Source organism: Megalobrama amblycephala, linkage group LG2 (assembly GCF_018812025.1).
Source record: "Megalobrama amblycephala isolate DHTTF-2021 linkage group LG2, ASM1881202v1, whole genome shotgun sequence".
Taxonomy (NCBI): Eukaryota; Metazoa; Chordata; class Actinopteri; order Cypriniformes; family Xenocyprididae; genus Megalobrama; species Megalobrama amblycephala.
The window spans coordinates 26,427,544-26,571,722 of record NC_063045.1 but is presented as its reverse complement, the minus strand read 5'-3'; the positions used below and the strand labels follow the sequence as shown (position 1 = coordinate 26,571,722).

Below are 144,179 nucleotides of genomic sequence, written 5' to 3'. Positions count from 1 at the left end.
TATTGTGGCTGCGTTCAGCGCTCGTGACACGCAAGACGCGTCGCTATGGAAACATTAAAGGCAAACGTTCTAAAATAATGGTCACCTTAAAACTCACTCTGGGGGGACAGTTAGAATATTTTAAACTCACGCTTGAAAGGGTTAATATTAATCAAACAACAAAAGACAGAGAAAATCACTCACTGCTCTTTAGCTTTAATAAGGATTTATTATATATTATATTTAATCCGTAAGGAATGTTGTATGTAAGTTGTTATAAAGAATGCATATATCATTCATTGAAAAGAAGACATTGTGTTCTTCTTTAGGAGGAGTGGTTTTATTGAATTATAAGATAATATTTTTTTTATGTCACAGCAGTTAAATCTGTCTGTATTGCATGTTCAAATTTTAATATTATTCATATTAATAGGTTAATAAAGTAGATGTTTTCTCCAGGAGTATATAATGGGTTTGGACATTTTAGAGAAATTCTTAATGCATTACAATTTAACTAAACCTGTTAGATTTAGTCAACTAAAATCTTGTGATATTTAGTCACGTACTAAAACCATTCAAATGACTAAAACATGATTAAAACTGAATGGCATTTTAGTCAAAAGACTATGACTAAAACTAAATAAAAATTTGCTGTCAAAATTAACACTGATCTGTTGTCATGTATTTATTCTGTGCTTTGTCCCATATTGGTTATTGTTGACAAATATATTTGGGAGGGAGGGAGGGAGTGAGTGAGTGTAGTGTAGAGAAGAAGTTCTACCGTTCAAAAAAATTCTGTTAAGTTTTCTGATTTTTCTTTATTTAAAAAAAAAAGATATTGTTCTGACAGCTCAGGTCCCTTTAAACAAAAATATACATCTTTTTGTGCACTTTATTTAAAAAAAAAAAACGATATATTTGGCAGATGTAAAGCATACATGTGTATGTTTTTTTTTTGTGTGTTAGTTCATTTGTTTTTTGTTTTTTATTACTTTAACAGCTCAGGGATGTTTTTGCACTGTGAATTTGCACTGTCAGTTCTGTTTTTGAATAAAAGGTTGGAAACTAATGTTTTTTTTGGTTTGTTTTTTCCCCGATTCATCGATTAATCGTAAAAAATAATCAACAGATTAATCGATTATTGAAATAATCGTTAGTTGCAGCTCTAAATTCAACAGTCACTTGAATTGAATGGCATGAAACAAAATTGGAAACAATAAAAATAAAATAAAATGATTAACAAAATGTAAGTTCCTTGTGTTGACTGGTTTTATTCTCTTATTCGTTTATGATTTGATTTCTCTCTTTTTTTTTTCTTGAGTCAGTTTAATTCAAGTTATCTACACTACCTCTGTATGCAGATTTTATTTAGCTGTATATTTATCTTTAAATTTTGAGTTTAGGGTTCTATTATTCTATTTTGCTTGAAGTGTTATTTCTTTCTATTCGATTTTATACAAACCAAATAAACCCTTAAACACTATACAATATAACCACAATTTAACCAAATTGCAACACACAAATGAAGTGTTCAAATAAAAATAAAATGAAATCTACATCTGACTCACATTTTTTTTTTTTTTTTTTTATATAGTCCAGAAAAGTCCAGCAAGATGTCCAGTAGGTGTGTGCAAAATGAGTTCAATCCTACCAGTTGAAGTAGTGAAGAAGTGGCTGAACAGAAAACAAGAAAACATTGTCCTGAGTGAAGAAAATTGAAGATTTGAAGAAATCCTTGTGATGCAGAATAAAGTGTCCTTTTTTTCCAGGTTCAGGAATCAGCATTCAAGTTTTTGGTGGCCCGCCATCTCAAATCCATGAGAGAGGTTTTCAACTCAAACAATAAACCTGACCTGTTTTACCAACTCTCTAACATTTTTTCTTTTTAAACTGAGTGTTTAAACATCCATATTCCTTTTATATTAAACGTGTTAACTTACAGACACATTTCAGAATATGGAAATGAATATTCATTAATTGCTAAGCAGAAATATATCACTCAACATAAATAAATACCAAAATAAATCCTATTTACAATCAGAAAATATACAAACGATCTTTATAACATGCATAATGAAATGCATAGTAACAAAATGCATCCTTCAATGAAAATAAAATGCATTTACACTCACCAAATCCACAGTTTCACAGCTTTTCTAAACACCCGCATCAGATTCAGAGGAGCTTCAATCGGTTAACATCCACATTAAAATTGGCACTCATCAGTCTAAAACGATTTATATTCATTAATCATTAAGTATTATAATGCTATTTATAACTATATCAAATGAATTATTATCAAATAAACCTTTTCAATCCATTCTGTATCTCGTGTTTAGCGCGTCTCTTGCACTTCCGTGAGTCATCGTCAATACGTCATACACAACTAGTATATGCGCAATACATCACATAATCTACACTCAATTTTAATACTATCTATTTTTATTTATACATAATTAATTCACAATGCATATTAATAGATAAATGTAACTTTTTTAATTAAAAGTATAACTATTAGAATATATAATAATTTTATTATTTTTTCTTTTAGTACCACATTTAACATGGGTTACACCTGTCACACAGTGAGGATTTTCTCAAGATCTACGCATTATGTTATGTTGGGCTTGTTTGTATCGAATCAACCGGCTCTAAATAAAGATGTGAGATTTACTATGGTTTTACTAATGTTTCGCGAAGTCACAAAGCAGAATGCGGAGTAAACATCTCATCTTTAAGGATGGAACACACCAAGTTGGCAGTTTTTGTTCGTTGGCCGACTAAGTTTTCTCAGTGTGTTCTGTACCGTCGGCTGAAGTTGGTCCTCGTTGGCTTTTTTCCGGCCGATTCGACATGTTGACATTGATCATTCTTATTGGCTGTTCAGTTATTGTCACCTGCTGGTACGGAAAGGCATTTCTTCTTATGCAGGCTCAAAACGGACGTGGTACTTGGCTATTGGGTGTCGAGCGTTGGTTTGGTGTGTCAGGGCAACTCTGGACCCAGACGCTGCTGACATGAGCCAAACCCGCAGGGCTTTCATCACCACTAGTTCGTCGGCGTTGGCTTGGTGTGTTCTGGACTTTATACTGTTTATATGTGCATTGGTGGAAATTCATCAAATTGTGATTGGTTTGTGAGATCAGCCAAATTAAGTGACTTCCTATCGAGTGTGATTATCTTAATTTGTGTTCTGAAGATGAACAAAGGTCTTACGGGTGTGGAACAATATGAGGGTGAGTAATTAATGACAGAATTTTCATTTTTGGGTGAACTAACCCTTTATAATGCAAAGTCATGGAATATCAAAGAACCATGTTATTACCATCACTGTACTGTACTACAGCTACTTTTTTTTCTTTCTTTTTTTTTGAGAATGAAATGCACATAAGTCGATATAGAAATGGACAGACACACTTCCTCTTCTACCACCCACAGAGTAGGGTTGGCGTCAAATGCTGGAAGACTATCTGCCACAGACCCGCACCCCTGGCGTCTCAAATACAGCTCACCACTCAACATATCGAGCGTCTGACTGTCGTGAGAGTAGCTAACATATCACAAATGCATTCTATACATCTGCACACACACCCACACACATTTCAGTCTCTCATTGCTGCAAGCTATTACCTCGGCACATAGCCTCTCTACCCTTCATTACACTAGAGATCTCCACGGACCGCCGTGTGATGTATTGCATGTTTGTTCAAACGTCTTCTACCGTAACGCACCTCAAATCAGACGTATTTTTTGGGCGCGGGCTACAATTACTGGTAGGACCAGCAAGCAAAATCCACCTGCTCAAAAGAACCCATCAGTTCCAGACCAAGATGGATTCATCAAAAGTATTTAGAGCATCAGTGAGAGTAGAAAGGATGTAGAGGCTAGACAGAGAACGATGAAGATGAGGATGAATCTCAACTCACATTTCACAAAGCCATTACTGGGCAATCTGCCCCTGCAATTTCTTCAATCTCGCCCAATCAGACCCTGGTGTGGTAAGGGAGAGCTTGATGATGACTCACATTGCTAATGTGAAGATGAGTTTCTGCCTGTATGTGTGTGTGTGTGTGTGTGACGGTGGGTGGGTAGATGTTTCAGACGTCTAAACGTCTCTGATCTGGAGTGTTGTTTTGGCTGGGAATCAAGAGAAGCTCATTTATTTTAAATTTACTTCAAGCGGCTCTTGATTTCCAGCCAAAACAACAATTGTTGATGTTTAATAAGTTTTGGCAATACAGAGACTCAGCAGTATACAGATAATAAATATTTTCTACAGCTTGTAGTTGTTTGGTCTCAGTGGACCTTAGACTGGTGTTTTTAATTTGCGAAGTACCGTTCGTTTAAAGCGATTGTATGGTTTTAAAATCCTATATCCTGTCCAATTCACAGTCAAACTTTTCTGAAATTAAACGACAAACAGCAATAACACTAATATACGTTAAATGTTGCATGGGATCATTCTGTCATATGTTTGCATCTTTTTTTTTTTTTAAAAAGCATGATGCTGGTCGTTATTCACTGCCTTTATATGGAGCAGGATATTTAAAAAAAAAGAATAATAATAAAAAAATTCTCCTTTTGTGGTCCATAAAAGAAAGAAGGGCATACGGCATTAGAATGCCACCAGGGTGAGTAAATGATGACTTAATTTTTATTTTAGGGTAAAGTATCCCTTTAAGTACACAGTCTTGTACCTTTGTCTTTTTGTCTGATAAAAAAAAAAAAGATCAAAAAGATTCAGATCATAGTTTGTAATGTGATTCAGCTCGCAGCTGATTCATGGAATGGAATATAACTCTTTAACAAAGACATTTTTATAATTAAATGACAACTGTAAGACTTTTTTTGTGATGAACAGCACAAATACTGAAAAAGTGGGCAGACACTTTTGCACTATAAAATGTCGACAATTTAGCCATTGCTGTATGTAACGTATATAATCTGGAAAAGAATGTAACAGGATTTGCGATGTATTTGTATAGTTGTATTAGCTTCAAACCATTTCAGATTGCAAAACATGCAAAATCAAGCTTGCTTAGCTAGAAGAACAGCTAGAATCTGTTCCCATATTGCAGAGAGTATATGAGTGTTGGACTCCAGTATGAAAGCAGCCTGTATGTTTCGACTGACTGACCTCCACTAGACTGATGTAGTTCATGTTTTCGTTCATCATGTTGATGAAAAAAAATCATCCTTCCCCTTTAATTAGCCCTGCAAAGCAACATATTGCTCAAAACCGTGAAGAGAAAAATTGTTGAATCACATATGTTATGGTAAATATTGTTGTGCACAAGTTCAAGAGAGCGATTTATTTCCTAGAAGTGTTTTTCACATTCCAGATGGACGGATAAAAGTTGTGTATGTCTTGGCCTGACTGTGAGTTGTTTGTGAAGGTGTCAGACAGAATATCTCAGTCTCTATCACCCGGCACTATCCACTAGGACATTTTTTTTTTAGAGACATATACACGACACACACACTTACACACCTACCTCGCACTTCAGCATGACACCTATCACACCAATCTCTGCCCTTCATCTTCTTTCTCGTCTCTTTGACCCTCGTCTCATCCCATATTGTCCTTCAGCAACTGTGAGATAGTGTGTGCGGTGTAATCTCTAAGAATGATACTGCAGGAAAAAATAAAACAGTTGTTTTGAAATCTCTCCTGGCTGGAGGGGTTTACCAATCTCAGGCGCCTCACAGAACTTTCCTGTCAGATTGCTGCCATCCCTGTGACCTTAAAGTGCCCTTTGGGTGCTGAAGCATGTAGCTGTGAAATATTCCTTGACAATTAGATGTGCACGCACACACAAACGGGAGCTTTCTTTCATTTTCAGGTTTAATTTCACGTGGCCAGTCATTACGAGATGTCTTAAAGGCCAGGACTGCACGTGTCACTAGTAAATGTGACACTTTGTCAGATATGCCACGGTCATTACAAGACCAAAACAGTGACGGTTGTTTCTTTTCAAGCATGTGGGATTGAAAAAGTCTGCTTCGTCAAACTGCTACTATAAAGCGGAATTACTTGAATTACTTGACTTGAAGTGATTGACCAAGCTCAGAACTTTATCTAATGTTTTATTGCAACATTATTTTAAATTATAATTTAAATAATATTACTATTAATTTAATATAATTGTTTAATAAAAAAAATTCTTATCTTTTATAGTTTTTTTTTTTTTTAATATTTATATTATAATTATGTAATATTATATTTAAATGGCAGTAGGTAAGATAAAATGTCTCCAAGTACTGTATGGTTTTATTTCATCTGCTGTCAGTCAAGTCCTGCCTATTTTAGAGCTTGTCCAATAATCGTACTGTCACGTTTCTGTTGTGTTTTGGACTTTTCGTTTGCATTCATCAGTTTCCTTTGTCTTAGTTTCCCGCCTAATGTTAGTTCCTATGGACACTGATTATCATCGCAGCTGTTTGTCATCATCTTATTACCACTGTGTATTTAAGTTCGTCCTTGTTCACTCTACATGTTTCACCTTGTTCGTGTTTTAGCACTCTGTTTCATGTTGTTTGTATTTTACCTGAGTTTACTTTAATAAAGACACTTCAGTTTGTATCTTCTTCGTCATCTTTGAAATTGATTGTTACACATATAAAGAAACAAAGCAGCCAGACAGGACCCACAATTGTTTTGAGCTTCTTATCCAATGGATATCAACATTTGCTCAATGTAAAAATGTATTTTATTTATTTATAACTTTGACTTTTATTTCTTTTATGACTTGTTTATGACTTATTAGCCCGGTTTCACAGACAGGGCTTATAGCTTAAGCCAGAATTAGGCCTTTGTTCATTTACGACATTTAAGTAGCTTTTATAAATGTACCCTAGAGAAAAAAAGAAAAGAAAAAAAAAACACTCCTGGTGTGAATCTTGAGACAAAATTAAAACAAAAAGGCACTGAAATATTTTAAAGGTCCCGTTCTTCGTGATCCCATGTTTCAAACTTTAGTTAGTGTGTAATGTTGTTGTAAGAGTATAAATAAAATCTGTAAAATTTTAAAGCTCAAAGTTCAATGCCAAGTGAGATATTTTATTTAACAGAAGTCGCCTACATCGAACGGCCAGTTTGGACTACATCCCTCTACTTCCTTCTTTAATGACGTCACTAAAACAGTTTTTTGACTAACCTCCGCCCACAGGAATACACAAGAGTTGCGTTTGTAGAGTGTGTTTGTCGCCATGTCGTCGAAACGCTGTTATTTTCATCCCGCAGTCCAATCACCGGGTCTGATTCCGGCTCAAATTGATAGGGTAAAATTAAAGACATGTTTACAATAACAATGAGCACACGCATCTCCACGTTATGGTAAGAGGCGTGACTTTTCCAGGCAAGGAGCGCTAAGCTGCTGTCGAATCACAACACAGGAACCGCTGGCACAATCAGAACTCGTTACGTATTTCTGAAGGAGGGACTTCATAGAACAAGGAAGTCATCAGCCCGTTTTTATGACAGTGGAAACAGCGGTATACAGATAAGTAAATTATGTGAAAAATACTGTGTTTTTTTACACGCAAAACGTGAACACATGTTATATTGCACACTATAAACACAATCAAAGCTTCAAAAAAACCACGAAAAACGGGACCTTTAAGATATGTCAGTACAAAACCGTGGGTTAAGTCTAACTTATTCGTTTGTTATTATGACTATTTTTTTTTACTTTGACTTGTTTAATACTTTATTGATTTATTATAGCTTATTTATGATTATTTATTTTTATTTTGTAATTGACTTTGAGTGACTATGAGTTTTTATTTATAATTTATGACTTTTATTAATAATTTAATTGATATATTACAAATTTTCTTATTTATTTATTTGTTTATAACATTTAATTATGCTATTTATCTGTGTGCAACCAATCCATTAAATTATTTTGCTATGAGTTTTAAAGTAATCTCCTCTAGTTAGTAGAACTTTATTTAATATAAATTTTTTTATTATAACTTATTTATAACATAAAGACATAGTTCACCCAAAAGTTGAAACTCTGTCATCATTTACTCACCCACAAGTTGTTCTAAACCTGTATGAATTTATTTCTTTTGCTGAACACAAAAGAAGATATTTTGGAGAATGTCTGTAACCAAACAGTTGATGGGCACCATTCACTTCCATAATATTTTTTTTTTCTTTTTTCCCCATATTATGGAAGTCAATGGGGTCCATCAACTTTGGTGGTTACCCATATTCTTCAAAACTTGATGAAGATGATAATTGTCTCATCATATTTGGCGCTCCTATTTTATTCTATGTTGTAAGTAATCTCCACTAGTTGCCTTTTCAAACATCATGATGCGAAGGTTGTAGGTTCAGTTCCACATAGCAGGGGACCCTGAAACCCAAGAGTCAGTGAGATCATTGCTGTGCTCCATCACCATTGGGCTCTTGAGCAAGGCACTTAACCCAAGGTTGCTCCTGCGAGACTGATTCTCCCAGCAATTAGTGAACTGCGAGTCACTTTGGATGAAAAGCATCTGCTAAATGGCGAGTAAATGAACATTGGCACTCCCGTTTCCAAGACCCGTGTTGAGACCTTAATAATGCTGCAACAAGACTGTTAAATTGTTGCATTAAATTGTGAAGTTTCTTGGAAAAGTGTTGTTGTTGTTGTTGTTTTAAACTTGAAAGCTCTGTTTTTTATGCATTATAACTTAATGAAAAAAAAGCTACCAGCACATTCCTCAAAATGCTCCTTTTGTGTCCCACAGGATTTGGAGTCATGCAGGTTTGGAATGACATGAGGGTGATTAAAGGATGACAGCATTTTCTTTTTTTGTGTGAACTATCTCAAGATCCCTTGGGTTCAGTGAACACAGAGTGGTTTTAATACAAAGCCGGACACTGAAAGGTCAAGTGAGATAAAAGTAAATCAACTTGAAGATGTTGGCTTCTTACAGTAAGTCACCTTCTCTCCGATGACAGCCTTGAATTTTAGAAGAAGTGTGTGATAGCTAGAGTTTGAGAGTGAACAAGAAGAAAAAAACACTCTTCCATAATAGTTTTAGTTTCTTTATATCTCATGAAGTGTGTGAGCTAAATTCTAAATTTCTCTGGCCTGTTAATCCTTTAGAGGTCACAAGGATTTCCATTTCTTCTGTAAAGGATTAGTTCACTTTAAAGTGAAAATTACCCTAAGCTTTATTCACCTTCAAGCCATTCTAGGTGTATATGACTTTCTTCTTTCTGATGAACACAATCAGAGTTATATTAATAAATATCCTGACGCATCCAAGCTTTATAATGGCAGTGAACGGGACCAATGAGTATGAGCTGAAGAAAGTGCATCCATCCATTATAAACGTACTCCATACAGCTCCGGGGGGTTAATAAAGGCCTTCTGAAGTGAAGTGATGCATTTGTGTGAGAAAAATATCCATATTTAACAAGTCATAAAGTAAAATATCTAGCTTTCACCAGACCACCTTCCATATTCAACTTACAAAGAAAGTGTAATGCCTCTCACAGTTCAAAATACTTACGCTACGTCCTACGCCTTCCATTTTCAACTTATGAAACAAGCGTAACTAACACGTAACTGAACTAACCTTTAAAATTTCCCACCAATTCCCCAATTTGATTTAGTTTTTCCTTTTGTTTTATTTTTTAGTGAAAAACAAACAAACAAAAAAAAAAATCCAAAAATGTTCCTTTAAATTTAGTTGTTGTTATCTGGGCTGATGTGCCCAGGATATACACTAGAGGGCACTCATCCCCAGACCATTCCACCACTACATCTCCCATAACCCATTGCCATAACCCACTGCCTGTCACATTATTGCTGGATCACTTCCACCTGTGTCTCATTATCTGGTTAAACTTAGCCTATATAAACCCTGTATTTTCACTCATTCATTGTGAAGTTTTGTATGTTTCAAAGCTGCATCTCTGAGCACTCACTGTTGTTTTTCTTGTGTCATGTTTTTTTTTTTTTTTTTTTTTTTTTTTGGGATCTTTTGCCTGGTTTCTTGGATCATCTTATTTGCCTGTGTTTTCTGCTTTGTTGTTATTGTTTGGATTGTCTGACCTTTTGCCCGTTTTGGATTTACGATTCTGGATTACCCTGTTTTGGAGCAGTACTTGACACATTCAAATTTATGTATTTTATTTTTTAACCACTCTATTTTGTTTTAGTTTTTCCTGTTTTGTTTTTTGTTTTGTTTTGTTTTGTTGGTCTTTTGCTAAAAATATCCTTAAAGGTGCCCTAGAACCAGTTTTAATAAGATGTAATATAAGTCTAAGGTGTCCCCTGAACGTGTCTGTGAAGTTTCAGCTCAAAATACCCCATAGATGTTTTAGATTTTTTTAACTGCCTATTTTGAGCCATAATTAAATATGCACCGATTCAGTGCGCGACCCCTTTAAATCTACAGACTGCAAGTTTTTAATAATGAAAATAGCTACGGCTCTCTTGTCTCTGTGAATACAGTAAGAAACGATGGTAACTTTATCCACATTTAACAGTACATTAGCAACATGCTAACGAAACTTTTAGAAAGACAATTTAAAAATATCACTAAAAATATCATGTAATCATGGATCATGTCAGTTATATTATTGCTCCATCTGCCATTTTTCGCTATTGTCCTTGTTTGCTTACCTAGTCTGATGATTCAGCTGTGCAGATCCAGATGTTAATACTGGCTGCCCTTGTGTAATGCCTTGAACATGGGCTAGCATATGCAAATATTGGGGGCGTACATATTAATGATCCCGACTGTTACGTAACAGTCGGTGTTATGATGAGATTCGCCTGTTTTTCGGAGGTCTTTTAAACAAATGAGATTTACATAAGAAGGAGAAAACAATGGAGTTTGAGGCTCACTGTATGTCATTTCCATGTACTGAACTCTTGTTGTTCATCTATGCCGAGGTAAATTCAATTTTTCATGTCTTCTTTAAAAGCTATTCTATTATAAATGACAATATAATATACTTAATACATTCATAATGTTAATGATAATTATAGTTAGTACTATTATTATTATTATTATTAGCTGATATTAATATAATATTATTGTCACATTATTGTTTTGTTTTCCTGTTTTACCTACTTTTATCTATCTAGGTTTCACCTAATTCTGGTGTCATTGTTTACTGAATATCTCCTGGTTTTTATATGATTAAGCACAGCTTACACCTGTCAACCATTGTCCTACAGTTCCTGTTTCTTAATTTACTTATATTATATATATATATATATATATATATATATATATATATATATATATATATATATATATATATATATATATATACAATATACATACATACAGGAGTATACTCCCTGTTCTGTTCATTTCCTTTGTCAGTTATTGTCTCAGATTATGTGTCGGGCTACTCCTGTGGATTTACTGTAAAAACAATATGTAATAAATATAATATAATAAAGTGTTTATTGTTGTTTGTATTCCTTATTCCTCAACAACATGTGACAATTATATGAAGACAACTACATCTACTGGATATTTCAACCTGCTATCAAAGCATTTTAGCGAATCAATTTAGTCATTGATATCAACAAATCAAAGGGGATATAAAGAGAGCCACAGATTCCACGAGGAAAAAAAAAAAAAAACAATTCCGTTATCACAATATGGAAAACACAATTTTATCATCTGTTTGACTTCCAGGCCTTTCTCTCTCTCAGATAAACGGGTGATTATAACTGCATCGGCAGAAGCCAAAAAGGGATCCATAGACAAGACAAATGTATACACAGCTGATCCCTCAACGCTGGGGAAAAGCACAGAACCTCTGCATTGTGGTAAATAATTGAGCGCTGCGTGATTAATTATGCATTATGAAATATAGTCAAAGCAGAAAGTTTCACTTTGTACCCAAATACATAGAGCAATGCTCTCTTTTTTACTTTCTTTTTTTTTTTGGATCTGGGTCAAAATGTTTAAAAAACACAGCCATATAGTGAGCGCCACATCGCTGTTGGTCTGACTGGTGGTCGGAATGTCAATCGGTGACTAATTGTTGTGAACGAATCCAATTTCCCAGGAGCTTTTAACGCTTTGAGCTCCATTTCTCTGGATTTCTTTTTTTTTAATTTTTTTTATGCCAGGTGCCTCAAGTTCGTTAATTTATTGAAAAGATTCTAATTAACTGGTTCTAGAGGGAAAAGAAACGTTGCAGGAAGATTTATAGGTTGTGCAATACAGCTGGAAGGCAACCCGTCAGAGCCACTCTACATAAAACCGCTCTGAATTGAAGACTGCGCTCTTTGTTCGTCACACATTCACGTCTGCTAAATACGTGGGCAATTACATTATTCTGAGGTAATTACCGTAAATTCAGCCGCCTAAGGAAATAGCAGCTCTTTCTACATAAAGGCACATTTTTAGCGTAGGCCTGTAGGAGTATATGAGCTGCTGGTTTTCAACTGAGCAAAATAGGTTGCAGATCAATTACTAATTAAATAGCAGTTGAGACTAATTGGTTTCAAAGTACCAAGCCACGAAATTGGAGATTCATAGAGCTGCGGATCACAAAACTGTCAACACGTGTGACTCTAAACCAGCTTAACGTGTTTCCCATGCTGTAGCCTATCTATTTTAAGCTCTGTTTTAGATCAATACGCAGACTCCCCCAAAGTGTCCTGTTTGGGGTAGGCATCATTCACGGTGGACCCCAGACTGCTCCAGTTGTACACCCTGCTCTTGGCTACCAGCTTGAAGGATGATGTCATTACAAAACTATGTCATCTTCCTTCCATTTTGTAAACAAGTGGTGCTATGAACTGGGCGTGCAAGTGTTGCAGTCCTCTGATGTTATGTGGGTCGCGTTTGGGTATCGTTCCTTATGTACACCATATCAAACATGACCTAGGCAGACCTAAAAGATAATGGTGTCAATGTTGACATGTCAGTGTCTGTAAGAAGAGCCAATGTTAATATAGTTTTGCATTTTTAGCACCAAAGACCAAGAACAATTGTTTTACCTGGCCTAGAAGTGTCTTGGAACCAGAAACTGTAAAACACAGAGATGCCAAAATTGATGGATTTGGATGCTCCCAAATCCCATCCATTATTCAGGTAAGCATTAGGTAGTGCTCCAATTTGCTAATTTACACTTACACAAATACAGTGGTGTGAAAAACTGCTTGCCCCCTTCCTGATTTATTTATTATTATTTTTTTTTTTATTTTTTTTTTGCATGTTTGTCACACTTTAATGTTTCAGATCATCAAACAAATTTAAATATGAATCAAAGATAACACAAGTAAACACAACATGCAGTTTTTAAATTAAGGTTTTTTATTATGAAGGGAAAACAAAATCCAAAACAACATAGCCCTGTGTGAAAAAGTGCTTCCCCCCACTGTTAAAACATAACTTAACTGTGGTTTATCACACCTGAGTTCAGTTTCTCTAGCCAAACCTAGGCCTGATTACTGCCACACCTGTTCACAATCAAGAAATCACTTAAATGGGACCTGCCTAACAAAGTGAAGTAGACCAAAAGTTCCTCAAAAGCTACACATCATGTTGAGATCCAAAGAAATTCAGGAACAAATGAGAAAGAAAGTAACTGAGATCTATCAGTCTGGAAAAGGTTATAAAGCCATTTCTAAAGCTTTAGGACTCCAGCAAACCACAGTGAGAGCCATTATCCACAAATGGCGAAAACATGGAACAGTGGTGAACCTTCCCAGGAGTGGCCGGCCGACCAAAATTACCCCAAGAGCACAGCAACGACTCATCCAAGAGGTCACTAAAGACCCCACAACAACATTCAAAGAACTGCAGGCCTCACTTGCCTCAGTTAAGGTCAATGTTCATGACTCCACCATAAGAAAGAGACTGGGCAAAAATGGCCTGCATGACGAAAACCGCTGCTGAGCAAAAAGAACATAAAGGCTCGTTTCAGTTTTGTCAGAAAACATCTTGATGATCCCCAAGACTTTTGGGAAAATACTCTGTGGACTGATGAGACAAAAGTTTAACTTTTTGGAAGGTGTGTGTCCCATTACATCTGGCATAAACGTAACACAGCAAATATGGTGGTGGTAGTGTGATGGTCTGGGGCTGTTTTGCTGCTTCAGGACCTGGAAGATTTGCTGTAATAAATGGAACCATGAACCATCTGTTTGTTACCTCAAGCTGAAGTGAACTTGAGTTCTGCAGCAGGAGAATGATCCAAAACACACCAGTAAGTCCACCTCTGAATGGCTGAAGAAAAACAAAATGAAGACTTTGGAGTGGCCTAGTCAAAGTCCTGACCGCAACCCTATTGAGATGCTGTGGCATGACCTTAAACAGGTGGTTCATGCTCGAAAACCCTCCAGTGTGGCTGAATTACAACAATTCTGCAAAGACGAGCGGGCCAAAATTCCTCCACAGCACTGTAACAGTTATCGCAAACGCTTGATTGCAGTTGTTTCTGCTAAGGGTGGCCCAACCAGTTATTAGGTTTAGGGGGCAAGCACTTTTTCACACAGGGCCATGTGGGTTTGGATTTTGTTTTCCCTTCATAATAAAAACCTTCATTTAAAAACTGCATTTTGTGTTTACTTGTGTTATCTTTGATTCATATTTAAATTTGTTTGATGATCTGAAACATTAAAGTGTAACAAATATGCAAAAAAATAAAAAACAATCAGGAAGGGGGCAAGCACTTTTTCACACCACTGTATATTCAGAACCATTTGGTTTGAATTAACTTTTTCACTGAAACCCTAATTTGCATTGAATGGTCACATGGCTATTTTTCTTCTGCCATTTTGATTTTTCTAAATCTATACATCACTTTTTATATATATATAAATATACCTCATCCGATTGTTGTCAGATGATGTCAGAAATGGGAGCTTTAACAGAAGTTCTACCCGGAAGACTCTAATGCATGTCATTGCTCATTATCTAACCAATCATTACACGTCACCTGAGTATATAAGTTCTGTTCCCACCCACTATTGTGTTCGCAGATACCGACGCCGGCGTTCACCCCCACCCTCCCCACCATTAACTCGGCCCCTGTCCATACATTGGGGGTAGGTTCCGCCCCTGCCTTCATTTTCAGGCAGGATCTGCAATCGTCTGCTACCCTCCGGACTGTACTATGGACGGGGCCTACCCCAAAGAACTTTATCATTCCATCTATTCGATATTTGCATACAAACTTAAATAAATCTAATTCAAATGTTTCCTTGCCCCCTTTCTGGTAGAAATGGTTGCATGTGGCGACCAATATTGATTAAAGGTGCAGTAAGTTATTTCTGAGAAACACTGCTGAAAGTGGATCAGAACGAGCGCCACAACACACTTGTAGCCAATCAGCAGTAGGGGGCGTTTCCTACTCATGATGGGGGAGGAGACAATGAGCAAGAGCAGTGTTGCCAATTTAGCGATTTTGTCACTAGATTTAGTGACTTCCCCGCCCCTTTTGAGACTTTTTTCAAAAGTTTAGAGACAAATCTAGCAACTTCTTGGACAAACCTATATTCATATTTACATAGATCAATGAATTTGCCATTATGATGTAACATTTACAGTGACATTTAGCTACAAGTTTAAGCTACTTTCAATTGAAAGCAGTTGGCAACACTGATTTCCAGATTTCCAGCGCTGGAGAGAATAGGAGGGAAGGCCTGAAAACGGTCGGAGGTTGCATTGTTTCTGCTCCAGGCGCAAGTAACATTGTTTTTTGCGAAAACCAAAATATGCTGTTGTTGTACTTCTAGCTATAGTAACAGGACAGGTTTGTTTGGGTTGATTTCAAATATCATGTTTTTCAGATGTGATTTTCAGAAATCACTTACTGCACTTTTAATTGACCTGCATCTTTTGGAACTCTTTAACCTTGACACTTTTATAAGAATTTGTCACGAATGCCACTAAATTAATAAAAAAAAAAAAAAAAAAAATAGGATATTCTTCCAACTTCTCAATTTTGATTATATCAAAATATGTTTTATACATTCATTATATATGTGACCCTGAACCACAAAACCAGTCATAAGAGTCAATTTTGTTAATTGTATGGTTTGTTAGGAGAGGACAATATTTGGCCGAGATACAACTATTTGAAAATCTGGAATCTGAGGGTGCAAAACAATCAAAATATTGAGAAAATCGCCTTGTCCAAATGAAGTCCTTAATAATGCATATCACTCACAAAAATGTACAATGTATTGCTACAAATATACCCGTGCGACTTATGACTGGTTTTGTGGTCCAGGGTCACATATCAAAAAAAAAAAAAAGAAAGATGTGTAATCTAAAGACACTCTTGATAAAGGGTCTTTTTTTATTGTTTTAGTGGTTTATATTACACACATATTTTATATAAATACATAAATAAGACGTATGTCTAAAAAATAAAAAATTTGTTGTTGTTTGATGCTTAACTTTTTTTCTTTTTTTTTTTTTTTTAAGAATGATTCTTCAAAAATATTATTATTATTAATTTAGGGATGTTTAGGGAAGACAAAAGTGATCTATTTGTTTATTATTATTTTTTCCATTGTTTTATTTTTTCCACCCATTTGGTTTGTTTCATTTCATTTTGTTATTTTGTTTCAGTGAACAAAAAATTATTTGTTGTAGATTTAGTATAGGCCTACAATGTAACAATGAGGCATGTAAAAGCACATTAAACATGTTTTTATTTATTTATTTTGACAGAAAGGCCCACACTGAGATGATCGGGATGGCTTTTGCGGCGCTAATTTGAGAGGAAAAGTGGAACGGCTGGCAGCCTTGAGAAGGCCTGTCTGGTTTTGTTTGGATAGTTTGGATTGATATGTATTTTCTCAGCGTGAGGATACTAAGGCTCTCATTGTCAGAAGCAGAGTAATCAGAAAAGACGATGGTCCCACTGAGAACCACGGGTTAGCAAGACGCAATAACCCTCAAAATAAAGCTCAACACCTGCACGTCTCCTTTGAATAGTCCTATAGAACAGAGACTGGAGTCTGATTCCTCAGAGTGTCCCACAAATTGCTGTACGTCACATATCCACCAATCACCATTTGCTCAGGAAAGGTGTGGAAAACGTACAGTAGATGTATTTTTTCTTCATAGAACCCGCTGCTGCAATTACCGCTGCAGTTTAGAAAATGAATGCCGACTTCATATGCTGAGAGGGCCTTTAAAAGGAGAAAATTATATACTGAGAGCTCATAAGCTATAAATGCATTAAAAATTACTTTCCCATAAATTACTTGTGTCATCATTACAAATGGTTTCATTCCCAGGCGTAACAATGGAAGCAGTTTAAACTGGAATGCTTTAGCTTCAGTTGAGTTTCTTCAGCATCTACTGCATGTTGTGAAGATTAATAAGAGATTCGTTATTGGAAGGCACAAATCATTGTCTAATTGCTTAAAGGAAAATGCCATGTCATCCTGAATACTGAGACTGATGATTGATGATTTTTGTTCCCAAAAAGAGCAAAAAAAACCCCAAACAAACAAACAAACAAACAATGCTTTCATACATTTCTAAAAAGCTAAACAGAGGGCAATGGTATCACAAAATGCTAAATATTTTTTTAATAGATTGACAACTGTTTTAACTTGACACAATGTTTTAAATACATCACTTTGATAGCGGAGACACTGAAAGACCAGCAAGATGACCATCTAGCACATATTTACATATAAAAACAATTGTAGATGGACATGAGAGCATCCTGTTTGAAAGGTTGAAAGGCTAATAAAACGTTATAATCTAATGTAACGTAATCAATGTTTATATCTCAATATGGTAGTTATGGCCATGCCTAAAAATACTATAAAAAGTATTCCACAATGATTTTGTATTACAAACAAATGAAATTGAAGTCGTTATTAACAGAAAATCTCTTTTGCATTTCCTTGACAATGATTCCAGACACTGGAGTTTTGTAATCAAAGACCTAGAGCCCTATCATACAACTAGTGCAACACGGCGCTAAGTGCAACGCAAGTGTTTTTTGCTAGTTTCAGCACAACACAGTTATCATTTTCTCATACTGCGCCACATTGTTTAAATAGCAAATGCATTTTCACTCATTTGTGCGCCCATTGGTGTGTTGGTCTGACAACGAGGTGTGTGCAGGCGCATTATTGCCATGTTGCTATTATGAGGCAACTGAAATAGACAATATTTGTTTTGTTATTTAAAGAGTGCGTTAGTAATATGCGCCTATATGCGGGTGCACAACTCATGTGCACTCTGCTTATTACACACACAGAGATGCGCAGCAACACAAATATTAAAAATAAAAGGATTAAAATGTAAAAGATTATTATTGTGTGCATAAAGATAAAAATGCTTTGGTGGAATTTGGCTTTTCCCATTGATGGTATGCTCACGCGCTTTAACCGTGCGCACAATCGGATCCGTTTCCTCACTAGAGAAGCGTTCAGTTTTTCCGCTTGCAAATTCAGCCAGGTAAATAGCGAATCCGCCATGGCACGAGCGCAACTGGCTTTCAAAGCGAATGGGAGATGAGACTCTGATTGGTTTATTTCCCAAAACACACCAATTACTCATTAAGAGAATAGGGACAACCCTTTTAGACCATGCGCCAGGCGCGACGACCATTTTTCCCATCGTTAAATTAGGCCCAATCCCAATTCTATTTTATACCCCTTCCCCTTCCCCTTGCCCCTTGAAACAGAGTGTCAAGGGGTAGGGCTGAAAATATTCCCCTAAGAAATGGGACACCACTACTAGACCGTTACACGTCATCATAAGTCGTCGCTAGCTCCTACGTCATAGACGCGCCGATGTTTATCACACACTTCTAAGATGCCATCGATAGCTTTATATCATGTAACGTACACGTATTTATGGACGTAACCACAACAAAACAATACATTAATCAGGCATGACAAAAAGACAAGTTAGCTGCCACCGGATTTGAATTTATGTTGTCAAATCAACGCGGGTTTCAATAAAATATAAATAAAATATGTTGTGGAACTATCATAAAGTAAAAAACATTAGCAAACTTTTTTCATAGCGATTTTAACAAATCTTTTTTCGGAGAACATAACCGTAAACATGAACACAAGATTAAAGGCAACATAAAACATGTGATTATTTATTACTAATATACTGTTTACCATAAAAAAATACTTACATTTATGGGTCTCTCTGCTCGCTCGGTCGGCCATGTTGGAAATTTATCATACCCCTTCGTCTGAAGTGTGGTCCCGAAAAATCTTCGTTTGAAGGACTACCTGGCCTTTCCCCCTACCCCTTCCCCTCCAACCAAATGAGAATTGGGACACCCCTACCCCTTCACGTGAACGCGCGAAACAAAGGGGAAGGGGAAAGGGGTAAGGGGTAGAATTGGGATTGGGCCTTAGTCTAGCAAAAGTGGATTCGGACAAGCCCTAAGTGCACTTGTGGCATGCGCTTTGGACCATGCGCTTAGATCGTTAAAATAGGGCCCAATGTCACTATTTTGACTTGAACTATGGCTAATTAGGTAAAGATTTTTAGCTTACATTTTGGAATTTTTTTGGATTGTTTTTACAATTGTTTTTACATATATGGTGCTATTTTGTCATTTTTGGTGCTTGACTGGCCCTGGCGACCAGTAGAAGAGTAGCATGAAAATGTAGCATTTTCATTTTTACATTAAATATTTTTTTTAACGCCACATCTGTGTCTACAATAATGCAAAACATCATGCTTAAATCAAGCATCAAATCTGTTCTGCATCTCAGTCCAAAGAAGAGTAGACATCTAATCGAAGGATCTCAATTAATCAGTAAACAGGACAGTTTCGTCAATTTGAGGCAGACTGAAGAGTCTCCATGGATCTTGGGAGTTCAAGCCGCATCGATCAGATGGTGTAAATAAAACTAATTATGCAATTTTTTTTCATCCATTGTTTATTTTAGCATCACAGTGGTGCAAAAACACAAAATAAGCTACATTATGCACCTAGCAGGAGGTATAGCGGAGGCCATCTGTACCCCTCGGCAAAACAGTACAGGAAAAAAATGAAAAGATGACTAAAATTCAAATTCATCCTTTAAACATGCAGAACCTAGCCAGGAGGCCATCGCAGTGCAGTTCATGTAGTGTAAATGAATAACATGGGGATAATTTGGGCAGTTATTCTACACTTACATGGCATAAGATGATAAACTCTTGTGTGCTCAGCATTTTGAAACTCCTGTTAGACGTGTCAGTTGTCAGATCTGTATTCGCTGTAGATAAACTCCTAGACGTGATCTTAAATCCGACCCATGATTTTTCTCTTTAGCTTTAGATTTGGCAGTTCATGTTTTTGAGAACCTCCTACCAACTGAAGCTTGCTGTAAAACAATCTTGAAGTAATTTAAGACCCCCCTTTAAACTTTTAAACTTTAAACAAAGCTTTGTCTAGCCAATATTCAAAGCTTGTACTTTTTTTTTTTTTTTCTTTCTTTTTTTTGTGTGCATACAATATGTAAGCAATTCTATTTCAGACACAGCACATCATGGTGTTGAGTTTTCCACAGGGTAGTGCACTCACATGTTCTTCAGGAAATGTGATTTATCACACAATATTATCAGTATGTGTATAATTCTGCTGATTAAGTGTGTGGCCCTCATAAATTTTAGAATTTCTAGTGCTTGGGAACTTCACAGTAAAAATTTGTGAGAATAATGTTTGTGTGTGTGAGAGAAAGTGTGAGGATATTGCATTATAGCATTATCTACTTGAAAAAGACCTTCGAAAGAGATTTATGCCCTCTTCAAAAAGCATAGTCTCCAAACAAACCGTACAGTTTGTTCTTCTGTTGGAATCTGGCTAGTTTGTGGAAAAAAAAAAAAATTCTCTATTGCAATATAAGATCAGTTCTGTCTTCACATACACACACACACTTTTATTCTGTTTTAGGGTCGCTATAGACTTAATGTTGCAAGCAGAATCAATGTTTAAATGTGAATAAAAGCCTAAATTAAATCTGTTCATCATATAAAGTGATGGAGTCTCTTCAGAAAATTGGGACTAAACCACTCAATTCATATGGATTCGTTTTATGGATTACTTTTACGGTCTCTTTACGGTGGGGAAGCATTGTGTCATAAATGACGGAAAATTCCGTCAAAGGCTGGGAAGCGTTGTGTCATAAATTAAGGAAAATTCTGTCAATGGCGGGGAAGCGTTGTGGCTTAAATGACGGAAAATGCCTTCAATGGCAGGGAAGTGTTGTCATAAGTGATGGAAAATTCCATCAATGGTGGGGAAACCCAGGTAAAAAAAAAAAAAAAGTACATTTCTATAATGTACTGAATGTGCTCCATTTTGGTGTACTAATTTTGTACTTAATATACTAAAAATTCTTCTTTAGTACTTCTTAAGATAATCTTAAAGGTGCCATCGAATGAAAAATTGAATTTACCTTGGCATAGTTGAATAATAAGAGTTCAGTACATGGAAATGACATACAGTGAGCCTCAAACACCATTGTTTCCTCCTTCTTATATAAATCTCATTTGTTTAAAAGACCTCCGAAGAAGAGGCGAATCTCAACATAACACCGACTGTTACGTAACAGTCAGGATCATTAATATGTATGACCCCAATATTTGCATATGCCAGCCCATGTTCAAGGCATTACACAAGGGCAGCCAGTATTAACGTCTGGATCTGTGCACAGCTGAATCATCAGACTAGGTAAGCAAGCAAGGACAATAGCAAAAAATGGCAGATGGAGCAATAATAACTGACATGATCCATGATATCATGATATTTTTAGTGATATTTGTAAATTGTCTTTATAAATGTTTCGTTAGCATGTTGCTAATGTACTGTTAATTGTGGTTAAAGTTACCATCGTTTCTTACTGTATTCACGGAGACACAGAGAGTCGTCGCTATTTTCATTTTTAAACACTTGCAGTCTATATAATGCACAAACACAACTTCATTCTTTATTAATCTCTCCAACAGTGTAGCATTAGCCGTTAGCCACGGAGCACTATCAAACTCATTCAGAATCAAATGTAAACATCCAAATAAATACTATACTCACATGATCCGACGCATGCATGCAGTATGCATGACGAACATCTTGTAAAGATCCATTTGAGGGTTATATTAGCTGTGTGAACTTTGTAAATGCACTGTATAATAGTCGAGAGCTCGAGGGGCAGGGAGCGCAAGATTTAAAGGGGCCGCACACGCTTAATCGGTGCATAGTTAATGATGCTTCAAAATAGACAGTTAAAAAAATTAATTAAAAAAAATCTATGGGGTATTTTGAGCTGAAACTTAACTGACACATTCAGGGGACACCTTAGACTTATATTGCATCTTGTAAAAACTGGTTCTAGGGCACCTTTAAGAACAAGAATCTTAAGGAAAATTCCATCAATGGCGGGGAAACGTTGTTAGAAATTATGGAAAATTACATCAATGGCATGGAAATGTTGTGTCACAAATGATAGAATATTCAATCAATGGTGGGGAAGTGTGGTTATAAATTATGGAAAATTCCATCAATGGTGTGGCAAGCGTTGTGTCATAAACAGGGTTGAAATTGGGCCAGGGCCGTCCAGGGCTGAGCCCCGGCACTTAGGTTTACCAGGACTCGGCATTAATGCTTGTCGGGACAAGTGGATTTATTTGAAGGGGCAAGTGAAAGAGAATGAGAGAAGCACACACAAAGAAACTGAATTAAAATAATGCTGTAAAAATTCAAAATATGGAGTTTTTTTTATTTATAACATATGATACATACAGTATGATAAACATATGATTTATACATATGATTTCAATCACGATTGAAAATGTGACACTGAATGATATCATACAACACATCAATAAACAGTAGTTAAAATAAGGTCACTTACATTTTAGGATCAATATTGACTGTTTTTGTTCTATTTCAGCAGCAAAAATATAGTTTCAAACAAAGATCACATCAGAACCATATCATGTCTTACAGCAATTACTGAATGATTCAGCATTTTGAAAGATTCGGTTGAGTCAAACATTCAATGGCCCATTCATAAACAACATTCTTGAATGAATCAGCTGTTTGAATGAATCATTTTATAGAATGAATCAATGACACACTCATTAGACGGTCATTTGCCACCACCTACTGGCAGTTTAATTCCAAAAATATTTAAAGAATAACATTATTTAATGCTTTTGTAGTTTTTCAGTCTAAATGATTTAATTTGATGTACATTTATTGATTCTTATTTATTGAACAAATTTAAACCATTTAATTCCATCAGTGGCAGGGAAGCGCTGTGTCATAAATAGCGAACTGTGCTGCCCTATTGGATGTTCATCATCAGGTTCTTTGCAGCAAGGTTTTGTAATAAAATTCAGGTCAGTCCTAAGAGAGGGAAACATTCCTCAGCCATTATTCCTGGATATCTTCATGCACAGCCCAGAGACATGCAGGAACGTCTCAGAACAAATATTGGCTCTACCACAGAGGAAGATGCTGCGGCTGTCAAGGTTTCGTTTATGAAGCACACTTCTGAACTGCACTGAGATTTCCAGTGAGATGTTGCAGAATAATGTAGACAAAGAACAGATATAGAGAAGAAAAACAAATATTTCACAAGTGCTGCTGACTCTATATTCATTTTAGCGATAATGGGACTCTCTTTCTTCATTTTTGTAATGTGTTTCTTTCGAATGGATCCTGCATGAGTCTGAAAACAGCCATATAACCGCATTACTCTGTTCTCTCATACAGAAAACAAAGCATGTAGAGTCAGACATGGATTGAGGTGATACTGTCCCATCTGTCCCAAAACCATTACTTATTTCTTCCAGCATTGGTGGCTTGTTTGTTTATCTATGTATCATGGGAACTGTACATTTTGTCTTGCTCTTTTGAAATAAGAGTGAGACTAATGTGAACCATGCTGCTGACGTTAGTCAATCTTAAGAGGTCATTTACATATAGAAGTCTTAAAGGGTTAGTTCACCATAAAATGACAATTATGTCATTAATTACTCACCCTCATGTTGTTCCACACCCATAAGACCTTTGTTCATCTTTGGAACACAAATTAAGTTATTGTGGATAAAATCCGATGACTCAGTGAGGCCTGTATTGCCAGCGAGATCATTTCCTTTTTCAATGCCCAGAAAGGTACTAAAAACATATTTAAAACAGTTCATGTGAGTACAGTGGTTTAACCTTAATATTATAAAGTGACGAGAATACTTTTAGTGTGCCAAAAAAAAAGCGACTTCTTGTTCAACAATATCTAGTGATGGGTGATTTAAAAACACTGCCACATGAAGCTTCAAAGCGTTACAAATCTTTTATTTTGAATCAGTGGTTCGACTTTTTGACAAGTCTTATGTCTACAAACTGCATAAGCTTAGTCTCACGCATCAGTTAATCAATTGAGGCTTATGCGTTTTTACTAAAATTCATTTGACAGTTTTTTAGCATTATTTTAAGTTTTACTTGAACTGTGAAGTGTGAATATTGCCTGGCAAGGCCAGACTGATATATCTTCTACAAGATATATCAGTCTGAGGTGCGTTTCCCAAAGCGAACTATGGTCGCAAGTTCCGTCCTTACCAATAGAGTTCAATGGGACTTACGACCATGGTTCACCAACGATGCTTTCGGGAAACGCACCCCTGGTCAATCCGCCCTCCGTCGCGATTCGAGTCAACTCCAAACCGTACAGTGCAATCAGATCCGTTTATTTCAGTGACGCAAACAGCGTCACTCTAGTGCGGCGAAAGTCCCTTCAATATCAACAAAGATTGTGCACGGGAGACCCGAGAGTTTATTCTATTCAGCCGTGAATTCTGTTTTAAATGACCAAAAACACATTAATTATTTACTTTTCGCTGTTGACTCTCTTGTCGCTTTGCTAACGTCATATCCGCCCTTCTCTGATTGGTTTACTCCACTTCCTGTTTGCTCGGATTTGCTCCGCCCTAGAAATCGAATAGAGGGTATGCATCGACGTCACTCCCTGGACTGAGTGGCAAAAAGAACCTGCTGCGTGACTGAATTTAACAGGGGAAACTGCGAAAACGCGAGTAAAACTAACGAATTACACTAAAGGTTGGAATTGAATGTGTTCCTTACAACTTGTCAAATAAACCTAATCCATGGATATTGACATGCAGCATAAGTCGTGTTTCCTGACATTTATATGTGCCTGATTTCGACGGCGGGGAGACACATAAAGCAAATCTGCCTGTGAATATTTTATATAACTACAATATCGGTAGGTTTAAATCCGCGTAGCCTAATCACTTATATCAATGTTATGTCGTCATATTGTCCAGCCCTAAAACATATATAGTTTTATAGTATAGTTTTTGTCAGTGTTGATTATTGAAAAACACCCAATTATGCAGAATATAAGATGGAAAATAATTAATAGATGACTTGTCAAACTAATATATAACAATACAATATATACGGTATGATTTTACCTCAAAATCCAACAATTTGACACAAAATGATAATTAAAACATGTTTCTCTGCCTGGAGTCGAGCTGTTTCTGAGAATGCAGTGATCCATTTGCTTGTTTCCCTGTTGCTTTCTGCAGTTTTTAAATATATACCTCAGGGTTTGTGTCAAAGCTATTTGTACAGTCAGTCACAAAGCTCTTTCCCCTTTTGGATGTTTTGTGTGTTTTTCGTTTTCGTTCATTCACGCTGAAAACCAATGCTGCTGCTCACTGGGCTCGCACACCGGACGCGAAGCTCAGCGCCGCGACACCTCTTTCAAATTCGAACACATTGTTTTAAATTTTTTTCTGAGTCGTAGCTGGGCGCCGCGGACAGGCGCCGAATGTCGCCGCCGGTGTGCGTACACTCATAGAAAACAATGCGTTCGAATTTTAAAGACGTGGCGAGGCGCTGAGCTTCGCGTTCGGTGTGCGAGACCCTTCAGTCTTTTGCCACTCAGTGGCCGTGACCGCAGTCGTAACGGTCGACAGTGACGTCACGTGCATACCCTCTATTGATTCAATGGCCGACCAGACTCATCCGCTGGTACAGTTATGAGGCTGGATTTTCCAGGCAAGAAAAAATATGTTAGTGTTTACATAAAGTCATTGCATGAAATTTGATTCAGGCATAAAAATTCATATTATTTACAATAAGACAACAAAAAAAGCAAATCTGGCATATTTTGTTATTTAAAAACTGCTATTTTTAACAAGAAAAACAAACAAACAAACAAACAAAAAACCTAATGTTTAATTTTTACACCTGTAACAAACTTTACGCAAAAGTGAAAACAAAAGCTTTTAGTTACTTTAGTTATGTTGACATGTTTACAACTAAAAATGTACGTTAACTGCACTATTCCAGTGCACGAGCCATATTTGCACATGCATTTGCATACTTACAGTATTAAGTATGAAATGTAGCATGTCTGACTCCATGAACTCACGTGCCACCCATAGCCATGTGGTTCTTTGCTGTTCGGTCGTTTTGCAGTTTCTCAATTTCTGGGGGCGGCACTCTTGCGGGTTGATTATCAGCCACAATCGCTGGCCGGGTATGTGATGATCTTTCCTTGGCTGTTTCAGATCGATGCAGTTGCAACCTAAGCATTATGGGCTGGTTTCGTGCAGGCATGTCAGCCCTGGCTCTGGCCTGACCGGGACCTTCGATAATGAATCAGTGCTGGTGAAATTCAATCCAAGACGAAGATTAATGTAAGTGTCTGATGCTGGAATGCTTCATTCAGAGCGATGCAAGTATGATTGTACGTCAGGAAACGGAATTCAAGAAGAGAGCAGATGAAAATTTCATACGACAACTGAAAAACGGTGGTCTGCCTCACTCTCTGTGCCATTTTCTGAGAATAATAGATCAGAGCTTGGCACCTGCAGAGTCCTCTGCGGGGTACAGAGGGTCTTCATTTTCATTAAATACAATAGCCCAGGGACAGCATATCCAGCCAGCCTTATCTATTAAGAGAAACATTTTGGCTGGCAAGGTCAGTTCCATTTCTTCTCATTTCCTCTAACAGACAAACAAATAAATAATCTAATGAAACTTCCTTCACAGGTGGGGCATTTATGGATGGTCTGTTCTGAGTTGCAAATAAAAATGGAGCAGGGAAAGAAGGTGCCTTTTCCCGTGGACTGAATGGTAAATTATATTTAATTGTAATACATAATATTCTGTGACACTGGCCTAAAGTATATCAAAACTTTGTAATCATGTATTCTCACTACAGCAAATCTAAAAATAAATGTCTGAATTTTGAAGAGTGTCTGTAAACAAGCAGATGATGGGCCCTATTGACTTCCATAGTATTTTTCCATAGTGTCATTGGGGCCCATCAACCCATATTCTTCAAAATATCTTCTTTTGTGTTCAGCAGAAGAAAGAAATTCATACAGGTTTGGAACAATTTGAGGGTGAGTAAATGATGACAGAATTGTAATTTTTGAGTGAACTATCCCTTTAATTTATTTATAGATTTTACTTTCTTAAAGGGATAGTTCACCCAAAAATTAAAATTCTGTCATCATTTACTTCCCCTCAAGTTGTTCCGAACCTGTATACATTTCTTTGTTCTGCTGTACACAAAGAAAGATATTTGGAAGCATGTTTGTAACCAAGCAGATTTCGCCCAGCATTGACTACCATAGTAGGGAAAAAAATAAATAAATACTATGGCAGTCAATGGTGGGCAAGATCTGTTTGGTTACAAATATCCTTCCAAATATCTTTCTTTGTGTACAGCAGACCAAAGAAATGTATACAGGTTTGGAACAACTTGAAGGGGAATAAATTATGACAGAATTTTCATTTTTGGGTGAACTATCCCTTTAATGGGGATACCTATAGCACAACCAGTACAATAATTTGCAGAAACAAAAATGTTACATGAATAACCTATAACCAACAAAAGAAGATGCATTTTGGTCTTATCTTAGGTGCTCCAAATAGCTTTTATTGGTACACAACTTAATGAGATGAGATTTTCAAACTTTTACTCTCTGATTAAGTCTTTCTTGTGCTTTTTAAGGTCGTTGGCTGCAGCAACAGGAACGGCAGCACTGAGAAGAATTTAAAATACCACACTTGTCACATGCAACAGTTCCCACCTGTGGATTCAGTGAAAATACATCAAAAATACCAGGGTGGAAGTAGAACAGTTATTTTTGTTTCATTCCAGGTGTCTTTACAACTCCACTAATACATTCAGGCGTTCGCCTCTCTCTCACACGTTCGCCAGATTGGCCCAGCTGGAAGACTAATTCAGGTACAGCTGGATGGATGGTTTTGAGATCTCTTATATCCATTCTTTATTTGTTCAGTATTGTGTAGAGAGCCGGTCTAATGCAACTCTAACCCTCAGTATTTTGGCATACGCTATCCACGAAATGTAGATTTCAGTCGGATGGAGGTCATTAGATGAGATGAAGCCCTCCAAATACCCCAGAAGAGTTGACCGGAATGGAGAAACAAAAGCTCATGGGTTTTTATGTTCATGAAGGTTACATTTGGGAGATTTTTAAGTAAACTTTCAGAGAAAATTCATGAAGCAAGTGGATTCAAGTAGATCCAAATATTTATTTATTTTTATAGGAAAAGGCATTTAATTTTACATTTTTTCCCCTGCAAATTGTGACCTTCACCTGAACAGTGGTTTGAAACCGTTGTCTTGGACCACCACCAACTAGTGCTGTTCTGCTGTTGTATGCGTATAAAATGTATGCGTAGTAGCAAAGTGTTTATCCTAAAATTATAGTCATGCCTGGGAAGGAACCGCCACCATCAGCACAAACAATCTAAAGCGCCAAACACAGCAATTACCCATAAACACCTGCTGTGTGGGCCGCTGCTGGGGAACCGGCAGTGTAGCTGATTTGGTGGATGTGGGAGGGAAAGAAACAGCATTGACCCTGTTTAGCTAATGAACAACACTGTCCTCCCTGCACAACTGTACCAACTCCGGGAAGCCCAGGAGGCCAGAAGAAGAGAGAGATTTGTCTTTAGCACTGGACCGCCCTTACGAAAATAAGTATACTTTAAGTTCATGTGGTTAAGTATACTTTAGGAAAATTCACATAGTAGGAGTTCCAGTCTGACATGTCTTTCTGCCCCCTTTTGATTGACAGGATGTAATCGGCCCTTATCATCAGCTGTTTTTAAACAATCTTCTGATAGTGAATATAATTGCTTTTATCGGCCGATACCAATTGGCTGATACATCTGTACTTCTTTTTCACAAGGGTATGCATGTACATTAGTTTGTTGTTTAATTGTCACATTTGAGTTTTTACATGCTAATATATTGTGATGTTCCCAAAGCCGAATACTGTTTGGAAATAACCAAGGCTTTAAGAAATTATCTGAAACAATCTTAAAAAGGGCTACATTTTTAGAGACATTATGGTAAAGCACAGGAAAACCTTGTTGAAATAGCACTCCAAGGCACCTCCAGTGAGGTTATTCTGAAGAGATACCGTATCTCTCTTTTTGCTATCATAATAAGAAAAATAGCTCACCGCTACAAGGTTTAATTCTTGTAGGAACGTGTGGCATTTTCTTGTGAGGTTCTCAATACCCAGACAGTAACTGAGAGAGCCATGGGCTCTTGTCATATTCCTTGACAGGTCGCATAATGGGCCTATTGACAAACTGCCTGAGCTTCCCTTGGGCGGACGACACATGAGTGGTGGTGAGTCTGAAACTCTTTTAGGAAAAGAAGCGTCTGATAAACAGTGCTTCGACCTATTGAAGTCCAACATAGACATAAATGCCATGGTGACAGCTGCAGAGACAGGAAAAAAAAAGCCTCTTTCAATTTAACAAGAGGGGAAATTAAAAAGAAGGAGACAACGTATTAGAGGAAGCTGGTATAAAGAACCGTAGAATTCCTGCCTTTCCATTTTGATGGACCTAGATCTCCAGAGGAAAGTAACTCTGACACCTGTAGTCTTATGTGGAATGGTAATATAGAACAGAAGGTATTGCAAAGAGTAGCATGGCATACTGAAAATATGACATTCATATTTAAATTTCTGACATTTGTTTTTAGACTTTGCTAACTAGGCACTGTTTGAGACATATCTGAGACATATTGAGACTTCATCAAAAGCTATAAGATTACTAGGGGGTTTTATTGTTTGGAAAAAGGGTGAATTATGTCCCAATTTGCCGTATATATTTTATCTCATGGACGTGAAGGAGAAACTATCATTATAATCATTTGGTTTTGATAATTTAAGAGTTTATATTGAGATCTGAATTTTTAGATTGAGATGTCTTCAAAAACTATGTGATATTACTTGGATAAATGAAAACACATTAGACAATTGTTAGCCTCAGCCTCAGACGTCACGCCCACGGACCGTTGGCTGAACGTCTGATGCATATGGCTCACTTAAAGGGATAGTTCACCCAAAAATGAAAATTTTATGTTTATCTGCTTACCCCTAGCGCATCCAAGATGTAGGTGACTTTGTTTCTTTAGGAGAACACAAATGATGATTTTTAACTCCAACTGTTGCCGTCTGTCAGTCAAATAATGCTAGTGGATGGGAACTTCTACTATAAGAGTAAATAAAACTTGCATAGACAAGTCCAAATTAAACCCTGCGGATCGTGACGACACATTGATGTCCTAAGACACGAAACGATCGGTTTGTGCGATAAACCAAACAGTATTTATATCATTTTTTTAACTCTTATACACCACTATGTCCAACCGCGTTCAGCACTCGTTAGTAAGGTCTGATCACGCTCTGACAACGGCAGTGATGTCTCGCTCTCATTGAAGTATATGCGCGAGACATCACTGCCGCTGTCAGAGCGCGATCAGACATCACTAAGCGAATGCTGAACGCGGTTGGACATAGTGGTGTATTAGAGTTAAAAAATTATATAAATACTGTTCGATTTATCGCACAAACCGATCGTTTCGTGTCTTAGGACATCAATGTGTCGTCACAGTCCGCAGGGTTTCATTTGCACTTGGCAACGGTTGGAGTTAAAAATCATCATTTGTGTTCTACTGAAGAAACAAAGTCACCTACATCTTGGATGCACTGGGGGTAAGCAGATAAACATCAAATTTTCATTTTTGGGTGAACTATCCCTTTAACTGGAAACACTTCAGGATTTTCGAAGTCGTCATCTGGTTGGTTGAATTCTACAGGATGTCTGGGAGACGTGTGTGTTGCGTTCTTTAACGGTCACCCTGGAAACAAATGCCATGACGCAAAACCCCCTCATGGGAGAATGGTGTCATGTTTACAGCTGTAACAATGAGAGCTTTCCAGGATCAACTAAACATACTTTTTCAAAAGTATGTGAAGTTCGTGGCTCCATTGTTGCATTAAACTTGCACAACGTTCTTGAATGAATAATCTATTAGATGCACGCCGGTCTGTTATTGTAGGTATGCCAACGTTACGTTTTCACGCCCCTAAACATGACGTGGAACAAAATGAACTGTGATTGGTTGCGTTACATGTCAGTCAAACGTTCTCTTGGGCGGTTCTTGGCCAATGAAAGCTGCGATAGAGTCCAAATCTTCTGCCATCAGTCTGAAGGTCTGGCTATGCCAGACTAGACAATTGTTGACAAAATAAGAATATACAAATGAATGTGGATAGTGTAGCACAGATCACTTTCTCATGAAAGATTTTGAAGAGAAATTTTCATACTGAGATCTGATTTTTGATTTTGCAGATTTTGGGAAATCTAGAGAATTCATGGGAGAAAATCTCAGATGCTTAAGACTTTTGCCGTTTAATCTCATTGCTTTCGAAGAGAAATTACTAAGTTAGTAAAGAGATTTCCATTTATGATTTCCTTAGTTGTGGATAACTGTAGAAGTTGAGTACTGAAATATATATGATTTTTGATTGCAGAAATATCCTGAGCAAAGACATTATTTAGATCTATTCTGAAACTTCTGAGGAGGTACATTTGAGATTAATGGAATCTGTTCAGGTGAGCAATCTAAGTAGATGGAAACATAACCAGAAATTTCCATTTGCTCTCTAATGATTTTGCATTGCAGTCTATGAGAATAAAATGAAATATTAAAGACCTGTCATGTGATTTTTTTTTTCTTTTCTAGGGGATGAAGGACAATCCAAATGGTATGAGCTGAACATAATGCTCTGTTTATTTAGTTTTATCTGCACATTCATGTTTTAATAGCTGATGTACATGAACATGCTGTAGTTAAATGGAGAAATGGATCATTCAGCTTTACCCAATGCAAAAAAATCAGCTCATTGCTGACCTGCTCACCTTCTTCAGATACTCTCTGTACTTCGTTTCAAAATGATGTTAACCATACAAAGGCCCGCAGCTATTCAATATGACTGAACTGTTGGGTAATTCCTCCATTATGTGACAAATCTCAGGCATTTACTGAAGCGCCTCATAATGGCTTTATAATGGAAATTATCGTCGTAATCATTGGTCGTAAAAGTTAATAAATTCCAGCATATGCTCAGGGTTAGCTAATGTAGGAGGTTAATGGCGTTTCTTCGGGAACGGGTGGAGCGTTCCGTAAATTTACCCACAAAACCGCAATACTGGAATGTCAGGCTGTCGCACCATAACCAGATCCAGATAATGAGTGTCGATTTCTCGGAATCACAAGCCAACGGTCGTCAGGCTGAGGAGAATCTCCATTAAGGCTGAAGTGCTTTGTCAGCCGAACTGTATTGCATCTTGCTTAACGAGATTAAGTGAATTTAGATCTATGGGAAGCACGTCCGGCTCTTCTTTCAGGGGAAATAAAACCTGTGAAATATTTGTAATACCTTGAGCAATCAAAGGAGCCAAACACCGGTTCTCTAGAGTCACAGCCTGTTAGATGTGTAATTCACTTTCACAGTCTGAATTCAGACATCAGTAGCGTAATTAGTCACTTTTCTGAATGCCTTTTCTCTCTATAGATGCCTTTTTCAACACATCCTCTCCTTCCCTTTTTATCTCCCTTTCTTTCCATCTGGCTTCCCAGCGAGGTGGGACAGAATCCATTGAAAACAGATGTTCCCTCACCTAGCCAGCTATTTTCCAGCACAGGCGTGCAGGAGGGATTCTTCCATGTGACCTGAAGTGCCCCTTCAAAACATTTGATGGCCCGCCACAGTATGGACATCACTGTTCGGTGCATACAGTCAGACGAACGCAGTCAGTCACAGGCGAATACAGCTTGTAAACAATGTCGCATAGAATTACCTCAGTAAAGTCATTCAATGTCCACAGCTTGTTAGTTCGCTAGAGAAATTACTCTTTCGCTAAATATATGCACTATATTAGCCTATATATTAATTATTTTACTTAACCTGTTAGTGATGTCTCAATTATTTAATGTATGTTTAAATTAATCCATCATGAAAACAAGTTATGACAGCCACTGTGTTGATGATTATATTTCAACAACAAATTGGAGAAACATAATTTTATATACACTGCTCAAAAAAATTAGGAACACTTTTTAATCAGAGAATAGCATCAAGTCAGTTAAACTCCTGGGATAATGATCTGCAGAGGGGGTTGTTTATCAGTTTCAACTGCTTTGGTGTTATTGAAATAAACAACAGGTGCACTAGATGTGCAAAAATGAGATGACTTCCAAAACAGGAATGGTTTTACAGATGGAGGCCACTGACATTTTTTCCCTATTCATCTTTTCTGACTGTTTTTCACTAGTTTTGCATTTGGCTAGGGTCAGTAGCATGAGGCAATACCTGGACCCTACAGAGGTTGCACAGGCAGTCCAACTCCACCAAGATGGCACATCAATACGTGCCATTGCCAGAAGGTTTGCTGTGTCTCCCAGCACAGTCTTAAGAGCATGGAGGAGATTCCAGGTGACAGGCAGTTACTCTAGAAGAGCTGGACAGGGCCGTAGAAGGTCCTTAACCCATCAGCAGGACCGGTATCTGCTCATTTGTGCAAGGAGGAACAGAGCACTGCCAGTGCCCTACAAAATGACCTGTGTGAATGTCTCTGACCAAACAATGAGAAACAGACTTCCCCGACGTCCTCTAGCAGGCCCTGTGCTCACTGCCTGGCACCGTGGAGCTCGATTGGCATTTGCCATTGAACACCAGAATTGGCAGGTCCGCCACTGGTGCCGTGTGCTTTTCACAGATGAGAGCAGGTTCATCCTGAGCACATGTGACTGAGGTGAAAGGGTCTGGAGAAGCCGTGGAGAATGTTATGCTGCCTGTAACATCGTTCAGCATAACCGGATTGATGGTGGGTCAGTGATGGTCTGGGGAGGCATATCCATGGAGGGACACACAGACCTCTACAGGTTAGACAATCGCACCCTGACTGCCATTAGTTATCGTGATGAAATCCTTGGACCCATTGTCAGACCCTATGCTGGTGCAGTGGATCCTGGGTTCCTCCTGGTGCACGACAATGCCCAACCTCATGTGGCGAGAGTATGCAGGAAGTTCCTGGAGGATGAAGGAATTGATACCATTGAATGGCCCCCACGCTCGCCTGACCTAAATCCAATAGAACACCTCTGGGACATTATGTTTCGGTCCATCCGACACCACCAGGTTGCACCTCAGACTGTATAGGACCTCAGTGATGCCCTTGTCCCAATCTTGGGGGAAATACGCAAGGAAACCATCTGTTGTCTCATTAGGAGAATGCCACGATGTTGTCAGGCATGAATACAAGCATTTGGGGGCCATACAAGCTACTGAATACCATTTTTAGTTGCTGCAATGAAATTTCAGCAAAATGGACTAGCCTGCTGCATAATTTTTTCACTTTGATTTTCAGGGTGTCTTTGAATTCAGTCCTCTATTTCCATCAAACGATGTGGCATCCTTTTATTCCTAACACATTACCCAGTCCATATCAATATAGATATCAGCATGGTATTTTTCCCCATTGAGATCTGATGTTTTTTCAAAGTGTTCCTTTAATTTTTTTGAGCACTGTAGTTCTTTCCCTAACCAAAGTCATTAAGTAAACAGTCTTTGTACCTTTGTATTTTTGTCTGACTTCTGAATACTTTTTTACTTCAAATCAAAGTTTGTAATGTTATGATCAGGGCTCCAAACCAGTTCAAGGAACGAAAACAATTTTTTTTAACAGTCATTCTTAATAGAAACACTTATTTGAAATGACCATTAACTGGTTAATAACGTTATTTTATTGTTCTGTTTAATATTTTAATTTGGCAGTTTTTCTTGTCATTTAATACATTTGGCCAAAATCTTCTGTACAAGAGCTGCATTGGCTATGATTAGAGGGCAAACACCAGACTGAAACACTTCTCGGCTCCTCAAATACATAAAACATTAGCCTTTACTCTTTCTAAACAAACCGAACTGTACTGTTAAAAAAGGAATGCAGAACGGAAACATTAAAATACTGATTCTGTTTGGAGTGAACAGATTTATTTTTTTATTTTTTTCTGTTTTTAAGTCCTTGTTATGATCCACCTTATATCTGGTTGACTTGGTTCATGGCATATACTACTTTAACAAAGACTTTTTTGAAATCCTTATGGGACAAATGAATGGAAAAAAAAAATTCTGAAACCAGCGCCACTGAAAAAGTGGGCGGGCACTAATGCAATCTATAAGCATTGGTCTGATGGGCTGCCATAAACCCCATTGGGTAAGTTCACTCTATTAGTGTACTGATGATTTCAAACCCCCACACGGAGCTCTCTGTAGAAGCCAATGATCCATGACGGATAGGATGGTTCCTTGCCATTTTCAGCACAGCCCTGATTTCCCTACAGTAAACTCTGGACTTTGGGTTTCCTGGGACTAGAACTCTAGGGCTTGAAATGTCAAAAGATTGTATGTTGCTTTAAGTGTAAATTTAAATTAAGTTTAGATATAGAAAATAAATACAACACTGAGCTATAATATTTCTAATATAGCATTAAAATGTAGTATGGATAGTTCTGGCTCTAACATCTAATTAGGCTTATTCAAAGCTGTTATTAAATATAGCACAATATGCACACATTTGTGGCCCCATATTTGTTTCAAACATCACAGCACAGCCTTCAGTAGTGAGTTTTGCTCCAGCAATCACCACCATCTTCCAAAAATGTAAACAACTAGTTTGAAGAGTTGCTTTTGTCGTTTTGCAGTAGCTCTCACAGCTGGGATTGTACCGCTTATCCAGAGCAAACAGAAGCCCAAATTAAAGTCCAATACACTTCCGCACGGATGTAAAGAACCCATGCAGACAGACAGAAATCACCAGGAGAGTGAACACACACTGCTCTCCCTGACTGGATGTCAGCCAGCTGTCAATACCCATCTGCTGCTGGACTATACAGATGAATGAGGAGAGTCTATCAGGTTTCAGAGTTGAAGAACAGTTCCAGCTCCTATACTTTGAAGTGGGTTAATTTGGTTGACAATGTTTACTTTGCTTCTTTGATGTTGTCAAAAAGAGGCTAAAAAAAATGACTACATAAAGTTTAGCAGATGCTCTTATCCAACCAACCTACAAATGATGAACAGCACAATACATTTATCATAGGTGTCAATGGTGTTCCAAGTACAAAAGTTTCAGGTGTAAGCTAGAGTGGTACTCAATCTAAAGCTGTAAAAGAAAATATGTTCTTGCTGTTTCTCGAAGGTTGTTCCACCAAAGAGAAACAGAGAAGTTTTTGGAAAAAGTGAATTTGTACCTTGTTGTGAAAAATAAAGGTTCTAAAAGGGGGTTCTTCGTGGAACTGTAGATGCCAATAAAGAACCTTTGGGGGTGGGCCATAGAACAGGGGTGTCCAAACTCGGTCCTGGAGGGCCACTGTCCTGCAGAGTTTATCTCTAACCCCAATTAAACACACCTGAACCAGCTAATCAAGGTCTAATTAGGCATACTAGAAACTTTCCGGCAGGTGTGTTGAGGTAAGTTGGAGATACGGGCCCTGTCCCAAATGGCGCACTTCATGTGGACTTTCGGTCTTGTGGACTTAAATTGCACATGCTCGCCGGGTCTACGAGTCCGTAGGCCATTCCATTCAGCATTTTAACGCTCTGAAGTGTGCTCAGCAGCGCCCCCTTTGTACCCTTGAAGCGGTCTTCCGCAAAGCCCGCAAAGATGCAGGCTCACAGAAATGCCAATCAGACAACGGATGGGAGGAGATTTCGCTCAAGAGCAATTGATGACATGGCTGAGAAGAAAATATTTAAGTGTAGGTATCATTACGGTTTTTATGACCTAGGTGTACATTTTACCAGTTGTTACCTACAGTTTATACAAACATTATGATCATCATCCAGTGGTTGATATCTCAAACATAATAATAGCGCGTTGAATAATACAATCGCATTATGATTCATTAAATAAATAGAACCGAATGTCAGGGCTTTACTGAGTCATATGTAAACCTAGTATTTATATTTAAACCTGTAAATTCATCTGAAACTCACGCACATGTTTATTATGTGTTAAAATTGCAGTCTTAGTTCAAATGGAACATTATGTATTATTACAACTGTATACATTATTTAAATAAGCATGTATATATTGTCTAATGCCCAGGTGGCATAAGCAAAAGCAGGCTGTGTAGTTGGCATGGAGATAATATTTTGCAAAAGAAAAGAAACCTGTTCTCGATGCTAAATATTATCCCCGAACCTGCAGCTCCTGTCAAAAAACAACCAGACCGTTATTTCCGGCGTGACGATCAAGTCTGTCCCAAAAATACCTCTCAATGCGCCCTCGTGGACTCGCGCCAAGGGCCCTATAGGTCTGCACTACATGACGTCACCAAAGTGTGGACTCTGAGGAAGTCCACAAGTCCGGAGTGTGCCATTTGGGATAGGGCCAAACTCTGCAGGATGGTGGCCCTCCAGGGCCGAGTTTGGACACCCCTGCCATACAACAATAATTTCCATCTTCATGGAACCATAGATGGCAATAAAGAATCTTTGTTTGTAAGAGTGTACTGTTTGTACTGGTGCCTGAAACCAATATGCTGATCTGAAGAACATTTACAGGTGCCGTAGAACATCTTTTTAAAAGATGTAATATTAGTCTAAGGTGTCCCCTGAATGTGTCTGTGAAGTTTCAGCTCAAAATACCCCATAGATTTTGTTTCATTAATTTTTTTAACTGCCTATTTTGGGGCATCCATAAATATGAGCCGATTTAGGCTCCGCCCACGGAGCTCGCGCTTGCCTTAAACAGCATAAAAAGTTCACATAGCTAATATAACCCTCAAAATGGATCTTTACAAAGTGTTCGTCATGCAGCATGTCTAAAGTATGGTATTTATTTGGATGTTTACATTTGATTCTGAATGAGTTTGATGGTGCTCCGTGGCTAAAGCTAACATTACACACTGTTGTAGAGAAGTTGTGTTTATGAATTATACAGACTGCAAGAGTTTAAAAAATGAAAATAACGACAGTCTTGTCTCTGTGAATACAGTAAGAAACGATTGTAACTTTAACCACATTTAACAGTACATTAGCAACATGCTAACGAAACATTTAGAAAGACAATTTACAAATATCACTAAAAATATCATGATATCATGGATCATGTCAGTTATTATCGCTCCATCTGCCATTTTTCGCTGTTGTCCTTGCTAGCTTACCTAGTCTGATGATTCAGCTGTGCACATACAGACGTCCTGCCCTTGTCTAATGCTTGAACATGGGCTGGCATATGCAAATATTGGGGGCGTACACCCCGACTGTTACGTAACAGAACTTGACAAAAGGGTTCTCAGTGTGCAAGAACTGGCTTTTATTCCTCATGCATTCATTGGTGAAAAGAAGGAGTTTCATACCAGAATGGGACTATACCTAAATGTGAGTTTGCAGTGGATTGTGGAGGCTTTTCGACCAGGATGTTAAGCCTGAAAATCAAGCTCACCCTTGAGAGCATCTTGACATATTCCAAAGGTAATGCTGCTTTTTCTAACCTACTATTATTTATTATTAGCCCTACCCAGCATTGAACTTTTCACAAGATCATAGAAAGGTTGCATTAGCTAAAACACTTTGACGTCAACCAAACAGGAAAGTCAGAAGTGGGGCAAGTAATTTAAATGAAAGACAAACACTTTAAAAGGGTAGTAACTCTTGAAGATTCTGCAGAGCAGCCGAGGTGCTTTTTGGGTATTTGAGATAAGAATGAATCAGGAAGACAAGACCTTTATCAGCTGTAAAATAAGTGTTTCTGAGTCTCTGATGACTTCCAGTGACTATTTGTTTTCATTGTTGTAACTAGTCACTTTTTAGATATAAGATATACAGGAGACAAACAGGCCAGTGTATTAAAATCGATGCATGAACCTTCATCAAGTTCAACGATAATGAAATCCTGGACATGTATATTGAACCTCTTAATTTTTAATGACAGAGGAAAACCAAGAACAGAGAGGGTTCATAACCCCACACACACACACACACACACACACACAAAAGGACAAAGGACTGAAATATAGGGAAAAAATGAAGAACATAAAAAGTGGAAACATCATCCACAATATGTAATTAATAAATAATGTCATTATTTATTAATGGTTGATCTTGCTCTACTCTTTTGTCTGTGTGTGGCTTCACCTTTGCTGGAACTGAAGGTGCTTTTTTTTACCCCGTCTGTTTCTCCCGTTTCTTTCTCTTCCCATCTTTTATCTTTTTTTCCTCACTCACTCTTTCTTCCCAAAGCTTTGCTCCTGGAGATGAACACGGTGTCCTTTTTGGAGAAAGACTCACTTTCTCTCCTTCTTAGCATGTTTCTCATCTAGCATTGAGGAGTTACTAACTAAAGTAGTGACGCATTTTTCAGTAGTACGACAATAGATCAGCTGTGTTCAAAATAGTTATATATAGCTTTTATATAAGAGATAAGCTGAATTTTACAACAAGTAGCAGTGTAACACAGCCAAATGCTTTTTCAGTGTCTGATTCTAGCGAATTGGTTCATTTTAAACTATCCTCTTGTTTAAATGTCTGAATCATTTTAGTAAATCACTTCATCCTAAATCCTTCATTCTCTGCTTAATTCGATTGAACTGGTTCATCCTAAACCGTTCCCTTGTTCACATGTCTGTTCAAATGTTTGATTCATTTTAGCGAATTACTTCATCCTAAACACTTCATTCTCTGCTATAATTACTTTACTCTGTGAATTGATATAATCTTCAATCATACAGGTAGTGTTTAAGTCAGATTCATTCAGGAAAAAATGTATTTATTGATAACCAGCCCAACATTGTCTTTTTTTATGATGTAAAATATTAAAGACTGGTGCTCATAACTATGTTTTCAGTTACTGTATATGAATTACACATTTCTTTCAAGTTACTGTAGCAGCTTTTTGACTGTTGACTGTTAACTTTTTTAAACCATGAGTAGCTTGTATCTTAGCAAGATGCAGTTCTGAAATCACTTACCCAACACCATTCTTATCTCACCCTCATGCAACTGCTGACACCCATCCAGTCTATCATTACCCAGCTTATTAAAGTGAGGTTAACCAAATGAAATCCAAACGTTCTCAACCGCAGGTGGAAGGCGAGAACCTTGACCGCGGATGGAAGACATGAGACATGAGGAGCCGACAGGAAGAGAGAGCTGGGAGAGTAAATTAAAAGCTGCTAATCTGTAAGTCTAATAGTATGATCATAGCACAGCATGCTGGGACGTTAAAAAACGATGAGACAGGAAATGGATCTCCAGCGAGAGCAGATCAAGAATTCCCAATGAGGAGACTGAGAAAGAGAACTCCTGAAGGTATGTCGTAAAATCCTAGATGTACTTTGGAATTATGTGGCATAGAAAACCATCTTAAACCTAAATTACTTAAAGGTGCCCAAGAATGCTTTTTCACAAGATGTAATATAAGTCTAAGGTGTCTCCTGAATGTGTCTGTGAAGTTTCAGCTCAAAAATTTTTAATTAATTTTTTTAACTGTCTATTTTGGGGCATCATTAACAATGCACTGATTTACACTCGGTGCCGCCCCCTTAAATCGCGTGCTCCCTGCCACATGAGCTGTTGACTATATTACAGCGCATTTACAAAGTTCACACAGCTAATATAACCCTCAAATGGATCTTTACAAGATGTTCGTCATGCATGCTGTATGCATGCTTCGAATTATGTGAGTATTTATTTGGATGTTAAAGTTTTATTCTGAGTGAATTTGAGGCTGTCCTCAGTGGCTAACAGCTAATGCTACACTGTTGGAGAGATTTATAAAGAATGAAGTTGTGTTTATGCATTATACAGACTGCAAGTGTTTAAAAAATGAAAATAGCGACGGCTCTTGTCTCCGTGAATACAGTAAGAAACGATGGTAACTTTAACCACATTTAACAGTACATTAGCAACATGCTAACGAAACATTTAGAAAGACAATTTACAAATATCAGTAAAAATATCATGCTATCATGGATTATGTCAGTTATTATTGCTACATCTGCCATTTTTCACTGTTGTTCTTGCTTACCTAGTCTGATGATTCGGCTGTGTGCAGCTCCAGACGTTAACTGGCTGCCCTTGTGTAATCCCTTTCATAATGTTGGAAACGTGGGCTTGCATTATGCAATATTGGGGCGTACACCCCGACTGTTACGTAACAGTCTGTGTTATGTTGAGATTCGCCTGTTCTTCGGAGGTCGTTTAAACAAATGAGATTTATATAAGAAGGAGGAAACAATGGGGTTTGAGACTCACTGTATGTCTTTTCCATGTATTGAACTCTTGTTATTTAACTATGCCAAGGTAAATTCAATTTTTGAATCTAGGGCACCTTTAACTAAAAAAACAATTTTATCACTTTATGTTATATATATATATATATATATATATATATATATATATATATATAATACACACATCATATATATAATGTTTTCTATTTGACTTTATTGAAATAAAATGTCTGAAATAACAATTTTTTATTTATTTATATATTTTTGGAAAAAATAAATAGGGGAATGTACCTTGAAGGCAAATGATAAAATATACATTTATTTGGGACTTCACAGCCAGACGACGATGTGACCACACTCCAGTCCAGAAGGGGTCGCGCACAGTAATGCAACGTTGTTTGCTAACTGCCACAACAGGAAAAAGAGCAGAAGAGGAAGAGATGGAAAGGAAACCTGGACAGCAGAAAGCAGCATCATGTTTATAAAAATAGTTTTGATTGATGTCTTACTCTTATCTGTATAACCAAAAATGACCATAAATGAATTGTTTCCATGTTATAGTGAGACAAAATCATTTGGCATTGTGTCGATTTGTGTCGTGGACATTGTGCACCCAACACAACATACTTACACAATTCAGAAAGGCCTTCTGAAGCGAAATGATGTGTTTTTATGAGAAAAATGTCCATAATTATAACTTTATAAACTGTTATCACTAGCTTCCGGTAACGTCCATCCGTGTGTTCATGAGATAGTCGAGTTCTGGCGTATGATGTAAGGATGTAGGACGTAGGCGTAGCGTAAGCTTAGGCGAGAATAGATGCCTCTCGTGGTTCAAACAAATAGGTCTGGGCAACAAACTTAAGCTCCTCCGACATTTCTCTTTAAAAATTCTCATTGTAGACTTCTAATTCGTGACCGGTGTTTTGTTTTGCTCTATCCTCCGCACTTTGCCGTTCATCAAAACATTACATGTCGGGTGCTCGACTCGCGTACAGAAGCCAGTGATTCGAATTTATAAAGTTATAAACATGGATATTTTTTCTTACAAAACCACATCAGTTCACTTAAGAAGGCTTTTATTAACCCCCTGGAGCCATATGGATTACTTTTTATGATGGATGGATGCGCTTTTTTGGGCTTCAAAATCTCAGTTACTATTCATCCTTTTTTTTAAAGCTTGGAAATGCCAGGATATTTTTTTTAATATAACTCTGATTGTGTTTGGCTGAAAAAAGAAAGTAATATAAACTTAGGATGGCTTGAGGCTGAGGAAATTATGGGATAATTTTCATTTTTGGGTGAACTAACCCTTTAATGACACTAAACAAGGCTGTACTCTACCAACTACCTCAGGGGGGACTAAATGCCAAACTGTAATTTGCACTACTGTCTACTCAAAATAAATGAAACCTAGCACTGGGGATTACTTGTATAGAACTGTGACCCCAGAAACGAGGTACATACCGAACCCTGACTTCTGTGTACTGTTACACCCCTAACATATAGTTTATTGTTTAATGTAAACTGATCCTGCAACATGCTATCATATTTCTCTAAAACCCTCCACCTCCCCCAGCTCCACCTGCCTAGGTCTGCTTCTGTATATATGTATGTCATGTCATATTAAAAAATAATTTATCTATTTCTCATTTGATATATTTATACAATTAAATCACAGTCTGAGTTTATTATTAACATTTGTCCTTTCAATGTTGTCCATAAAAGCTTAGTATTCTTCTAGGCTGCTTTGTAGAGAATACTGTTAATGTTTCTGAACACATGAAATATTAATTAATCATCAGTTGTATGTATGCATGAATACAATTATCTTTCTATAAACACATTCAAATAGCTGCACTGCACTATAAAATTCTCAATGACAAAATCACTGCAATTCCATTGTGGCAACATTTGAAATATCTGGAAAGAGATGTTCAAAGCTAATCTGTGAACAAAAACATAGAAAAAGATGTAGATACACAGTGTGCCATGGTTGACCACCATCTCTGTGTGCAGACTGTACCAAAGAGGATCTTTGCTTTTTGAATAGAGGACAATATCATTCTCTGTCCAAATGACCTCTGGGATTAATTCTCTAATCCCTGGAGTCTGGATTCCTATAATCCACTCTCAAACACATGCCATTGTGCCCTTTAACCTGCTGAGAGATTAACATCGCATCTGTAAAATGCATTAACACTAATGCGTATATAACTTGAGCTTTCTTTGTGCTCAGCTGGACTGGGTTCATAAAACTGTCACATTATGATGTCTTCAACTTGATTTTCTCCTTAGTGTATCATGATGGATCACCAAGCACCTTTGTGTTTTAGATAACAGAGAGAATAATTACCTCAGTTATCCAGTCTCAAAGGGAATGCATCACATTAGCATTCTGGAGAAAATGGACTTTATAATGATATTAATCTTGTTTTCAGACAACTTTTTTTTTTTTTTTTTTTTTTTTTTTTTTTTTCTCAGATATAAAGGTAGAAAGCCTTGGGTTTGTTCAAGCTTTAATATTACAATCTTAAAAATAAAAATAGTGATGCCATTTTTGGTTCCCCAGAGAACCTTTCTGTGAACAGTTCTTAAAAGAACTATTCTTAGAACTATTATTAACATTTTAATAACTGGAAGAACCTTTTTCTACTTTAAATAACTTTTTGTCCAATAGAAAGTTTCCATGGATGTTAAAGGTTATTCATGACACCATAAATGCCAATAAAGAACCTTCATTTTTAAGAGTGTAGTAAACAAATTCTATAAACTTTCACTTGATTTTTAGAATTTTAAGGCCCGTTCACACCAAGGATGAAAACTATAATGAAAACTATAAAGATACAGTTCTAAAAATCGTTCTAAATATAAAAGAAAGCATGTGTCCACACCACAACTGTAAGGATAACAACACAGAGAAACGATATTGGAATCACTTTCAGAACGTTTTTTTTTTTTTTTTTTTTTTTTTTCAGCTGATGATGAACTTGACTGCCAATCAGAATCCATCCTCTAGCGTTTAAAGCGGCAGACAACAGAACCAGCACAATATCGTCCGCTGGTGTGGACTCTAGTCATTATTATAGTTATCATTCTTGATGTAAAAGGGACTTTAGACTTGATTTTTAGGTTTACAGTGAGCAATCTATTTGGTCACTGGAAAGCTTGTCCTTGTAATATCACGATTGTTTCGCCTAGACAGATTTCTCAGACTCAGATTGATCTTAAAGGGGAAAAAAAAACAATCTCACAAAGAGTCTCAGAAGGCAAACAGTGTTTTAAACCAAGTTTCCAAAAGTCATTAAAGACCAAAGAAATCTGTCCGCATTCTTTATAATGCTATATTTAGCTATTGACATTTGTGCGTATTTTTATGTCTCCAAAGAGGAAAATCAATCATCGGGAGTAGGTTATTCAGCATTCTTTCTACTTGAGGATCAGATGTAAATTTTCAATTTTTTATTTTTTTTTTTTAATTTGTAGCAGACAAATATGAGAGTATTATATAGCCCAAATATTTGAGACGCATTCGGCGAAAAAAAAACAGACGTTATAAGCGTTTAAACGTGAAATGCGATAGAACGCGTCGTGTGTAGAACTGGAGCGCGTCAGCGAGCGCTGTCCACATATGTGGTGCTGAAATCTGCTCTACAGCTTACCTCTCCCTCTCTCTCTCTCTCTCTCTCTCTCTCTCTCTCTCTCTCAAAACTCAACTGCTTTCCACAGATCGTATCATTCGGCTTACAGCGCACAACCTCTCCACGCTGTGTCTTGCGCTTCAAAACGCACCAAGTCTCACTCTGACCTCACTGTCTTCTTGACTTCAGCTGGACATGTACAATTCGGAATATGACTCAGATCTGAAGACATCAAGGCAAACCCGCAAAAAAACTTAGTGTACGTAGAGTCTCGTGGGAAGAGCCTAACGAATGTCTTTAAGAGGAACTATGGGGGGAGTGTCTCATTCGATTCATCACTGGACAGATTAGCCGAACAGCTGCTGGACCCGATCCCGAACCGGACCCGAACTGGCTTTTTGGAGCTATTTTTTCACTGGCTGGGAATATAGTGCAACTTGGATAAGCGTTATTTAGTTTTTGGAGAGACGACGATGACGGTGGTGGTGATGCACGCGCTGAGTCTCCACGCGTTCGCGCTCCTCTGCTCGCTACGAACCACGCTGGGAGCGAATAACTGTGAGTATATTTACATACATTATCTTTGTAAAAAAAAATAAAAAATAAAATAAATAAATAAATAAATAAATATATATATATATATATATATATATATATATATATATATATATATATATATATATATATATATATATATATATATATTAAAGTTTAGAAATAAAATATATTTAAAATATTAGAACATATCCCCCAAAAATAATGTATTAGGCTATATGTATGTATGTATTATTTTTTACATTTCATATATTTTAGAATATCTAAAACGTGAAAATTTGAATAAAATGTCAACTATGTAAATGTTTAATAATAAATGAATAGTATTACATGCTCGATTTTATATTTTATGTGTGCATATCTGTTGTTTTCGGGCTCTGATGTGTGTTACAAAACTACTATATTTATCATTTGGAACAATTACTTTACAGCTTATTAGTAATAGTACTGTTAGTAGTGATAATAATTAATAGCTTTCTTCTTTTCTTTTCCACGTTGGAGGCACAAAACTCTATAGGTTCTAATTTTGGAAGCTTTTTATACAGTAGCTGTCATAAGGATATATATATATATATATATATATATATATATATATATATATATATATATATATATATATATATATACCAGTATGAATTTGTTATTTATGCATTTCTGTTGGCAACGAGTTTAATTAAATGCATGTTTAAGGTGCTGCCACTGTACTAATGAGAGCAGTCAGGGAGAAACAGCAACAGTCAAGACTTGTTCCACTTTTTGGATTTGACTTCAGAAATCCAGGAAGCAAATGCGTGCATAAAGGTGATTTAGATGAAAAAAAGAGCTATAAATAAGTTATTCAATAAATCAATTATATATTGATGAGTAAAACCTAAAGACAGACTTCTGTGGTCCACTTTAGAGTGAGATGCGACCTCTAGGTGGCGCTGTTTTCCCGTATAGATCAAACCTGTAAGGCCATTGACATCTAAATGAATCATAGCGCCGTATTCAAGGGCCTTACACATACCATCAGTGGCACTTATGAAGATTTATGTAATTCGTAGGAGGACAATACTTGAAAGAAAAGTTTAGCTCTAAGTATAGTAACTCTATGTAGTCGTAATTTGAATAGCCTACAATTTTCACAAATTTAAAACCAAGTGCACATTGCAGATTATTTTAGAAGTATGTTCTCTTGGTTGATTCATATTTGATGGATTGATTTAAATGGTTTGATTTAAGAAAAGCTGGCAAACCAACCAACGAAGTAAAAATATAGCAGGCAGAGCGACACTTGGCAAAACTTCTTTCTATGCTTGTAAAAATGAGTCATATATCCGTTGAAATTAGAATTAAATTACTCTCTGAGGAAGATTTGTTACCTCAGACTCTGGTGTAGCACTGGTTGTCCAACATGAATATGCAAATCCCTTATGGTTCATTTGCATATGTGTCTAAACATAACATCCATAAAGAACTTGGCAGGTTGGAATCCAGGCCATGTGGATAGCGACTGGTGCCTTGACAGCCAATTTAATGTTAGAGTATGTGCATTATGATCCCATTTTAATGTTTCTTATATAAATAAAAAATTATAATAAATTATATATTATGGACACACATTGACTATATTTAATGTTTATTTTAAAAAATCCCCCTTTTTGTACAGCAGTCGACTCTACAAGTTTGTGCAAAACCATTTTATCTGTGTTATTCAGGATGATTCAGGAGAATTGCGAACCTTGAAATGGTGAATCAAACTGCTCTTTATTTCTTAACATCAACATTGATTGGCTTGATTGACTGTCTGATTCGTAGTAACTATAAACTCAAAAGCTCATCACCCTTGACTGGAAATGGCTTAATGTTTGCAGCATAATTAGTAGTGCCTTTCTGGCCAAATAAATATTAGTGTTAGATAATAATTATAGATTAGAGATATAACAGAAGGCCGCAGGACGTTGCAGGCACGAAACCATCTGTGGATAAGCGCGAGCAGTTTGCTGATATTAATAACTGCACTAACCGTCCCGTTCTCATAACCCATTAGGTTGCACAAAATATAATTAACAAACTCTTCATACAACAGATTGCAAATGGATAAAAGTGAGTCTCGTAATGAAATGCAGAACTGGAACAGGGCCTAGAAACCGGCACCAAAATAACAACGCCTCCGTATATTTTATTTACAGTGTTGTTTGTGAGTAAGATTTGGAGATATGTATTCTTGTGAGGTGGAAACATTACAGTCTATTAAATGTAATGAGGGGAAAGTGTCTTTGAGAGAGTCTGTAGTTGGTGGCCTAGATTTCCTCTCCACTTTGATCGAACATGCCTGACAGCATTCAGCCGAAAAAGTCAATTACTCCTTTTAATTACCTGATCTAGAAGGTCCAGACTCTGAAAAATCAGCAGGGACCTTATTCTGCTCTTAAATCGTTAAAATAAAGAGGTCGTAGTGTTGTGGTTGGTGCTTCAGGACCCACAGGACCCAATATGTTGTGTTCGACATGCTGACTGAAATCAAATATTAACGTTTTGGATGAAAACCATTGTGCTTAAACTATTTTTATTCTTGTTTAATCCTGTCTTTCCTTGATGAATTTGTGCCAAAATTATGTTAAAATTTTGATTCCCTATATTTGATGTCAATGGTGTTGGGTATTACTGTAATTTATATACTTTTCCCTTGAAAAAGTAAAGTAAGGGATTACTCAGTTTTTATGCAATGTAATTACTTCTTATGTAATTGCATTACTGTATAGACTATACAATACTATATAAAACAATAGACTATATAAAACAATAAATTTATCAAAATTGAGAATCTAGTGTTAAAATGTATGTTTGTAATGTAACCTTCTCCTTGTATTGTTCAACTGGCAGAGTTTTATATGGAATTTAGAAAGTGATTAGTAATAAGTAATGCAATACTTTTTAGAAAATGTAATTAAAGGATTAGTTCACTTCTGAATGAAAATTTCCTGATAATTTACTCACCCCCATGTCATCCAGGATGTTCATGTCTTTCTTTCCTCAGTTGAAAAGAAATTAAGGTTTTTAGGAAAACATTCCAGGATTCTTCTAAATAGTGGACTTCAGTGGGGTTCACCAGGTGGAAGGTCCAAATTGCAGTTTCAGTGCAGCTTCAAAAGGCTCTACACGATCCCAGATGAGGAATAAGGGTCTTGTCTTGCGAAATGATCAGTCATTTTCCAAAAAAAACAAAAAAATGTATATACTTTTTATCCACAAATGCTTGTCTTGCACTGCTCTGTGCTGCACATTATGTAGGCGGAAGTACCGCAGTACGGTGAAAAGCTTTAACTAATTTTCTTCTCCAACTTCAAAATTGTCTGACATCGTTGTTTTACCTTTTCTTTTTTTTGCAAAGGGCATTTAGCTTAATCTTTGTTCGCTTTGTAGACACTGGTTCAGTACTTCCGCCTACGTCACGCATGACCTTTGTAACGATTATGATTATGTCATATGTCCGGATTGCAGAGCTAGTGCAAGACAAGCATTTGTTGTTAAAATGTATATACATTTTTATTTTTTTAGAAAATGACTGATCGTTTCGCTAGATAAGACCCTCATTCCTCGTCTGGGATCATGTAGAGCCCTTTGAAGCTGCTTTGAAACTGTATTTTGGACCTTCAACCCCTTGTTCCCCACTGAAGTCCACTATATGGAGAAAAATCCTGGAATGTTTTCCTCAAAAACCTTAATTTCTTTTCAACTGAAGAAAGAAAGACATGAGCATCTTGGATGACATGGGGGTGAGTAAATTATCATGAAAATTTCACTCAGAAGTGAACTAATACTTTAATAGCAGTAATCTAATTACAGTTGAAGATTTAATTAGTAGCTAGTAATTAATTACTTTTTTAGATTAATTTGTCAAGCACTGGTTGTAAATAACAATAAAAAGTTTTCGCTAACACTTTTTTGGTGCTCCATTTTAGACATTCTATTAAAAGTAACTTTGCAACTACAATTAACTCTCATTTGAGTATTAGTGGACTGTCTGCTTAATATCTGCTAACACTTTGATGGTCCGCCATCAGACTTTTTACTGACTATAAGAAACTTTGCAAGTATCTGTCAACTTCTTCTACTAACCCTAACCTAACAGTCTACAAATACTCTAATGAGAGTTAGTTGACATGTAGTTGCAAAGTTACTTACTTAGTAGAATGTCTAAAGTGGAATAAAAGAATAAAGTCGGAATAAAAGTGTAGCCAAGTTTTCTCTTTACTATTGGGAATACGTAAAACACAAAAAAGCCCATTCAAAATCTAAACAAAATATGAGTTGAGATGTTTTACAGTATATGCATGATTGTTCTGTTTTATTCTTTAGAATACTATATTTTCTTTGGTTTGTGACCCACCAGTTGAGAACCACTTTGATGGACAAATTCACTTGGATGGTTTAAAGAATGAAAACTAGCAGGTTCACGGACGGATAGGGCATCTCTTCTGGCCTTCTAACTCTCAAACGTCTCTCTCTCCTTGTCTAGGAAAGAAAACCGCAGCGCTTGCACTGTACAGTAGATCATTGTCTAACTCAATAATTGCCTCGATCTTGTCAGCACATGTGTCAGCTGTAATTTCGGCCCCAAACAAGAGGCGGATCCATAGCCGTTGTGAAAGCCTGACCTTAGAAGTTAAAGACAAACAACCCCCCCCCCCCACCCCAGCCTACCTACAAACTCGTAAATGGCCTTTACCCTGTGTACCTCTGTCTGATTTTCACTGCCGACGAGTGTTTATCACGACAGCCCCACTGGGTATTTTAAGAAGTTTTATAAATGCCAGAAAATCTATTCTGAAAGATGCGTGGGCTGGGAAAAAAAGCCAGAAAATGAGAAGAAGATGAAGGAAAAAGGGAAAAGATTCTTAGCCGGTCTGTGAGATCCGGGGAACATCTTGGTTTTTAATAAGCAGAAAATTCCATAGGAAATTCCAAACCAGTAATCAAAAGATAAGTAATCAAGTTTGAATTCATCTTCAGGGGCCCCCAAAGGTTTGGTGCAGTACATGAAGATTGTGGGTACTAGTGAAATAACAAGATATACAGTATATAAACAAGTTCTGTTTCAAATTCCAATGGTACAAACCTCATATTGACAAACAGTTGTTTTAAATGTTTGTGAAAATTCTGTTTCAGTACAACCAGAGTATCGGCGTCAAGGGTCCAAGGTGTCTTTCCACTAACTGCCCAAAATCCATTCACTAATGCATATTGCATAGGAATTTCTGGCTGGAATTGCCATTTTTGCAATCTCAATTTTGCAGTTTTAAATTGAAATCTGATTGGTTGGCAGAGTGTGACTTCCTGGAGTACGCAAAATTCTGATCACATTAAGCTTCATTAATCGCTAATCATCTGTTTGCACAAATTTGCGTGTAAAATTGTGAGAATGTCTTTTTTTATTTTATTTAAAAATTCTCAATTTACAGATCTTAAAACTAAAAATTAAAAAAAAAAAAGTACACAAAAATTCCTGATGCATATTTTGCAGGAGAATGTTTTGTGCGCAAATAAATTGAAAAATCTGGGGTGCGTTTCCTGTGCAACAATGTAACTCGCTGCATCACTACCATAGTACAATGCATGTTTGAGCAAATCAACTATCTAGTCACAACTGTTTCCCATGCTATCGTTCAGCCACATTGGTTAATGAAGTCACACAGATGGTAGAGTGATAACTTATATAAATTAATCAGTTTCAGATTGAATTAATGCTAGATTTTTTTGCTATAAAATTACAGACATGCCATCTGATGACTACTCCTCGTTTTTCTCAGTTATTCTGCTTTATTTCCAGATTCAATTATAGGCTCATTCTTACTTACTAGAGCACGTACGCATATGCACACTCTTCAAAAACGTTACTTAAAACCTCTTGACAAACTAAAGTATGTAAATGACATTTGTATATATTTGAAATAAAAGATATGCAATGCACTTAAAAGTCAGTTTGCTTATTTTGCTTAAGATAATGATTTAATAAGTCCACGTCATAAAAACATGAAACTATGCTTCTAACCACAACTCGAGAGCTGCCATTCCAACCACACAAGTTTGCGATGTAGTTTGTGATGTAGTTAAAACAATGGTTTCAGGAAACACCATATTGTTGAACTATGTTAGTAACGACAGAACTTGCGATGTAAGTTCGCACCCGATTGGTTGGCAGAGTGTGACGTCCTAGAGTATGCAAAATTCTGATCACATTAATTCACAAATCGTCCATTTGCACAAATTTGCATGCAAAATTGTGTGTGAATCTTGCTTGAAAGTTGTATTTAAAATTTCACAATTTACAGAACTGACTAACTGAAAACTAAAAAAAGAAAAAAGAAAAAATTAAGCACAAATTTTGGATGGATATTTTTCTGGAGAACATTTTGTGCGCAAATACGTAATTTGTATGCAACTGAAGTTAAAATCTGATTGGTTAGTGCAGTGTGACTTCCTGGAGTACGCAACATTCTGATCAAATTAAGCTTCATTTGCTAATTGTCTGTTTGCACGAATTTGCATGTAAAATTGTGTGTGAATGTTGTTTTATAATTTTGTATTTAAAATTTCGCAATTAACAGAACTTAAAAGTAAAAATTAGAAAAAAGTACACAAAAAATTCGGATGGATATTTTGCAGGAGAATGTTTTGTGTGCAAGTTAGCACACAATACACAATACCTAACTTGCACACAGTCCCAAAGTTTCTACACATTTTTTCTGTTCGTCTGTTTTTCTAATCGTTCATGAAGAGTATTGTGCAAATATTTGAATTAATTTCTTCCATTATTATGGTAAAATCGACACTGTAAAAAATATTTATTTTTTATTTTTTTTTTATTTACAACAAAAGTTGTAAATGAAGAAAAGATTATGGGAGTACGTTTTACTAAAAAAAATAAAATATTATTTTCGTCTTTCACATAATTTCACATTAAATTAAATATTTCCCGTTCTTTGTAATTATTTGTGGAACTTACCAGCAATTTCTGAATTAAAATTGCTTCAAAGTAAATCCTACACCTTTTTTTTTTTTTTTTTTTTTTTTTGTGTACTTTGGGAAATCTCTTTCACATAAAGGTTGATTGCACATAAAAACAAAATGAACTGTGATTGGTCACTTTATATGTCAGTCAGATGGTATTTCCTGTCTAAGTGGGCGGTTCATGGCCAGAATAAGACTAAAGTTTTTGCCAGTAGAATATATTATATATATATATATATATATATATATATATATATATATATATATATATATATATATATATATATATATACACAAACTAAAAAAAATCCTTCCAGGTGTATCGAATTTATTTAACTTTAGAGAACCATGAGAAGATGACTGACAGATCTAATCCATCAACATAAAATAAAAAAATTTGAACTCCACGGATGTTCACTGCTGACAGTACCTTGAAAAACATGCTCCTTTAATGTATCTTCCCTTAATGAGATGCTTTTCGGTCTGTGTTAGTGGGCGTTTAGTCTACCAAACATATGCTCCCCAACTTCATAAATATCATCCAAAGCAAAACAAACTCTTAACAAGCCGCTAATGGTGTTTCACAAATATCCCAGAAAGTTCTGCCGGCATAACACACTCTTTGTGGAACAGCGCCGGAGACATTCCCTGCTCTGATCAGTGTAGAGAAAAGGTTTTGTAAACACATCTCCATAGCTTTAATGGCATCCTGGTCAAGGTTGTGTATTGTTGTTTATTTAAGTCAATGGCCAATCGGAGGCCATGATAAGTTTGTTTTTCCAAGTCTGCAACTGAAGAGGTAAAATAGTAACAATGAAAAACACTGAACTATATCTGGCTGCATACATACTAAGCAGTTTCAGCTGTTAAAATATTAATGCTTAAACCTTGTCATACTTCCAGATCCTTGTGTAAACCAGTTTATGACATTCTAATGTCCAGGGCGTTGAAGTTGCTTTAACATATTCCAGTTTTAATATGAAAATAAGAATCCACTTTATTTTCCAGTTACAGTGTAATTATACATTTAAGTGCTGAGTTATATTAATTAACAACATGATCTTAATATAGGGTTAGGGTTGGTTGGTTTGGTTTAGGGTTAGTTGCATGTAGTTATGCATACTTTAACACTAAACACTAAAATAAAGTGTTACCAAAAACAAATAAGTAAAAATAAAAAATCATTTATAAATCATACTTTTAAAATAATTTTAAAATGAGTATTTTGTAACATTAATTGTTTAATTTCTGTAAATAGATTGTAATTTAATAGTATTTTATAATTTTATTTTTTTGTTAATGTGTATAAAAACATCATCATCATTATTAGTATTAAAAATAGATGCGATATAAAAAGTACAGGTAATATAAAAAAGAAAATACAATATACATATTTTTTCATTTTGAAATTAAAATGAGTAATGTATCATTTGTTTCCATACAGATAGAAATGTATTTTATTTATTATTTAATAAATTTCCTGTTCATGTATATGACTATTTATGATTTATAACTAATTATTATTATTATTATTATTATTATTATTATTATTATAAATAAATCTAATGTAAAAAATTATATATATATATATATATATATATATATATATATATATATATATATATATATATATATTTTTTTTTTTTTTTTTTTTTAAATGAAAACGAGTGTTGTATATTAATGTATATAACCATATTTATCATTAACATCATTATTATTTGATATAGATAAAATATAAAAATATCACACACACACATATAAATATATATTAGTTTTTTAATTCTATAATTGTATAAATTATGTACATATAGATTGTAATTTATTTTATTATTTTATTTATATTTCATTTATTTTTTGTGTATTTATGACAACAACAATAATTATTATTATTATCATTATTATTGTCATCACTCATTTATCACTCATATTTATTATTATTATTATTATTATTATTATTATTATTATTATTATCACTCATTTATCACACTCAAGCTCCAAAAAACATCATAAAAGTGGCCCATCCTTATGATTTAGGTGCACATCCGAGGTCATCAAATAGGTTTGGGTGATGTACAGACCAAGCCTAAGCTGTTATTCAAGGAAAGTGTTACTTTTTCTTGCATTGAAGAGTCAGTTGATACATGTACTGTACATACTCTCAGCATGAACTGCATTCAAACATCTCTGAGTTGACTCCAAATCAATCAAGATCCGATTCAATTCTCAGCATAAACTCTTAAAAACAGTGTATGACAGTAGGCGGACTTCAGGCTTGTTTTCTATTTAAAAAAATGTTGTACACTGTGTAATTCTGTCATTATTTACTCAGAAATTACATAGATTGGCATACAGGTTTAGAACAACATGAGGGAATATAAATAATGACTTTATTGACATTTCTTGTTTAAAACTCCCAAATACCACGATGTAATGGCCTCATCTTGCTATCGAATGTGCAGTTAAATAGGTGACGGTAAATTACCCAGGCTTTGTCATGCTCTTTTCGTTGTGTTCCACCTGCCGAAGTGAGCGTGGAGTGTTACAATGGAAGTGAAGAGTCTCTCTGTGTCTCTGTCAGGTTTAAATAATAGCCTCTCTTTCATTTTCCTCTATTACATCAGCCCTCGCTGCCATGGGCAACCGCTTGTAAAATCAGGTCAGCGCTAAATGCCAAGCTTGAAGAGGGGGGCAGAAACGTGGCCCGAGTCTTTTTAATTACCCAAAATGCTGTGCGATAGGGCACAGAGGTCTGAGGTGGTGCTGTAAATGGGGCATGTCTGAATGTATAATGCTGTTGTAAAAGGATGATAAATGGTTTTGTAAATATTTTTTATCATTTTATTTATTTATTTAATTATTTTTGTAAATATTATTACTATTAGTGTTTTCTCTTTGGATGAATGGATGGAAGGAGGGAAGGAAGGAAGGAAGTCTCCCTTTGGATGCCCCATATATAATTTGGATGGATGGATGGATGGATGAATGGATAGATGGATGGAAAGAAAGGAATGAAGGAAGGAAGTCTCCCTTTGGATGCCCCATATATACTCTGTGTTCAGGCCAAATACCGAGCTCGGGGCCCTCTTTCCGGACAGCACGCCAAATACATTTACCAATTAATTTAATTTGTAAGTGTGAACTCGTGAAACATAGATTAATCCTTATTAAAGTTTTTAAAAAGTTATTTGGATGAGCAGTGAGTGATTTTCTCTTTGTCTTTTGTTGTTTGATTAGCATTAATGACACAGACATCAGCAGGACTATTAGGTTGCTGTCACTTTAAGACCTGCATGGATCCAATATAGGCTACTGCAGGGATAGGCAACATCAGTCCTGGAGGGCCGCTGTCCTGCAGAGTTTAGCTCCAACCCTGAAAAAAAAAAAAAAACTGTCTGTAGTCTTAATTATCCTGAAGACTTTGATTAGCTTGTTCAGGTGTGTTTGATTAGGCTTCGAGCTAAACTCTGCAGGACAGCAGCACTCCAAGAACGACATCAAAGTCATTTAACTCGGTGGCCATCTTTGAAATGCCTCTCGGGCATCCAAGTGCAGCTCTTATCTTTCTGAATGGGGAAACATCAAATTCTCCAAAACTCTTCACTAAGCTTATGATTAGCTTATGATTTTAAAAACACCAATGAAATCTGACAACAACAGTCTCATAAAGCTTGTTTCTTATGTTCAGATAGCATTTAAAAAGCTTGTTTTTCTTGCTAGACCAGCCAATGCGCATGCGCAGTCATGAGCGTGAGTCTGAGAACGCTGCCTGTTTCTATAGCAACCAGAGCTTCTAACGGCAGCTGCAGAGACGCAATGACTTTACTAATCATCGATTGGCTCTTTCACTTTCTCCCATTCATTAGTAATAGGAGTGCACCGTCTTCCTATTTAGAAAGTTGCCTATACCTGGGCTACTGACACTGTACACATGCGTTTTCTTTCTCAAATATTTACATGCACTTACAGTAAGACATATCCGACTATGTTTACTAGGACACTTTGTGTGAATTTGTCCTTTCAAGCGGAGGAAGAGCTGGAAGAGAGCTCAATGCAGTATTCGTGTGCTGTCAGACGCTGCTTTCTGGGCATGTGCTTTGGATGTTTGCACACAAAAAACTTCCCACAGCGCATGAAAAACTAATAGAGTTCCCTTTTACGTCTTCTTGCGCTTGAATATTGAAATTGGCAAGGCTTAAACTTTCGTGACCATGCAGCACTGTTCCGTCAATTGTTCCAAGCACTATTGATGTTTGTCCACGTTCATGTTCTCACAACATTGGCCAAATGGTGATTTGGCACTTGGCGAGTATCTATAATCTATTATTTAGCAGATTTTATATATATATATATATATATATATATATATATATATATATATATATATATATATATATATATATATATATATATATATATATATATATATATATATATATATATAAATACAAACCCGATTTCAACAAAGTTGGGACACTGTACAAATTGTGAATAAAAAAGGAATGCAATAATTTACAAATCTCATAAACTTATATTTTATTCACAATAGAATATAGATAACATATCAAATGTTGAAAGTGAGACATTTTGAAATGTCATGCCAAATATTGGCTCATTTTGGATTTCATGAGAGCTACACATTCCAAAAAAGTTGGGACAGGTAGCAATAAGAGGCCGGAAAAGTTAAATATACATATAAGGAACAGCTGGAGGACCAATTTGCAACTTATTAGGTCAATTGGCAACATGATTGGGTATAAAAAGAGCCTCTCAGAGTGGCAGTGTCTCTCAGAAGTCAAGATGGGCAGAGGATCACCAATTCCCCCAATGCTGCGGCGAAACATAGTGTAGCAATATCATAAAGGAGTTTCTCAGAGAAAAATTGCAAAGAGTTTGAAGTTATCGTCATCTACAGTGCATAATATCATCCAAAGATTCAGAGAATCTGGAACAATCTCTATGCGTAAGGGTCAAGGCCGGAAAACCATACTGGATGCCCGTGATCTTTGGGCCCTTAGACGGCACTGCATCACATACAGGAATGATACTGTAATGGAAATCACAACATGGGCTCAGGAATACTTCCAGAAAATATTGTCGGTGAACACAATCCACCATGCCATTCGCTGTTGCCGGCTAAAACTCTATAGGTCAAAAAAGAAGCCATATCTAAACATGATCCAGAAGCGCAGGCGTTTTCTCTGGGCCAAGGCTCATTTAAAATGGACTGTGGCAAAGCGGAAAACTGTTCTGTGGTCAGACAAATCAAGTTCCTATTCCTATTCCTATTCCTATTCCTATCCATTCCTATTCCTTAACTTGAGCAACTTGTCTATGTTGTATTTATATATATATATATATATATATATATATATATATATATATATATATATATATATATATATATATATATATATATATATATATATATATCTGCTAAATAATAATAGATTATAGATATAACCGTGTTACTTTCTGTCAAATGTCAGTAAAGACATTTATAATGTTACAAAAGATTTCTATATTTCTATATTTATAGTGTGTGTGTGTGTGTGTGTGTGTGTGTGTGTGTGCGTGTGGTTTGAATGGCCATGGCACCTTTAGGACAATCAAAAATGGCACAAACAAGACCGAATCCTTTTGTTGCTTAATCTACACAGATGTTGGTCTCGGTTTTATCTTCACATGCAAGATTAAACTCCTCTCACAAGGCTCAGGAATGATCCGGCAATTTTTAAACTACTTAAATGTGTTGAGAATGGTAATTCAGCATCAGATAGCAAGAAGAGGGGCATAGAATGATAATTTTAGAGAGTTTTTTTTTTTTACTGGATAGGAGTTTTGGGTTGGCTATATGGTGCTTTGGAAATTTAAAACGTTTTTATAGGTTCTTGAGATCAGTATATTAGGTTTAGGATTGTTTAAAGCTAAAGTGTGTAATTTATGCAACATTTATTATTATTATTTTTTATTCTAACATCCCTTGGGTAATATTCTACACAAATATGGAGCTGGATTAAATGTTTATTTTGTTTTACTTATTATACTGTTTAGTAACCTCCTTTTGTTTTAATTTTAATATGGTTTTTATTTTAATTAAATTTGAAAGAGTTTAGGGTCCCACTTTATATTAAGTGGCCTTAACGACTATGTACTTACATCAAAAATAAGTACAATGTACTTATTGGGTTCATATTGAATTGCAAAACACTTTTGCTGCTATTGGGATGGGATATGGGTAAGGTTAGGGGAAGCTTTGGTGATATGGGTAGGGGTAAGGGTTAAGGGATGGGTCAACAGTGTAATTATAAATGTAATATGAAATTAATTACAACTTTAATTACATGCAGGTATTTTTAAACTATAAGTACAATGTAAAAACATGTATGTACACAATAAGTGCATTGTATCAAATGATTAATTTAAATGTAAGTACATAGTAGTTAAGGCCACTTAATATAAAGTGGGTCCGAGTTTAGCTAATTAAAACGTGTAACGAATATCGATATAGATTAAATGTTCATTTTTTTATGGTTTAGCAATCTTTTATTTCTTTATTTTATTGTGTCATTTAACAAATTTACTGCCTAACATCGCTGGCCTTTTTCGTTCTATCTAGAGCCTTTATTTTTGTGTGTACTTCTAAAAAGTTCAATGACACTATTTGTAAACACAAAAATTCTCATAACGTTGTGCAGTTGTCTTCTTTTGAATGTCAAAGACTTTGGCTTACTAACTAGTGTTTGGTTAAAAAAAAAAACATGTTTTGGTAAAAAAAGAAGAAAGCTTTAATCCACAGAGGATGGATTGTGTTCTGTGTACAAAGAAATCTGGGACACTTCGAGAGCGTGCAAACTCTCCAACAGGATTTAAATGAGTGTTTCACACTTTCTACAGGATGTAGGTGTCCATTCACAGATGTCCAGGCATTCAGCATTTTCTCCACCCCTCCTCTCCCTCTTAATGCCTCCAATGGAAAAGTTTGTTAGAGGAACCAGACTCAATTCAATGTGGGAAAAGCTTCTTTAAAACTGCATTAGAAATCACATGTTCTGTCACAGCGCAGATGCACTGGGACATCCAGGGATTCCATTAAAGGTGCGGACTCTTAAAAGCGCAGCTGGGGTCAGGAAAAATGGACTGTCGTGCTGGGTTTGCACCAGGCTGCTTTTACGTCTAATAAAGCGTATGAATACTGCACGGGGGGATGGGGGGAGGGAAGGTACAGCTCAAAACGGCTCTCTGCTATTTCTTGGATGGATTCTTGGCTCTGTTAATAGCCTCATACGTGTCTTTCCAAACTGCATTTGCTTAAAAGCTTTGACTCTTAAACAGAAAACAGGAGAGAACTGAGTTAGTAATATCTAAAGGATGTTTTTATGATTCTGAGAGCTTGTCTCTGTAAACATTTCTAAACAACAACCACGTCTTTCTTACAATAATAATATTTTACACCGTTCGACTGTCTAGCAAGCAAAACGGCAAATTAGGCGACCTATCCTCAAGCTAATACCAGTGCTGCTGAGTTGTTTTCCTCCCATAAACATTAATTTCGCAGCATGCATATGTCAGTAGAACTGGCAGTGCTGACTAGGAGAATTTCCAAGGTAAACATAAAAATTTAATCTCCCCCACCCTTCCAACCCTGTCTTCGCATTCATACCGAGCATCCGTCTGATCCCAGTAGAAACAATTATGTGTATTGTGTTTGTCAAATATAGGAAAAACAATGTTTTCTACAGTTCAACAAGCAGCCCTGGGTGTGCGCTAACATCCCTTGGCTTTCGTTCTTGTTATGAATTGCTATATAAAAAAAGTGAGCACTGTTCTTGATTCGTTAAACAATTTTATTAATTACATGCATACATGAGTACACTTCATTTACACTAATTACTAAGCTAAACTGAGATTAATATTAGCATGATTAACCAATTATGTATGCAGCAATCAGGTCATTGTATTTGATTAGAATAAATTCTTTTTTGGCATTCTGATGAATGCATAAATTCAAACATTAAAGAGTCAAAATAGGCATGATTTTATAAAAATGAGCTGTAGATTTTGGTTACTTGATTAGCTTTTTGTAGACATAGGAAAGAAAAATCTCTCAATTTCTCAAACGTTTCTGTAAATGGAGAGCAAAAGAGACTTTTGTTTAAATCTCTTGCCCCTACTTCCAAGATAAAGATCCTCTAGGAAAAACGTTGACCCATGACTGAGAACAGTTTTGTTATATAACTCTTCTCCATATGTATGTATGCAGTTCCAACTGCTCCAGTACCAACTGCTCCATCATGGCTCCAAATGAGTCCAAAAAGTCCAAAAAGTGAGCAGCTTTTTAGCACAGATTTCTTTATCCTTCGAATGTCTCCCAGAGGTAGAAAAAAAAAATAAAAATAATATATATATATATATATATATATATATATATATATATATATATATATATATATATATATATATATATATATATATATACATATATACATTTTTTTTTTCCCCCCTCTGGGAGACATTCGAAGGATAAAGAAATCTGTACTAAAAAGCCATGGAGCCATGATGGAGCAGTTTGTATATATGCTCAAGACAGATTAAATTATGCTCATATGAGAGATACAGTATTGGTTTCAATCAAGCCCGTGTGGTTTCTTGATTGTTTTCATGAATAAATTGTAAAAAAAGAGTGCATATCCAACCCAAGTTAATTACAGGACACTCAGTGCTAAGTATGTTGCAGCAACTTTTGTTCACTTTCTCAGAACCTTCCTCTTATTTGCAGTGCACAATTCCATTTGGAACTAACTGATCCACAGCAATCTCCGACAGACTCCTGGTATCCACATATTTCATTAAACCCTTTTTCATTCATTAACCTCGACCTCTTCAACCTAATGAGAAACCTAAAAGGTTGAAACAATGCAGTTTTGAATAAAAATTGTGGATATCCATAGAGTCAGTACACTTACCAGAGTTTGAATAAGTGAATGCTGTGGACTCATTGGCTTTAAATGGCAATGTGCATTGCAAGAATATAGTAAAAGTAGTAGTTCAAGGGTCAACGGGTGCTCAGTCATGCAACCAAAAGTTGCTGCAGCTCTAACATAGACACCATTAAGAAATAGATTTGTAGTTTCTTAAGAGCAGCGAATCGGTTTGTTTTAAAGGGGATAGCGTATCACAAGGTTGTAGAAGGAGAAACCTTTTGAAAATTGCATCCTGGCATCTAACCGAAAGTTAAGAACATTTTTAAGTTTGCCGCAACATCGACCATTGTAGGATCCAGTTGTGTCTTCTGAAATCCCGCTTGATTTCAAATGCATGGCTTTTTTCCACCCCCTCAAAAGGGTTATACACATTCCTATCCATAAAATGCCACAACAGAGCTTTGCGTCATTTGCAAGCACAAACATCTCAAGGCTTATGGTTGTGCTGAATCAATTCCTGTCTCTTGTACCAGAAGAGGATCAGGTGCTAGGCAGCCACTAGGTCCATCTCACTTTCCTTTTGCTCAAGGAAAAATCTAATCTGATCTCTTTCCGGCGGTGGAGGCAATGCTACTGATATCCTCCACACAACCGTCACCACAAGGAGAAGAGAAAGCCCCTGTCAGTCATTCCTATCATTCATATTTATGAGTTTCAGAAAGATCACATGCTCAATTTGCTCACTTTACACACGTACAGTGGAAAAGATAGAGAGATAGCCAGCAAGAGAGACCCCCTGTTGAAAAATGCATCATGGGGCGGGTTTTTAAATGGCTTCATCTGCTTCAGAGGTTCCCTGTTTATTAGGGATTTTTTTTTTCCCCAAGCTATATATACCGTTGAGCCAGAAGAGGATGTTTCTTTTTGAATCATTTGCTCAGGTATCTCTGACTCTCAAAGCCGTTGTAAGAGAGGAGATGGGGCCACATCTAGCTAACGGCCTCTCTCCTTCCTACGACCTTACCCGGATACTGTCTATTTCATGTCTTTCCATCTCTTTATCTCTCTCTTTCTCCCTCTCATCTCCCCATCTCACCTTTTGCCCGGTCTGAAATACATTTGCAATTCTGTGAGTGATGCTATTTGATGTCAGGCTCATTCAGGAAGCGTTTGAAAGGTTAATTAGCTGAGAAATCGGTGCGGCTTTCTCAAACATTGAAATGAGAGCCGTTGTCAGATTTCTCACTCTCTCTCCTTTCTGCTCGTTCTTTCTCGTCATTATCTTGCTCGGCACGTTAAGCTGGGGAATGGATGCTGAAAGTCCCTTTTTTGACTGGATGAATGAAGTTTACCCCTGTGAGTACCGCAGACTGCTTTCTTCTGGTTCATTAACTGGTATCTTCAGCCAAGGTTGAGGGTGTTAACAATCACGCTCACTAGTTTTGCAACATTCACAAGCCGTTTTATTACTGTAGGGTGATGTATTTTTGAGAGAAACTGAATACACAATGGGGAAAATAATGAAGGACGGAACTTGATCCATTATCTATTGGGAGCTCATTGGTTTATGAAAAGTGGGCATTCCATGCCAAATTGGAATCATTCACAAACCATGAATGTCAAATTTGATTTGCTAATCGGTGTTTCCTGCTGTTCTAGATCACTGCAATGGGCCACTGGTCTCTGCTCTTCCTCCCACATCGTTCCAAAGCTCCTCATCTTCCTCCGACAGTCAGTCACCATATTTTGCCAAACTCAACAGAAGAGATGGTGAGTAATCCCACTATAAAATGTGTTGTTGTTACCTTACAGAGGTATTTCTATAAAATTACTTTCATTAACGTAACCCAATGTTTTTTTTTTTTTTTTTTTTTTTGGTAATGTTAAATTATTATATAAAATGGGAAGTTTTGATTGTCATATACTGTTTTATATGAGATTATATTTATTTAATAATTTGGTGGAAACATTCACAACAACATTATTTAAATACAAACCATTAATTTAGACAGTACTACATCAAGAACAATGATATACCATGATATTTACATGGTACTTTAAGACTTTAAGGTATTTCAAAGAAAGCTATTTGCATGTCAAAAACCATGGTCAGACCATACATTTTACGAACTTAAAGGGTTAGTTCACCCAAAAATGAAAATTCTGTAATTTATTACTTACCCTCATGCCGTTCCACACCCGTAAGACCTCCGTTCATCTTCGGAACACAAATTAAGATATTTTAGTTGAAATCCGATGGCTCCGTGAGGCCTTCATAGGGAGCAATGACACTTCCTCTCTCAAGATCCATAGAGGTACTAAAAACATATTTAAATCAGTTCATGTGAGTACAGTGGTTCAATATTAATATTATAAAGCAACGAGAATATGTTTGGTGCGCCAAAAACAAAACAAAATAATGACTTATTTAGTGATGGCTGATTTCAAAACACTACTTCATGAAGCATCGGAGCACAAATGAATCAGTGTATTGAATCATGATTCAGATCGCGTGTCAAACTGCCAACGGCTGAAATCATGTGACTTTGGCGCTCCGAACAGCAGATTCGATACACTGATTCATTTATGATCCGATGCTTCCTGAAGCAGTGTTTTGAAATCGGCCATCACTAAATAAGTCGTTATTTTGTTCGTTTTTTTGCGCTCCAAAAATATTCTCGTCGCTTTATAATATTAATATTGAACCACTGTACTCACATGAACTGATTTAAATATGTTTTTAGAGAGGAAGTGTCATTGCTCCCTATGAAGGCCTCACAGAGCCATTGGATTTCAACTAAAATATCTTAATTTGTGTTCCGAAGATTAACGAAGGTCTTACAGGTGTGGAACGGCATGAGGGTGAGTAATAAATGACAGAATTTTCATTTTTGGGTGAACTAACCCTTTAAGTCTAGCTAATGCTGGAGTCCGTTCAGTAATCCATTGTATTCAGAAAATGAAATTCTGTCATTTGATATGCCACTGCAGGGACACATATCCAGTACGACTTGTGACAGAGTATTAGCAAGCATGACCTGGCCTTTTAGAGTCAATTGGATTGTAATTCAGTTTACTTACGGGTCAAAAGCAGACCAAACAGTGAATTACTGCCTGACAGCGACAGGGACCCCCATGTGACACCTACCTCTGTCGCTTGGTGTGGTCGTGTTATTAGAGTGGTTCCCTGTGCTAAGACTAGCGCTGAGTTTGTTGCCTATTTGCTTAGCCTTTTAATAGATGCAGTGCCAATGTAAGTTAGATTTACTGAGCTAATTAGTGTGAACAGACAGGCTTAAAAGAAGCTCGCTTGGCAGGCTTGTCTGAAGTTGAGGCTTGGCTGGATGCTAAGTGCTTCAAATACCATTTCTGCCTTTAATTAAAAGTTTATCTTTTGTTAATGAAGGAATGTTTCTTAATTAACTACAGTGTTGAGAAATTAGCCAAAAGAAGCAATGCTGCGAATTTAGCATTTTTCACTAGCATGGCAGTAGCTGTAGAGTCATTCTATCAGTAGCATGCTAGCTTATATACTGTAAACAGCACTGTAGCGTGACAGAATGTTGCATTACTTAGTAATATTGTGTTGTGCGAGTAAGCTGATATAAAAATAAAATATGCTATTCTCTCTCAAGACGTGTTGGGAATTCTGAATAATTTTAGGGAATCATTTCAATTAGAACGATAGGTTTCTTTAATGAGTCAGTTCATTAAAGGTCTGTTCATAATAGACTTTGTGTTTCAGTCACTTCTATGACAATTTCCTTTTGGCCATATTCGTGGGGTGGTTTGAAATAACTCAACATGCATAAATTCTACTGTAAATATACCTTTTGGCAGTTGATATGAGCCATCAATAGGTTTCAAACTGTTTTTTTTTTTTTTTTTAATAGTCCTTTAAGAGTTCACTTCAAGCAAACCAATTCAAATATATTCACCAGTAGTCACTTAGTAGTCACAATTTAGCTTTTTTGTGTAGCGAAATAAATGTTTAGTTAAAGTCTGTGGCCACACAGTTGTTCAGCGAAGCTTTGTGGGCAAAATCCATTAATTTCAAGTTTAGTATTAGTAATCTACATAATCAGGAATTTCATTCGAGTTGGTCATGAGGATTCACCATGTTGAGCAACAGAAAGCTGCTTAGTTTGAAAGTACTTGTTTTTTGTTTTTAGGATGTTACTGATGTGACATCGCCATAGCACAGAAATTACACTTTTTTTGAACTTTCAACACAGTTTGACAGCTAAAATTTTTTAAATAAATTTTTTTGTGGGTTGTACCTCAACTTAGTTACATTACAACCCTTCTGTTCTTGTGTTAGGAGGTGGCGGCTGGGCTCCAGAACGAACAGACAGGCTACGATGGCTACAGGTGGACCTGCGAGAAAGGGTCGAGGTCACAGCTGTGGCAACCCAGGGTCGTTTCGGGAGCCCAGATTGGGTTACGAGTTACATGTTGCTGTACAGTGACACAGGAAGAGCTTGGAAGCAGTTCAGACAAGAGGACAACATAGGGGTGAGTTATCCAAGTACTCTTATAAATAATCCAGACTTTTATTATATTTATAATGCATTAGTACTTCAGTCAGGGCAATAAGCATTGTAAAAGCTTTCCGGATAATGTGGATCAGGGGGGCTTTTATGACCGGAATAAAATGCATTCACACCCATAATCATTAAGCATCTATGTCTTTAACTAAGTCATAATAATTTACTAGGATAAATGAACACATCCTTCCCTGCACTGTCAGACACTGTCGGCACACACTTCCCATCCAAAACCAGCCACCCACGAAATGTTCAAATTTTAATTACCGACTTGAATTTCACTTAAACGCCCAAACTAAGATTAAATACACCACCTATCTTGAGTGACGTGACTTTATATCCCTGCCAAAACTTATTTCATGGTCTCCTGACCTCACCGGTCACTGGCAGTGCAGCTAAAATCCTTGTCTTCCCAACTTGAATTATGCTTTTTTTTTGTTTTTTTTTTGATAGTTTTATTTTGACAACTTTGGAATCGATTGGTGCAGCCTTTGCACCACAAGAGACAGCAGTTGCATTGCCTCCACACTTACAGGCAAACAAATGGGCTTCACCCTCCTCTTCTGAATCAATAGTAGTCATTTCAAAGCTCCATCATTCCCCGGCGTTCTTATTTAGCGGCGGCTCAAAGAGAGCTGGGGCGAAACATTACTGAGATCTTACTTGCCTTCTCTGTCATCTCTCATTACGAAAGCTTGGATTCCTGCTAATGTAATGATTGGAACTAAACAAACAGAGAGCAGGAGGAGGAGGTGGAAGCGGAGGTGGTGTATATATTTTCTATGGCTAACTCGTCTCATTACAACTTTTTTTATTTGACTTTTTTTGTTCAATGATGGTTTAATGTTCGGTTCTTTTATCTTCCACCCAGCAGGAGGAAAAAAAAAAGGTGCTGATTAGTTTGAGAACGGAATTTAATGGAAGTCTTTGAAGGTGTGAAACATTTTAATGAGTGGAAGATTAAAAGACGTGGAACATTTTTAAAGTGCGGTAGGTGCCTCCCGGTCGTGCCATTTTTCTGGAAGGCGCTACAGCTGGAGGTAGGACCCCCAGCTATTCTAAAACTGGAGGTTTAGATTAGCATTGACGCTTTGAGTGCAGCTTAAAGAAACTAACGCTGCCAGAGGCTCCCCGCTAACTTTTTGTGTTAGTTTTTTAAATCTTAGGTAAATGCAGCTTGGCAAAAGTTCAGCTCTATGTATAGATAATCAACTCTCTGACTTTGGAAGAGTTTCTTTTAAGGTAAACCTATTTGCTAATTTCCATTAAGATGGTTAAAAACTGTTAGCATTCCCAGTCATCTCAATGTAAGTCTTTAGACTTTCACATGCCACTTGGGAGGCTATACCTTCACAAGCTACTATCAGGCCAGTCAATGAAGAAATAGAATGATGAAGTTATGGCATGTACCAGCACATGTTAACTAGCCAAACTTTGTACACACTGCTAACAATTGCACATTAATCACTGAAAAAAATGTCTTAAGTTGGCAACATCTAAATGTTGACTAAGACTTCACTACAGCAAAGATTGTAAATAGATGTAGGAGAGCTAGTAACACATTAGTATTAAGGTGTGGTCACATTAGGAAAAATTTCTATGAAAATTTTGCATACATCTTGAAATTCTCTATGTAGATTCCTATTGAAATTACTCGTGATAATTAGCTGAACAATGGTAAAATTGACTACACCTCTACAAAGGCCTTCCATCTGGCAGGGGAAAAAAAGGTTTAACTCTAGAAGAGTTTCTGTGAGTCAAACATACATGCTAATTGAGATTAATTCATGCTAGCAAAATACAAATTTGCAATTTTTGCACCACAGAAATAATTTCTTTGCAAACAAAAATGTGTCTGAAAATTATACTTCATATACCTCGCCTCGTTCGACATATTAGTATATTAACTCATGAACACATGAAGTACACATACCAAGACCAAAAGTTTCTGTTGTGCAAACGTATATTTTTTCCTGCAGACTTTCCCTGGAAACTCAAATTCCGATGTAATTGTTCACCACAAACTCTCACACTCCATAAGAACACGTTTTCTGCGGTTCTTGCCGGTGGATTGGAGTCCCGGGGGATGGATGGGCCTCAGAGTGGAAGTCTATGGCTGTGCATACAGTGAGTACTGAATGTACATTTGGTGTATAATTGGTGCTTTATGTTTTTTTTATGGATCTTATTGTGAATGATTCATTGATGCATTTTCCATCCTTTTTTATTATTTATTATTTTTATTTTTTGTAACTATGTAATTTTCAATAATGTCATAACTTGATCTTTCAGTAAAAATACCCCCTCTTTTTTTTTTTTTTTTTTTTTTTTTTTTTTTTTACAATCGATTGCAAGCATTCATTCAGCCATCCCCCCACCCATCATGATGAACATTTGGTGTGAATATTCAGTGCCATAAATAATTTAATTTGAATATAAGGCTGCTAATGTGTCTGTTCAGACTGACATGGACATTTGCATGCCATCAACTCAACAGATTTTTTTACAGAGTGGTCTCAACAGAAAAAAAATCACATGCAAAAATCAGACCAAATTTTCGTGCTGAACATTCATGTTGTTGTGAAAAGCCCTTTATGCTGCCATGCAGAATTATGGGACATTTAGTTTTGTCATACAAGTCAACATATTACAACCCAGCTAAATTAGTTTTATTGCTCTTTCATCGAAGCACATACAATGCAAATTCACAATTAAAACTTTATTTAGCTTAAGCCGCGCACACTTAACGACTGTAAGGCCGATTATGAATGTAAATTGATACTTATGACTGATCGCGCTCAAACGCGTCCAGTCAGAGCCAGTTGCGTTCAGTCTGCGATTGCGGTCGGTGTTCAAATTCCATGTGTGAGTATATAAATGGGCTCCAGTCGAAGGAAACAATCGGTATGTGTGTTCAGTTCAGTCTTAGAATGTTTCAGATAATCGTTAGGTGTGTCCTCGGCTTTAGTAGCAATTAGCTTTTCCATGTCTGCAATGAAATTGTTTAATTGTCGCGCTCTGAACTCTGAAAGATCTGAAGAAAATCCTGAGTTTCCTGACTGAAAATTTCGATATTGTGGTGATGTTTGTGCCATCTTGCACACAAGGATGAAAAAGCAAGCAAGCTGTGGTTTCAAACGTTCAGCTAGTCTGTTTTTAGCTGTAGCTAGTTCACTGTAACACTGTTTTACTGCAGTCGTGTTGAGTTGGTTTAGACTTGCCTTCCCTGGGTATCAAAGTGCAGAGTAACAATCAATCGGTTACCTCAAGGGTAGCCAGCACCACACGTCTTGCGCTTGAAATATTTATAACGCAGTCTTGCTAGTGCTCGTTTTCTCTCTCTTTTCTCTATCCCTCATTCCTTCATTGTTCCTTTCTCTCAGTCTCTCCTCAGGTGCTTTGTATTTGCAGTCTGTGCACTAGCTGCACCGATTGTCAATTCAAAGCTTGACTCGGCGGCCTATCACCGCCATGTTTATTTTCTAAGCGTTAATTTTGTGAGATAGGGCAGAATGTGACACCGCTGGGGGCGACTCGGTTTACCACGTTGATCAAACATGATAAGTGTATGCTGACCACACAGTATTTCAGTAATAGGGTTTGATAACGGAGACTGTAGTGCTTTCTCAAAGTCAGACCGCTGGCAGGTTAGCCCTAGCATTAGCAGCGGCTGCACTCTTGCAATCCAAAGGAGCCATGGATGAATCAAGCAGTGAATTAGTGCTCGGTAATTACGTTTATAATTAGCCCTGCGCTAGTAGACGTTGAACATACAATGGCTTCACAAGTCATCGCTCAATATTAGTACAAAGGGCATATAAACAGGGATGGAAAGAGTACTGAAAAATGTACTCAAGTAGAGTAAAAAATACTAGTCCAAAAAAACACTCGAGTAAGAGTAAACGTTTAGCTTATTTAAAAGTACTCATGAGTACTGAGCTGTGGATTCTACCTCCCTTATAATAAACACTGTGTTTAAACTCTGTACATACTGTAATTCACATTGTCTTTTGCTGTTTATCAGAAAGAATGACAAATATCTATGCCCTCCAGCATGTTTTAATTTTGACTTTTTAAAACATATCAGTGATAAAATGTATCTACTTCCAAAAAAATAAGGAAAGACTATTACATATTTGAAAAATGAAAAAGTTATTTCACTACACTCATCAGCATTTTAAATCATAATGTATAAAAAAAAGATTAGGTTTAAAAACAGTTGTCAGGCTTTAATGAACACTGAGCAAGCTATTGTTGGACATAAAATATCAATATTTTTTGAACAGTGCAAAAGGTACAAAATCAATAGAAAAAGAGACAGGTTAAAAAAGAGAGATATAGTCAATTTCTCTCCAGAATGGAGTCGGTGTTAACGTTTTGTGATAAAGAAATGAGAATCACTAATATTATCAAACAGTTCACCTCAAATAATGCACTGAAATAGGCAAAGATGAGGCAACATTAATTACATTGTAATTCCATATAGTATACATTGCTCACATTGCAATAATCCCAGTAGCCCAATAATCAGGGGTTAACTGGGGTTTTTAAGGCGGGGGAGCCCTAAAATGAATAGTATTGTCATTAGAATATCTGTTAAAATAAAACATTGGAATCTAAATATTTATTAATTGGCCTGTATAATTAATATATATATTTTTTTGTACCTCTTAGATGAATCTCTTTAACTGATATCACAACTCTTTAATATGATTTGTCTGTTATTATGCATGTCATTTTTCAACTTAAATGCGCAATTAGCCTAAATAATTACATAGACTATGTTTATTTTATATTAAATGGCAAATATACTTATTTATATTGTCCACAAGTTTACAACTGAGTGGAACTAATAATGTTGACCTTAAAAAAAAAAAGGTTTTTTTTGTTTGTTTTTTTGTTTTTTTGCGTGAGTTCACTCGCTAAATGAAGGTGGATTGTATGAAATGAATCAAACAAATTAACAAAAAAAAAAGTTGGTTATAAACGAACTGTAGATTTATTACATCTCCCGCTGACAGAGATGCAGTATAACGCTATGGGTCATCAATAAGGTGCATACTTTGGCCCTCCAATTTCAGTATACTAACCCTTTGACGCGTACACCAAAAACAGAAATCAGAAATTTACCTTAAAGGATTAGTTCACTTTTAAATAAACTTTCATCAAAAACTTTAATTTCTTTTCGACTGAAGAAAGAAAGACATGGACATCTTGGATGACATGGGGGTGAGTAAATTATCAGGAAAAGTTTATTTAAAAGTGAACTAATCTTTCAACATGTTTCAAATTAGAGAATGAATTAAATGCTGATACCTCAATTGAATTGATGATTGAAGGATGTTCTTCCAAGTCAGCCATGATTAACAGCAGTTGGCACCATCTACTGTTGTGGTTCAAGTTTTCTATTTGCGATTTGATTCGATTGGACTGTACGGGAATCACAAGATCGATTATTCTCCCCCTATCCAATCACATTGATGGTTAAAAATGAAATTAAAACAAGTGACCATAAACGGAGGGAAAATAGTGGAGTAAAATGTACTCATCACTTAAAATGTACTCAAGAAAAAGTACACCATTTTTAAACTACTTAAAAAAGTACAATTTCTGATTAAAAACTGCTTAATTACAGTAACGTGAGTATTTGTAATTTGTTACTTCACACCCCTGCATATGAACATGTCTGTTAACCTGAACTCCAGGGAAGAAATAAAGAGGAAAAACATGAAAGGGATGGAAGCAAAAAACTTGGCGTCAAACGCGGGGCAAAATAAATTCAAACATGTCTGAGACTTGGAAAGAGAAAGAGACAGAGACAGAGAGAAGGCATGCATTCAGGATAGCGCATGGTCTCCCTCCATTCATATTTCTCTTCTGGAGAATAAACCGGACGTCCTCAGCGGTGCGTTGGCCTTATTCATGCACTCCCGAATGCTCCTGAAGTCAATTAGTTTTAAATCTGTCAAGCGCCTCTGCTGCTAACTGCAATTTAAGGCCGTGGCTTCGTGGTATAAACTGTTTGTGTGTGTATGTCTGAAAAGGGGAGTGTGTAGATACGTTCTCTAAGTGTGTGTGTCCCTGTACAGTCATTAATTCACACTGGAGCACTGCTGTGTTGATGCCACCAAGAGACCCACGGATAAAGTGAGGTCTAATTCTGAGTTTGTGGACGACATTGCATGTGTGTCTTTAAGCAATAAATAGGCCCACACAGGATATGCACAATTTTTCCACATACTTTCTGTTCTAAGTGATGGGGGAAAAATTCATTAAAATTTTGTGAACTAGATCTTAAAAGAGTAAATATGGTATGAAGTTATTTTCAATCTGATACCAAGGACTGTCAAGACCAGTATTACTGATTTCAATATTATTATTATTGTTGTTGTTGTTGTGATTGCAATCTATATTATTTTAACAATTTAACGTTATACTGAAGTCATCATCGTTAACAATAAATAAACAGCAAATAAGACCTACATCATCAGCTAAATGTAAAACAATAGTATTTATATTAAATATAAAATATATTTTAAGTCAATGTTAAATGTCAATTGCCTGCAATATATTTTAGAATTTTTGTCTTTTATTAATCTTAAATTAATCCAAAATAAGATGTTCAAAGTGAAAAATAAGTAGATGGGCTTTATGTATGTATGTTTGTTTGTTTGTTGTTTGTTTTTATCCATCAGAAATTCATTGGATCTAGTGTTATATTAATCTTAATTATATATACTCGTTTTTATTAATATTTTAAATAAATTATTTTTTAGTTCATTTTTATTAATTAATTATGTTTTTATTAGACAGGTTAAATTATACAGGTTTAATTTATTTTTATTTTTATTTCAGTTTTTGTTCAGTTTTAGTTTATCTAAACTTATAAACTCATTTTAGTTACTTGCTTTGGCAACAATTCTAATTTTCATTTAGTTTGTATTTCATCTAATATTTATTTCAGAATTTTATTTTACCATACACAATCCTAAATAATAAATCATTCAACCATGATGTGATTCCACTGTGTGTTGTGTTTAGCGAGCCGTCTGGCTGAGTTCAGATGCAGTGGAGAGTTTGAACTTCATTGTTTTTGTTCTTTCCCCTCAGGAAGGATTATACAATATGCATTTTTTTTACTGCTAAACCTGGCAGTATTTTCAACTTCTTTCTATCCTTTCAGTTCTCAGGGTCATTGTTTATGTAACTTCTATGGTGATTTGATTATTGTAATGCATCTAAGAATTAAAGACTTTGAGATAAAGATACACTTCCTTATCATTCCATCTTGACATGTATTGCACCTCCATCGATACGCCAACTCATGCAAAAAGTGAAAACCAAACACATTCTCGTCTGATCTCCTTACTTTATCTAACTCAGCCTCATTGCACTTGCTGATGTTCCTGGACCCTCTGTGTTAGTTCTATATTCAGCAGACGGCTCCAAGCTCTTTGCACGGCTTTGCTTGTCATGGCTAGTTAGCTTCAGTCTCTCGCACTCCTGTGTCCGATGAGGAGAGATGGGGAAAGAGAGCAAAATGTAATGTCTGACCTCCAAGCCCGGGTCAAAATCCACATTTCTGCCTTTTACTGCCAAGGGTAGAATTTGTTCTGAAGGGTTGCTGTAAGACAGGCTTCATTTCTCTTTATATTCTGGCCAACATTTTTAAAAAGAAAATAAGATACATAAACTGACCTTAACTCTCAAGACGGGTCTTATTCAAAGACTTCATCATTGTGGTTCTTTTTTTTTTTTTTTACTTGCACCTAATAAATGAGTGACATATTGCAAACTTTTCAGTGCTTTTAATGTGTTAAATTAAATACTAAATATTATGAAATAATGAAACATTATTATTATTATTTTGTATGTATATACAAAAAAACAAAACACTTTTCCAAAGCTCAAGAGTGTCTTTGCTTTGCTTTGCTTTGCTTTGCTTTGCTTTGCTTTGCTTTGCTTTGCTTTGCTTTGCTTTGCTTTGCTTTGCTTTGCTTTGCTTTGCTTTGCTTTGCTTTGCTTTGCTTTGCTTTGCTTTGCTTTGCTTTGCTTTGCTTTGCTTTGCTTTGCTTTGCTTGGCTTGGCTTGGCTTGGCTTGGCTTGGCTTGGCTTGGCTTGGCTTTTGCTTTTGCTTTTGTTTTGTTTTGTTTTGCTTTTTGTTTTTTTCTTTGTTTTTGTCTTATGTTTTGTTTGTTTTTCTTTCCTTTGCTTTTGCATAGCTTTGGTTTACTTTGTTTTTGCGCCATTTTGTTTTGGCTTTTTCTCTTTGCTTTGTTTATAAAACATTATGAAAACATTTATTGATGAATAATGCACAATATAAAAGTTTTTATAATAAATAAGCTCAATTTTGCATATTTATCTTTCTTGGTATTTATGACCATGATGCAGATTAATTTTTCCCCTTCCATTTCTCAGAGTCGGATGTCGCAGACTTCAATGGAAGAAGCTCTTTGCTGTACCGGTTCAATCAGAAGTCCACCAGCACGGTGAAAGACGTCATCTCGCTGCGGTTTAAGAGCCAGCGTGCGGACGGGGTCCTTGTGCATGGAGAGGGACAAAGGGGCGATTACATAACACTAGAGCTGCATAAGGGCCGACTGGCCCTGCATATCAATCTGGGTGAGCAAGAGGTCTCTAGCCTTATAAACTCAAAAATCAAGTGGGAGGCCTGAAACATATTCTACACAAGCATGTGGATGCTAATGCTTCGGAAAAGCTAATTTCGTGCATTTTTGTGTTCTGAATTGTGGCAGACATTCGTAACACAATGTGATGCATCAAGGGACGCTAAACCAGGCATTTACATAAAATTTCTCGGGTCAACAATTGGGCATATTTCTACTTTGAATTATTTTATTTGAATACTTTTTGCTCTTTCTGGTTATATAAACTTCAGTATTGCATGATTAATTTTACGAATAAACCTACTTGGAGTTTTAAAACCCTCAGTTGCTTTCCTGCACCCTATATTAATGGGAATCATTCTTTAGCTGTTTTCATTTCTGTAAAAAAAGTTAAGCAAAACAACATTTAAGTGTGATCTTTGCAAGAGATTCACACTGACGTTTAGGTTATTCCACATCTATCGGTTCTGTAGAGCTCTCCTATCATTGCAGCAAGAGGAAGTGTTCACAGACACAATCGTGGCATCTTATGGTAATCACATGAGAGGCAGTTGTGAAACAAAGATTTGATTAAGAGGCCAAATCTGTGGCGTAATCACATATAAGTGTATGGAGCTGTCACAAAGAGTGGTCTAGTGTAGAGTCCCTGAGCTTTCTGAGCCTCATGTTCAATTAGCACCAGCAGTCAGACGGAATAAGCTGTATATTACACTAAGAGTGGCGGCAAGCTCTGATTGCCAAGTATACTGAGCCGAAGATTATGTTGATGCTGTTTATCAGGACAATGTTTTTGTTTTTTTGTTGTTGTTTTTTTTTTACATTTGCATTCACTCTCCGGCTGAAAGCTCTCAAAGATAATTTCAAACGCTGCATTTTGTCACCTTCACATGTGAATCTCACTAAAATGTGTCTGATTCATGTTTTGCTCCAAAATTGGAAAAGATCATATATTTAGGACCATTAAGAACTTTTGCTTTGCGAGGCAATTTTCATATATATACACTGAACAAAATTATAAACGCAACAGTTGTGTTTTTGCCCCCATTTTTCATGAGCTGAACTCAAAGATTTTTGGCCTTTTGTTGTGGTCAGCCTAAGGCACACCTGTGCAATAATCATGCTGTCTAATCAGCATCTTGCTGTCTAATCAGCCACACCTATGAGGTGGATGGATTATCTCGGCAAAGAAGAAGTGCTCACTTACACAGATTTAGACAGATTTGTGAACAATACTTGAGAGAAATAGGCCTTTTGTTTATATAGAAAAAGTCTTAGGTCTTTGAGTTCAGCTCATGAAAAATGTGGGCAAAAACATGTTTTTTTTTTTTTTTATGTTGTGTACATTTTGGGACTTTTTATTTAGAAAACAAAAAGGTTCTATCTACACAGTTGAATGGAATGCAAAAACTTTGAAGAGATTACAACAAATAATTATTATCATATTAAATACTTACCTTTTTTTCCATCACTGTCACTTCGGGAGGAAGATTTGCTTAATTGTCATGCAATTAATATCACGATGAAAAAAAAAAATGTTAATGATGCTATAAAAATAGGCTCCATTTTCTTTATGCAAAATATAATACTTTTGATTTTGTGGTGAAATATGAGCTGAACATGTTCCTGACAGTCTTCTCTCACTTTGTCAAGATACTCTGTTCTTTCTGCTCTTTTATCATCAGTACAGCAGGTTTCTTTCCAGGAAGTTCAGAAGGATCAAACAGAGGAAACGGCACATGGCACACCTTTCTCAAGCTATTTATGGCTCGTTTTGTGAAAATGTGCTAAAAAAAAAAACTGTTTGATAATTTTCTTTATAAGGTTGCCCATTATAAAGTTGCTATAAAATTAGCAACTGATAAAATGTTTGCTTCCATCAATATATTTTTTTCAATTCATTTGGCAGCATGAAATTTATTTGTTAAGTGTGCACCTGTATCAGAGTTGTTATTGTTAACTAAGATTAAGGGGCGTTTAACTTTTCTTTCTTTTTTTTTTTTTCATTTACACGACAACAGCATTTTGGGGGCCTGAAAATGCAAACTTTTTCTTACATTTTTTTTACATCGTCTCTATGTAAACTACAAAAACGTGAATTTGTGAAAACTGGCGTCATGCGCACGTATTGCAAGTTTATTCAATCTATAGGTGTGTAGTGTTTCTTTACAGAGTGACATCGCCAACTACTGGCCTGGCATGAATGATACAGAGTTTTTACTCGTTTTCACAGATCCATGTAAACAGGGAAGGGATTGAACAGGGATTGAACAAACATTTTTTGGTACATTGTTGTCCTGTAAACATACCTTAAAACTAATAAATATTTTTTTGTTAATCGAAATAAAGTTAAATTCAAATAAAATTTAAATATTAGATGAAAAACTTAAAAAAAAATGCCTGACTGAAATAAAATAAGTTTGAAAAAAAAAAAAAAAAAAAACTAATAAATAATATAATATAGTATATAAATAATACTAAAATAACACTGACCAGGGGTGCGTTTCCTGTGCAATGTGATGGATGTCACACAAAGGTGGAGGAGTAATAACTTCTAATGAATCTATTCAGGATCTCCAGATGCTGCTGTAACAAACATGGCACCCAATGACTACTTCACTGTTTTTGTTCCATGTCATTTTGCTTTATTTGATGTTTGATTCATCACAGGTTCCCTCATATGTCATTCTCCATACTACATTATGCATATGCGCAAAAAAACGCGCTGATTGTTGACATGCTAATACTGTATATAGATTAACATTTATATACAGTTTTTATATACAGTTAATTTATATATATATTAATGGAATGAAATATATAGAAGGTACTAAATGTTAGTTTGCTAATTGTGTCCAAGAGCATTTAAATCCACATGTCATTTAACAAGAAATGCTTCTAGCCACAGCTTGGGAGCTGTAGTTCCAACCACGTAAGCTTGTGAATGTTCACTGGTTTCGGGAAATGCCAAATCATTGAACTACATTTGTAACGGCGGAAACTGCAATCATAGTTGGCTAACAATGCTTTCGGGAAACGCACCACTCTACAGTTTCTAATAGACAACTTTTGTCATTGCAGAGCGACAGTTTAAAGGGTTTACATTTGCATGCCCCTGTGTAGTGTTGCTAGTAAACTCTCTCTGTCTTCTCTTTCAAGACGACGCTAAGACGCACCCCAGCAGTGGCCATGTTTCTGTGTTTCTGGGTAGTCTTCTGGACGACCAGCATTGGCACTCCGTCCTGATCGAGCGATTTAACAAACAGATCAATTTCACTGTGGACAGACTAACCAAACACGTGAGGACAGGTGGGCTCGATGATTCGCTGGAAGTCGATTATGAGGTGAGAATGTTTTTGACTACTTGCATTGTTTTATTACATTTTTGTAAAGTATGCTTAGCAGATCCATATGGAAAAAGTAACTTTTTTTATCCTGAAATACAGATTTTTGTCAAATGAAATGCTACCTAGAATCAATTTAATAAACTGAATGTTTAACTTATTAGTTTTAATAAATTTATTAATGCATTATTTTAAGAGATATAGAATAAATGTACTCATTTATTATTAATAATTAATCATTTTAAAAATGATCCATTGTAGTCAGTTTTGTCCCCCTTTTGATCTCCTTTGATCTCCAGACAATTTGTATTGTCTGTTTTTTGTTTGTTGTTTATGTGTTGCACTTTGAAGTGCATTTTATGAAATACGCTATGCAAGCAAAATATAATAAAAACAACAATAATAGTGTTTATTTGTTTGATGTTTACATCGTTTGTTGCACTTTGAAGAGCATTAAATGTGCTATACATGTAAAGAAAATAATAATAACAACGATATTTTATTTTTTTTATTTTATTTTATTTAGATTTGCCTCAAAGCAGTGCATAAAATTCTGCAGATTTCATCTGGACCTGGATAAATGCTTGACTACATGTAATCTGTAGCATGTTGGTTTAAAGATTGGTATCATGGTGACCATAATCAAGTAATTTTGATTGGTTAAGAGTATAACAACTCAGGTGCCAAATCACTTGACTAATGATTGGATGCATTTCTCACTGTGTTGTCAAACCTCTCCATCACTGTTGTTTTTTATTCATTTCACAAAGCTCAGTTTTGGAGGCATCCCTCTTCCTGGAAAACCAGGCACGTTCCTGCGGAAAAACTTCCATGGATGTATGGAGAACCTCTACTACAACGGTGTCAACATCATCGACCTAGCCAAACGACGCAAACCTCAGATCTACAGTGTGGTGAGGATGCTTATCTTTCACATTTATCATTGATAATCTCATACAATAGTTATTGTTGTTGTCAGGCCATGAAAAGCTATAAATTAGGAAAAATCACCACAGGTCTTGATGAATTAGCAATCCCATCCACTCCATAATGAATGGTTCTTGACCTGAGTATTTAGTGATTTCTCCCTAATAGCACCAGCATGGAGAGGCGCCAGAACATTCTGCAGCCAAGTTTGTGGATTGTGATGAATTTTCATAGTTGGGGCACAAACAGTGTTTGTAGAGAGATTGATTTATATTTTCGTTCTCATTAGTTTTAACCAGAATTTTTGCAGAAATGCATCTTAACGCTGGTGTAGTTCTCTGTGGAACTGGGCAGCAGGGAGCGAAATGGAGTGGTTCAGATTTTTTTGAGCCGTCGCCAGTATACTATGGCACCACAAGGGAGCTTTTTAAGAGAATGAATTGTGGTTTTGTCCACATTATTCCCACAGCGCTGAGAGCCGTGTCATTAAAATATCTTTTACAAGGTGGGCAATCAGTCTCCAAGAGCTGCTCAGGCCTTGGATTACGCCTCATAAATGATCCACTGACGAAATACCTCATAAAATCATACCTCGCGAAAGGTCTGGGGACTAAATTACAGTCATTTTGAAATGAAGGAGGGGTTTTAATGAGAGGGATGACTTTGTGTTACAACACATTTCTACTTCTTCATCTCGCTACATTACAACTGTGATGTTCAAATGTCTGTCTTATTTAACATTTGGTTGTATTGAGATATTTGCTGTAAATGTACAATATATAATTGTTAGATAGATAGATAGATAGATAGATAGATAGATAGATAGATAGATAGATAGATAGATAGATAGATAGATAGATAGATAGATAGATAGATAGATAGATAGATAGATAGATAGATAGATAGATAGATAGATAGATAGATAGATAGATAGATAGATAGATAGATAGATAGATAGATAGATAGATAGATAGATAGATAGATAGATAGATAGATAGATAGATAGATTGATTGATTGATTGATTGATTGATTGATTGATGCAGCACCGGAATATAAATCCACAGTCCTGCTTTATTGTTCCACATTTTCCCAGTTCACAGTTTCCACAAGGAATCACAGTCCTCTAAATCAAGTAACTTTCAGAAGATCCTATTCTTCTGGTCTGGTATTGTTAGTGCCCATTTCCCCACTGTGATTATGTGTAATGGCTTGTCGTCCACTGTCATATCATGTCACATCAGTGCAGTGGACTACACCAGAGCACAGCTAATCACTCCAGCCATTAATCTGGCCCACATGCTGGATATTGCATCCTTTAATGGACCGGGAGGGAGTTCAGCGGGACTCTGGTACTAATGACGGAGAGGACCGAGTCCCACTTAGTCTGTGCCACCCTCTGAGAATTTCACAGCGGACACCTCCGCTCTCTCTCTGGCTCTCTCTCTCAATTATGCAGTAAGTTTTCAGTGAGGCAAATATACAGGCTCCTAAGGGGCCTTTGGAGCCCAATTAGGGCCAGGCAATGAGGCATGGTGTCTCTTGAGCGACTAGCACAATCATAGTGGGACTTTATTGGAATGCACTGTCTGGGATTACTAGGGTCAAAAAGTCTTTTTAAAAAAATGTTTTTATGTCTGTTATATTACGTTTGGATGTATCCTAATCAGTTTGATTTGACTAGGTTTTTGAGTTTTGACACTGCAAAAAAAATCATTTTCTTATTTATTTTCTTTTTTTTTTACTAGTAAAATATTTCAAGTAACACTTTACAATAAGGTTCATTAGTTAACATTAGTTAACATTAGTTAAAATTTCCGCATTTACTAATACATTATTAAAATCTTGTTAACATTAGTTAATGCACTGTGAACTAACATGAACAAACAATGAACAACTTTTATTTTCATTAACTAACGTTAACAAAGATTAGTAAATAAAGTAACAAATGTATTGCTCATGGTTAGTTCATGTTAGTTAATGAACCTTATTGTAGTTTTAGTAGTATTGAAGTGTTTCATATTTCAGCTTCTTGGCATTTACTCTAGAAGCAAAATTTCATAAAAAAATCACTTTGTTTTCGGAAATTATACTGTTTAGTTATTAAAAAAAAAAAAAAAATGTTTATTTTTCTTACCCCATTTTCCAAATATTTCAATATATTTAAATATATAAGAATATATTCTGGTTTGTGCAAATAAATATAATTTAAAATATCTGAAAACTTAATATTAAATATTGCTTGATATTCATATTAAAGTGGTAATTAATAAATAATAACAGTATTTAATTACTTTCTTATTATTTCATTTCCTAAATATTTATTTATTTTCTTTTTTTAATCACATCTAACATAAAAGTTTGTATACACACACACACACACACACACACACACACACACACACACACACAACACACACACACACACACACACACACACACACACTTCATTACAGAAGAAAAATGCAAATACGAAAGATGTTTCCTGTTGGCTTTAAAGGGTTCGTTCACCCAAAAATGAAAATTCTGTCTTTAATTACTCACCCTCATGCCATTCCAAATCTGTAAGGCCTTCGTTCATCTTCGGAACACAAATTAAAGGGAATGATGACGTCAAATGGTTGCACTCAGTGAGCTACTGACATTACCCTGTTGTTATTTTTACCGTAACACAACTCGAAATATAATATACGATGACATTGTGCAGCTTTTGGTTGTAGTTGCCAGTCGAAGGTCAACAAGAGAAGCAATGCAAGTCTTCAAAGCTTTACTAGCAATAAGAGGAGAAATGAATGTTAAGTTGTGAAGAATATGGATGAATAAAACTTCCTAAAGACCCGCGCCTTTGTTCTCTTCACTTTAGACCTGATGCCTTTGAGGCTTTTAGTAGACCACAGCAACTGAAAGAGCTTACAGTTGCCGATGGATATAAGTGTATGCTTTAACCAAATGCCGCACCTGTCGTGGAGACTGACAAGGGCAGCTTATATAACATATATATATATATAATATAATCTCGATTGAGACAGACTGCCTCAAAGCTTGTGTGTGCTGTGATGCACGAGATATCTGTGATCGCATAAAACAGTAGCATCTTCTCAGCATGTTTAACTGTGTGTATGCATTCAGGTGATCAGACGATTCATACGTCAATCATACAATAGTAGTTTGAATAGCCACAGAGACATTGCACGTCTTTCATGCTTTCATCCTCACTAATTTTGCACTCTGGCTCATATTGAAAAGGCTGTCTGGGTTTTAAAAGGAACCCTGCAGATATTAAGACTTGTATGTGTTACTAGATTACCGTTGCACTAAAACATACAGATGAAAAGGCATATCAAAGGCATCAAGTGGAGAGAACAAAGATGCAGTTAGGAAGTTTTATTCATCCACATTCTTCACAACTTCCCATTTTTTTCTTCTCTTCGCTTGTAAAGCAGTAAAGGCTTACATCGTTTCTCTTGTTGTCCATCGACTGAAAATTACAACCAAAAGCTGCACAATGTGTCATCGTATTTCGAGTTGTGTTGTGGTAAAAATAACAACAGGGCAGTGTCCGTAGCTCAGTGAGTGCAACCATTTGACGTCATCGACATAGAACACACTGTGCACCTAAACAAAATGGTGCCGCCCATTGTCCAAATATGCCATGGATTTTTTAAATAACGTAAATCTTTCATGAGGTTTTTTACTATATATTTCAGTAAGAAACATCATTTACTTTATATTAAGCCATACAAGTCTTAATACCATGGGTTCCCTTTAAGATATTTTGATGAAATCCGAGATGTTTTTTTATCCTCCACTGAAAGCAATGAAATTACATTTGATTTTATTCAACAAATTTGTCTCTCTCGTCTGCAATGTGAATAGCGTATGAGAATGTCAGGGGAGATATGAATTTGTTGAATAAAGTCTTTATTTTTGTTTTATTTTTGCACACAAAAAGTATTCTTGTCGCTTCATAAAATTAAGGTTGAACCACTGTAGTCACGTTGACTATTTTAACAATGTTTTTACTACTTTTCTGGACCTTGAATGATGGTAATTTTGTTGCTTTCAATGGAGGATAAAAACCTCTCGGATTTCATCAAAATATCTTAATTTGTGTTCCGAAGATGAACAAAGGTCTTACAGGTGTAGAACGACATGAGGGTGAGTAATTAATGACAGACATTTCATTTTTGGGTGAACTAACCCTTTAATCAAATTTATTTTCTTCGAGATGGGGCCGAGTATGTCACCACAGGCTTGGGGTGTTTCTGTGGTGTTTGGGGTTTTATTGGATTGTGTTTAGCTAGCGCTCTGTCACCTTCCTTACTTAAAGAATCCAAACACGTTGTATTTCCTCTAACAGTTCCCCGTGCAATAGTCCGACAGTCTGGAGCCGGCCCTGTTGTGGTTTGCTGTCTGAGACCACACAGGAAGACGGATCAATGGATTGTCCACTATATAGTCCAGTGCCATTGGACTGTTGGTCTAAAAACAGACCCCTATTCTGTTTCCGTGGAGACCTGCAGTCTTCGAAGTCCTGACATTTGACTTACTGTTTATTCCCCTGTCACTCCGTCTGCCTGCCTGAGGGCAAAACCTGTCAAAGAAGGAAAGGAACATATTTCTGCATGGCTTTGTGTTTAGATTTGGGTAAAATTGTTTGTTTTTGTGTAAACACTGAAATATTTTCTACATTTGTCCTTAAAGGAATAGTTCACCCAAAAATACCGCTGCACAACCATAAGTTGATCTTTTTTTCTCAGTTTTAACAACTAACCATCCAACCCATAACCTGTCTTTTCAGGGGAACGTGACTTTTACCTGCTCAGATGCTCAACTGGTTTGCGCCACCTTTCTGAGTTCCAGCAGCAGTTTTTTATCGCTTCCACTGGATGCTGCCACGGAAACGCTGTCGGTGACCTTCCAGTTCCGAACGTGGAACCGGGAAGGGATGTTACTGTCAGCCTGGCTGAGGCGAGAGTCTGAGAGACTGCTTTTGCTTCTCATTCATGGGCAGCTTAGATGCACGCACCACAGATCAGCCCTTCAAAGCTCTGACATAGTCATCGGTGAGACATCTACTTCTGTAAATGTAAATTTCTGGAGCTCAGCTTGTGGGATTTGAACCTATAACCTTCCGGTTGTCATCTTTATCCACTTGTTCAATAAACACAAAATAATTTTGCAATTAAAATCATAATATCCCAAAAAATATTACTAATAATAATATTTTTAATTTATTTTTATTATTTATATTCATTTATTACTTTATTTTTTATTTATTCAGTCCATCATTAAATAATTCATTCAAAATCTTCCAAAAGGTGTAGTTTATGGTTACCAGTTTCCTAAGTAATCAAACCATGCAACCAAATTAACACTTTATTTCCACTTTAGACAAGTAACTTACAGCAACTACATGTCAACCACTCTCATTAGAGTGTTAGTAGACAGTCTGCTTAATATCTGCTAACACTTTATTTTGATGCTCCCCCAATAAACAATCTACGGACTATACTGTGCTCATCGTAAATGAGTACACCCCCTTTGAAAAGTAACATTTTAAACAATATCTCAATGAACACAAAAACTATTTCCACTATTTTCCAACTATTTGACAAAACTAAGTTTAATATAACATCTGTTCAACTTATAACATGAAATGTTAATAATATAACTTAGATTACACATTTTTCAGTTTTACTCAAATTAGGGTGATGCAAAAATGAGTACGCCCCACAACAAAAACTACTACATCTAGTACTTTGTATGGCCTCCATGATTTTTAATGACAGCACCAATTCTTCTAGGCATGGAATAAACAAGTTGGCAACATTTTGCAACATCTATCTTTTTCCATTCTTCAAGAATGACCTCTTTTAGAGACTGGATGCTGGATGGAGAGTGATGCTCAACTTGTCTCTTCAGAATTCCCCAAAGGTGTTTGATTGGGTTCAGATCAGGAGACATACTTGGCCACTGAATCACTTTCACCCTGTTCTTCTTTAGAAATGTGTTTAGGACCATTGTCATGTTGGAAAAGTGCACGACGACCAAGGGCACGGAGTGATGGTAGCATCTTCTCTTTCAGTATAGAGCAGTACATCTGTGAATTCATGATGCCATCAATGCAGCTCCCTGACACCAGCAGCACTCATGCAGCCCCACATAAGGACACTGCCACCACCATGTTTCACTGTAGGCACCATGCATTTTTCTTTGTATTCCTCACATTTGTAAAGCCATACAGTTTTGAAGCCATCAGTTCCAAAAACATTTATCTTGGTCTCATCACTCCAGAGTATAGAGTCCCAGTAGTCTTCATCTTTGTCAGCATGGGCCCTGGCAAACTCTAGGCGGGCTTTTTTGTGCCTGGGCTTTAGGAAAGGCTTCTTTCATGGACGGCATCCATGCATGCCATTCCTCTGCAGTGTACGCCGTATCGTGTCACGGGAAATAGTCACCCCAGTTTGGCTTTCTACTTTAGATAACTGCAGTGAACTTGCATGCCGACTCTATTCAACCCTTTTCAACAGAAGACACTCCTGTCGAGGTGTTAACTTCCGTGGACGACCTGGACGTCTCTGTGAGATGATTGCAGTTCCATCTTTTTTACATTTTTTTACCACTTTTGCTACAGTATTCTGACTGATAAGTAAAGCTTTGCTGATCTTCTTGTCGACTTCACCTTTCTGGTGTAAAGAAATTATTTTCTTTCTCAGGTCTTGTGACATTTCTTTTCCATGTGGTGCCATTGCTGACAGCATGAAATGGGAAGAGGTTTTAACACCCTTTTATAGTCAACTGTCTGCTGGACACCTGTGTAATGAATAAACAGACTCACCTGTGGTTGAATTCTTGTTAAATTTGACATTTGTAGTCTAAAATGTATCTTTGCTCCAGAGACATTCAGTGGGGTCTACTCATTTTTGCATCACCCTAATTTGAGTTATATTATTAACCTTACTTTCATGTTATAAGTTAAACAGATGTTGTATAAAACTTAGTCTTGTCAACATTTTGGAAATGGTTTTTGTGTTCATTGAGATTGTTTAAAATGTTACTTTTCAAAGGGGGTGTACTCATTTACGCTGAGCACTGTAAGTAACTTTGCAACTACATGTCAACTTATTCTACTAACCCTAACTTTAACCTAACAGTCTACTAATACTCCAATGAGAGTTAGTTGACATGTAGTTGCAAAGTTACTTAAAGGGTTAGTTCACCCAAAAATGAAAATTCTGTAATTAAGTACTTTTTTTAATTATTTTTTTTCATTCAGTTCTCCCATAAGGATTTCAAAAACATCTTCGTTAAAGCATTATAAGCCATGAACCAAGCCAACCAGCTACAAGATGAAACATAACATTACAAACTTTGATTTGAAGCAAAAAATATTTGAAAATTGGACAAAAATGCAAAGGTACAAGAATGTGTGCTTAACAACTTTAATTATGTAAAGTAGGATTTTAGACCAATGACAATTCACTAGGCGGGACTAAACACAACACTACCTAAAGTTAAACTCGATTTTCTGCTCAACACATTTTGGCAGGCATATCTGTAGAGAAAAATAAGCTTCATTTAAAATATAATATTAGTAATATTGCTATTCTTAATAATTTTCTATGATTATTATTAGTAGTAGTGGTAGTAGTATTAACAATATAATTAGGGCTGTCAATCGATTAAAAATTTTAATCTAATTAATTACATACTCTGTGATTAATTAATCTAAATTAATCGCATACATAATTTTTGCTGTGAAAGTATTAAATATTTCAATTCAAATGAATCAATGCAGGGTTTTTCCTGGGTCAAAAATGGTCTTCAGTGGTGACAGACATGGTCATCCACACAAACAGTAAAAAGTGCCCTACCCACGTGATCTGCGAGCCCGATACTGACAATAAAGTACCCGTCACTCTCACTGTAATTCTTTCTTGCCCTCTTGGCAAAAAAAAAAAAAAAAAAGTGATTCCCATTCAGTCGGTCACGTTCGACGTACGTCGGACAGACCGACGAATAGGAATCTCGCTAGAGAGGCCAATCTACTTCGAGTGTAACTAAAACGAGCCAATGCACATTGGCATGCAATCATATGCATCAGCTGCTCGCCTCGCAGCGCGGGTATATAATGAGCAGCAGGTGCGTTGCATCTTCAGCTTTTCGCTTCGGAGCCGAACGGTGTTTGTTCCTGTTCTCTGCAAGCGAGTGTCTGCTAGAAGACGAGTCAAGCTTTTTGGTTGAACTTCTCTTTTTTTCCGAGTGCGGGCGAACAGCACAGCAGCGGGGTCGAAGTCCTCTCTTTTTCTGTTTTTGTTTCGCTTGCCGTTTTTGAGCAAATAGCTGTTTTGACAGCGTCAGAAGGCTGTTCTCACGGCCGGTACGGTGCGCTTTTGAGCGCTGAAAAGCCGTTTTTACGGCTGGTAAGAGTGAGCGCCTTCAAAGAGAGAGAGAGAGCACACGACAGGCTGCACACAATCCCTGTCTGCGTTGCGGCGGCCGTTCCCCTGCGTGCTTCAGCACTTTTAAAAGAGTAAAGTCCCCGAAAGAGCTTACACAAGTAGATTCGCGTCTTTTTAAAGATGACATCCAACTTGTGTTTCTGGATGCGGTCGTTCCTGTCCTCACTGACGGCCACGATCACTGTTTCACATGTCTGGGCGCGTGTTGAAACGATGTTCGTGGGTGTTTCATGTTTTCATATGAGAACATGATCACGTCGACACGCCGGTCGTGACTCTTCTTTCTCCGGGAAGCTTGAGTCCCCTCTGTTGTTGGCCAGCTGCCGCTTGTGTGTAAGAGCACAGCCGCGGGTCTGCCCGACACTCTGGGAGACCGTGGAGATTAGCGAGAGCAAACCTCTCGCTCCTCTGCGTGTCGTGTGCCGTCGAGCTGCCGGGCTGCAGCGCGGGTTGTCACGGCAACCCAGCGCTCGCTCGGCGCTCTAGATGCGCGGTTCCCTTGCATAATCTCCATTGTAGCGCCCTCTCTGGTGCACCAGAATAGGTCTACTTTGCTGATATGGCTTGGGTGACATGAGGTTGAGGGGTTCCTTCAGGGAACCAACCCCCTAGGGCCCCTCCCTCTCTAGCGCATTGCAAGCTGTGCAGTTTCTGGATTGGATTGCTGGTCCTTCTCATAGGGGAACCTAGCATTTCATTCAGAGCTCCAGCTGAGGGACAGACGTTGATTGCAGCATTGGAGAGAGTGCTGTTATGCTCTGGAAATGAGGGTGACGCTGCCCACTGTAATGGTGTGTGCTTATGCTGACTCAGATTCAGAGTTTACAGCCATGCTTTCCTGGGTCTTCCAGATGTGCATGGAAAACTTGGCAGTATGGCAGCCATGGCCATCAAGGTGGTCTACGCTCCCGTCGCATGTCGCAACTCGCCCGCCATCTCCTCCTCTGGAGTCAGAAGCGTCTGAGGTCGCTTCGTGCCATTCTTGTCCCTGGTGTGCTCAGCCATGTGGCCGACGAGCTATCACGAGCTGAACTGCCAGGAGAGTGGCGACTCCACCCCCAGGTGGTCCAGCTGATCTGGAGAGAGTTTGGAGAGGCTCAGGTAGACCTGTTTGCCTCACCGGAAACCTCCCACTGCCAGTTGTTTTACCCCCTGTCCGAGGGAACACTCGGGACAGACGCACTGGCACTCAGCTGGCCCCGGGGCCTTCGCAAATATGCGTTTCCCCCAGTGAGCCTACTTGCACAGACCCTGTGCAAAGTCAGGGAGGACGAGGAGCAGGTCCTCTTAGTTGCGCCCTATTGGCCCAACCAGACCTGGTTCCCAGAACTTTCACTCCTTGCGACAGCCCTCCCTGGCCCATTCCTCTGAGGAAGGACCTTCTTCTCAGAGACGGGGCACTCTTTGGCACCCACGTCCAGACCTCTGGAAACTCCATGTCTGGTCCCTGGACGGGACGCGGAGGTTCTAGGTGACTTACCCCCTGAGGTACTTAACACCATCACTTCGACACGTGCACTGTCTACGAGACGTGCTTACGCCTCGAAGTGGAACCTGTTCGTCGAGTGGTGCTCTTCTCGCCGAGAAGACCCCCGAAGATGCTCGATCGGAGTCATGCTTTCCTTCTTGCAGCAAGGGTTGGAGCGTAGGCTGTCCCCTCCACCCTCAAAGTCCACACTGCTGCTATCTCCGCTTACCACAACCACATAGATGGCAAATCTGTTGGTCAGCACGACCTGGTCGTCAGGTTCCTTAGGGGGCGAGACGGTTAAATCCTCCTCGTCCCCCCTCCATACCCTCTTGGGACCTCGCTCTGGTGCTAAGAGCACTTCAGATTGCTCTCTTTGAGCCTTTGCAATCGGCAGACTTAAAGATTCTGTCTATGAAGACTTTGCTGCTGGTTGCATTGGCCTCCATCAAGAGGGTAGGGGACCTGCAGTCATTTTCGGTCGACGAATCGTGCCTGGAGTTCGGGCCGGGTGATAGCCACGTGGTACTAAGACCCTGGCCTGGCTATGTGCCCAAGGTTCCTACCACTCCCTTCAGGGACCAGGTGGTGAGCCTGCAAGCGCTGCCCTCAGAGGAGGCAGACCCAGCCTTGGCTTTGCTCTGTCCAGTTCGCGCTTTGCGACAGTACATAGACAGAACCCAAAGCCTCAGGACCTCAGACCAGCTCTTTGTCTGTTATGGAGGCCAGCAGAAGGGAAAGGCTGTCTCCAAGCAGAGGATGGCCCACTGTATAGTGGATGCCATCGCCCTGGCTTACCAAGCTCAGGGCGTGCCCTGCCCGCTCAGATTGCATGCTCACTCCACGAGAGGTGTCGCATCCTCCTGGGCGCTGGCTCGTGGCGCCTCGCTGACAGACATTTGTAGAGCTGCGGGCTGGGCGACACCTAACACGTTCACTAGATACTATAGCCTTTGTGTCGAGCCGGTCTCCTCCCGTGTTCTCGCCACAGGTCAGAGGCACGGAGAGGCCCCGGCTTAGTGTCGGCTTGCTGCGCTACATGCGCTTCTTTTCCCCAGAGAGTCCCTACAGGGCAGACCCTGTCGAGTCCTCCGATATCCCTTCGGCAGCCGACGTGGCGGAGCGTCTGGCGCCAGGCCTATACTCCGTTGTATCCTTGAGAACCGGGTTTAGGCTGGGTTCCATATGTGTGACCCTACGGGGATCCCATATGGTTGGTTCCACGGTTGCTCCTAAATGAAGCCCGTGTCTTTCCCTCTGGGAGAACCTACCCTTCATCGGGTTGGAGTCACTCCAGCTCTTCCATATGTAGCACAGCCCTACAGGGTTAGTCCATATGTTCTTCTCCACATAACTCCTTCGGGGAAGGATGTGGCTTCCGCAGCGTTCCTTTCCCAGCGAAAGGGTACGCTTTCCCAACGTTATCCAATAGTCTCACTGAATGGGTTTTGGGGAACAGCAGTGATCGACTCTCTCTGTGTTAGCCCTGTCCCACCATCCTCAGGCAAGGGGGTTCAGGTGGCTTACAACAGAGCGCTGGAAGGGGGCAGCTCCTGTGGCGCTTTGGTAGGGATTCCTATTCGTCGGTCTGTCCGACGTACGTCGAACGTGACCGACTGAATGGGAACGTCTCGGTTACAAAGGTAACCCTCGTTCCCTGAAGGAGGGAACGGAGACGTACGTCCCGTCGCCACAGTCGCTGTACCCCGCTGATGCTGCCGCCTATCCGGTTCGGCTCCTCAGGGAAAACCTGAAGATGCAACGCACCTGCTGCTCATTATATACCCGCGCTGCGAGGCGAGCAGCTGATGCATATGATTGCATGCCAATGTGCATTGGCTCGTTTTAGTTACACTCGAAGTAGATTGGCCTCTCTAGCGAGATTCCTATTCGTCGGTCTGTCCGACGTACGTCTCTGTTCCCTCCTTCAGGGAACGAGGGTTACCTTTGTAACCGAGACGTTTTATAGCTTTTTATTTTTTTTAATGCGTTATTTTTTCTCAGATTAATTAATCGAAATTAACGAGTTATTTTGACAGCCCTAAATATAATATAATAATTATTGTTAATATAATAACAATAGTACTGATAATAATAAAAGTAATTATTATTATTATTATTATTATTATTATGCTGTCTCAAATATGCAAAGTCTCGGCAGTTGTTTTGTCACTGCAAATCACTGTCGAAACAAACGCGCATTTTGTCTAATTATAATTAGCTCATATTAAGAACAACAGATGTGAAAGGGAAGTCCCTCCAAGGGATTAATATACAAGGTTACTCATTTTTCTTCGCATGTGCGTCTTCAATATACAACAACATGAACAAAATCCAATCCCGCGAGCACACATTTGCCCTAAAAGCGTTTACCGAGAATTCAAACAGGATTTTTAGTTGTAAAACACTCTTTGGCAGGCACACCTGTATGTCGACTGAATTTTGGATGTGGCTGCCTGGCAAGCTGCCATCGCAGACGGCAAACTGAATCTCTGCACGTCCCTCTCAAGGGGAATAGTGGATTCTCTGCTGGGCTGACATATGCAGATTAACTCGTTGAGCTCCAGCGCACAAACCCCAAATCTGTCAATCATTCGCCCTGATTAATGCACAGCGTTTGAGGCGTAACACCGCTCTGTGTCTTCCTCTGCCAGGTCAGGCTCTGAGTGACGGGCAGTGGCACACGGTGTCCATTAGCGTGGGAGGTTTCCAAGTTTCCCTCTCAGTGGACGACGAGCCACCATCCACCATGCAGCTGAAGGAGATCGCACAGCCTGGGAAGAGTGTGCTAATTGGCGGTAGGGTGCTAGGGCATTCAAATTAGTTAAGGGTTAGTTTTACAATTAAAAGCATTAACTAATATAAATCATAATTTAATGTAAATAAATATGTAAACAGACTGTGTGGGCTGTAATCACAATATCAACTTATTTGGTACTTTATCATCCACATTTTATCATGAATTATCAGATGTTTTAGTTTCAAGAGTACGTCACACTTCACCACAAAATTAAAAGGAAAGAAATATGGAATTATATTTTGCATAAACAAAGTGAAGCCTACAGTATTTTAGGATCATTAAGATTGTTTTCATGACAATTAAGCCCCCAACTCCCTATTTTCTTTATCATAATGCAGAGAAAAAAAATGAAAAAAAAAAAACATTCAGCAATACATTACCTTAGAGATAAATAATAATAATAACATTAATAATAAAAACATATTACAATGAGAATCATCATTAATAGGAATACACTTAAAGTAAAAGCTTCACAATAGCAACAATGGTAATGGTCCTAAAATAGGATTTACATTTTTATGAACAATATAAAATATATTTTTGTTTAGACGTGAAATGTGGCCATTTTGTGAGATTTACCCCTTTTTTAGCAGATGGTATCAGGCTGCATTCTGAGCTACTGAACTATTAAAAACGTATTCACTTATTGTGACTGATATCACACTTATTATGACTAAAAGAGCTTTATATAGCCAAAACATAGTCACTCAGGGGATAAATAAACAAAATATATTGTCAAAATATAGTCAGCGAGAAGATAAAGCTTTGCATTTAACGTTAACTACAAAAGAGAAGTTCTATTAACATTTGTTGCACTGCTACATTATTGATATTTATTATCTGTTATGTCTTTTTAACAGGTTGCCCATCAGTGTTAACCAATCAGGGCTGTCGGAATCCGACACTGGCCTATCAAGGCTGCATGCGTTCTGTTATCATTAACAACCAGCCAATCAACTTCTACCTGGTGCAGCAAGGCTTGCTGGGAAACTACAGCAAGCTCCAGTTTGACATCTGTGGCATTCATGACAGGTATATATCCATTAGTCATTCTGTTTGATATGCTAATGACTAGTGGCTTTTTAAATAAATTAATGTGATTCACTCATTATGAGATACAGTAATGAGTGACACAAAGAAGCACAGTTTCACAACAATGTAGAATAGTGTTAAAATCCATGCCTGTGATTTGCAAGCTAATTGGGATTCACCTTCTTGCCTGAAACTTCAGATGTGCGATAATGCTTCACACCTTGCCCAAGAGGACTGAAGGTTAATGCGATGTTTAAGTGAATAACAAACCAACCTCAAACATTTAAGTTTATTTAACACTAGTGTAATCTGCATGAGCGCAAAAGCTGTGGGCAACGTTTAAAAATGCAGCATCAAATAAGCATACAACCTTTATAACACATTTGTTAGGTGTTATAAGAGTGCAATGAATTAGATGTAATTAGCAAGCTGGGAGACTTGAGATCACAGTTAAAAAGGAAAACTGTTTTAAAAAGTATTATTTGAATGTGTGTTTGGGCAAAGGATCGCTGTTCTGTATGTATGTGTTCTCCTTGTGAATATGATACCATAGTACTCAACACTGCTGCTTGCACTATGAATGATATAATATCAGAATTAATTGAAATGAGGGAATGAACAGATGTGATAATTCCCCCATTATCCTTTATCCCTCAGCATCCTGGCCTGTTTTCCATGGTCTGTTTTCCATGGTCTACTTTATGGCACAGACAAGCGAGAGATAAAAGGAAGGAATAAAAATGAGGCAGAATGACAGAGAGAATGCTAGGCAGAAGCGTTTGGGTGGAGGTGAGAGAAAGCTAGGGTAAGAGTATTAGACAAAGAAAGAAAGAAAGAAAAAGAAAGAAAGAATAGTGTACTGAAGGATAGAGGGATAAAAGAAAAGAAGGATGAAAGAAATAAGAAAATAATGAATAAATTGTTGAAGGATGAAAGAAATAATGAATGAAAAAATGAAAGAGAATAAAAGAAAGACTATTGGACTGAATGATGGAGGGATGAATAATAAAGGAAGGATGAAATAAATAAGAAAAATTGATAAATTGATGAAAGAAAGAAAGACTAGTTTACTGAATGATGGAGGGATGAAAGAAAGGATAAAAGAAATAAGAAAATAATGTATAAATTGATGAAGGACGAAAGAAATAAAGAATGAAAGAACAAAAGAATGAAATAAAATGAAAGAAAGACTAGTGTACTGAAGGATAGAGGGATGAAAGAAATAAGATAATAAATTGATGAAGGACGAAATAAATGAAGAATGAAAGAGAATGAAAGTCTAGTGTACTGACTGATGGAGGGACGAATAATAAATAAAGGATGAAAGAAATAAGAAAATAACAGATGCATTTATGAAAAAAAGAAAGAACGAAAGAATGAAAAGGAATGAAAGACTAGTGTACTGAAGGATGGAGGGATGAAAGGAAGGATGAAAGAAATAAGAAAATAACAGATAAATTGATGAAGGACGAAAGAAATAAAGAATGAAAATGAAAGAATGAAAGAATGAAAGAAAGACTATTGTACTGAATGATGGAGGGATGAATAATAAAGGAAGGATGAAATAAATAAGAAAATAATGGAAAATTGCGAAAGAAAGAAAGAAAGAAAGAAAGAAAGAAAGAAAGAAAGAAAGAAAGAAAAAGGACGAACAATAAAATGAAAAAATGAAAGGAAAAACGAAAAAGAATGAAAAAAAGACTAGTGTACTGAAGGATGGAGGGATGAAGGAAATAAGAAAATAATGGTTAAATTGATGAAGGAAGTATGAAAAAAGGATGGATGTAAGAAAAAGAATAATCTACTGAAGGATGGTGGGATGAAATAGAGGGTTAAAAGGGTTAAAAAAGAGGACAAAGGAAGGATGAATGAAAGTATGACAGAATGAAATAGACAGGTGGATGGATGGAAGAAAGAAGGAAAGACTTGAAAAAATGAGTTTAGTTAGATTAGGGTAAGAGCATTAGATAAAGTGAAAAGTGAAAGTCAAAAAGAACGTCATCTAGCTAGTAAGGTTAGGGAAAGAGCATTAGACAAAGAGAAAGATAATCAGGGGAGAAGAGAGAGAGAGAGAGAGAGAGAGAGAGAGAGGTTTAGGAAAGAACATTACTGAAAGGGAACGCTAGCCAGGCAAAAGGAGGGAGGATGAGATCGTAAATTCTCTCCTGTCAGTCTCGTCTCTGCAGGTCTTTCTGGCAACGTATGCCACATTCTTCACCAAGCAAATGCTCAGACCTGGCACCTGGGCAAATGACTGTTGGCAGGGCCGGCGTGGGGATGAATTGTGATTTCAGCTCTGCCAACATGCTGTGAACGTTCCAGGGGAAAAAGGCAGTTCCAGGCATGCATCCACGACCCACTCAGTCTGATGTGCCCTTGTCAAACAAAATTTGAAATGCTCTTTTGACCAACCATCACCTCAGATCCAAAACAGGCCAAAATTATGTTGTGACAAGTTTAATTGTTCACAAGAAACCACCTTGGCCTTCATGGTAGCAGATGTTGAACTAAAACTAAAACTAAAACTTTAAGGTTTCTTCCCTTTGGTTAATGATTTTGTTGAGAAGTTGTACTCAATCTTAGCTGCTTTGGGACCTCAATTTAAGTCTTTTAAATTGTGAGATTATACACTTTGTTATGCAATTTGACAGAAAAGTTAGTGTGGACTGTTCAGAATTTAGGCTAGCTAGCTATTCCTAGTTGTCCTATCTACTGACAACTTTTTGACACTTCCTTTCAGAGTGCTATACCTAAGAGTGATTCTGATGGGTTGGTGAGCAGCATCCAAAGTAGGGGCACATCAGAATGATGCTTAATTCTGATGGGTTGCTTAGCAGCAACCATGGTAGGGGCATGAATGACGGGCTGATGAGCAGCAACGAGAATAGGAGCAAGTCAGAATTATGGTTCGTTCTGATGAATAGGTAACTGTAGGTAACCAGAGTAGGGGCACATCGTAGTGATGGTTATTGCTAAAGGTTTGGAGAGCATCAAGAGAATAGGTACATTAGGGTGTTAGTTCATTTTGATGGGTAGTTAAGCAGCACCCAGAATAAGTGCATTTCTGGTTGCTCAAGAACCAGAATCCAGATTAGAGGCATGTCAACAGAGCACTTGCAGCAGGGTTAAGTCTTCAAGTTTAACTCAAAAAGGTATGAGATTCTGAAAGGCTGAAAAATTGGTAGCTCTTATTGTACAAAATTCATTGGAGGAGTTGCCCCAGTACACTCAATAAATTGTGTTAGAAAACTCTAATGGGTTGGTGAGCAGCATCCAGAACAGGGCCATGGCGTAGTGATGGTTATTTCTGGCTATTCGGGTTGGAAAGCATCCAGAGCAGGGGCATGTCAGGGTGGTAGTTAATTTTGATGGGTAGGTGAACAGCATCCAAAATAGGTACATGTCAGAGTGATGGTGAATTCTGATTGATCAATCAACAACATCCAGAGTAGGGGTATGTCATCTGAGCCATTCCCGCACGGAAAGCTTTCAAGGTTAACTCAAAAAGGTGTAACACGGCAGAAGATAGTTCTGTATGAATGAAGGTCAATGTAAAAAAATGTCTTAATACACTGAATAAACTGATTTGGTATTGAAACAGCTCATCAGTTTGTAAATTGACTGCCTGACAGCATCTTCAACACATTTGCCATTTGGTGTCATTTTGGTAAAAGTTATATTTAGAACTTGCTATGGAAAAATGGTTGTTCTATAGGAGAAGTCATGGGAATATTGGGAGAAGATTCATGGCACTTCCCACTGATTTATACAGTCTCCCCAAATAGTAACTGACTGTTGTAAAGGTGCGGTCACATTTTGCTAAAATTTTGCTGGCAAAAAGGGTCCATTGTCTATAGTTTAGCGCTGTATAAAGCACCGCTCATGAAGAAGTCACTTTCACACCAAGCATCTTTCTGTTGGTCATCACTATGAATTTGTGTGACCCACTTGAACATGAGCGAAATCTATGTGGTGTAATCTCTCACACTCACACCAAATTCCAGACTGCCTGGATTCCTATTTAAATGACAGGATTTCTGCAATAAATGTGACAGCACCTTAAAACTGATGGTCATGTGCGCGAGTTACCCACGATGATCCTTATTGCCCGTTATGCTTTTCCAGTAATACAGGTCGCCATCTCCTCTTACGTCCAAGTGATGGATGTCACAAAGGTTGGGAAGCAGCACCCAGAGTAAAATTGTCATTTGTTACCGGTGATTGGTCGGTAAGCAGCAGCCAGAGTAGGGGAACATCATCTTGATCCAATGATCCTGAATGCTGTTGAATTATGACTGTCTAGCCAAGCCAAGGACAAACACATAAACAATCATTTGAGGGACAAATCAGACTTCGAGATGCAACATCATTAAGAACCACATGAAGCTTGTTGAATACCAAGGCTGTGGAAGATGTGCCTGTTTTCGCTTCAGTAAAGCTTATCAGCCGGAGTAAATGAAGATAAGTGAGGGCAGTTGTGGGTTTTGGCTGTCCTCTAGAATAAGATAGAAAGTCTGAAAAAGGTATGCTTCTCTCTGATGGCCTTTGATCACCATCCTTAATTATTTGTGTAGACCTAGCCTAGCTGTACTTCAGACACTTCTCCCTGTCTCTAGCAATATTCCTTTCTCACTCTATAACATGCCATCTCCTGTTTTTTTTTCATCGCTTTCATTGTCTCTTTATGACTCTGACTAACCAATGGCTAGGCCTGAAGACCCTGTCCTCGCCAGCTGACTGCAGTTTGATATGTCAAGGCAGATCAATAGAGATTTGGACAGAGGCCACTGGGCCAAGACACCACAGCTTCTGCCAACAACTCCCCTCCCTGAATAGCACCAATGGGGAGGAACTGGTTTGTGGGCGAAAATATATAGCTGTCCTTGGTGATCCAGAGTGGTGATGCTACCCACATTGCCCTGATGCTACCCAGATGAGGTGCATAGCAGAGATAAGCGAATAAAATGAGAATGAGAGAGTTGAGGATAATCTTTAATCACACTCGCTATGGTTGAATGAAGATTCGCACCACAGCACTTTAGATATCCTTTGTTTACTGTCCGTGGCCCCTTTTCACTCCTTTCTCTACCAAGCACTTTTTTTTTTCTTTTCGAAAAGACTGGCCTTTGTACTCTTGTGCTTAACATTGCGGAAAGACACAATTAAGATGTATTCAAACAAATTTCAGGGTTTAACAGTCAGGTTTCATCCTGCATTGCTCGTCAGTTAGCGCTGAGATCAGCCGGCACCGATGTAGATCGACCTTTGCTGAGTTTCAGAGACGTCCGCAATCTTGCAGCCAGTGCGGCGAGACGGTTGTTATTCCTGTACTCCCTCCCTCATCACACTTAGCATGCACGATTCATTGGTTTATTTAAAATGATTTAATGTCTTTGTAATGCCTTAGTTGTTTCATAGTTTTGAGCTACTGTTATAGGTAATGCAGCATTACTAAAATCCTGTCAATTAGTTAATGTAGTAATTTAATGGAGGTTAACAGGAATGAAGTTACTGCAGAAATATAAAATAATGATAGACTTGAAAATGAAGCGTCACCACTGGGATATGTCAAGACTCCCTCATAGGTAACTATCAGATTCCACTTCCCGGTCTGGTATGGACACACTTTTTTAAAATGGCAATAGAAAAAATTAAATCTAAAATATTCCAACATATTTTGGAGTTCAACTTTCATCCTTCATTGTTCATCCGTTAGTGCTGAGATCAGCTCACGCTGGTTTAGAATCGACCTCTGCTGAGTTTCAGACACGGCCGCAATCCTGCGGCCTATGAGGCGAGACGGTTGTCATTTCTCTCCTCCCTTTCCTCATCACACGCTACATGGATATGAGTTATTTCTGCCACAATGGAGTATGACAGCTGTGTTTTCTTCTTCTTCTCATTATCCTGATCTTTTGTTCCCTCTCTGTACTCTAAATTAATCAAAGTAGCAATCAAGCATCTTAAGATTCTTTAAAGTTCTTTTTCCTCACCTCTGCAGGTATTAATATTTTGTACAGCATTTGATTAGTGAATTCAATTATTAAATTTTCTTCTAGTGACAGAAACTGTTAGAACATTAACACACCTTTCAGATTCAATAGTCTTTATTGTTTCGCTGACAAAGCGGCGCTTCAGAAGAGATCGTAACTTTAGAGCTAAATACATACCCAGATGGTTTTGTTGAATTATATTTTAACAAGGGAGTTCAGTTGTGTTACAGTTTTAATTAGCATTTTTACATCCAGGTATTTAGCATATGCTTTGCATTGTGTATTATTGTCTTCGGAAATTCAATTTCAGCAAAGTTTCCTTTCTGAAGTTATTAGTTTGTCATTAGTGCTTCATTAAGTGATTTTTATGAATAATGCATCATATGCATCTAGATTTTTTGTTTTGTTTTTTTTTTTTTTGTACCTGCTGATGAGAAGGGGATCAAACAATAAAAATCCTAGCTTTATCTATGCAATTAAAAGGTAGGATGTCAAATGTATGATAAGAACTTGTTAATCATTTCAAGAGTCGCTAATAGTCAATATATTGCTTGTACCTATTTGACAATAAGGCTCATCCCAATAGAGACAGCAAGAGGAAGTTTGGTTCTTGGCTTCAGATTTAACTTCATCACATTCTCAATCTTTCATCACTTGTCCACCGTTCTCATCCTTGAGTGCGCATTCAGTCTGTCGCAAAATTGATGTATCCTTTGTGAGCTTTCAGCCTTGCTCATCTATTCCCTAATAGTCACTTGTGGTTATTGATTGATGCCACGTCCTTAAATCCCTCCGAGCACAAAATGCATTATCGCTTGATATTGTACTGTATGTCACAGTGTGTCACTTGTGTGATTTGTGTAATTGGATTATGCATTTTCCACTGTGTCGTACAGTAAGTACTCTTAAATTTTGATCAGAAATCTTATTTGTCTTGCAGATGTCTTCCTAACTATTGTGAGCATGATGGGGAATGTTCTCAGTCCTGGAACACATTCTTCTGTGACTGCTCGGGAACAGGGTACACAGGAGCCACCTGTCATAACTGTGAGTCGACAAGAACGATAACGATTACAACAAACAAAACAACAACTTCTCTGAACTGTTTGTTTGTTTTGAGAAAGTAGTCACAAACTCTTTCAACTCTCTCAGATTTTGGAACTGGTAAAGAATAAGTTTAAAGGTTATTAAAGTTTTTTTTTTTCTTCTCAGTTCTTTTGAATTTAGTAATACTGCTTAAAAATGCAAACAAACATGCATTCTCTACAATGCTAAATAAACCATTTTCCTTCTTTGATGATGCTCTACATGAATTGACTTGATATTTTGGTTTCTGTTTTCTGGTAAGCCATCTTTGAACCCTCCTGCGAGGCCCACCGGCTCACAGGAAGTGCCTCAGGATATTTCTCAATCGATCCAGATGGAAGTGGACCACTCAAATCCACCGTAGTCTACTGCAACATAACCGGTGAGACCTCTGTGGGATAAAAAAAAAAAAAAAAAGAACATGTGTTAACTTGAATACTGCAAGAGTGGGATAAAAATAGATATGCATACATGTGTATGTGCAGTGTTTTATTTTCACAAGTTGTATATGTTAAAAAAAATAAGCAACATTCACAGGCAGGTTTTAGCTTGGCATTCTATTTCTAAGACCATTTCATATTTTCTAGAACTTTTTTTGTTTGTTTTTTAAACTCACTGAATATTTAGTAACACTTTACAATAAGGTTCAATTCGCTAATATTAGTTGATGTATGGACGAACAGTTACCACTAATTTTACAGCATTTGTTAATCTACAGTTGGTGAACTTTAATTTACAAAAGTGCTATTATTTACTGTTAAAATAATGTTTGTTTGCAATTCAATAATGTAAATTCATACAATTTTAATATTAATGTACACTACTGATTGGGGTTGGTAAGATTTCTGAATGTTTTTGAAAGAAGTCTCATGCTCATTAATACTGCATTTATTAGATCAAAAATACAGTAAAAACTGTAATATTATAAAATAATATTACAATTTACAATAACTCTTTTCTATTTAATATATTTTAAAATGTAATTTATTTCTGTGATGTAAAGCTGCATTTTCAGCATCATTACTCTTCAGTGTCACATGATCCTTCAGAAATCATTCTAGTATGTTGATTTTGGGGAAACATTTATTACTAATATCAATGTTGAAAACAATTAAGCTGCTTCATATTTTTGTGTAAAATGTGATAGTAATCTTTTGCAACATAAATCTGAATAATAAAAAGTCTAAATAAAAGTATTTATTTCTTATTTTTTAATCTTACTGACCTTACTGAGTGTTTGTGTGTGTGTGTGTGTGTGTGTGTGTGTGTGTGTGTGTGTGTGTGTGTGTGTGTGTGTGTGTGTGTGTGTGTGTGTGTATGTGTATATATATATATCTATATATCCCAAATTCAGTATCTCAGAAAATTAGAATATTACTTAAGACCAATACAAAGAAATGATTTTTAGAAATCTTGGCCAACTAAAAAGTTTGAACATGGAAAGTATGAGCATGTACAGCACTCAATACTTAGTTGAGGCTCCTTTTGCCTGAATTACTGCAGCAATGCGGCGTGGCATGGAGTCGATCAGTCTGCGGCACTGCTCAGGTGTTATGAGAGCCCAGGTTGCTCTGATAGTGGCCTTGAGCTCTTCTGCATTGTTGGGTCTGGCATATCGCATTTTCCTCTTCACAATACCCCATAGATTTTCTATGGTATTAAGATCAGGTGAGTTTGCTGGCCAATTAAGAACAGGGATACCATGGTCCTTAAACCAGGTACTGGTAGCTTTGGCACTGTGTGCAGGTGCCAAGTCCTGTTGGAAAATGAAATCTGCATCTGCATAAAGTTGGTCATCAGCAGGAAGCATGAAGTGCTCTAAAACTTCCTGGTATACGGCTGCGTTGACCTTGGACCTCAGAAAATACAGTGGACCAACACCAGCAGATGACATGGCACCCCAAACCATCACTGACTGTGGAAACTTTACACTGTACCTCAAGCAATGTGGATTGTGTGCCTCTCCTCTCTTCCTCCAGACTCTGGGACCCTGATTTCCAAAGGAAATGCAAAATTTACTTTCATCAGAGAACATAACGGACCACTCAGCAGCAGTCCAGTCCTTTTTTTCTTTAGACGCTTCTGACGCTGTCTGTTGTTTAAGAGTGGCTTGACACAAGGAATGCGACAGCTGAAACCCATGTCTTGCATACATCTGTGCGTAGTGGTTCTTGAAGCACTCCAGCTGCAGTCCACTCTTTGTGAATCTCCCCCACATTTTTGAATGGGTTTTGTTTCACAATCCTCTCCAGGGTGCGGTTATCCCTATTGCTTGTACAGTTTTTTCTACCACATCTTTTCCTTCCCTTCGCCTCTCTATTAATGTACTTGGACACAGAGCTCTGTGAACAGCCAGCCTCTTTTGCAATGACCTTTTGTGTCTTGCCCTCCGTGTGCAAGGTGTCAATGGTCATCTTTTGGACAACTGTCAAGTCAGCAGTCTTCCCCATGATTGTGTAGCCTACAGAACTAGACTGAGAATCCATTTAAAGGCCTTTGCAGGTGTTTTGAATTAATTCTGATTAGAGTGTGGCACCAGGTGTCTTCAATATTGAACCTTTTCACAATATTCTAATTTTCTGAGATACTGAATTTGGGATTTTCCTTAGTTGTCAGTTATAATCATCAAAATTAAAAGAAATAAACATTTGAAATATATCAGTCTGTGTGTAATGAATGAATATAATATACAAGTTTCACTTTTTGAATGGAATTATTGAAATAAATCAACTTTTTGATGATATTCTAATTATATGACCAGCACCTGTATATATATTAGCTTATGTACAAATAAACATTTAAAACATTTATTAATCTAAGTTAAAAAAAAAAAATGTTGACTGCTATTTCATGTTTTCTATTGCTAATGGTAACGTATAGAACCTTGTTGTAAAATTTTACCAAATGAACATGAAACTTCAATTGATTAATATTTAATAGTTACAATATCATATGTAATAGTACAATATCGATATATTTCACTAGCTAACAATGTAGGGTAATACATATAATAGTAAATAATAAAATAATAGTAAATAATGCTTTTTTTTTTCATTTTGTTTTTCTTCTTATTTTTTTTTGGCGGGGGGTGGGGGGGGGTGTCCATGTTGAAGGTAGAGCTATCGAATTGTTGAAGGCCAGTTTTGGCCAAGGAAAATTCTTTGAATCCACATGAAGGCAGAGTCATTAATCAGAGCTTGAACTTGTCCAATCGCTGATGGATGTTGCGCTGTCTGCCAGGGCTGTCTGGGTCCCAGGGTGCAGAACCATGGGTCTGTCCAGGGGAAACTGCGGCTCGGTCCATTTTGCTGGACCGCTATACACGCTGCTTGTTCTGTGAAATATTACTCATCTCCTGCAGAATTGTGATAAAGCGTTGCTCTCTTACACAAATTCACTGGCTCGGGTTCCACTAGAATAAAGTGCCATTGACTTTAGCCAACCTCAATTAGAAATGCCGCATGAAATGTAAATTACTGTACGCTTGGCACATGCAGACTTAAGTGCCTGCTGGCTTGGTAAACACAACCCCCCCGCTGAGAGGTGTTTGCTGGATAAATGAAAGCTGACGTCAGAGTGTAGGGAAGATTGTCCTTAACTCTGGGTTGGAAGAGACTTGCTACGTGGCTTTATTTTTAAAGCTAATTGAAGTCGTGCTCTTTCTCGTTAAGGTTTGTGTATGTTATTATCTGGATTACAGCTTGCTCTTGTGATTGAATGAATCGAGGAGGTATAAAGTGCTGCGGGTTCAGTTTAGTAAAGGATTGACTTTGACAGTGCAGATAAAATGGACTATGTTGGGAATTGAATGGTGCTACTGTGCAGTATACTGCCAATTCTGTGCAGTATTTACAGTATACTAACTAAAAATAGTATTCTCAGTTAGTGATGGATTGAATTGACAATTTAAACCACTTTTCATGTCTAAAAGTCTTGTGTGTATCCATCTGTGTTTTCCAGATGATAAGGTTTGGACGGTAGTGAATCACAACAGCACAGAAATGGTGAGAGTTCAAGGGTCGTCCCTTCAAAAGCCCCACGTGATGAAGTTCAACTACAGTGCGTCTCTGGAACAGCTGCGGACTCTTGTGGGCAGGTCTGAACAGTGCCAACAGGAAGTTGTCTATCTCTGCAGGAAGTCCCGCCTCTTCAACACATGGGGTGGGTATTGAACAACTTCTGCAATTTGTGTGCTTCGACTTGAGTTTTTCCATCTAATATTTTTATATTATAGTATTTCAGCTTTGTTCCAGTTAACAAACATGTTTTTGTTTTAGTTAACAATAATCACCCTAATAATAAATACCTGATCATTGCTTAATCTCAAGAAGTCACTCACTAGTGTTCACTATCCGATCAGTTCCTCCTTTAAACCCTTTTTTCTTTGATTAAACGTCTCAGCTCATTGGATGATTTACCCAAAGTGGAGTTTGTTCAGATCTATAATCTGACTTGACCCCAATCTAATTACAATATTAATTGATGGGAAATGGCGACATTTATAAACTAGCCGGTCCTTGAAATTGTTCATCAGTTTGTGCCGGGCACAGAGATATTTGCATAATGAGATCTGAAGTTGGGTCCCTGCTCTTGCGCTCTGGTGGCTGTAGAGCAAAGTCACAACGATTGGCCTGATTTTCCCTGGGGGATATTGGGTATAAAGACTAAATGTGTGGAATAATGGTCACTGGATCTGGTGAGAATATCTCCATTGACTGGTCTTCTTTCAGATCTGTTAACCTATATGTCAAATCTGCACACGTTCTACTGGCAGCTAGAGTTTTACCGTGGAAGTTTTACTGTGGTTGTCAAATTAGTGTAAACAACTTTTTCAATTAAAATGTTTGTTTGTTATGTTTGTTTAGTTATTTATTAGGTAACACTTTACAATACGGTTCACTCAAAAACAAAATAACTTTCACTGTTTCAGTTTCACGCAAACCATCCTTGTTCACATTACTTAAAAACTCATGTAACTACATGAACTTAATTTAACTGAGTTGTTTCTACTCAAAATGAGTATTGTCATCTGTACTTCTGTTTGTTCAGTCAACTTAACATTGCTGAGTGAAACGCACAAATTAATGTTGACATAACTAACTGGGCAGTGGATCCGTAGTTCGCAGCATGCTTTGCAAGGGACTATATTAGGAAAGTAAATTTAGGGATTAAAGTGTTATTCAGTAAAGGGAAAGATGTTGTTCATGTATTTTAGTGTTTAATGTTCAGTTATGTTGGACATTTAGAGGAGTTTGTGTAATGTTTTTTGAATTTTGTGGTTACCATTATGCCTGTGCTTAGGCTGTGAGCACTCACATAGGATGGAATATCTGCTCTCAATTCAATTGAGTTTGTTCAATGAGTTATTTTTTGAGTGAATTTTGTAGAGCAAATTGTTAATTTAATAAGGTAAATTAAGCCAATAATTGTGTTCACCTTATGTAATAAACTTTTATAAATTTAACATAGCATTATTAAGTAAACTGCACATGTAAATATTATGTAACAGTGACAAATTCAAATGATTTGTATTTACTCAAAGAAATTTTGTTAGCTTTACTTGAGTTTTTTTTTTTTTTGTTCATACAACTAAATTGTTATTTGTACAAATTACTCAATACAGTTGCATGGAACCACATAACACTGCTTTTTTAAGTAAATCCAACAATTCGTTTTGTTTTTGTTTTTTTGTTTTTTTTTTTTGGGGGGGGGGGGTTGAGTGTACATAACAATGAGCAATGTTACAAAATTCATTAATATCTGTTAACTGTTAAGTTCATGTTAGCTGAGGTTCATTAAATAATATTCACAACTTTTGATATCAATAACGTATTAGGAAATTATTGAAATTAACAATTAACACCCCATTCCCATGACTCGCATTATTATTATTATTATTATTATTATTATTGGCAAATTCTTAAATTATTATATATAAACCTCTTTTTAAATTGATATTATAGCATAAGCATAAACATTATATATGCAATACTATTATTATTGGCATTTGTCAAATTCATGTGTGAACCCCTTTTTAAATTAAAAGATTTATTTGTTTAATTTATTTATTTATATTAATGAATATAAAAATAAATTAAATAAATTGAAACAGTATAATAGCATGGGCATATATATATATATATATATATATATATATATATATATATATATATATATATATAGATAGATATATGATTAGTATTATTATTATTGGCAAATTAATTAAAATGTCACAATAAAGCAATGAAATTGCATTTTCAAATATAAAGTCACAATTGCTCTTTTTTAGTTTTTCTAATCTGCCGAATGTAGAATATTATACATTATTATTATTATTATTATATATTTTTTCTTATTCAGCAACAATACTTTATTTTCTAAGCCTAGTTTTGGGATAAACTATTCCTTAAAATAATAACATGCACAACTGGATAAATTCATAATAGTTTTATAATACTATTTATCAGCCACAACACAAAAAACAGTTAATGACTGTCTGTATTGAATTTCTATATTGGCACATCCCTAAGGCGTTTTTAGTTATCTAGCGGTGGTGGATGTCACAATCATTGTCAAAATGAAGAAATGTTGTTTTGTTTGCTCCAGATGGGACGCCCTTGTCCTGGTGGCTGGACCGGGTGGGAGAGAGAAGGACATACTGGGGTGGATTTCTCCCCGGGGTGCAGCAATGCGCCTGCAGCCTGGATGAGAACTGCATCGATATGAACCACTTCTGCAACTGTGATGCTGACCGCAGCTCATGGTACAAGCCTTGAGTTCAATCCCATCATTCTGTTTGCAACACTGTTTGTCTGTTTCTACACTAGTAGTCTTTCCTATTAGAATTTGTGTTGTTTTGTTTGTAATCTGTTGAATATCTTCTCACCACATGTTTACAATATCAATAACCATAGATACTGAGAGCAGCCATGTAAGCAAAGCTATTGTTTGCTTGTGAACAGGGAGAATGACACAGGAGTTTTGTCCTACAAAGAGCACTTACCAGTGACCGAGATCTTGGTAGGAGACACAAACCGAACTGGGTCAGAAGCGATATACAGAGTCGGATCTCTCCACTGCTACGGGGACAGTACGTAAGGCTTTAACCATATAACAAATATCTTGTTTTATCACTCTATACAAATTTAAATGGCACGGAGTTGCAGACATGCAACTGAATTGTAAAGCAATGGATAGGAATATGTTTATTTCTGTTTTGGTTAAACCACACTGAAAGTTTCACAAGTTTAAAGAAAAAAATACAAAATATGATTTTTTATTTATTCATTAAGAAAATGTCAAATTTTGAAAGTAATTATTTTAATAAATTAATTATATTAAATGTGCAATGTGTAAAATTTGGAAGGATCTTTTGACAGACATGCAATATAATATACATAACTATTTTTCAGTGGTGTATAAAGACCTTACATAATGAACCATTATGTTTTTATCACCTTAGCCATTTCAATGTACATACACCGTGGGTCCCCTTACATGTTAAGTCACCATTATGCGCCAGCATGTTTCTACAGCAGCCCTAAATGGACACACTGCTCTACAGAGCGTTTAGTCATTATATTGTACTTCTTCTAAATGTTTAAATGTTTTCAGGTTTTCAGAGGCAGCTTGCATTGTCACTACGTTGAATATGCACAAAGAAGAAGTAGTAGTAGTAGTCATCTGGTTTATTAGAAGCAGAGACCGTTCTTTGTTAGTGGTAAGAAGAAACCTCATTACTTGCTAACGTACTCTCTGCTGTCTCAGACGACGACATCTTTGACTTGTGTCTGCCAGACGGCCACCGTAGCTTCTCTATTTTGCTTTGAAAGGGAGGGGTGAGCACTGTTGATTGCAGTTCGCAACCTCAATGCTAGATGCCGCTAAAATGTACACACTGCACCTTTAAATTGCTTTTTAAAATTTTCAAACATAATTAAAATAATAGTTTTTTTTTTAAATTGTACATTTGTAATTATCCTAATGCTTTCATTTACTTTTTTAATTGTTTCTGTTAGTGTATTAAAATAATCATTATTAATATTTTAATATTAATATTTTTTGTTGTTAGCATGCTAAAGCGTACAGTGACTTGCACTGCATTCAAGTTATACATTTTTTTCCATGCATATCCTGGGAATCATTATTCATTATTGAATTCATGATGTTCTACTGTTTGAGCAACAGTTGTTTCTGTCAGTTTATTAAATGTATTAATCATGCTTAAACTTTTTTAGGGCTAAACTTTTTTTTAACTAGGGCTGTGTAAAAAGGGCTGTGTCAATTTTAATTGATTCTCATTTTTAAATCCCAAGAATCGACCTTTTAGTCTATATGCTGTTTTCAGCTGATGAATGAACAGGACATTGTAGCGCACCTCCCATGTAAGCTTTGTGCTTTCTTACATTTGATATGAAACAGAGTCTCAGATTTCAAATTCTGTCTGTTTTATTATGAAATTCAAACAATAAATACCATTTTTGGCACACCAGATCATATAGCGCCTTCAGTATCTTGTCTCATGTTATCGCTCAATCAGTGTTTTTTGTCACATAATGTTAAATTTACCTCAGAAAAGCTATTCAATGACCATAAACTTATATTACACTATATTACATATTCATCATATATATATATATATATATATATATATATATATATATATATATATATATATATATATATATATATATATATATATATAGTTTGATTTTCTTAAGGAAAAAATAAATCTCTCCCAACTAATTCTGTAAACTATACAGGAACCATCTCATTTGGTGCATTACTATAATATTACAGGTTAACATTAACAACAGAGCCCAAACTATTTATTTTCAGATATAATAATTACACTCAATATACAACTCAGTTGCATATGAGGTAGTTTTCATAAACACCTGTCTTCATATTTATTCAAACATACATATATAATTAACAGTAAATAAGCTCCTCTTTAGTGTTTTTATAGCTAACCAATAAACTGTGAACATTGGATAACTTTCCTGAAGTATTTGAGTGACAATGTTCACAAACTGTTTTATTGAAGTCTTTCCGCAGCTGAAAAACTGATTGAGCGATCACATGATACTTGAGACATTTCGGTAAGTTGTACTGTATCTTTCAACATACCTTTTGATGTTCATGGGTGTTTCATGCTATAACTTTGCTATATTAAAAAGGAAAATCTGTCACGTCACATTTAAGAGTGTCAAAACACCATTATTGTTTGAATTTTGTGATGAAATGGATAGAATTTTAAAGCTGAGACTTTGTTTCTTATCAGAGGTAACAAAGCTCAAAGCTCTGTGATTATTGGATGGGGAGTGCACTAAAAAAATTATTATTAAGGAAAAACCGCAGACCTGGCAACCCTGGCTTGAACTACAGGTGATTCATAATGTAAAATAGAGCCTGATTTAACATCACTATTTTTTTAACTGTTAATGTGTTATTGTCTTGTTAACCTTGATAGCCCTAAATTCAACACAAGAGACATTTTCTTCTCACACAGAGTTGCAGTCTGACACATTTTTTTTAGCCCCCTTTCAACAGGATATAATCGGCCCTGATCATCAGCTGTTTTTAAACAATCGGTTGATACCGGTTATTGGCTGATAGATCAGTACATCCCTAGTTTGTATACAAATCAGTTAATTTTAACCTTCAATATTATAGTAATGTAGTACCCACTGACATTCTGTTTAGTTTACAGCTGTAGTTGAGAGATGAGAATCGAAATCGAATCAAATTGTGAAATTTGTGTCAATACCCAGCCCTAGCATTAACATAATCCCATGTGCTAATACATTAAATTTAACAGCCTTAAAAATAATGAATATATAAAGAACTTGTAGCCAAATTTTGTCTTCCCTTTCAGTATGTTGTCTATCACAACTTATCTTGAAGATATTCTTTAACTAAATATCTGATGTGCACCATATGCTATTCGATTTGAGACAAATATTATTATATTTATAATTTCATTCCTTATCCAAAGAGAATAATTAGATAAAAACTATATAATCCGTCTCCTCTAACCTCAGGGTTTCTGTGGAACGCCGCCTCCTTCTACCAGGAGTCGTCCTACCTGCACTTTCCCACGCTTCAGGCCGAGCTCAGCGTCGACATCTCGCTCTATTTCAAAACCACTGCTCCCTCCGGAGTCTTCCTGGAAAATCTGGGCACAAAAGACTTCATTAGAGTGGAGCTCAGCGGTGAGTCCCTTTATACTGATAGCTGGACTTTAAAGAAATGATAAAACTAACTTTTCAAATAAAGATAAGAAATATCCAAAACATGCTCAAAAGATCAATATATTAAGAACATGCTAAGAAATTCAAGGACATAATATGACCTGAAGATGTTCCCTGACAGGTGTTGTGAGTTTAACCCATCTAGCTAATGCTTTAGCAACAAAAATGTGGAGATAAAATGGCAAAATTCGCTCATATTCATGCCATGTTATTAGCATTTGCAGCAAAGTGGAGAGGACGTAGCCAATTTCACTCGAAAGGCCAGTTTTACTGAACTGTGCCGCTGTGTTCTACAGCCACTGAAACCATCAGCTATGTAATTACTGTACACAGTTCACTGAGGCTGTTCATCTTCATCATATTGCCTGCCACCTTCTTTTTTTATATATTTTCCCATAAGTATTAGGGCTATTTTTTCCACCAAGAGTCTGGAGAATACATTGCCTGCATGTAAAAGAGGTAATTACTTCAATGTAAATGTGAAAATTTAAACCGTCTGCCCAACTCATGCTTCCTGTTCCAGGGCGATGTTGCATGTTGAATAATATGAATATAAAACAATCAGTAGCTAATAAATTATTGTGATTTGTGTTTTTTCTTCTCGCCCCAAACTGATTCCCGCAGCGCCTTCTGTCGTGACCTTCACGTTTGATGTGGGCAATGGCCCAGTGGTTCTGACGGTAAAGTCTCACGTGCCGCTGAACGACAAGCAGTGGCATTACGTACGAGCGGAGAGGAATGTGAAGGAGGCGTCGCTGCAGGTGGACCAGCTGCCCTTGCGCTTCCTGGAGGCCCCATCCGAAGGCCACACCCACCTTCAGCTCAACAGCCAGCTGTTTATTGGTAGGCACAGCCATGAGTGACAACTCTGTGCCAGCAGGGCGCAAGAGAATAATATCGCTGTACCTCAACACAGATGTTGTTAATAGGGTTTAAATGCAAATTATCTGAATGCTAATTTACTTTCATTTAATAATTTTAAATGTATTTATTTTGCATATGCATTGCATTATTGTTTTCTGACTTAAAATTACAAAACTTTTGTCTGTAATCCACAGGAGGCACTGCATCGCGGCAGAGAGGATTTCTAGGGTGCATCAGGTCATTAAATATTAACGGCATGACGCTTGACCTTGAAGAACGGGCTAAAATGACCCCTGGGGTCAGTTCGGGGTGCCCGGGTCACTGCAGCAGCCAAAACAGCTTGTGTCACAACAGGGGGAAATGTATTGAGAAAAGCAGTGGCTATGTTTGTGACTGCACACACTCTGCCTACGGAGGACCCAGCTGCAAGAAAGGTACGTTATTTTTTCTTTAAGCACCGACTTTCAATGAAAGAATCTTGTTTGGAGATAATTGCTAATGATCGTAAGAAGTTTTTATTGTGAATGTTGACTGTACAGTTAAGTTTGTACAGGTTACGTATTCTGATGAAGAATAGTGTTAAAGTTTTTAGCCAGTTTATGAGGCCACAGGCTTCTGCCAGTGTTAATGAGGTTTTCCTGTTTCGTTTTTTTTTTTTTTTTTTTTTTTTTTGTATTAGTGCTAACAGAGCTTTTTTTGTATTCATTTTGTTGTTCTAGCATTAACAATGCTTTCTGTTTTTTGCACTTAATTTTGTTGGATTAGTGCTAAGAAAACTTCCTGTCTTTTTGGGGAAGTGAAAAACAGTGAAAGAAATGGGTAACTGCGTTAATTTTATACCAGCTAAAATCACAAACAGCGAAATTAATTATGTTTCTAAATGTAATGATTGGCTGATTTTTGTCCAGCATTTTTGTTTTTAATGCTTTCCCAGCGCTAATTTTCCAGAATTTTCCGCCATTTGTGACACAATGTTTCCCCGTCATTGACTGAATTTTTCCATCACTTAGGACACAATGTCATTTACCACACAACCCTTCCCAGCCATTGACTGAATTTTCTGCCATTTGTGACACAATGCTTCCCTGCCGTTGACTGAATTTTCTGCCATTTGTGACACAGTGCTTCCCTGCCATTGACTGAATTTTCCATAATTTACGACACAACGCTTCTCAGCCATTGACTGAATTTTCTGCCATTTGTGACACAATGCTTCCCAGCCATTGACTGAATTTTCCATCATTTAGGACACAATGTCATTTACCACACAACCCTTCCCAGCCATTGACTGAATTTTCCACCATTTGTGACACAATGCTTCCCCACCATTGACTAAATTTTCCATAATTTACGACACAACGTTTCCCAGCCATTGACTGAATTTTCCGCCATTTGTGACACAATGCTTCCCTGCCATTGACTGAATTTTCCATCATTTACGACACAACGCTTCCCTGCCATTGACTGAATTTTCCGCCATTTACGACACAATGCTTTCCCGCCATTGACTGAATTTTCCGCCATTTGTGACACAATGCTTCCCCGCCAATGACTGAATTTTCCATCATTCGTGACACAATGCTTCCCTGCCATTGACTAAATTTTCCGCCTTAGACGCCTTTAGGCTGAGGAGCGTCGGATCTGCAGGTTGAGGATAAATCTTGAGGTTTTCGTCTGAAGTTGTTGCCAGTCTTTTCTATGTTGGGTGATGAGCACATGGCTGGGTGTTGTAGGCCGGGGCCTACCGGCCTTGCGGGCCTGGCCTAGGCCGGCCGTAAGGAGATCCGTTCGGTCGTCCAGAAGCAAGGAAAAGAGAGGGAGTGGCATTGTTCTCTAGCTTTTAACCTCTGGTCCAAGTCCATCCTCTTAAAGTTGATGTAGCCAATGAAGGTGTTGTATTTCCGGGTGACAACACACCTCCTGTCAGGGCTTTTACGACCAAGAAAGTTTAACAAGCTGAGTTCTTGAATAAGAACTATTAAAGACTCTTGTAATACTGATGTGTTGCACAGGTATGGACATAACATAAATTACCAAATAGGAATCGAAAGTTGGAGTCCGTAGATACCAAACATGCTACCCATGTGATTCCAGTTAACTATACATTGCAGCTCTGGAATATTAATACCAAACTAAAAGAGAAAATGAATACATAGAATAAAGCCCATGAAAGAAAAGTCATGAGATGGGAAACTTGGATACATATTTATACATTTCCCAAGTGGTTATATAGAGAATACATAGGATTAAAGGCGTTTATTTGTCCTTCTCAGAAAGAATGAGTCACTGGTCTCTGCAAAATTCTTCCTGATCGTAAAAGGTCCAAGTATCTGTAACAGGACACATAGTTCTGCCTGTAGTTTAGCTACGTTTGGGATGAGTTTAGAGTGAGTTTATGGGTAATTCCTTAAAAATAATGAATAATTTTGTGTGCCTGATTGATCCAGACGCTACAACAGAATCTCCGGATCAAAACACAGGTGAAGAAGAAGCAAAAACAAGTGATAGAATCATTGCATACATACGTAAAATAACACGATCATCAAAACATTAAACAGCATATAAATCAAAACTGCCTAACATTACCGAATTAAATGTCAACCCAGGATGAGGTATAGGACTGTGAAGCTTTTGTTGCTGGACTCAATCTACTCCATCTATGTTTTGATCATCATTTTGAATCTGATCCAGACGTAGTCTTTGTCAAACACGATTTTCTCAGCTTTGTGTTCAAAATGTTGCTTATTTTATGAAACTTACTCACATTCGTGTTGTTAAAAAAATGTATGAAGCTAGAATAAAATGTTGTTGTTGTTGTTTAAAGGAGGAGGCTCTGTTCTTTCTTTTGATATATTGCATGTTCAAATAAAATATTCTCTGGGCCCATGAAAGTTTGTGAAAAGGATCAAAAATGCTGGCCCTGGCTGGCAACTTAAAAAAAAAAAAAACACTGGCAGGGAAAGAGTTAATATGGACCAAAACAGTTATCTGAAATTACCATCAAACCTGGTTTGTTCATGGTTTTACCTGTTTTTTTTTTTTTTTGTTTGTTTTTTTTTGGACTGGTAGTCAAACAAAACAGGTTATTCAATTGCCAATACAAATTACATTACTAAAAAGCAGGTTGCCCAATGGTTGACATCATGCTAATATATACACTATAAAATCTCTAATTAGACTTTAAACAGAATCTTAAAAAAGTACCGAATCCTGAAAAAAAGATAAGAAATTTGTAACTAAAATAAGGCACTAAAAATGGCCAAATACTGATCAATAAATCGATCTGCGGTTATTTTTGACACACAATCTAGATGGTTTTGCGGTTCAGGGGAACAGTTTGTCATCAAAAACAGTTTGTTTTAACTTTGGTATCCTCCACACTTCTCTACGGCATACCAAAAGTGTGTTCCAGAAGGAGGACATTTAAGAGCTCGGTAACCTTGATTTCTGAAGACGGCGCTGTGCCCACAGATTGCACCTGATCAAAGCTGAGCAGGATAAAACATGAGATATTCAGTGCAGTTCTGCTATTTTCTGTCTGTCTCGCTGTCCTGATATGGCTTGTGTCCATGACCGTGAACCGCAGTTGTTTGGATGAATTTCGCTCAAAGGGCTGCAACCTGACCAATCCCAGCGGACCCTCCCTGCCCATCACGCTCAGTGCTAAACCTCTATGCTGTCAATACAGCCTTTATCACATTTGATCCTCTGATATGCCAGACAGCCGAGCCATTCAACACTATGAATGAGACTTTCTTGGCTTTGCATTTTCTTTATTGGACTCTAGAGGGATGGTGTTTCTATTCTGATAATATTATGAGTAAATGAACACTATGAGATGCCCAGGGGTCGGTTTGCAGTCCAAGCATAATTTTGCATTCATTTAGAGTTAAATGATTCATTTCCTCTGTATTTTCCACTCTGACCATTCAGCATTGTGTCCTTGGTGTTCGACAGCACATTAATATTCTGATAGGGAAAACAAAAACACAGCCAATCACTGTCTAGGATCTGGCCACAAGTGTTTGCACCAAATTTTTCACGCTTTTGTGTTCTCTCTCTTTCTAGAAGTTTCTGTGTCCTTTGAAAGTGGGTCTTCGGTGACCTACACCTTCCAGGAACCGTTTTCCGTGATGCGCAACCATAGCCGTCAGTCCTCAGCTATCTTCGCCCAAAGCAGCAATTCACGAGAGAGCATCGCATTCAGTTTCCTCACCACTCAAACGCCCGCCATGCTTCTGACAGTCAACACCTATCATCAACAGTATATGGCCATTATTCTGGCTCACAACGGTACTAATAATATTACTTTACTATCGTTTATTACTATAATAGTGTCATTACTTTAATGTACTGTATATTGTATAGTATAATATACATGATATATATAGGAACTTATACTGTAACTTATTTTTAGGATCGCTTTTGTATTCTCATTACATTATATAAATATTGTATTTTATTTTGTCCTGTTACGGCTGTTACAATCACAGTGTTATATCAGCCAATCAGAGCTGTTTTTTGATTACCTTCAAACTGTCGGTAGATGATTATTACAGTGATGGTGATGATTGGAGAGGAGCATCTTTTTCTGCGTTTCTCATATTTCAAAACAGCGGTCAAGCTAGCAATTACCCTCATCAGTGGGGAAGGAAATGAGCCATTCAAAGTGTGTTGTGCTGACTTGATTCTGTCTCACTTATGTCTCAAATTGCCTGCCTTTCTCGCATCTCATTGGCGTCCCACAGGGAGTTTGCAGATTTGGTATCGGTTGAACAGAGAGAAAGAGCCTGACATCTTTATGCCAACATCTCTTAATTTGGCTAACGGAGAGCTCCATAGAGTCCAGATCCATAGAGAGGGAAGGGACATGTATGTCCAGGTGAGTTGTGCCTATATTTCAAACAAGCGAAATAAATTTCATTAGAAATTGGGACCATAGTTCTGTGGTACCTACTAACTTATATAATGAATATTTGCACAGTTGTCAACAATATTTTATTAAATCATCGATACTCATTCATGAAACATGAGCTGCAAATTTCTTTATGAGCATCAAATTGTTCATTGAACAAAACCAAAACCATTGTACATAAACATGGTTTTACGAACATTTGTCACACAAGTTCAATTGAAAAATATGCAACATTTCACTAAATTTGCAGTCATGCAACAATATACGGACAAATAGTTTTATGAACGAATTGCATAGAAATTCAGTTAAAGATGTAAGTTGCAGTCATCCAACAATTTATGTGAGAAGAGTTTTATTTAAAATTTGGACGGAGATTTAATTTGTGTGGCAAGTTGCATATGAATGATTTTACAAACAGTTTACACAGATATTAATTTAAAGGTGCAAGTTGTATTTTGCTACTCTACTTAATGTATTTACGAACATTTGGCACAGACGTTTGAATGTCTTGGTCACATTTATGTAAAATTGGTTTTATGAACAATTTGCACAAACTCGAATAAAGGTGTGTTGCATTGTGCAACAATTTACGTAAAAATGTTTTTTCTTATTAAAGGGTTAGTACACCGAAAAATGAAAATTCTGTCATTGATTACTCACCCTCATGTCGTTCCACACCTGTAAGACCTTCATTCATCTTTGGAACACAAATTAAGATATTTTTGATGAAATCCGAGAGGTATATGACTCGTCCATAGACAGCAATATAATCAACACTTTCAAGGTCCGGAAAGGTACTATAAAGACATCGATAAAACCGTTGACGTAACTGCAATGGTTCAACAGAAATACATTTTGTGTGCAAAAACAAAACAAAAATAATGACTTTATTCAACAATATCTTCTCTTCTGTGTCATTCTCATATATTGTTCATGTCTAGCACTTCCAGGTTATACATCAGCACACGACTCATTATTGGCAGGCTCCTGCGTCAGTATCACACGCATACATCGTGTTGCTCACGTGAACAGCATCGGCCAATACTGAGCCAGCAATCGGATGTAAACACAGAAGCCTTCACTGTGCTTACTGCGTCACCTGCGTGAGGATAATGACAGGGAAGAGAAGAGATTGTTGAATGAAAAGTTGTTATTTTTGTTTTGCTTTTGCGCACAAAAAAGTGTTTTCATTGCTTCATAAAATTAAGTTTGAATCACTGCAGTCACGTCGACTGTTTTAACGATGTCTTTAGTACCTTTCTGGACCTTGAAAGTGTTGATTATATTGCTGTCTATGGACAAGTCATGGGGTACAACGGGGCTAAAGGCACACCTTAAGAAAAATTTTGCTTTTCACTACTCTCAAAGTATATGATTGCAGGAAAAAAATATATATGTTTGTATTGGACATTGATGGAGTAACATATTTTGAAATGGAAAATTTAGCCAGCTATTCATTATCATGTTAATTATTGTGCCTTTTGCCCCAACAGCAGGTGCGTTTTTTACCCCAAATACCATACTTTTACATATTATTCCGTTATTGAAAAACTGTTGCTTGAATTACCTTGAACAAAACTGAAAATCATTTAGAAGACCTTTGTCTGAAAATACAAACATTAAAGGATTCTTATTTGCTGCTTAAATCAACAACATTTAAAAAAAAAAAAACATCAAATATTAGATTGAACTACCTCAGAATCAACTTTGCATTGCTGCCTGCGATCGTGTCAAGGATCAGACAAATTTGCATGTGCATTTTGAAAAGCGGATGTTTAGGAAAGTGCTGCGGCAAGTTTAGTGGGTTAGAGGAAAATAAAATCAAAGGCGCCTTTTGCCCCGCGGCGCCTTTAGCCCCGTTGTACCCTATACCTCTCGGATTTCATCAAAAATATCTTAATTTTTGTTCCGAAGATGAACGAAGGTCTTACGGGTGTGGAACTACATGAGGGTGAGTAATCAATGACATAATTTTAATTATTGGGTGTACTAACCCTTTAATAGTTTTACGAATAAATTACACAACTTTGATTTAAACATCAATGGTTTTACACAGTTTACAACGAAAGTGTTCCACTTGTTTTTCATGATTGAGTCCCGATATTGCTTTGGAAAAGTTGTAGCATCATTAATTGCATTCCTCTCAATTGATTTAGATCAGATTTGTTTTCAGTCTGAGTTAAATAAAGTACCCTTGATGTGCATGGCTGATGATACATTGAAGTTTTGTATTCACCCCAGTAGCACAGAATTTATGAGCAGTGCTTAAAGTCAAGGATGTTATCAGTATTCTTCACACAGTGTTGCAGATTAACACACGACAGCTTTTCTCTCACACCAATAAAATATCTGAGTATTTGTGGAATCTTACGAAAGTCACGCCGCATCTCTCTCTTTCTCTGGTTTTCTCTCTGTATCCCTCTCCTTCTTAGATTGATAAAGATACCAATCTGAAATACAGCCTGTCCACGGACAAAGAGTTAATCACGATAAGGTCTTTGACATTGGGGAAAGTCACAGGTAGGCGGTTTAATTAAACTTCAAGATTAAAGCTGTGGGTGTGCAAGCTACTGCTTAACTGACTAATTCACCACACCAAGCCACCTTGAGATACTTTGACGGGAAAGAATCTTTCACTTAGCACAGGGGTATGCAACATCAGTCCTGGAGAGCCACTGTCCTGCAGAGTTTAGCTCCAACCATGATAAAACAACTCACCTGCCTATAGCCTTAGTAATCCTGAAGACCCTGATTAGCTTGTCCAGGTGTGTTTGAATAGGGTTGGAGCAAAACTCTGCAGGACAGTGGCTCTCCAGGACCAACGTTGTCTTCCCCTGGCTTAGCACTATTTTTGCTAGTTGTTGGGACAAATATTAAATAACCTCCTGTCCACCAATTGCATTTGAGGTGCCGTCTCGTTGTTCTCAGGTCGAGCTGGTGTAGATGAGGAGGTTCTCCAAGCAGGGTCAAAAGGTTTCATCGGCTGTCTATCTTCAGTTCAGTTCAACCATTTGGCTCCTCTCAAGGCAGCCATATTGAATCGAGGCAGCTCGTTGGTCAACGTTCTTGGTAACCTGGTAGAGTCAAATTGCGGAGAGCTGGCAGATAAGTCTTCATCCAGATCTTTTTCAGGTTGGTAAAGCTACCATAGTATCTTATGTTTTCACCAAATGGCAAAATTAATGGGATCAGAGTACGAACAACAAACTGTAAGAAATTAACCCTGATGTGAGGTAAAAGTCACATCTATATTTACAGTAATCACTGGGATCAGATCATATATAAACAATGTTGAATAGGATATTCCAGAATCACGCAAAGTTATGTCAATGTAATATCAAATAAAGGTTCATTGCTGTGCTCCTCATGCCCGAGTCCAGTATATTATAGATTTAAGTTCTCTTAGGAAATTACCTTACTCAGCAAGCACTTTTGAATAAAGTTTTAACCCTGAATCCATTTTAGAATTTTTATCCATAGCAAACTTTAAAAGCCTTATTTAGGTATGGAAGCTTGTTTCCGCCACGGAATACTTTTTATCTCAGAATTCTGACTTTTTTTCTTGAAATTGCAAGTTTACATCTCACAATTCTGATCATCTCAGAACTGCGAAATATAAACTCGCAATTGTGTGTTATAAAGTAAGAATTGCGAAATTGCGCAATTGTAAGAAAATGTCAAAATTTGGAACTGCCTTTTTTCCTCAGAATTGGACTTTATAACTCACAATTGCAAGTTTATTTCTCAGAATTGTGAGATATAAACTTGCAATTGTGAAAAAAAAGTCAGAATTGTGATATAAACTTGCAATTATGAGAAAAGGTCAGAATTGCTAGATATAAACTTAAACTTACTAACTGCAGTTATCATTTAATATTTTTTTTTTTTTTTATTCAGTGGTGGAAACTATTTTCTCTATATAGGCTCTTTTATAGTATTTCAACTTGTTACTTGCCATGAAAATAGCCAAGGAAGCTGGCATGGCATTAAAACACCAACTAGTCAAACTAACAAACCAGTCAACGTTCGAATTAAAGGTGCGTTTTAATGTAATTTCCATATCTCTTATTCTGTTTATTCACAGATCACACAGATACAGGAAGTAGAGGGAAGAAACTTACAAACTCTACCCAAAATGATTCCGCAGTAATTGGAGGTATGTGCTGCTTTCCTGCCCCATTTTTAAAAGCAAATTTGCTGTAAAATCAAACCTTTTATGAATATTCACAGAATTATATCAACTGTCAGTAAGATATCTTGGGGGTGAAAAAGTTGACACTAAAGGTACGGTAACAGTAACAAAATTTTGCGTGCAAAAAGGTCCATTGTCAATAGCGCAGAGATGTATGAAGCTCTGATCACATAAAAGTCACTATCAAACCAAACAACTTTCTGTTGGTCTGCATAGCAATTTCACATGACTAACTTGAACACAGGGAAAATCAAAACCCTGAATTGTGCATTCCTATTGTAATGACTGGATTTTGCCCATGGAATTTCAGAGTAACGGAAAATGTGACTACATATTAACTGTTAATTGTCTGTGATTGCACTGGCAAATGCGCCACTTACTTATTCTGTCTCTCGTAGGTTTGATAGCAGCAGTAGTGCTCATTACCCTCTGCGCCGTGGCCGTGATGACCCGTTTCCTGTACCGCCATCGACACGAACGTAACCGGCAGCTGGCCACCGTCAAGGAGAAAGATCACCAGCCCAGGCCAGAACTTCGATATCGGGCTGAGTTGGACCTACACAGTGCCATGAGAGACAGCAGGAAAGAGTACTTCATCTGACCTGTGGCATACGAAACTCGTGACCCCCACTGAGTCGCTGTGACCCTGTGTTGTGTGCCAACTCAGTGGACAGGGATCGGGGGATAGGAAGTCAGCTGAGCCTTGTGGACACAGCCAGTGCCCTTCACCCTCCCAACCACTGTCCTTTAGCATCCAGGATTCAGGGAACAGAAAGTTCACAACACAGATACGTTGAACTATAGTGGTACGCAAGCAGAGTGGTGGATTTTAACAGACCAGGTTGAATTTGGTGGTTATTTGCTGCAGTTTTAAACAAAATGTTCCCAAGAGTTTGAAGATCAGGTGGCTTCAAAGCTCTGAAGCCGTACCCAAACATGGCCTTCAGCCCTTCGCAGAGGATGGAGAATCAAACGTTTGAAGCGACACTTTTGCTTTCAGGGCTAATTATTTAACCAGACAACAAAGAGATTACAGGATCGTTTGTGTGCGCACACATGCGAATCACTCTGGCAGACAAACAAACACTCGACGGTTCCATTCTGTGGACCGTGACCAATCAAATGGCTCTGGTGTCGTACTAATCCGGCACGAATGGTCTTGTTCAGCCACGGGCGAGCACAATGTAGTAATGCAAATAAAGTGGGTGATGTTACCAGTGAGGCTCTTTCACTTCCTCCTTCCTTTGCTCTGTTTCTACATTCACTCCTGTTTCCTTTCCTAAGAACTACTTGAAATGGCATTCACAATGCATTTAACTTTACAGTCATGTGATGAATCATAGAGGGAAAGAGAAGGAAATAATGACTTGATTGTATCCATGATTGTGTCGTGAAAAGTAGGCATTATGTTCCAGAATGGAAGGGGTGGTTGGAGGGGCTGGATCTATGATGTTATCTTAAAAGGAGGCGGAGCAAGTTATTTCATTTTGCACCAGTTAGTAATTTGCACCAATGAATCATTCAAAATTCAAAAATACCAGGGACCATTTAATTAATGTAATGTGTTATAGCTCAGTGAAACTGAATATTCAGAAAGAAATAATGTAGAGTGGGACTTTTTTATTTTATTTTATTTTATTTTATTTGGCAAGATTTGATTAGATCATGAAAAATAGGCTTGACATTTGTCAATATATTTTTTTCTGCCTACATGGCCTGTATCAGATAAAGTAAAAACATTGATTTGCGCACAAAGTAAAACCAGGGACATTTGTTAAACTACATAGTGTCAATTTTAATTTAGATCAGTCTTTAAAGACCCCATGAAATGATCTGACGCAGCTTTCTTTCCTGTGCTGACGTGTTTCCTGTTGAAACAGGAAAGTGAGGCATGAAATATCAAAGGGACTTTTCCTTGTATTTCCATGTATTCATGGCTAAATCAGGATTTTCTACTGATTTTGCTAATTAATTGTTGTTGGTATTTGGGGAGGAAAATTCTCAGTCTAGTGGATTTTATTGGACACAAATCTGTGTAGTCCAAGATGGGTCTTCTAGTAGATGAAGACTGTAAATTTGAAATGCATAGAGGTGCTAAACATTTATTTAGTCCATTTTAAAGGTGAGCTAGCAAATAAACGGAAGCTAATAGATGTGGTCTTACAAGCCGCAGAACACCGCTTTTTGATTTCATAGGGTCTTTAAGGAACGTTATAGGGTCAATTTTGATTTTACGTTTTCTAAGACTCATTAGTCCTGTGCATCTGTTTCTGGTCCTATCACTCCATCAAATGCTTTTACAGATTTTCTTGTTAGAAGTGTATGCCTGATGTGCCCTATAAGGATGTTCCAGGCCCTAAAGCGACCTCTAAAATCTGAGGTTGGTTGGAAGATATGTTGTTCCAGAACCAAAAAAAAAAAAAAAAAAAAAATGTTGAAAGGATGTTCTACTTGCATACATCACATTATCTGGGTCTCAACAACAAAAGCGCATTTAATCGCAAACACTTTTTTTTTTTTTTTTAAGCATTACGCATTTTTCTTATTTTTACTAGACAAAAGATAAAAATTGTATTGTAAACACTCTGCCAAGGCGGAAGAACCTGAAATAAGGCCTCAATGTACCAACCAACTGAGAAGGTACATTTTAGGTTCCCTGTGAATCCAGAGAAGAGAAGGTTTCGCATTGAAGTGCATCACACCAGTCCACAATAAACTCTTAGACTGGGAATATGAGAATCCATTCTGTACTGGTGGGACCTAATTCTATTGCATTATATTCCAGAGGAACCGAGTAATGGAGTCAAAATATCATTCACATCCTTTTAAAGGTTGCCAGGTCTTTTCCGTATGAGCCTCAAATATGTCTTAGATCATATTAAGATTTCTTCCTCACCGCTATGAGATATAATCTAAATATAATTGGTTCCCGGACTCAACATGATAAAAAAAAATGTTCTGAACAGGATAGCATAGGAAAAGGTCAAGAAGTGCAGATTCCTCTGATAAAACCCACAATGCGCCAGATCGAAGCTTTGAGGCGGTATCTAATCATCGCCCCACCCAACCCCCTCATTTGTCATTTTCAGTGGCGTCAGGACAAAGAATCAGTAATGCTAGATATTTATCTAGCTGTGATCTATGTAAATGTCACTCCCGCAATGGAACAGAGATGATGGATCCTCTCTCAAACAGCCCTGGGCTCAGAACTGAGTCCGATTTACAGCTAAATCCATCTCAGCGTGGATAAACACCAGCCGAAATGTTGTACCACGATTGGCTCATTCCTCTCATTAGATTTCAGTGCGTCTCACGGAGGTAATGAATCCTCAATCTCAGATATTCATGCCTCCGAAACGGACGCAAAGCAGGATGGCTTCCCGAGCAATTTTAGCAGCTCAAAGGAAGTTTAAGATGTGATGTAGGTTTTTTAAATTAAGCTACGCATCACTAGAAGTACAAAAATGGGAACTTTCAGTACATTCAGCAGTGTAGTGACCATTAAAAAAGCATGGGACTTTTTGGGAAATAATTGTTATATTTTAACAGCTTGATTTGGCTTAAAATTGGGAAAACAAATTTTCCAAAATTATAGATAATTTGGTTAAATTTAGTCATATTGAATTTTGGTTATTTTAGTATTATTAATATACTATTATAGTATTTGTTAATATTTGGAATTGACGTTTCAATTATAGAAAATATTAGTTTTAGTTAACATTGATTACACATTAACATCACCTAAATGGGGGGGGGGGGGGTGGGGGGGTTAAAAACAAACCCTGATGCCTCCCTTTCATCAAATCATTTACTACTATTGGGTGAACATTGTCGTCTAATTAATATCCATGAGCCATGTTTGTTAAGGTTTATCAATTTCCTGGTACAACAGTCGTGTCGAAAAAAACTTAAGTCTCCATGAGGTGTGACCTGTTTAGCCTCTGTGAATTTTCACTGAATGCAGGAATGTGAAGTAGTAGTTGTTTTTGAAAGACCCAGAGTATTGTGTTTTTAGCCATGGCAGTTGTGTTATGCTGTTTTGTAGATGTTTGCTGAAATTCACCAAGCTGCTGCACGTAATGCACACAGCTCTCTTCCTTCATAACAAGCCAGAGTGTCCAGTACACCAGAAAGCACTAACAAATGACACCTTACACAGAGGTGAAAGCTTATGTTATCCGACCAGTCTTGGTTGCATGGCATTCTGCTGAATGTCACAGGTCTGCTTGGATTGTTAGGGGGGGAAAAATGCAGTCAGTTGCCTAAACATTTTTTTTTTTGAAGTGCATTTAAATCTTTGGTCCCACTTTATATTAGGAGTCTTTAAATACTATGTACTTACATTTAAATTTCAATCATTTGATACAATGCATTTATTGTGTACATACTGTACATGTTTACCAGCATATAATTACAGCTGTAATTAGTTTTATCTATAATTACATCTATAATTACAATGTTGAGCCTTCTCTTTACACCTTAACCCACCTTTAAACCTACCCATACCACCAATCCTGTTCCTAACCTTACCAATATATCCCACCTCAATAGCAGCAAAAGTGTTTTGCCATACAATATGAACACAATAAGTACATTGTACTTATTTTTTTTTTGATGTAAGTACATAGTTAAGAACACCTAAATAAAGTGTGATCAAATCTTATATTAACATGACAAATCACTGACTATGTTATGGACTATAAAATACACTAATGACTGACTTATTTTAGGCTGGTTTTATATGGTTAGAATTATACAAGTGTATTGTAAATAAATGTATATTTAATAATAAAAACAGAGACATTTTTGTAGCTTTATGTGCTACATTTCTGTGTGTCTTGTTTTCTTCTAACCACTCTGTTTATTAGTAATAGTTATGTTATAAAAGATCTTGACATGCATTGAGAATCTGTCTCGGCCTTGTTCTTGTTGGTTTGCGTTCATTAAGCAAGTGTCAAGAGTTAGAAATGGCTGCTTTGGAACTGTGTAAAGATAAACATGGAGAACACTGGGTGAGTTATAGTTTTTTTTGCTCTACGGATGAACATATGTAAAGCCCTATTGGATGGGATTAGTTTTACAAGGGTAGAGTAATGTAATTTTACTGGACATCTGTAATATTAATGGCCAATTTGCTAAGGGATAAGAAATCTCAGTAAAACAACTAGTGGGATGGGTAACTCGATTTACCTACCGCTGTCACCTCCCTTTCATCATGTACATATTATGTTGTTTCCAACCATATAATGTGCACACACACACACACACACACACACACACACACACACACACACACACAGACATACATACATACTATATATTTAAATATACTAAAAAAACAGTTATGTCCAGTTGAATGATTTTTAATTAAATTAATTAAATTCTGATTGGATTCTGTTGGTAATAGGCACTTACCTAAAGCTAAAAGAAGTTTAATTCCTCTAAGAGGTGCTTTTGACCTTCTTTTTTTATCTGAATGGTATGCGGAAAACATCTCAGGTTACTGGCGTAACCTATGTTCTCTGAATAGGGAACGAGACGCTGCTTAGGTATGATGCAATGGGAATGCACTCTGGGTGTGCCGATTGTCTGAAGCCCATATAGAATCACGCCAATTCATTGGCTGATGGCGCGGGTGCCGCCCCGACGCTCTTATGTCGCAATCCTAAACTGATGAACGCGCCATCTGCTCCTCACATTTCTCTGCCAAAAAAGGCCACTTGTCGACAGAACTGGAGTGTCTAACTGAACTGCACTGTTTTTAGAATCCAAGGCAATACCCCTGGCAGATGCCTCCATTCGTGAAAGAAATGTGATAGAGGAAGCAGTGTGTTGCAATGTAGAGGACATACCTGTATTTGAGTGTCAGACTGTTCCTTGCAGGATAGCATGGTTGACCGTGAAGAAGAGCGTCCGGCTTCCTGGCGCGGAATGAGAGGGCCCACAACACGTGTCTCTGATTATGTGAGCAGCAGGCAACACACAAATCGGTGGTGAAGGGAGAAAGCTTAGCTCGTCTCCTATCTCCCGTGATGAAAAGAGGTGAGGCTGATCGAATGCTGCACACTGAAATGCACTGGGCAGCGGATGTGACAGAGCTGGATGAAGAGAGCGAGTGAGAAGTGGGCAGAAATGCTTGACCCAACCTCAGAAGGCAGGGGAAGCTCTCTTCTTTCTGGCGTGAGGGTCAGGAGTGACTCGAAGGAGCTGGAGCGGAGGGCTTGCTGGGCCGCTTCCGCTCAAGACGCCTATGGGGTCGCTGGCAGGGCAATGGGCGACCACGGGGTCCCCAAACCGTAGTCGGTGGGGAATGAACCGGGTCACTTCTCCTACTAGCTAACTCCTTCCTATGCGAGGAGCGCTCTCTGGGTAGAGAAGTGGAGGGGATAGAAGAGTCCCTAACTCTCCTGGGCATAAACTGCCTGAGAGCAGCCGACTGGGTCTTGGCGACCCTAAATTTGTCAACCACTGTGTTGACCGCCTCCCCGAACAAACCAGACTGAGAGATAGGGGCATCCATGAGGAACACCTTCTCCTTATCATGGATTTCCATAAGATTGAGCCATAGGTGGCGCTCTGCAGCCACCGAGCCCGCCATGGAGCGCTGTATAGCACGCGCAGTATGTTTAGTGGCTCTTAAGGCCAAATCTTTGGCTCTGCGGAGCTCCTTGACCGCTTCTGGCATCAGACCATCACCTATAGCGCCCTATAGCACGTGCAGTATGTTTAGTGGCTCTTAAGGCCAAATCTGTGGCTCTGCATTGTATGAAGGGCCATGCCAGCCTGACCAGCTGCCATGTAGGACTTTCTGATAAGGGCAGAAGTAGTCCTGCATTGTTTAGATGGAAGGAGGGGGCGGGACTTCCAAGAAGGAGCCGAAGATGGAAAGAGGTGAAGTCAGATAGTAGCAGAAGGGCTAAAATGGCTGCTTCGTGAAGGCAGAGAAATCTGAGGACCAGATGGCACATTCATCATTTTAGGATGGCGACGTAAGAGCATCGGGGCAGCGCCCGTGCCATCAGCCAATGAATCGCCGTGATTTTATACACGGCATCGAGTGAACCTATGAAAGAGAACACTGTTTGCCACAGACTTGTCCCACCACCTAAAACGCAACTGAATGCTTCTTCAAGCACCTCCATACTTTTAAAACCATGGAAAACGTACTTGGTTCCCTTAGATACAGAACGAGTACTGCGTCGTTAAGCCATTATGCCAATGATGCATTGGGGAAAACTCCATTTCTCCAATTTCTAAGCCTTTTTCAATCACACAGTTAAAGTGCATGGCCATTGGTTCGTGGAGTTGTAGTCGAATAAAACGAACCAATGACAGCGCCAGAGCTGCACGAGCCTATGGTGAGCGAGCCCGCCAAAAGGGGCGAGGTATCAGGCCATATAAGCAGACGTCTCACCTAGGCAGACAGATTTAATTTGACTGAAGCGACGACATGAGGCGTCCTGCGAATAGCACGGCAAAGTACACAGTACTCATTCTGTATCTCAGAGAACCAAGGTTACATTACTAACCGAGTACGTTCCCTTTCGATACTACACTGCGTTGTTAAGCCGCTAGGCTAAGAAGCATTGGGGACAATACAATCACGCTGTGCTATGAAGGAGGGACGATCAAGTATTCGCCCAGAGCACTAAAAGGGCTTGTAACGAATACGTTAGGACAAAAATGACCCGGACCGAGTCGGGGATGGAAGAGGTTACAATAGTCATCCCACTGACCTCATACGGCAGCCTCAGCACCAAGGGGACCGAGGGCGCGTAGAGGTAAACAAAGTTAGAGTCAAGAGCCCAGACGTAGTCTGGGTCTTAGGCGGGAGTCTATGAAAAGCCGATCATTATAGTGAGGCTTATGCAGAGAGGATCTCTGTCTGTAATGCAAGGACGTCCAGGTTATAAAACCTGATCAATGTGGACAGCGAGGCCCAGCCGGCCGCCACACAAATTTCCGCAATAGACACACCACTGGACCATGCCCAAGAGGAAGCCATACCTCTCGTGGAATGTGCTCAACACCTATAGGACATTGCAGCCCTAAGGAGGAGTAGGCGAGTGCTATCGCATTAACCATCCATCTGGACAGCCTTGGCTTCATGACCGGGTGACCTTTAGTGCGGCCTCTGAAGCATACAAAGAGCTGTTCCAACTGCTCCTGATCATCCTGAGAAGGAGGAAGTGCGGAAAGAATGACAACCTGCTCCCTGAACGGAGTGGAGAGAACCTTAGGGACATATCTGTGCCTTGGTTTCAGGATGACTTTGGAGTTGTTAGGCCAAAACTCAAGACAAGAGGGGCTCCCAGAGAGCTCCTGTAAATCTTCCACTCGCCAATAGCAGGGCGGTTTTAGCATCAGGGGTGTAAGTCGGCAGTCTGAAGTGGCTCAAAAGGGGGGCCTTTGAGACCTCTAAGAACCGTGGAAAGGTCCCAGGAAGGGATCGTAAAGAGGCGAGGAGGGTTCAGCCTCCTGGACCCCTTCAAGAAACGAACAACAAGATTGTTCTTACCTACAGACTGCCCTGCTATAGGAGCATGAGAGGCTGCTATAGCTGAGACATAGACCTTAAGGGTAGAGGGAGTACGGCCTCTATCTGTTAAGTCTTGGAGGAAGGAAAATGTCTGAGATATGTCACAAGTGAAAGGGTCTTCACCCCGGGCTGTGCACCAGGCAGTGAAGACTGACCACTCAAGGGCATAGAGACGCCTCGTGGACAGAGCTCTAGCCTGTGAGATGGTATTCAGGACACTCTTGGGGAGGCTTGCAGTCTCCCATCAAGAGGCCACACATGTAGAGCCCACAGCTCGGGTCTGAGATGCCATATTGGTCCGTTCGCTTGAGAGAGGAGGTCCTGTCTCAAGGGAATCAGCCACGGCTCCGCTGACGACACCTGAGACAGGTCCGAGACCCATGGATGGTTCTTCCACAGAGGTGCCACTAGGAGGACCATGTCACCCTCCCTTACTCGTCTGATGACCTGGGGGATCAGAGTGATCGGGGGAAAAGCATAGAGGAGAAGACTGGGCCAATCATGGGCCAGAGCATCTCTGTTCTTTGAGAAATAGGTTGGGCAATGATAGTTGTCTTCGGAGGCAAAGTGTGGAGAGCTTGTAACGATCAGCCCAATAGGTCGATTTTACCTGGATTAAAATGGGGTCAGATTAAACTGTGTGAGAGGTTATGAGCGTTTTAAAAGATGAGACAGACAACAGAAATTAATAAATAAAGTGTATTTACAATATTCACAAGGAACTTAAAACAACACAATAAAACTAGAATAACTTAGGCCGTTTAAAAGCAGGGAGTCCATTTGCAGCATACTCTAAAACAGTCCTTAAGAGTCCTAGTAACGTGCTGAAAGTCCCAATGTGAAAGTGTCCACCGGTGTATATACAAAGTCCACAGAAGTGATAATCCAACAGAAAAGTGATGTGGTTTGCTGGAAAGGTAAATATATGGTATGGTTCCTCCATTTCTGTTGTCTGTCTCATCTTTTTAAACACTCCAAAAGCTCACACAGTATAATCTGACCTGTTTTAATTCATGTAAAATCGAGCTTTTGGGCCGATCGTTACAAGCTCGATATACTGCCAGCATTTCCAGGCGGTTCATATGAAGCTTGCTTTCCAAACTCGTCCAAGTGCCGAAGGCCAGGTGGCCATACCACAGGGCTCCCCAGCCCATCTTGGAAACATATGTGAAGATGACTTTCCTCCTGCCTACCGTCCCCACAGTCACGCCCTGCTCGTACCAGCAGGGATTCATCCAAGGGGCCAGGGTTGTGATGAACGCCTGGTTCACCTTGACTAGGCAGTGACCGAGACTCAAGGTTTTAGCCAAAACTGCAGTGGGCTCATGTGGAGCAGGCCCAGCTGTCGAGCTGGTGATGCTGAGCTCATAAAACCCAGCATCATCTGAAACCCCTTGAGTCGTCGAGGTAATTCAGCATGCGGATTCCCATCAGAGGGAAAGAGCCGCGTCCATACACTTCGTAAAAGTGCGGGGAGCTAGGGACAGTCAGAACAAAGGACCGTGTATTGATATGCCACTTCCTCAAAGGCGAATCCCAAGAAGCACCTGTGATGGGGGGCTAAAATATATGCGAAAATAAGCATCCTTCAGATTGAGAGAAAAAAAAAAAACAGTCCCCTGGGCTCATTTGCAAGAGGATCTGTTTCACAGTAATCATTCTGAATGAGCGATTTATAAGGGCCCGGTTCAGATGTCTGAGGTCGAGGATGGGTCTGAAACCACCTTCCTTTTTGGGATGAGGATTACAGTTGACTACATTGAATAATGGTGAACTAGACTCTGAGTGAACTAGAGTACATATTTCGTTTTATTACACCCAATACCCATTTTGACACTCCAGGGATGGCCAGCCAGGCCTCAGCCCGTGTGGCAAGGGGTTAAATGATTCGAGCGATGGGTCATTGCGAGGGGACCCAACGCTTGTGATCTGGTTGCTATAACAGCAATTAATTGCACGGGCGTGGGAACTTGAGTGGGCCCAGTGCTAACAAACATTGTCTCCAGCACTCGGATCAGAACAGGTTTTTTTCTAAAGAAAGCTCTTTAGACAAAATATTTGTATGAGTCTCCATGAGTCATACGGGAAAACGTCATACATTAACGAGCTGTTAGCACTGCGTTCAGCTGAGTGCTGTCAGTGCTATGCTTGCTCTCAAGTGTGCATAGAGCTGGGGAATCCCCTTGCTCCCGGGAGAATGAGAGATGCGGGAATAGACCAGCGTGAGCTCACCTAGCCCCATTCAATCAGTTTTGTGATTGCATTGTTCTTTTGTCTCAAGTCAGAGATAAAAAGAACTGTGGAGATCAAGGGGAAGAGCCGTCTTCAGATAAGCGGTCTGTGAACGCCGCAAGGCAAGACTCACGCTCTCATTGTGAGAGCGTCCATCTTCAATGGAGGCGGCTTGCGTGGGCGGGGCCGGGGTTATTATTTCGTTATTATTTCAGAAGAAATATATTCCATGAGTCTCACCTGATAGTTACAGGGGAGATTATCATGACATAATGCTCTCAGTGCTGCACTCAGCTGAACCCTGTCAGTGTGGCACTCGTCCTAACAGTGTGCGCAGCACCGGGAAAATCCCTGCTGCAGGAAGAGTGAGACATGCGGGACATAAACCGGCGAGAGCTCACTTAGTCCCGTTCACTGGCCCTGTAACCTTTGTTTCTCATCTCAGCTTGAGATAAAGAGAACAGTGGAAAATGAGGGAAAGAGCTGCTTTTTAGAAAAAGCAGTCTGTGAATGCAGCAAGGCTCGTGCTCTCATAGTGAGAGCACTCATTCTCAATGAATGCGGCTTCCAGGGGCGGGACCAGCAAAGGACAAGCTCAGAGACGTGCTTAGGGGCTCTGCATTTAGAAACAAATGCCAGTGAGAATAGTTTTAATAAAAATAAGCTCTATATGCTCACCTGACAGAAGACGGCAGGTTGGATGAACTGAAACAGGTGCTCTAATCATATATACACTTGTAAACACAAGCTGCAAACTAGAAGGAGGCTAAATCCAATAGAGCCTACAACTCCTACAGTTATATGCAATATAGCTGTTGTGGCAATGATCAGTTAGCGGGAGCTAACAGAGACCAAACTGAAAGTAAGACTCTCTACACTCAACCTGAGTGTGCAATCCAACAGGTGATGCACTCAGTGACACACAAACCCTAACCGGGGAGTACAATAGTCACCACGCTCTAAAATAGAGGCTAACACAAGCTTACTATTATGAGAACAGGTGCTAACCTGTGGCAACACTAGAGTAATGCTCACATACATGTAGGGCAACAGCTAGAACTCAAAGCAAAAAGAATTTGTAAATACATGCCATCCTAAAGAGGATAAATGCTCTCACCAAACAAAATTACAGCTCTGTACTGAACCCTAGAGGAACGGAAGCTAAAAAGCTAGCACCGTAACTCAAACTTGAATGTAAATTCAAGGGGCTCAGGGGAAAGACAAATTCATAGCATGAATACAGTTCTAGATATTTGGGCCTAGCATACACTGCATACACTTATCTACGCAAAGATAAGGGCCTACCACCTGAGAAAACAGCACCAGGCTGGCTAATAACAGCCTGCTACCTTAGCTGTTAATCTCAGCCATTGCACCTACATAAACAAGGAGAAATGGGCATATGACCTAACAACTCCCTCAGGAGGAGGCCAGAACTAGGAACTATACAACCTAACAAGGGATAGTAATACAAAGGGTGGTTTATAACAATAAACACCTAAACCAAGTCCTAGCCTGGGCTTCATCTCTGAATCTCCATAGATAAGAGGAAATAAAGTGAAACTCAACAAGCAAACAATATCAGGCAGCCGATTAAGGCCAACCTAGACATAAATACTAACTGAAGTGACGAGTGCTAACTCAAACTTACTCTAGCAAACACTAGATGAGAAGCTACTCTAAACAACAGGTGGCTAAGAGGCGGCCATTTTGTGGCCTGCACAGATATAATTCTAGCCAACCTATCAAACTTCAGTTTGCCCAAAAACCTCTCTTACTTTTTCCGATAACATACTCAGGAAAAACTATACAGGAACACAAGGTCAACATATTTAGAAACATAAATATAGACCCAGCTCACTTTCCTGCGGCTCGTAGACCTCTTTCCCTTTTCTTTAACAAGGAAGGATGGAATGTAGGGTTCTTTAAAGCCTAAAAGAGCCTCTTCCACTATCAAGCCAGAAGGCGGGCCTTTAGAAAAATATTCATCAAAGGCCCAGCCGTCAGCCTGAATGTTAAAGCAGCGCCTGAGTATGTTAAATGAATCCAAAACCCAGGAGGAAGAAGGGGCGTGGGCAGATGTAAAGTCGCCCATCGCAATGAGAGGGAATCGATTACCGACGCTACTGGCCAGAAGAGCGCTCGCTGCCGGACGCGATGACGTTAAACACGGACATCATTGTCATCCAAAGAAGATTCCCTAGGCGCTCCTTTTATACTTCCGGGTTCACGCTATGATACGTCATAGGCTGTCACCGGCCAAAAGGATTGGAGTGGTTTGATTCTTTGGCTTTCAGACATCGGTTCACGTGTGATGTTCCCTCATAGCGGTAAACGCAGAGTAGAGTTCCCTTTCGAAAGGGAACTCAAATTAACACATACGATAAGTTAGCAATTGACATTTTATTGCATTGCACCTAATTATGATACCATTTTTCTGCCTCAACATTTTGTTAAACAATCCCATTTTAAGCTGCATAAAGTCAAAAAAGGAAAATCTGGATTTATCTTACTTTGGGTAAGTTAAAGAGAAATTGATTGACACTTTATTGTGTTTTTACAGTACCTGGTTATGATACCGTTTTGTAAACCAATCTAATTTTCAAGCTACGTTAGGAGAGGTACCCCTTGTCCACACCAGCTGCGATGCATCCAATTTTGAGTATTATGTTTTTTGTTGTTGTCACTGAAAGCGAAATATTGCACAGTGTAAAAATGCAGCCAATCAGATAAAAAACTAGCAAAACCAAATTAGAAACTGACAAAATGTATTTTGAAAAAATGGATGATGACACTGACTTGCGCAACTAATTAGATAAAAAAACTTGTAGTCAGAAAATTATTTGCTGCTTGGTCAGTCCGTAATATTAGACAGCTATAAAATGTAGTCCCGTTCCAAGTTTTGCTGTAATGACGATTGTTTTTTTGTTTTTTTTAAAGAAAAAGCATAAAATGAAATAAAAGTGCTGATCTAGAATCTACTACTACTATCCCATTGAATATGATCTCTTGGAGTTGAACATGGGAAGACAAAAGCATTTGAGTTTCTTCATACCAACGCAACAAAGCTTCAGACGCTGATGTTGAAAGAAAAAAAAATAAATAAATCAAGATCGGTTAAAAGCTTTTGGAGGAGAATTCATCATCCGATGCAGGCAGCCCTCTCAGGACTGTATCAGGTATCTGAGTGTCAGGGAAAATAAAGTCCAGGTGAATGTAGCGAGGTAATTCTGAGTCCCTAATGCAGAAAGACAGACAGGAAGGGATACGGTGTCAAAAGCAACCGTCTAACAAGTTGTAGGACAAAAGGTTGAGTGTATCAACTAACGGGAAGAAAAATTGAAGTCTCTCATTTTATTTCCTTTTTCACCTTGTTGTGGAGGAAGATAAGGCAGGATTCATGTCACCAATTTGAGTTATTTTAACTTCCCGTCTCTTTCCAACAGCCAAAATTAATATTTTCATATGTTTAGTTTGCTCATATTGTCCTCTCTATCTCTTTCATCTATCAGCATAACTCTTTTAGTGGGTGTATGGCTGTTGAAGTGGGAACTGTACTTTGATAATTCAAGTCTGTAATGAGTAAATGAGTAGGTGGGAACATATGGACTCCCACAGTTTGCTTGTTTGCAGGTGATCTCCAGTGCCAGGGTTCAATTGCTTGATTTAAACCAGAATTTGATTCCATCTCCTCATCTTCTAGTCCCTGCAGGTCACTTTCACATTTTAGTATTTGACTATTAAGCATGGTTCGTTTGCATCATCACTGTGATTAGTGTAGTTGGGTAATGACTCAAGAACAGAAGCCACTATATTCAGGTGAAAAAAAAAGTAAAAATAAATAAATAAATAAAAACAGTCGGATAGTGAAGAGTCTCTATATGACAGGCAGATTGATCGGAGGGGTTGAAAATAAGAGGTCTTGATGATGTCATCAGAAATAAGAATTGTTTGGGGGTGGAGCAAGTTGATATAATTTGGTGAAAGATTGTGAAGATAAGATAAACTAGCAAATATGAGACCAAGAATATGTATTCTAAACATAAATAGGGTCGATTTTAAATTTCATAAACAGATTGCCATTTGTACTTGTTACGAATGTATTAGCAATTTAAAGTACAGTCTTGCTCTTATTATTGTCTGAACTGAACTTCCCTTGAGATACATGTCTTTCATTAATTCCTCTGGTTTTATATTTTAACTACAGGTTATTGATGTAATGTCCACAATTAGCCAACAAAAGAGATTTGGTTAAAAGATTTGAATGTGTCTGAATTTATTTTTTGCTGACAGCTATGGACTCTCATTCAACACAATTATATTACTGATTATTTAATAAGGCTAAATAATATTGATTTAATAATATGTTTTACTGATTTGTATTAGATGGAGGGTCACTTTTAGGACACAGTGTAGGAAACATGATGCTAAGCACCTAATTATGTAAGATGGATTTTTCTTCCATTCGAAACTCTTACCTGAAAACATAAGCTGTTTATAATCTTCTCCCCTCCTGAAACTGATTCTCAATTATGTAGTTTACACAGAACCACATGAGAGCTCAAAACATTTTTAGAACATGTTTATTTTGTCGCTATAGTGCACTGCTGCTAATAGCATCTCTAACCGCTACAGCTAGAAAAATGTCTTCTGTTTACATAGAAATTACATTTGGTTCAGCTTGCTTATCATAATGTTACTGAAATGAGTGAAAAATAGTGATGTCTGCAGCAAGGGACTGCTGGGTAATTAACGACAATTTAGCATTTGCATGTATGCTACTTTTACTTTTGTGAATGTGTTTATATGCAAAACTAGCAGTAATTTCAACTAGCTTTCTGAGCATGTTTTGTCTGTTATTTTCAAGCTTCATTACATATGACACCATTTCCTATAGCCTAGTGCATTAAAGCAACAAAACCGGACACTAGGTTTTTTTGTTGTTGTTGTTGTTGTTGTTGTTGTTGTTGTTGTTGTTGTTGTTGTTGTTGTTATGCTAACTAGCCCACAGTGAAATCTCATTTGTCCAAAAGTCACTTCAAATAGTTGTATTTTAATCAAAACATTAAGTTGTGCTGCATTTTTGCTATTTGTAACTCTTAAAAGCAAGTAAAAACAAATAAGTAAGTCTGGCTAGAAAACAGTGTAAACATATTAGTATATGCTAGCCTTGTTGTTAGTTGTAACATGATCACGTAGCAATAAACCTTGTGCAACTATAGCCACAGTTCTAATCATAAAAAAAACTCATGATAATCCATTTATTTGTCAGATAAAGAATTGAATTCGCCTTACGAATTGCATTGAGCACTTGCTAAAATTAAAAAGTAGTGACTCCTGCTGTGTAATAGAGTTTGAAAAAATGGATGGGAATAGAAAATAGCGGGCTAAAACACTCAACGCCCATCTGAGAGGGCGGAGGTGAGGTGTTACGAAGCATCAAACTCCCACTCGCCGCATATAGATGGGATTTAACCAGAGCAGAAGTGATGGCAGCCGTTGTGGCCACATATCAACTTTTAATTTAAAGCTGGGCCTTCAACCAGTAATTTCATTAAAATGAGTCCAAGAGCGGAGTTGAACTCAGCTGTAACTATCTTGTGTCATCACTCAAACCTGCAGAAACACTCTCTCTCCTCCGTGATGTACGACCCCTCTCGTCAGATCGATCATCTCTCTGGTTTTCTGTCTCATGCCTAAAACCTCTGCCTCTCAGCTCAGATCAAATCCAACTAATGGCTTCACACTGCCATCATTTATAAATGCACACCTCTGGCATTCTTTCCCATCTTTTTTATTTTTTCTTTCTATGCTCTCTTCCCTGTTTTAAGGTGAAGGGCATATAATTCATGAATCAAAGTGTCAGCTGTCTGTGACAGATGTAGATCAGGAAGGCTTGATTTAGTGCTAAATTGCACAAGTGTTCAGGATTAGGTGAGTAAATGTTGACTGAATCATACGACATCAGAAGGTTTGATGGATGTAAAGGATTATGGGTAAATGTATGACATTCATATCTAAATGCATTTGTTTAAAGCAGGGGTTCCCAACCACATTCCTGGAGGCCCCCCAACATGTTTTCCATGTCTCCTTAATCAAACACACCTGATTCAGATCATCAGCTCATTAGTAGAGACTCCGAGACCTGAAATAGGTGTATCAAACAAAGGAGAGATACAAAATATGCAGTGTTTGGGGGCCTCCAGGAACATGGTTAGGAACCACTGGTTTAAAGGATTAATTCAACCAAAATGAAAATGGTCATCATTCCTTCTCGGGAGTCAAGGTTTTGTTGGTTATAGTATAGGTGTTGGAATTATACATCATACAAATATGTTATGTTTATTTATTTATTTATTTGGAATATACAATTATTTTACAGTGTCATTTATTTAATTGGAATATACATCTATTTTACACTGTTATTTATTTATTTGGAATATACATCTATTTTACACTGTTATTTATTTGGGATACAACTATTTATGGTGTTATGTATTTATTTAACAAAAAATTGTCAAATATTTTGTTATATTATAATTGTATTGTAGTTTTGTGAGGGAAAATACCAAAAATTTATCTTCAGCTCTTCAGAGTTCAGTCTGTGAGATCCAGCTGAATCAAATTTGAATGAGCATTCCTATTGCATGTGTTCAAAGAATGAATGTAGGAATGGATAAACAATGTTTAATATCTCAATTCTTTCTCCTAGCCAGCGATGAGATTAAATGGAAAGCAAACTGAGACTTTTTCCCAACTTCTCAGGTTTTTCAATAATCTCAAATTTTCTCCTCTAGAGCTTCAGAAGAAATCTCAATAGTGTCTCAAAATGCCCTCAAATTTGCCAAGAGACCAAAAAGAAAAAGGCTCCAATAACTTCAAATTTGATTCTTCTAGAGCTTCAGAAGAAATCTCAAATGTGTCTCAAAATACACTCAGATATGCCATGAGACTGAAATGAAAAAGACCCCATAATCTCAAATTTGCCTCCACTAGAGCTTCAGAAGAAATCTCAACAGTGTCTCAAAATGCACTCAAATTTGCCAAGGGACCAAACAGAAAAAGCCCCCCATAATTTAAAATTTGCCTCCACAAGAGCTTCGGAATAAATCTCAATACTGTCTCAAAATACACTCAGGCAAGAGATCGTAAAGAAAAAGGCCCGATAATCTCACATTTGCCTCCACTAGAGCTTCAGAAGTAATCTCAACAGTGTCTCAAAATGTGCTCAGATTTGCCAAGAGACCAAAAAGAAAAAGTTCCCAATAATCTCAAATTTGCCTCCACTAGAGCTTCAGAAGAAATCTCAACAGTGTCTCATAATGTGCTCAGATTTGCCAAGAGACTGAAAATGAAAAGCCCCCAATAATCTCAAATTTGACTAATCCAGAGCTTCAGAAGTATCTCAAGTGTTTTAGAATGGTCTCCAATTTGACAAGAGACCAAGACTGCAATGAAATGTTAGATCTCAATATGAACTCAAACATTTCTCATCAAAGAGTTGCTATCCACATTCAATAACAGGAATACTGCATGTCTGTAATGTATGTCAACAGTTGTCTCATTTCTTTCTCCTAGGAAACTTTAGGAGCAGTATCTGAGACAAACCAAGACAGTAATAATCACCATCCTCTTTTACAGTTACTCTGAAATGAGTTCTTGTTTCATAGTTTGCTTCAGCAAACTTTTGTGTCAAAGAAACAAAAATACAGTTTATCAGGGAGCCGTTCTTATCAACAAGGGGGTTTTGATTGTCTTTTACCCTTTAAAACACATTCTGTAGGTTCTGTGCCCCGACATATGCTGACTTGTTCAAACTGAGAGATGTTTCAGCAGAGCAGGTGGAAGAGAGCTAGAACATAACCCAATGTGTCATTGAAAAAAGAGACAAACATCTGTCACAGTGCTATCTCAGCTCTAAAACGCCTCTCCGTCTCTGCCTCACAAACACATAATACAGAGCAGCAATAGGGCACACTAAACTACTTTATAAACACACCCGAAAACAAACCTGTCAGGTTGCTCCCAGAAGCATATACATTTAAAAAGAGACAAGTATGAAAGAGAAGAGGGAGAAAATGTAAAATCTTTGAGAAACAAAACTATGTGGGGGTGATGCAGTGTGTCAGTTTCTTCTGAAAGCAAGCGAGTTCAATTAATGATGAAAATGTGTTATACAGTAGATTTTTATGTGCAAAACACATTTCTACTATGTTGTATGGTTGGAAGGGTGTTGCTAATGTGTTTTGACTGGTCGCTAAGTGCCTGCTAGGAAGTTCTTAGTCTCAGCCTCAGACGTCACACCCACGGACCATTGGTTAAACGTCTGATGCATATGGCACACTTAACTGGAAACACTTCAGGATTTTCAAAGTTGTCATCTGATTGGTTGAATTCTACAGGATGTCCGGGAGATTTGTGTGTCACGTTCTTTAACAGTCTGCCTGGCAACAAACATGCTGTGACACCAAACCCCCTCTTGGAAGAAGAATGCTGCCATGTTTACAGCTGTGACAATGAGCACTTCATCAACTAAACACTGGATTTTCAAAAGTTTGTGAAGTCTGTAAATTTCACGGCATAGACTCTTTAAAATATGTCCAAGAGTTTTGCACACTGTTCTGTTGGGTCTTGCAGGGACACTGATATTACATTGTCAGGCCCCTAAACATGAAAAGAAATAAAATGTGATTGGTAGCTTTACATTTCAGTCAGACGGACTCTGGGTGGTCCTTGGCCAATGAAAGCTGCTATGGAGTCCAGATCTTCTGCCGTTGCTCTGGCTATGTGAGACTAGGATGTTCTGGGGTGCGTTTCCCGAAAGCATCGTTGGTGAACCATGGTCGTTAGTCCCATTGAACTCTATTGGTAACGACGGAACTTGCGACCATAGTTCGCTTTGGGAAACGCACCCCTGGTTAGCAGTTTAGCAGGTCAAGGTCTAAATTTCTTACCACCAAGTCTTTATCATGTTCTGGTCTCTAGATATGACTTGTATCCACATGGAAGCCTGTTTTTTCCTCAGAGTTAAAAAAGAAAAGGCAATTGTAACTTTTTTCTTGTGACTTTATTAAAGTCATAATTGTGAGATATAAAGTATCTCATAATTGGGACTTTATAGCTCACAATATGACTTTATATCTCACAGATGGAGATTTATATCACATTATATGATCTCATTTCTGGTAATACGTCTTTATATCTCTCAATTGTGACTTTATATCTCCCAATATGACTTTATATCTCACATTTATGACTTTTCATCTGATATTTATGACTCTATATATCATAACATGACTTTATATCTCACTATTGTGACTTTATTTCTCCCAATATGACTTTACATTGCTAAATATTAACTTTACATCTCAAAATATGACTCTGTATCTCACATTGTGACATTTATATATCTCAATATTGACTTTATATCTCACAATTATGACTTTTCTGTTGACATTTATGGCTCTCGTAACATGACTTTATTTCTCCTATTTTGACTTTACATATCTAAATATTGACTTTGTCTCAAAATATGGCTGTATATATCACAATATAACATTTATATATCTGAACATTGTCCTTACCACAATATGATTTATCATCTCATAATTATGACTGTCTCATAATATGACTTTATATCTCACTATCGTGACTAGTTCTCCAAACATGATTACATATCTCATAATATGACATTATGTATTTCAATATTTATATCTCACAATGTTAACATATCTCATAACAGAATTAAGAATATATCTCATAATATGACATCTCCCAATGAGTTCTCATATGACTTTGTATCTCACTATTGTGCTTTTTTTCTCCCAATATGACTTTATGTCTTCTGAAATCTCACAGTGTGGTTTTATTTCATTTATTTATTTTTAAAAATTACTTTTTTTTTTAGGTTTTACTCAATGGCTTCATAGGTCCCTCCTTCAATGTAAGTCTATAATATTTGTATATTGTCTGGTCATTTAGAAAAGTAATAACACACTTCTCAACATGGTCCACGATTTGAGGTGTCACTGATGTTTGTAGCACAAACACTGTGGAATGAGCTACTCATTAAACTTTGATACTTGAGAATGAACAACTGCTGTTAGCATCACCAATGAATCACTCTCCTCATTTGGATTTTTTTGCCCTCGGTCAACTTCCTAAAACAGCACAAAGCATAATGCCAGTACATGGGAGAAGTCAATTACCTTTTTAGTGGATTGAAACGGGGGATGCTGAATGTGAAATAATTATCTTTATTTGATATGTCTGAACTGCAAGATGCAAGTACTGTAATGCAAAGAAAAAATGAAAATACTCACTTAAAATGAAATATATCGTTATTGTTAATATTAACTAAATATATTTTTCTGGATATAATTTAGCATTCGCCTTATAATTAATATTTTATCTTAAATTATTACTTATTTTAATATGTGGTATATGTTATAATATGTTATAATAATGTTTTATTAATATTCAATGTTTTTAATATTTTATGTTTTTATGTTAATTAATTTCACACAAGGAAAACTTCAGTAGATCATAGGTTACACAACAAGTGTGGTCTTCACCACAACCACAACCACCATGCAAATGTGTCAAACAAGTCGTGAAAGAAAGATGTGAAAATAGTTCCTTCACAAATCCTCTATAGGAATTGTTGTATGATCCCCTCAGCTCAACATGAATAAATTAGCACGTTTAAACAGAAGTGTGGTAAAGACCAGCTGCTCATTCCTCTGTCTGAGCTCTTACGTGCCATTTCCCTCATAACTTCAGAAAACTTGAATCGCTGCGTGTTTGACTAAAATATAGGCCTACTTTATATTATTAGGGTCAGTACTTTAAGAGAAACACTTTATAATCTGAAAACAATGTTGATTATGCATAGTTTTAAAGTATCTATGTGACATTTAGTAAAGAGCATGAGGACAGACATCATCAGTGTTCGGCGTTAGATATGAGACTGAAGGTGTTTTTGAAGTCTTCCCAACCCTGCCTTACTGGTTGCCCGGCAACCCCGTGAGATTTCTGCATTTGGCTCTTCAAAAATGCTGCGGTGGCTGATACACCTGAGAGAAATCAACAGCCTTCAGGGTTGGTCTGCAAGCCGCCAGCCTCGCGCCGTCTCATTATCTCTCTCTCTAACCTACTATTCGCACTTATTTCCATGTGCAATATTACGCGTGTCCCTGAGGACATGTTAGGGCAAATATAACTGGAAACGTGATATTGTTTACCAAAACTGTGACTCGACTAGGCGTCTAATAGTGTAGGCCTATATATTATAAAACACCTTTTAATTGCCTGAAATAATTTTTTAAAGAGTTTAATTTATAAATGATAAAGTGTGAACGTTTTTATTGAGTTCATTTTCAGATAGGAAAAATCCTTAACGCTAATACTTTTTTGCTAGATTGAGAAAATGTCTTAATAGTAATAGTAAAGTCTGTCTTCAAGATGAAACAATCGAACAATTAGCTTTTTGTTTGTTTAAACAGCCACATCAGTTTGAAGGGTTCATCAAATGAATGCAAGTTTTGAAAGCTGCTTTTTTGTATTCCTGATAAGTAATCATAAACACAATATGTGCAATATTTGTCCGTCAGCTAAACTGCGAGCGCTCATGCACAAATGGCATTACCTTCAGTGCAATAACAAATAATGAAAACAATATTTCCTGTGCCTCTTTGAGGCTCCTTATTTATCTGAAGATTATCTTTATATGAAACATAAACCCTTTTTTATGAATTTGATTTTGAGAATTTGTCACGAAAACCTGGACCGGATGTGAGCTGATGACAACTTCCAGAAATATTACTTTGGACAAGCTGCACAATTGTGCTAATTTTGTCCTTGGGGAATAGTTTTATGTGTCAGCGATTGTGTTTTGTGTATTTGTGCGAGAAACAGACACCCTTTTGAGGAAGGATCAGTATTGATCATGTACACTTCGTCTACGGGAGAATCATCTCTGATTGAGGCTCTTGAAGGCAAGGGACATTTGCACTATATTACGTTCGATTTCTCTAGAGTGCAAGTCGGCCTATTGTGCTCTTTTCTGCCAGCAGTAAAATCAATTAAAAGCGTCAGTGGAGACGACCTGCAACTTGGCAACAAAGGGCCAAAAAAGAAAAGAGTACATATAGATAGCATTGATTAAAGTGCAGAGAGATAACAGTCCACATGCTGAAGCTAGCTAATAAACAGTGTGGGTTGTGATTTCTTTAAAATGTCCTACCATTTGACTTGCTGCAGTAAGTAGGCCTACTCAGAAATAACTAAAATTGCTTAGTGTTTGCCTGCATAAAAATAGCCTCTATGATGCTAGTGTGTTGGAAGTAGTGTTGTGTATGTTTTTAGCACATGTAGCTGCAACCGTGTTGCTAGGTTTTCTATTTGCGGTTAGTAGTTTAAGTCCACAAGTTGTGTTTGAAATTACAAGCACATATTTACTTCACAAGCAGTCTATTTAGCCGTATTAGCTGGTAATGATTCCTCTTGAAGTTTATGAGTTTGCGAAATAACATCTTAAAATAAACAACACCTGACAGATTCATTATTCAGTTGTCACCTCTTTTCAAAACATATTTCCTATAAGGCAGCATTTGCTTGGCAAACTGGCCTGGAGAATTGAGACGGAAAACACCGCTAGTCATCTGACGTGAGTGACTGTTAACAATGCTAACACCAATTATTCGCAGCTGAGAGCTAAAAAAGAAAAGGGGAACAACTAAAATTCCTGATTGACTGCTCGAGGGACCTGACATTAATGAAACAATCTTTCCTTCACTAGCTTGCGCTGACAGGCGAAGAAATAGAAGTGAAAGGGAAGACACCAAATTACTAGGCACCTTTATCTGCGCACTCCCAGGTTGGGTGTGATTGTACATTATGTGGGGTAATGATCATGACTGCAGGCGAGTCTTTATATTCTAAAGTGTCTTCGTCTTTTAGGCACGGGCCTTCGGCAGCGGCTGGTGACTTTGATCTGGCAATCAGCAAGGTGGAGAAAAGGAAGATGAGGAAAATGATGCATTAACACCTTGCTTCCATTTGAGGGATGCAACTTGAGGTTTGTACTGTATGTTCTGTACGAAAAGTTTTCTTAGACACAGGTGGCTATTTTAGGCTCAAAATGTTATGTGGATGAGATAATGATGTTTTTCTATCAACTTAACAAATAGTTCCTTTTTTTTTCTTGGTGT

The 144,179-nt window shown here is 37.6% G+C and overlaps 1 protein-coding gene across 2 annotated transcripts; it reads left to right on the top strand.

Annotated features, from left to right (window-relative positions):
- Nucleotides 1–45,240: 45,240 nt before the first annotated feature.
- Nucleotides 45,241–121,418, top strand: cntnap5b (contactin associated protein family member 5b). 2 transcript variants are annotated; one of them, XM_048168637.1, is made up of 24 exons: nt 45,241–45,772; nt 63,346–63,456; nt 66,008–66,201; nt 68,213–68,360; nt 74,655–74,858; nt 78,020–78,204; nt 78,975–79,118; nt 83,931–84,195; nt 91,717–91,860; nt 92,723–92,894; nt 99,828–99,934; nt 100,236–100,355; nt 103,934–104,134; nt 106,580–106,736; nt 106,936–107,063; nt 110,017–110,187; nt 110,851–111,069; nt 111,285–111,524; nt 115,159–115,383; nt 115,839–115,972; nt 118,438–118,525; nt 118,934–119,137; nt 120,090–120,161; nt 120,596–121,418. In XM_048168637.1, exons 1-24 carry the CDS (start codon nt 45,688–45,690, stop codon nt 120,796–120,798), a joined length of 3,921 nt encoding a protein of 1,306 aa, XP_048024594.1. In that variant the 5' UTR covers nt 45,241–45,687; the 3' UTR covers nt 120,799–121,418. The 2 variants fall into 2 exon arrangements, with proteins under 2 accessions (XP_048024594.1, XP_048024604.1); XM_048168647.1 differs by lacking the exons at nt 45,241–45,772; nt 63,346–63,456 and having other exon boundaries at nt 66,059–67,475.
- Nucleotides 121,419–144,179: the final 22,761 nt, after the last annotated feature.

Excerpts from the sequence above, each read along its gene's own strand:
- cntnap5b (XM_048168637.1), top strand. The coding sequence starts at position 45,688 with ATGACGGTGGTGGTGATGCACGCGCTGAGTCTCCACGCGTTCGCGCTC. Across the intron at positions 68,361-74,654 it reads AGTCTATGGCTGTGCATACA|AGTCGGATGTCGCAGACTTC; the intron begins GTGAGTACTGAA and ends TCCATTTCTCAG. Across the intron at positions 106,737-106,935 it reads GATGCTGACCGCAGCTCATG|GGAGAATGACACAGGAGTTT; the intron begins GTACAAGCCTTG and ends GCTTGTGAACAG.